Source organism: Martes martes, assembly GCF_963455335.1.
Source record: "Martes martes genome assembly, chromosome: 2".
Taxonomy (NCBI): domain Eukaryota; kingdom Metazoa; phylum Chordata; class Mammalia; order Carnivora; family Mustelidae; genus Martes; species Martes martes.
In genome coordinates, this window is record NC_137889.1 from 54,334,262 (window position 1) to 54,478,440 (window position 144,179).

Sequence of the window (144,179 nt, forward strand, 5' to 3'; positions counted from 1 at the left end):
CCCTTATCCTGATTGAATTTTTTTTGTTTCTACTGATTTTTAAGCTATTAAAATTATTTATTTTTATTAATCATTATTTAATAATTATAATATAATATAATGTATAATATAATATGTAATATAATTATAGTAATTATTATTTAATAATTTAAAATTAATTATTAAAATTATTTTTTAACTTATAGATTATATTTATTGTTGCCCAACTCCCCTTGTTAGAATGTAAGTTCATGAAGGTTGGGATCTTTGACCATTCTGTTCATTAATGCAGCCTAAACACTTAGAACACAGTAAGCACTCAATAAATTTTTGTTGAATTAATGAATACCTGTGTATATTTAGGACAGTAAAGAGTGAAGAAGAGAACTGCCAGAAAGAGCAATCATAACATGGGAAGATAAACATAAGATCACTTTATATGGTAGAAACAAAAGAAGAAAAGAAATAAGTAGGTAGGAATTGATATAGCCATTAAGTTTTTTAGGAAGGAGTCTGCAAAGAGATTTTTGGATTGAGTAAATCCAGATCATTGATCATGACAGAACAATTTCAGTGGTGATGAGTGAAGAAATCAAATAGCAAAAGGTTGAAAATGAAGCCAATGTTGAGAGAAGGAAGAACATCTAGCGTAGACCACCCTTTTAAGAAATTTAGCAGTGACTAGCAAGAGCAGTAAAAAAGAAGTTTGAGGTAGTAACAGGAATTTAAAAATGCACATAGTTTTGAGGTGCCTGGGAGGCTCAGTAGATTGGGTCTCTGCCTTCGGCTCAGGTCATGATTTCAGGTCCTGGGATCGAGCCCCACATTGGGCTCTCTGCTGATCTTCCCCCCATCTCTCTCTGCCTGCCTCTCTGCCTACTTGTGATCTCTGTCTGTCAAATAAATAAATAAAATCTTTTAAAAAATTGTACATAGTTTTAAAACAAGGGACAAATGATCATTTGGTAGAAAGCAGGGGAAAACGCTAAAAATTAAGAAATAGAAGGTATAAAATAATATTGGCGAAACACCCCAGAGGAAGTAGGTAGTGATGATAATAAAAGCTTTGGTAAATTTAACCTTTCCAAGTTTCCTCTTCTCCAAGGATGAGCAAAGTTCTCCACTGACAGATTATTTAAGGGCAGTAAAGAGAATACAAAGGAGTTCATGTTGTATGCTGCAGTTTTCTGTGCCTAAATGAAACTGTATTACTCATGTCCATACATACTAATTCTGTCCACATATGAGTATCATCAACAATATCGATATGAGCCTGGACCACAGCATAATCCATTTAGCTACTTTCTATTTGTATGGATGACGAAGATGCAATGCAATGAATTTGTTTGCTCAAAACTATTTGTGAGTTATCTACTATGAACCCATCCCTGTTCCTGGCAATGGGCTTACATCAGTGTATAAAATAGAAAAAACAATAGACAAGGTAAATAAATCATATTAATGATAACTTAGATAATGATGCATGCTTAGAAGAAAAACACAGAAGAAGGAGGAGGAGGACGGGGAGGGGGAGGGGGAGGAGGAAGAAGAGGTGGAGGAGAAAAAAGAGTTAAGGAGGAGGAGGAGGAGACCAGGGAGAGGAGGAGGAAGAAGAAGAAGGGGGAGGAAGAGGGGGAGGAGGAGGAGGATGGAGGAGAGGGAGGAGCAGAAGAAAAACAAACAGGAAAGTGATAGGAAGGGTAATGTCAAGAGCAGAGGGTCTGAGCATTTACCCTATTTGCAAGCCTGCAATTAACCTGCAATAGTTTCCTGGGTGCTAGCAGAAGACACAAGATTCCTGGGTCAGAGACAAAGAACTTTATTACTCAGAGTAAGCAGTAGCCAGAGTATAAACTTGCACATTTCCTGACAGCTGAATTTCCACAGAGAGATAAGAAGGATGACAGATAATGCCTGCACACATAGTGTGTTACGTTATAGGAAAGGAACTCTGAGCTTAGGGAGGCCAGATTTTTTAAAACAACAGTGAGCCTGCCTGATCTTTTCTCCAGAGGGAAAATTACCTTTTTTATATTAGAAGCAATTATATCTTTTTTGTTTGTTTGTTTTACAAGCCAAAACTCTTTCTATATTCCAGGGATATTAGAGATACAAACATTCTTAAAAAGACAGTCCAGATTAAAGAGCTCTTGTATTTGTGAGAGATACATGGAGGGTGGTCTCCCAGCAATATCAGCTCCTCATTTATACCAAATATGCTCAATCAGTTTCATACAGCATTTTTATTAAGGCTATGACCAACAGAATGCCAAGAAGCAGGATGAGGCCAATCTTGATCTCAACCATGCCACACAGGGTCCAAGACCCAACCATACGAACAAGTCCCATAAACCATCAGGGTCTACCAAGAAAGTCAGGTGATTTTCTCCTAAAGTTTTTTTGACCTCTCACTTTTGCTGAAGAAATCAATCCAGATACAAAAAGAAGTCTAAGGGCATTCCTACCTTGACAACCACCTTGACTGATGATATGAGACTAGCCTGCATGACTTTCAGGACCAAGGCTGTGTCATTAATCACTTTTGCTAAAGTTAAGCACCAACTTTCATACCATCTTCTCTAAATGGGTGATTCCCAAGGTAGGGATAACCTTGGTTATAATAAGTCCATTATCTCTCCAGGACACCTTCCAAGAAAGAGAAGTGTCATGTGGAAAGATCCTTCTCTGTAATCTGAGGGCTATAGAATCTACTGCTGGTATTTCTCTAAACCGTGGAAGGTCATTTACGATCATCCTGGTGATGCAACTTAACATTTTAGGGAAAGAGAAGCAAGTTAATGCCTGGCTTCTATACAATGAGTATAGTTCCGAGAGGTCCGTGTGGTTTCCCTGGAAAAGAAGTGTCACTTGCAATTGTTAAAGGTCTCCAAGTGGGATCTACATGCATGGCACAGGATGAGAGTGCCTCCAAGTCAGCCTTGCACCATGGAGGGCATGTAGATAAAGTGACAGGGAAAGACAGAAGTTGGAATGAAGACCTGAAAAATGTGATATTGGAAGAAGCTTTGTGGCTATCTGGAGTTGAATCATTCTCTTTTATTCATACAAAAACATAGTGAATAAGACATTACTAAAGAATACCTGACCAAGTAGTAGGAAACTTGAATTAGAAGGCTAGCCTTCCTCCTGACTCTTGTGTAGATAGAGTAAAATCAGCTGGAATTTTCTGTTCTCAATCTTGTCTATGACATCAAGGGGTTAGACCAAGATCTTTCTGCCTTTGTGACTCCATGTTGATCTATACCTCCTGCGTGGAGGAGTAAATCTTTAGGTATTTATCATCAATAACATTCTGTACTTGAGAATCTAGACTCTAAAATCACTCTCTAGGAAAAAATTGTCAATTCCCACAGCTGCCACCTCATCAAGGGCTATCATCCCACACTGATTTATTATTTCTCATACTACTTACATCAATCTGAAAAAATATTTTATTTTATTTTTTGTTATTTCCCTCAGTAGAAGGTAGGCTTCCTTAAGGCAGAAATTTTGTGTCTTTTTCCCTTGCACATTTCTAGCACTGACAATAGTACCCCACAGATGGTAGGCTCAAACATGCTGAATATTATTATTTGATTATGAAAATACTTGATATGTCAGCTTCCCTCCTGAGATCCATGCCTACCTACTTAGAATCCATTTTCAAGTCAAGTAGTTTCTAAGAACACTTCTTACTTGTGACTTAAATATCATCCATACCCTGATTTAGAGGCATTTTGTTAAGACAATGTCATTTTAATCACGTTTCTCACTAAAGGAAAAAAGAATAAAATAAATTAGTTATGTGATTGTACTGCTCTCATTGCTTCAAACTATTTTTAAAGGCTCTTTTTAAAAAAAAGATGTATTTACTTGAAGAGGGAGAGCAAGCAGGGAGAGAGGCAGAGGGAGAGACTCTCAAGCAGACTCCCTGCTGAGTGTGAAGCCCAACTCAGGGCTCAATCTCACCACCCTGAGATCATGACCTGAGAAGAAATCAAGAGTCTGATGCATAACCTACTGAGTTACCCAGGAGCCCCTCAAACTTTTTTTTTTTTATTAATTTGCTATCTAAAAAACAAAAAAAATTATTTGTTTAAATGAGTTGACATGAGGTGGAAAACCAGGTTGAATATTCTTGGTAATCTAGTTAAATAATATATTATTTCTTGGGATGATTAAGATAGTGAATAAGGAATTGTTTTAACCATCTATTTATATTCACATTTTTCTTCTCTCAGGGAAATACCAGTTCATTGATTTTGATAATTAATCTGAATTAACAGATGTCTTCTTCATTAGTTGTAACAACATTACTCATTTTTTAAAATATTTCCTCAGATGTTTAATATGGGAAATGGACTAGATTTTTTAAACTGTCCAATATCATGGCCAACAAAACTAAATAGGAGTATACTAACAAAAATAAAAATTGGGGAAGACACTAGAGTTTGTGGCCAAGCATGTAAGTTCTGAACTGTAATATTTGAATCCAGTTCTGACACTAACTCGTGATCTTAGATGAGTTATTTAACTGCTAGGAACTTTACTTCTGCATTATGTAAAAACTGGGTTAATGGTAGTACCAACCAGTTGGACTGTTAAAAGTGAAAAGAGATAACAGTTGGAAAGCATTTATCACAGTATCTGGCAGGCAGTAAATTTTCACTAAATCTTTGCTATTATTACCATTTTAAACCTCATTGGCTAAACATCTTTATCAAAGTATCTTCTTAAGTCTTTAATCAATATCCCACATGGGTCTACCAAGAATCTACTAAGCTAGCAATATCACAGTCATAAATATTCATTATGTTGCTGATATAGCCTATCTTAGGGTCATTCCCTAGAAACAGAGCCCAGGCAAAAGCAGATGTGCTAACGCTTTATTGAGGAATGCTATCCAGAAACATAGGCATGAGGGAAGAAGGGTGAGAGATCAAATACAAGTAAGGCTGGGCAGAGTTTCCTGATGAGCTGGTTGCTCATTTTCACAAGATATCTATAGTGTGCATTTATGAAGCTACTTTATCTCCGAACAGGCTTCTTATGATGGAGGAAGAGAGTAGAATTTATCTACCAGCACTTTCATTGTTCAAAACTTGCCCCAAGGGCATTATTAACACTTGGAGCTTGCACATGCATGGGCTCCTCATGGAAACCTTAGTATCTTGCTTCTCAGATAGGGAAGCCACAGGGCTAGAGCAGGAGGTGTTCAGTGAGGAGGATGAGCTGATGTTTTAGGGGTGTGCCCCTCAAGAACATGAGGAAACGGGGAACAGCTAAGTCTTTAGGAACAGTAAGCCTACAGAAGCAGGGACGTCTCTCATCAGACCTCAAGGCAAGTGCATGGAATTGGAGTGGTGCATAAACTGACTCTGATACACGCTCTAGCTAAAGGAGTTCCGAGTTAAGGGAAATAGGACAGAATTCCTAGACAAATCAAATGATATCTCTCTCTTCTAAATTAGCTGCGCCTGGGGTATATCAAGTGTCTCTGAATATCTAAAACACTCACAAACAAACTCTATATGAGCATCTCTTTAGACTCCAAGAAACCTGGTACCATAATTGATCTTCAGTTTTTTCAAATGCCATTTCATTCTCTGGCAAGTAAATGAGCAAAAAACTCAAACATGAACCAAAAAAAATTAACCGAAACAATAACAGTGCAGTTAAAAAACATGCTACACATGAACAAAAGAACCTCATCAATTGTTTTCAAAAGCTATGCTAAACATTGCTCATATTAAATAATTCTTAGACAAAAGTTTATTTAAGGCTCCTGTACAAGTTAATATTTGACATATAGTTTACTGAGATACTATGACCTCAAGATAAAAACCAGAACTATTTGGGGGTACATCATATAACTAAAAATTATTTGCTTTATCTCAAAGAAAATGTAAAATAATGGGAAAGCTTTTTGAAAAGTATTCTGGTTAACTTTGACTGGAAAAATAATTTGGGGTGAAAAATATGAAGATTTTTAGAAGATGATGGTTAGCCCAGAGGGATTCTGCCTTAATCTGTTAAATCAGCTTCAACCAGAAGTAGATAAGTTGTCACTATAGTAAGGTAAGTTTGATATAAAATGGACAAAAATCACATCAGTTTTAGAAATTAGAAAGACTTGGAGCACCTGGGTGGCTCAGTTGTTAAGGATCTGCCTTAGGCTCAGGTCATGGTCCCGGGGTCCTGGGATCCAGCCCTGCATCGGGCTCCCTGCTGAGTGGGAAGCTTGCTTCTCCCTCTCCCTCTCCCCCTGCTTGTCTTCCCTCTCTCACTATGTCTCTCTCTGTCAAATAAATAAATAAAATCTTTAAAAGGAAAAATTTTTTAAAATAAAGAAAAGGAAATTAGAAAGATTTAAAGGGACAGTGGTAGGCTAGGTCATTTGGGGTAGTTCTCTCTTATGTATTAGAAAACCTGGACAAAAACATATAAAACATCATCTTTAAGGCACTGGGAGATAACATGTTAGTAAGAATTTGCTAGTTTGGGATCTTGAGGTACAAAAGAGAACGAGAAAAGTGTGCCCAGGTTTGTAACCACTTTTCACTTTTTTTTTTTCTCTTAATTTGAAAGAGGAAGAATGAGAGAGTGAGTGGTGCCTTTATAGAGAGAACAGAAACAGTCCAGAGTTTGCCAATAGGAGTTCTGAGTTCAGTCCCTTATCTTCTGTTAGAACTGTGGATATCACACATTTAGATGACAACGGTGAGGGACAAGGATAAGAATGAAGTGTAGGGCACATGGGTGGCTCAGTGGGTTGGGCCTCTGCCTTCGGTTCCAGTCATGGTCTCGAGGTCCTGGAATCGAGCCCTGCGGCTGGCTCTCTGCTCAGGGGTGGAAGGGGAGCCTACTTCCCCCTCTCTCTCTGCCTGCCTCTCTGCCTACTCGTGATCTCTCTCTGTCAAATAAATAAATAGAATCTTAAAAGAAAAAAAAATGAAGTGTAGTACACAGCACTTGCCAGAACTATAGTTCAGCTTAAAATCATCTCAAGGGTGGCTCAGTGGGTTAAGCCTCTGCCTTCGGCTCAGGTCGTGATCCCAGGGTCCTGGGGTCGAGCCCCACATCAGGCTCTCTGCTCAGCAGGGAGCCTGCTTCTCCCTCTCTGTCTGCCTGCCTCTCTGCCTACTTCTGCCTACTTGTGATTTCTCTCTCTGTCAAATAAATAAATAAATAATCTTAAAAAAAATCATCTCAATACATGAAGCTGGATTAAGATGATCTCCAATCTAGCTAATGCTCCCACGTGCAGACACAGAGCAATAATGCTACTGAAAAATAGCAAAAACAAAAAATAGAAACAGACAAACAGGAACTCCAATTTGGAGTTAACACTGTTCAAGGACATAAAAGATAAAAGTTTAAACTTTAGCAAAGAACTGAAATATATTTCTTAAAATAGAAATTTCAGAACAATCAAAAAACTAGTTACCAAAATTAAAATCTCAATGAACAGGTCTTACAATGAATTAAAAACAATTGAAAAGAGAATTAGCGAACAGATACAGGTCAGAAGAAAAGGCTCAGAATGAAGCATGTTGAGACCAAAGAATGAAAAATACAGGAAAGAAAATAAGAATTATACAAAGATATAATATAAAAGCCTGATATCAGGATGCTTGGGTGGCTCAGTCAGTAAGCGTCTGACTTGATTTCTGCTCAGGTCATGATCTCAGGGTTGTAAGACTGAGCCCTACCTCGGGGCTCTGCACTGAGCATGGAGCCTGCATAAGATTCTGTCTCTCCCTCACCGTCTGTCCCTTTCCCCTTCCTCCACACTGCTCACACATGTACACCTTCTCTCTCTTTCTCAAAAAAGAAAAAAAAAAAAAAAAAAGGAAAGGAAAAGCCTAACGTAAATATAACGGAGATCCCTAAAGAAAGAACAGAAAGAGAATGGAATAGCAGTTATATTTAAAGAGAAAATGGCTAAGGGCCTAAGTGCGACTGGGCAGCACAGTCGGTTAAGTGTCCGACTCTTGGTTTCAGCTCAAGTTGTGATCTCAGGTTCCTAAGATCAAGTCCCATGCCAGGTTCCACTTAGGGAATCTGCTTAAGAGTTTTTTCTCCTTCTGCCCCTCCTCCACCAGCAGTTCTCTCTCTCTCTCTCTCAAATAAATAAATAAATCTTAAAAAAAAAAATAAAGAGAAAATGGTTGAGAATGAAACCAAATTGATGGGGGAAAAAAAAATCAAACCACGTACTCAAGAAGACATACAAAGCTCAAGTAGAAAAGGCTAAAAAGAAAAAAGAAAAGAAAAGGCTAAAAAGAAACCCACACCTGCTCACATTATGGCTACACTGATAATGTTGAAAAACCATGCTGAAAACCAATTCAAAGAGAAAATCAACAACAATTAACAGAAGAAAGAACAGAATACCTTCAAACAGACAATAGTTAGACTGACATCTGTCTCCTCAACACAAACAACATAAGGAAAAATTAAAACAAAACCCAAAAAAGATCCAGAAAGCTATTTTTAAAGCTCTACTGGAAGTATTTAAATAAAATAATGATTTAAGTTAGAATTTTATGCATAGCAAAAATATCCTCCAAGAACAAAGATGAAGTTAAGATATTTTTTCAGAGCAACAAAAACAGAAAATTCACCTCCAGCAGACCTGAACCTAAAATATTTTGGGGGCTGAATAAAATTTATCCCTAAGGGAACTCAGAAATTTAAGAAATAATAAAAAGTAAGATAAATCTGTGGGTGAATCTGAATAAATAAACTGATAAAAAACTTCAACAGTGAAGGTCTTTCTGATGTTGCTATCCAAGGACTGAAACGTAAAGGTATAAATCAATTTCAAATGCGCCTCCAGGCTAGCACGCCATAATTATGAGTTCAGCTTTCGCACTTCAGAGCTCTGCTGTATAACATGGTAGCCACTAGCCACACGCGGCTATGGAGCACCGGAAATGGCTAGTCTAAATTGAGGAACGTTGTAATTATGAAGGACACTTTGGATTTAAGGAACTTAATTTTTATAAAAATATATAAATATTTTAGTACTTTCTATTGATTAAATACTAGGACAATATTATGGATGTACTGGGTGAAGTAATATCTTGTTAAAACTAATTTCATCTTTTTTATACTTGTTCTAATGTAGCTATTAGACTACTACAAATTTAAAAATTACATATAGGGATCTCATTCTGTTTTTACTGGACAGTGCTCCCTTAGAGCATGAATTCCATTACCTCAAAATGGACAGTTCCATGTTTGATATCCACTCTGAAATCACTGAATCACTGAAATCATATATTTTATTAACAGTAGAAAATAGTAATTCACCAACACTATGTCTTCTTCTCTTTAAGATGGTTTCTTAAATTTATCGCTTTGAGAGTTACATCTATCCTTCAGACAAAAGTCCTTTAAAAACTAGATTTACTTTTTAAGGATATAGTTGGACATTAAAATGCAGATTTTCAATGGTAGGAGCAGCCTCGCACTCCACACATTTTCACCATGGAATCACCTTCCTGGAAAAAGCTCATCCGATCTACACAAGTGGAAGCTCAAGTACCTTTGGAATTATAAAACATTCAATTACTTAAAAAGGAAAGCAGTTACTTCGTAGAGATGGGTTCATGTTTGTTATTTATTACTGTATCTCGGTAAATACTTCAAGGTTTTGACCACGCAAACAGCACTGCAAATAGCACATGGGAAATGAAATGGCCCAGGAAGACCAGCCCATAAACTGCGAATGTGAATGTCCGCCCACAGACATACACGATGATACCCCAGAGCACAGAGAGACACCAGGCAGAAAGCATGACGTGCATGTACGTGGGTGTATATACCATGTATATGCCGAATTCTCCCCTCTTGAGCTCAAAGGGAAATTTACTGTGCTCTTCCTCCAGAATATTCAGTAACCAGATATTTGGAAGATAAAGTTTGTTCTGTGACACTATCTTCTATCTTCGTACCAGTTCCTGTTACCTTGTGGGTCAGAGTGCCTGAGATAAGGAAATGATGCTATAGAAAATTTACCAGCTATTTGTGAGAACAAAGTCATTCCACGCTTCTTTCTCCCACCAAACATGAAGCCAAGAATAGGACCCAGTTGGTACATCGCCACCTAAACCTGGCACAGGAAGACATTGAGAGGGGAATAAACACTTGAGAAAATGTTTTTAAGGTGTCCACAAATTAACCCTTTAAAGGATTCCAATGCCATTTCTTCAAATTATCAGCCCTAATATTTATGCTTCTATTTTGTGTTTTAAGGTCATTCACAACCTCACTCATGCCAGCCATCCCAGCTTCATCTCACGTTACTCTCACGCGTGCCCTTTGCACTCCAGAAAGACCAACTTTCTTATACGTTCCTGAACATGCCGTTTTCTTTCACACTTACACTTCTTCCCACATGCTTTCACTTCTATCTGGAGTGTTCTTCCTCACTTCCTCTAGTGGCTTAAATCTATTTATTCTTTATAACTAAGCTCAGTGAAACTTCACCTCATAAAAAATGATTTTTGAAATCCATTTTAAAACATTTTTAGACCAGTCTGTGAAAAACATGGGAAAATAATGTAACTTAATCTAGAGCAATTTCAAGGATTTCATTAACAATTACTCACAAGTAATGGATTGTGTAAAAACTTAGACTATACACACACCCATGTCTGTGAAGAGATATAGACTTTTGTAACTGCCGTCTGAAGTTGATATGAAGAATTCTATATTTTTGGTACACATGAAAACATGCACATGCAATATTTATGTTAACCAAAAAGAAAATGTTGCCACTATATTTGCAATGTTTTGGAAACAAAATCATCTTTTAATAGTAACTGGAGATACGTTACTGGCATTTTGTTGTTAGAATCTTTCCTCACCAAAATGACTAAAAAATGTTAGCTTATGATGAAAAAATAAGCTACATGATATGCAAAGGGATATCAAATTAAAATTTCAACTTTAGTCAAGACAACAAAAACATGTTTCTCTTCAAATTTAATTTCCATGAGAAACTATTCTAAATTAAAACCTTCCAGTGCAGTGTCCTTCCATTTTTTTGCATTTTTACTACCTAGAGATCAAACAGTTTGACACAGCAAAAATTCTGGTAAGTTAGGAAGAAATGCTGATTGGTTTGTTGGCTGGTGGCCGGGGGAATGTTATGACCGAGTAATTATGTGTTCTGGACAGATGCATTAACCAGGCTTGGGGCTGGAGCCACTGGATATTATTTTAGTCATAAGGCTAGAGGAACTGAATCATTTTCAAAGCATTGGCTGGCTGACATTGCCTTACTGATGCCTGTTCCAATGACTCTTTGGCAGTAACTTCCAAAGCTGCACTTATGACATGGTAAACAAAAACTACATTAAAGGTTTGCTTTTTAATCATGAAGGAGTTCAACATTTCCACTAAGCTCTCTTGCTATTCATCAAGTCACATCGAAGGCTATTGCAGATTTTCATAGTCCTGTCTTCCGACAGATGAAATGTAGCAACATAACAGGCAGAGAGGCTTGATTCTTTTTACAGCGATGAAAAGACACATGATCAAAACTCACAAAGATAACACATTTTTATAATTCCTCTTAACTAATAAATAAACCGAAAGTGGACAGTGCCTCTTCCCTTTTACCAAGGACTTATTTCAACTCACAAATGCCATGCTTTGTAAAGTATACCTGTTTAGTGATCAGATAAAAAACACTTAATAATAAAATAATACAGTCAACACAGTGGTTTTTGGCTTCCAGGAAGACAGTGAGTCCCATAATAATCAACTAGTTATCTTCAGGTAACTTTTCCTTTTGTGCCATTTGAACCTGACGTTTTGCTTTGACATCCGGTACTAATCATAATTTAATAATAATTTAATTGGAAACATGCTTTGTTATTGCAAATATTTTTATACTGGTTATTAAGAAACTTAAATAATCACTTTAATATGGCTTAAAATAAAAGCATCTTTATTTTTGTAATGCTTCTGAATTATGAGGCATTCTGAGGGTACAGTGCCATTTCTCTCAGATATAGCACTTTAAAGTTAAATGCAAATAATAAAGTCAAGCTTCAGGACATTTGGAAGACTTGAATAGCTTTTTCATAATAGCAAAGGATTGATTTTGATGGCTACCAAAGTAGGTGATGGAAAGCCATGAAATTTCTAAGAAAAATAGTTAAGGAGATGATTATAAATTAGTAATGAAATACATGAATATGATGATTAAAATCATTACAACTGCTTTAGTATTTTTATTAATAAAAATATTTTTAAAAAATTTAATAAAAATATTTTTAAAAAAATTTTAAAAAAAAATTTTTTAAAAATTTTAAAAATAATTTTTAATGAGCTCTAAATGCTATTTGCTTGTAGTAAACAGTTATCAAAAGTCTGAAGGGGTCAGCTAATTGGAAGGCACTTAATGAACTTGTTAGGAAAAATGTGGAAAAACTCCCTCCTAGACCATCAGGCAGCTCCAAAAACAATAGAAACTGACACTTAATGCAATGTCAAAGAAGTAATAATTTACTGAGAGAAAACCTTAAAATAGATCTGAAAAGCAAAAGCCTAATAAATGAGACCACAATGATATAAATGATGGAAAATGTCTTTCCCAGACAATGGGAAATGGAGAAACAGGAGAAAATCAGGGAAAAGGATGCAGAGCAAAAATACCAGTTTAGTCGTCTTCAGTCAAACTTGTATCATGTTTTAAGAAATGGTTGTTTAAAAAAAAAATGGTTGTTTATGATTTTACAATAAGGGTTATATTGAAATTTAATATGTTAAGAATCTAAACAGATCAAAATATAGAAATATATAATAAAATATTATAATACTATATTATAATTATACTGTAATGAAATATATTAGCCCATTAGCATTTAATGAATAAACTATAATTAACAGAAAGCTTTGACAGGGAAAGAATGTGCTGTATTTCAGCACTGAGGATACACTGTAAAAACCTCTCATTTTAAATTTCTCTTTTTTCCTTTGCACTTGGGTCTCAGATATTTTCACAAAATAATTTTTTTTTACTTTAATCATTTTAATAAACTTACTTTGCTCTAGATAGTTACCAATTCCTAGTAGTGTTCCCTAGTGGAACTAATGTATTGCCATTTAAACCAATGGTTAAATGGCTGGAATACAAATTAGTGCTAGTTCATCCTAGGTGGTGTATTTAATTCCTTTCTGAAAAACAAGAAATTACAATAGTTGATAGTGGTGTTGAGGTTGTAAAATTAAAATATCTAATGCAACATCTGCCAATAACATATTTACAAAATATCAGAAATAATTTTTGCTTAAATAAATGGATTTGGTTTTGTTTGCAAATGCTAGCATTCAGTATTCATTTCACTCCCTTATCTACCCTCGTGCACTGTTTTCATTCAGTATTTATTTGGAGATATATCAGTTACATTAATTCCCTGTTTAAATGTAAGAAACTCTAGGACTCATTTTTCCCAAATGTTTTCATAAGATGCTTTTTCACTTTTGAAAACTCTATTCAATCAGATGTTCCTCTTGCAGAAGTACAAAAAAAAAAAAAAAAAGGTGGAAGGGAAAAGACTGAAAAAAAAAAATCTTTGAATGAGCAAAGTGTAATATCGAAAGGTATTTTGTTTCTATAAGGTGTGACATTAAATAGAGATAAGTGTACAATATTTTCCCTGATGGACCTAATGAGAATACACTTCAAGCAAGCTTAAAAACAAGAGTACAAACAAAAGAAAGCATGTTAATGTGAAATGATCATCCGCTAATGATTTTCTTTAAAAAAAAAAAAAAAAACCTTTCTATAAAGCCTAAACAAGGCAGAAAAGACACACAGACACACATCTGTCATATGTTTGCTGCTTTATAGTTACTGCTTTAAGAAAGGATGTGAGTTATGAAGTGAGTCCTTTTGTAAACATTCTAATAAAGTCTGGGTAAGATATACAAGACATCAGAGCCCTTTAAGCTGCTGCTCTCTAAATAATACTAAGAATTATGAGAGTCTCCAAGTTCCTTGTATAAATTGCTACGCCAGCTCAAAACGCTAGGCTGCTTTACCATTTTGTAAGGAAAATCTCGTTACTCTTCCACTTTGCAGAGAGGTGAGAACACAGCAGTGAGGAATCTATATTCTGTAAGATGCTTTTTGGTGGAAGGAGCCAGTACATTCAATGGATGAGTCCTGATTTTGTTTTTCCTCCTAAAACCTCAAATCATCAGCTCTGTGAGGGTACCAAGGATGGCATGAACGTGAGCACATTCTAAGCATATATTCCTAAGAAAGACATAGGTGAAGGGGACACAGAAAAGCCAATTCACCTCTGATCACTTTGTCAACTGTTACCTTAAAAACTAAAATGAAGACAGTAGATTCCAAAAGCGTAGAACAAGCAGTAGAATGTCTCCTCTTGTTCTCCCCTGCCTTTTCTCCTAAATATTTTTTAATCCAATCATTTAAATATTTTGTGATTAATTTCCACAGGGACTGTTTAAAAAACTTAAATTCCTTCCTGTCTTCAGACTGTAGCATTGTTCGACCCTACTTCTAGTGATCTCCTGACTTTTAATAACTTATTTTCATTATTCCATTCTAAACTGAAACCAACTCCTGGAAAGGGAAATGCTAAAAATCGTAGAAATCTATGCCACTGGTTAAAAAAATATATTTTTACTTGGTTTCTAAAGATACTTAAATAGAAGGAAAATGTTAATATCCTGAGAAAGTCTGCAGCTAAAGTAAAAAAAATAAACCTAACTCAGATTAACAAGTTGCTGTCAGAGTACTGATTGTTACCAAGCTTTAACCGTTTAATGACTATTTACAGTGTTACCAGTTGGAAGCAACAAAGAAATACAAACAAAATGACAGAAAAAATAAATTAAAATCCAAAAACTAGCAGTATAGATTACGTTATTGGCTCATGTAGAATGTGGAACTATTACCAACTTCTTAAGACTCTCTGACTAGTGTTTACTATTATCTCCTAAGGATTTATGTCCTTAAATTTATGGTTAAATTTAGTCTGTGAATCTAACATCAAGAATTTATTTTATTTTCTACAGTATGAATCACCTAAGGACAAGAGTGGCAGCTGCAAAATCAGACGTGAAAAGAAGAAAAATAGAGAGAGCAAAGTGTTTGAGATAATAGAAGTTAAAAAGATATTTTAATTCTTCCTTGCCTCTCTGCTAACGACACCCAGCAACCCTGGGACTCTCACCATCTTTAACTGATGCTCTGCAATATTTATGCATGCATGACAACAAAATATGTTTCAATAAAAATATATTTGAACTAGCAGAGCAAAATTGCTTGAAGCTTTTGATCTGTCTCATAGCTCACATCTCTGAAAGTCTTTTCCTTTCAACAGTTACATTCAAAAAGTCAAAGATATACAGCTGACGATTCAAGCTGAATGACACCACGATAAACTATGGTTTCTCCTGAAGATAAAATACATCATAAATCGGCGCAACACTTACCTCATTTTAAATATTACTGTCTCCTTTTATCAGGTAACACTAGATGACCTCCCCTTACCTCCCTTCTTCCCATATTTTACATGGGATTTTAATTCTATACAATGATCACAACCAGAATTTTTTTTAATTAAAATAGGATATATGGCTTTAAAGGCTTAGGTTATCTGATAGATTTAATTTAAGAAAAATAATGAGGACAGACTGACTTCTGATGCCCTGTAAAACGTGGCAATAGTGGAATTATATCTATTTTTAAATTGCAATAACTTTTGATATTTAGCCGCAGTTTATCACATGATATAAAATGATAGGCAACATGGTTTCATAAAAATGGAAAGGCATTCACATCCAAATGGCAGAGAGATATTTTCTAGGGAGTGTATGACAACATAATATGGAGCTTTTACTCATTAAAATATCTATGCATGAACTACAGCGGCCCCATCAACACTGTATTTCCAGTGAACTGCTTGATTTATACTGCCCGGTCTCTAGCCAGAAGTTATCCTTTCCCTGGATACTTAAATCTGGATTACACTCCCCAAACTATTAAATGCGTTAAATGTGCTAGTATAAATCCTGATTACCATCTGCACAGCTTTGGATGCTTAGCCTTCATCGTCCCTGGCCTGTTGAGAGGCAGGCTTTCTTCTTTGGCTGAAGTAAAGAGGAAGAAGGGGTCCGTTGGTCAGGGGAGCAGATGTGAGGGAGGCGCCCCGGGGCAGCAGGCGGCTGGTCACCGGGCCTCCTGTCTGTCCTTTTCCTTTGAGGGCTGCCCCAGAGCTGATGCTAGTGAGGGCCCTCCAGAGACATCCGTCTTGTCTATCACTGGGGAACATCCGTCACCAAGGCTTTTTCCCATTTCGCAGTTGCTTTTCTCAGAAATTGGGGCTGGGAGTAGAAACCTGTGGACTCAGCCCCCTGACTCTGGCCCCCAAATTACTCCAAATTCTGAGTTCTTACCCTTCCAAGGTAAGAACCTCAGACAGAAGCGACCTAATGCATTCTTAACTCTATCCTTTCACTGGGTGGGGGGGTAGAGGGGGTGTCCCATTGCCACCCTACTGTGACAGTTACATCGTGAAAATTTAGGGAGGTTCCCAAGCCAGCTGAAAATCTCTTTATGGGCTCAATTCATCTTTCTCAAAAATTACTCCTTTTTACTATACCTGGGCTGCCTACTATGTGAGAGGTTAACAGATATGAGTAAATAATAGAACTTTTTTCATATAATATGAAAAAAATAAAAGGCCTTTTGTACAATCCTATTGGTTTTAAAAGCCCCCACTTAGGACATGTTCTGTGAGGGTTTTCAATCAGTGGTAAAAAAGATGTGGGCGGACGTTTATCTAACCGTTTCACCACCCTGGGCTCTGTGGAAGTACGCCTTCCATTCGCCAGCCACTGCCTTGGGTTGCCATGGGGTTAACAGCGCAGCCTAGAAACTTGAAACAGAATGAACCCAGCTCATCTCAGCACACTCCCGCAATGGTGATTCCAAACCCATATTCCTGAAGCTCCAGCTATACTCGAAGGGTGAAGTACCCAGGCTTAAATACTGCCTTTCTTCCTCCCAACCTCTAAACAGCATTACCTCTATATTACAGTTTTCTTTTCTTTCTTCTTGCTGAAAAAAAAAAAAAAATGTCCTTCTTTTCCACAGGTAAACTTCTCCACCTGGGATTCATTCTCTCTCTCTCTCTCTCTCTCTCTCTCTCCCCCCTCTCAATTCCCCAAGGACTTTGCCTCATCAATTACCTGCTCTTGTCCTCACCATGGACTCTTTCCAATCTGCCTTCAAAGACACCTGGATCCAGTTGGGGAAAAAAAAAACAAAAACACTTCATGTGTCTCTACCACCTTCTCCCAACTACTTTCCCATTTCTATCCTTCTTTTCATGCTCTAAACTTCCCGAGCACCCAGTCCTATCCTTCTGTGGCACATAAGCCACTCATCTTAATTCCCTGTTTCATGTCTATATTCACAAGGGACTTACAAAATCCATAAAGACAGAGATTAAGTCATCTTGCTCCACACTGTATCCTCACTGCCTAATACTTTTGCCAGCACATAGTAAACATTTAAACAATAATGATTATACCAGATTATTTAATTTTAATAAATGCTTCCATTTTTTTCTTACCACTTTCACCATTACTCCTACCCCTCTATTCTCATGAAAATGTACACTCATCGAAGATATACGGTCTATACTTTCTGAATAACTACTTACAAATCAGTAAATAAAATAACTTTTCCTCAGTCCTCATTCTTAAGAATCAGATGCTGATGAGGATAGGTTCTTTGGGGACCCTCTTTCTCTCCTATCTCTTCACACTCTAGTCACTGTGACCCTTTCCCAGTCTCTCTGCTCTGACCTTTACAAACTAACCCCAACATCTACACCCCAGCCTCCTTGCCTGGAAGATTATATTAGAAGATATTAGATATCTTCCATCTCAATTAATATGAAACATTAATCAGAGACCAATTTATCCTGTTCAAAAATGTCCAAAGCTTCTTGCTGTTTATTAAGTCTAAGCTCCTTATCTTGGCATTCAAGGACCTTCATAATCACCTTAATATCTTGCCATAGTCTTCCTGATCTACTTACTAAGACCACAAAAGTGGTCTTCTGGGCTTCTGCTTAATGGAATGCTTCCTCCTCATTTCAGTCTATTCAAATATTATCCATCTATTAATATGCAGGCCAGATTACTATGACTTCATTAAGGCCCAACAAAAAATTCCAAGTATAATGGTGTCCACTTGAACCCTTATTTCAGAAACTGACCATGAGCTTATTTACTTTCTTTTATTTTGTTAGTTTTGATACAGTTTTATGATACATTCTTGGTGTTCAAAAAGCAAGGGGTGCAAAAAGCACATTAAAAAAAAAATGTCTCTCTCTCAACCCCTTCCTTCAACCAGCTAGGTTCCCTCTTGGAAACAACCACTGTTATCAACTTCTCATGTATCCTTCTAGAGATATTTTATTAGAAGCAAATAAAATTTACTGCCTTTTAATATGTTTAGCATTTTGTACCAAGCAAATATGTAGCTATTTATCTTCTTTATAGTTATTTAACGTCTTAAATACTTACATATTATCTTCCCACTTATGGAGACTGTGTGCCTTGGCTTCTTTATAGAATTGTCTGTCACACAAACATTCCTTGATTGATTGTGCAATTCTTTCTTTCAAGTTGGGCACAGACTATTCAATGGTAAGACTGAATCTCCACCACCTTCCTCCTCAATTAAGAAGGATAAAAAAGTAAGAAGTGGGTTTTTTCAAACACTTCCTCCCCATACGCAGCCATTAAAGGAAAATTAAAGCATAACTAATCACGTATGCAGATGTGCATTGTTTTACTGCAATAGTTTAATGTGTTCCAGACACAAGCACATATTACCATATTTCCTTTGGTTCTGATACATCTGCTGATACAAAGATTAACAGAATCACTGATTTGTAATGGATGATTCTGTTTCATTTTTGAAATCTCCCATTCCTGCAGCTTTCCAAGTTCACTGAAGGTACGTTTGCACTCATATTTTTGTTTCATCATTGTATCCACCCCATTTCATGTTGCACATATTAGAAATGCCAAGAGAGCCCACCCACCTTGTTACCGCTTGCTAAATGCCCTACAGCTCCTATTCTTTTCAACACATACACCAAACTGTGAAAAAATAAAGCCCCCAAATACTTTTTACTAGTAAAAAGCTATAAAATAATACCGAGGGGTCAAGCCCTGGAATCAGAGTAAGTTTCATCCATAACTAAACACTACACCCAGAACTACTAATTTAAAGCATTACCCAGTACATAATAAAATACATATTTCTAATCGAATGGATTACTGGGTCAATAGAGAACCAAAGCAGATAAGCTAGAACCCTTTGAAATCCATTAAAGTGTCTTAACTGTCAAACTGGCTGGATCAAAGTAACTAGGAAGTGCCAAATGTCTCCTGTAGTTCACACTCTACAAAAAAGAACTTTAACGTGTGCTCCACACATTTTCCTTCAATTGGCATATTTCTGACTAATCTTGTACTTAAATCAATGTTCAAGGTTTAAATATTAACTATAAAGGTCCAATTTTTCTTAGGAAATAGTATCTGGAACCAATAAGTAAAATTCTAGTTTTAAAAAGTTTATCGAAATTATTTTATCCATATCAGCAGTGAAGTTTTTTAAAAATGTGCATTGCTGTCCTCAGATATTTATGGAAAATACTAGTATTTATGGAAAATACTAGTAAGACTAGTAAAAATTTAGGCTTAAGAATTTTAGTAACTCATTAAGTCATCAGAATTGCAATGGAATTCTGGTGTATGCTACTTTTCTCAATGGCATATTTCCTTCCCCACTAAACATACACATACAAAGTTATCATAAGCTTACTTTTGTTTCTATGGCCCTCTCACCTAGAAGAGTCTCGTTAAGTATAAAATTTGTAGCAAGTTACAAAACCTTCGAGAGTGAGTGAGATTAAGTGGGATTCAATAATTCTGATTCATCACAAAGAGGGATTTTATTCTTTATTCTTAATATCGATAAATTTTGTTTCGGGTTTTATTTCAGATTGTGGGTATATATCATCATCAATGGCTTGAAAATTTACCAGCTAAAAAATTAAGTAAAATTTAACAGTTAAACCTAATGCTCAAGTCAAATGGGAAGACACTGTTAAGGTAGGTTGGAAGCACTTAGTTTTGATAGGCATGATATATAGCTAGGGAAGTAGGTATACCCAAATAATTATGCTGTCTTTCAAAGAGTGGTCTATTTATAGGTGGGCTACCCAATGAGACTGAGGTAGGAGTTGTCAAATTTCCTGGAAGTAATTAAAGAAGCAGAGATTCTTTCCTTTTACTGACTGTTTCTGGATTACATAGAGATTATGAGGGAAGACAAGAAAAGTGACAGAGCAGCCTGAACAGCCCGTCAAACTCTTTACTACAAAAATTGTTTTTCTCCATGAATAAACTTCCTCATTAACAAACACTTATTGTTTTCATTTTGTGCTGTGTGATGGCACTTTTGCACACAGAAATATTTGATTTCTACATTTTAGCCAAAACCCAAGGATGTGTATTCCCCAAAGGACTTGTTCCCTGTTTCACCAGCATTTTGTAATCCTCTCCATCCCCAACTCCTCTGGTTGGTTGCCATCTGGCATTGTGCCTTTGATTTTATGAATAAGGTCCCCAATTGTTTCTGCAGCTGTTATCAGTACAGTCTGACCTGTTGCGAATGGGGATAACAGAGAAACATATCTCCACAACTTTCACAGCGTTTCACTCCTGTGGCTCTCTTCCCAGACCTTGCCTTGTGATTTTCTCATGTACGTTCCTCAACCCAGATGGTGACATTATGAGACCCTTGGTTCAAGGAGATATAAAGTGGATGCTTTGCAGTAATCATTGCTTATAAATACACTAATGAATCTATGTATGAATATGGGATCTATTAATTCTACACATAATACATACATGTATGTGATGGTCCTCACTCATGGTCACTGATACTTCTTCTGATACAATCACTCTCCACTTCCACCTGGCTGTTTCTTCTGTCTACAGTGATGTCTACATCTTCCATATTGGCCTCATGCAAAACAATGATTTTCAAACTTAACTTCCAAGAAGTGAAAGAGATAGAGGTGCTGGCTTCCTACTAGCCTAATTTTCAGGTTATAAGTCACCATCCTAGCAACCAAGGCAGTTCTTTTTAAATTTCTTTCACGTATTGGACTACCAAGTAAAATTCGTTTTGGAGAAGGGGGTTTGCTATGAATTTAGAGAGTAACAATTCACTCACTACTAGATGTGACTCCAGGCCAGCAGAACCAAAGATAGATAAGAGACTATTATAGTTGAAAGGCCTTTATTAGCAACCTCCTCCAAATATGTCTCCTTGTGACAAAGCCAACTAGATTGTCTACTTCTGGTCCCACCAGAATTGAAAACATCAATTTTAGAAGAACTGTAATGGACAGGACAGGAGAGCACATTAAGCCATCCATTAGCACTTGCATATGAATAAGTTTATCTACCAGCTCTTGGGACCTAATGGGGCCTGGAGAAAACCTAGTAAGTTTTGGTGGGGGAGGAGACAGAAGAATGTTTCCTAAGTCACCACTTCAGGGAACTGTAAGTTACCCTGTGGCTGGAGAGTGGAGAGGACAAGAAAAGGAATGGAATCCTGAGCAACAGAAGTCAGGGAACCCAGGCTCTCAGAGTTGAGGCTCTTGAGTCAGGAGTGTAGAGGGCCTAATGTCTAGTCAGCAGTGGGGGGCAGTTCTCACTTGAACCTCCCCTTGGTCAGCAGAGCTCCTACCTTCAGATCAGCAGAAATTTTCTTTTCTTTTCTTTTTTAAAGATTTTATTTATTTGAGAGAGAGCGAGGGAGAGAAAAGGGGCAGGGTGAAGGGCAGAGGGAGAAGCAGACTCCCTGCTGAGCAGGGAGACTGATAGGGGGGCTTGATCCTGGGGCTCCGGGAGCATGAACTGAGTAGAAGGCAGCCCCTTAACCAACTGAGCCACCCAGGCACCCTGAAATTTTCTTTTCTGATATGAGTGCTTTACTATTCTGAGCATGTCAACGATAAGTATTTTTCTTTTAACTGAATTTTACTCTAAAAGACTTCTGTCGTCACTGATACAGATAATAATACCTAACATATATTCATCCTGAGTTATGTTTCTTTCGTAAAACGTGTCCCTTCTTCCCCAAATTCAGGTAAGAAAGCCGTCAAATCTGCTCACAAAATTCTTTATACACACTAACATTTTGTGCCCCTATTTTTGCATTCGAAGTTGCTGATAAAGGCTCTTCTAGGGTACAAAAGTGAAATGTAATGCCATAAGCTAACTGTATTCTCCCTTCCTGTGGCAAGGTATAGGCAGAATATTTATCTTCCACAATTTGTAAAGCGAAGGGAGAAAAAAAGCTTACGGGGTCTATTTTTTTTTTTTTACATTACATTAAAGTGATAAGTAAAACGGAATTATAGCTATGACTCACTTGGTGTAAATTATTATTCCACATCTTCAGGCCTGCACTGGAGGAAATTGCCCTAAAACATACCTGTATACACACAGCAACTTTGCACTTCTGAATGGAGGGTGATCCTTGGTTAACTCTAAAGCCAAGTTTGCAGGCAGCTTAACTTTACAAAGGGAGAAGGCAACAAGACTGTCTATGAGAAATACTGTGTGAGTTTTCCATACCTGTCAATTTCAGGACCGAAAGGAGGGGTGGCAGAGAATATGAATGACATGAAACCGGAACTCTGGCCAGGGTTTTCTTACGGATCGTCCCCACATTTGTACATGAAAATTTCAGAGGCACACAGTGACAATGCAACCTAATCCCTTTACAGTTAAAGGGGGGCTTTCACAGGCATTTTCCCTTCTGTAGGCTGTGATGCCTGAACAGGCTCGCGGACCCATCCGAAAGTCGTCTAGGATTCTATCTGAGGCTGAAGAATAAGGCGCCCTCCGGACCCCACGGTCTTCAGGCGCCACCTCTCTGGTTAAGGCCCCCTGGACGGGAGGTCCCAGGTCTGCAGGAAGTTCGCGCACCGTGTCTTTACGGTACCCGGCGTGGTCCAGGCACGAGGAACAGCTGTGCCTTCCCGCAGGTAAGAGCCTTTGTTTTACACAGTCTACTGTCTGTCAGAAAAAGTCCCACGGAAATGCAAACACCTTTGTAAAGGTCTCAGAGCTACCTAGGATGCAGACATCAATGCCTTGCTGATTTATCCATTCCTTTGATGATCAAATAAAATTAAGCCCGGCTCCCCCGCCCTTTGATGTGCGGCTCCATCCAGGCTTTCAGGGCTATCCGAGCCTGGTGGAGGGGGCGGAGGGGGTGGGGGGCGTCCGCGATGACTCGCTCACTCGCCGCTTCCTAGTCCCCGCGCCTCTGCGAAGGTACGATGGTCGCTGGTCTCGGCAGGCTTTTCCTGCGCGTTCTGTTCCTTGATCTAAAGCTCTATTTACGCAAATTACCTCTTCCTTTCATTAAGTAACCAGGCTTTATTTTCTTTTCTTTTCTCTATAGCAACATGCACACATTCAGTGCTAGAGAACCAGTCAACGTTTTGTGTTATTTATTTTTATCTCTGATGAGGCAGATTCAAATCAAACAGCAAAGTCAGAGAAAATAATCAAGCATGTCGCAGTGCGCTTTTTGCATTCTTTCTTTCTCTCGCCTTTTTTTTTTTTTTTTTTGTATTCGAGTTTTTCTTCGAGGAGAGTTTTTTTTAATTCTCTGCTTCATCTGTGGGGTAATTAAATCAATATCCTTGCGCACAGTGCGAGGGCAGGAGGCCAAGCCAAACTGCTCAGGCCCTGAAAGCTTCCTTGTCCTGGTAGTAAAAGGGCAACTTTCCTCCCCACGGAAAAGGAGGTTTTTAGCTAAGAAAGAGCAAGGGACTGAAAGATCTTCCAGCAAAATCGGTCACTGTCTGCAGAAACCTGGCCAGTTCTGGCGGCCAATGAGAAGCTGCTAATTCTTCCCGGGGCAACACCTATGTCCCCTGAGGGCAGGAAGGGAATGAGATCCCAGGTAGGTAGAGGATCCAAACACAGATGCTGCTGAAGAAAGAAAACCCCCTCTCTCACTGAGGAACCTGGTCTGCTTTTTGTTTTGAAGTTGGCCTGGGGTCACTGAAGATTCGTGGGACCAAAATTCCTTAGGGGACACTAAAATTATTGAATTGTTGACTTCATGTCTTGAATAATGGCCAACACTAGTTGAGAGTGTCCTGGAGTACCCCTCTCACCAAACGTTGCACAGGGAAATGGCTCTGTGAGGGGAAAGAGGTGGAGAGTGTTATATGCTATCCAGTGGGTCAGGTACATTGTAGAAAGACTGGAAAGGCAGTGTGATTGAAACACACATTAAAAAAAAAAAAAAAAAACTTTTAGGTGACAAAAAGAGAGGTTTCAATGGCTAGGACTGTGCCTCATGCTTTTATTTAAAAACACATTCTCTCGGGGTCCAGCCCAAAATGAGTTCTAATGTAAACCTAATCTTCCCTGCTTGAGTGGCAGCTCCAGGAAAGGTTTTTGTTGTTTTTTTTAATTGCTGTGTCCCCGTTGCCTACACCAGTAGGCATTCAATAACTACTTGTTAATTGAATGATAGAATATTAGAAGTCCTCCCCGCCTACACACGCCTACACACACCACCACCACCACCACCAGGGAACAAAGGGATTTGTAAATCAAGACTAATGAAAGAACTGCCCACCCAGGAGAATAAATTCTGACTCAACAACATCTCCACCTTCTCTTTATAATAAAGAGAAGCAAAATCACACGTGGGATGCGGAGGGGAGTGAGTGCTTCTAAGGCTCCTTCCTTGGGTTCTTAGAAGAGATCCTGCGAAGGGCGGGGAGGGGGGGGGAGGCGCTCAGATGGAAGGCGACATAAACATTAGCTTTGTAAAATTAGATGTATAAACGCAGAACTGCAGAACTTTCAAACTACTGTCTAAGTAAAAGAAATCTATTCATTCAAAATACAGCTGATAAATGGGTTTTGGAAACGGCTCTCGTGAAGGAATTGTTGAACTTGGACCTTCCGGCTGAGACTCCTTGGGCTTCCCTCCTCGGGGGCTTACGGAAAGGGAGTGCCCCGTGGCGAGCATCGACGTGCTCTGGGTCACTGACAGACCAGACTAGACAGTTGGCTCTCTCACCGCAACCCAGTAGGAGATGCCCGTGTTTGGTGCCGGGGGCCCCGCCCCCCCAACCGTCATCACACCCCTGCCCTGGCTACTGACGGAGGCCATGTGCAGCTGCCATAATGTGTATAAAAGAATCTCTGCCAGACGTTGGTTTCCTCTGTTCTTGGAATGCTTTCGGCAGATCCTCCACGTTTTCCAGGTCTCTTGGGAGGATAAACGTGCATTTTCTTTATTTCAGACTAGATTCCGAAGTGTTAACTAGACTGTGAACTTCCTACTACCTATGGTCCTCCCAGCCGAGAGCGCGTCCTTTTCAGCCGTCGGGGAGCAGGAGCGTGCGCTCGAGCAAACGTCCGCCTTTCCCGCGGTCCGCGGGCCCATCCTCCTTCAGAACCAGGGCGGTTCATACTCCGCTAGGCTGTGTGCTGCCTGACACTGCAGGCTGAGCTGGACAAATGAAGCGCCGCCACGGACTCCCAGCTTTGGGAGGGTCGGGTCCTTGGGGGCGCGCTGATGTTGCAGCGACCCTGCTCTCGCTTTTTTAGAGCCAACAAAAGCGACCAAAGCATCCCTTCATTGGATTCATCCCTTGCACCGGTGGGGAGAGGAGCGGGTGAAGTAGTGCCCGAGCCGAGGGTTGGGGAGATTGGGAGAGAGGAGTTGGAAAATGAGAAAACGCGGTCTGCTGACTTTGGAATATTCGGCTTCGATATGAATCCGGAGAGAAGTTGGGTGGTTTCGGCCCCGCAACTCACAACTCACGGGATCAGATTGATCCTGGAGCTAGTTACGGGTGTTAAACTGGTACGCGGGTGGTGCAATTCATTAGGCAAGAAATGGATTAGTTGTTTATTATCTATAAACATTCCAACCACAGCAACCAATCATAAAACCGCGGAAGGGCCTATAAAGTCAAGCCTCCATGTGGGCAGTGAGGGTTTAGCAATTGTTCTCGGTGGTAAAGGGTCGGTTAGAGAAGGAGAGAAAGAAGAAGTGGGTGAGAGTCAACCGTAAAGCGGTTTGTCGAGGAAATAATTTCCCAGATTGAGAATCACGCTCTCTCCAAGTTTAATGGGGGTGGGGGTGGGGGACACTGGACTGCTTGGAAGCGGATGATGAGAGAAAGGAAGAAATGAGGAGTAGAGGGGACAAGAGTGGGCCATTAGTGAAGTTGATTCCAGCAATAAAAGCTATTGATTAAGTGGGGACAGCAATTTAGTCTTTGGTTCTTGGTGAAATACTTAATCACCAACCATGAAAGCAGCCTAATAATATTTTATGGAGGGAAAACAAGTTTAAAACTGACATCTTTCTAGCAGGAATTCACTTTTGAGTATGGGTGAAATGCTTTTTAAATTCTCGTTTGGGATAAAACATTTTCTAACAGGACTTAGTCTCAAACAGTTAAACACTATTTTAAAACACGATGTCTGGTTGTCGTTGTTAACCAAATAGCTCTTTTATTTCTTTAGGTATTTCTTAAAACAAGCCTAAACTCTCATTGCTTCTTTGATATTTTAATACATTAGGAACAATAATCTAATATTTATACTGGCTGCCAAATAGCCAATTCAATACTGTTGTCAATTTGATTCAGAACCTATTGTTTAGAAATCAACTTTTTGGTTAATATATTCCTTTGAAAATTTTTTAGGAATAAGTTTTAGAAGGATGTGACATACACACACACACACACACACATCAAAGGTTTCCTATTTCTCAGATTATAAAAACATTTTTATTGAAGTATAACAATCCCCAAAGGGACACAAATCATAAGTAACAAGCTTGGGAAATATACATATTTTTAAATACTTCTCATGTAACTACCTAAATAAAAAAAGGGGGAGGGGGATTACCAGTACCTCAGAGGTCCCCCTCATTTAAAAAAAATCAATTTATCAGATTTTTATTTGGGCTATGTTGTTTTTAAATTGTTGCTTATCAAATGGTCAGACTTCTTTTCAGTTCCAGTATTGTGGATTTTTTTGGGGGGGGATTATCTTCTGGAAAATAAAAATAAAATTCTTCGAGCTTTACTGTATTGAGGAGAGAACAAAAACAGGCTCTAAATTCATTTTCCCCCCTCTGGCAACAGGCACCCCTTCCCCCAGCTTTTCTTATTCCATGCTGAGAGACATAACAAACAAACGATTACAAGTTGAAAAACACATCTGAAAACAGAAAGGTCACATTACTACCGAGTCCTGGGGAACATTAATCTGGTGTTTGGAAAACAGTTGACAGTTGAAGGCTGAGGTTTCTCTCTCTTCTACTCTTGCACTGGGAGGCAGAGAGGCAGAGAAAGAGAGAATTTGAATGAAAAGAACAAGGAAGAGACCACTACCTTCGTGGCCTCTTCAGAAATAAATGCTTTGGGTACTATCAACGTTCTAACCGAGATTTTAAAAAATAAACAAATAAAGGAAACTGGACAAAAATTCGAAATGACTCGTGTTCTCCTTTACTCAAAGCGTGGAGGGGTGTGTGTGTGTGTTTTCCTAAAATAATTAATGTGAATAGTGAGAAATAATCACGATAAAGTCAGGCCCTGAACGCCTGAGGGTACTGTTGGCTGGACAAAAACCAGTCCCTTTTCAAATTGCTAAGGAGAAGGTGAAAGTTGATTGCCTGCCCACTTGCCTCACTACAGGATCTCTCTAAGCCCGAGCCCACCCTCCTCGACCCTCATCACCCCCAGTCCTTCGGCTGTGCGCAGAATTCCTTCCCAGATAGAGATGGGTGCCGGTAACCCTTTGCCCAAAGGCCCAAGAGAGGGGGAGGTGCCCTGGGTGTCTAGCACCCAGATATCTGTCTGAGTTGCCTGACAGTCCATTTGTCTGTATTTGTGAGTAGAGTAAGAAAAGATCTCAAGTACATTCCTGGGACAAGAAGTGGAGACATCGCACTGAGAATTATCCTGATAATTTGCCATGACGGTAAATAGTGAATCCTTCTTTACAAGCATCCTTAGATCTGTCATCTCTAAAACAATGAATTGGAGAGGCGGAACGGTGGAGGGGGTCAGGCAGTGAGAGCGGGAATCAAGAGATTTTGGATCAAGCCGCAGTTTTATGACAGCTTTGTGTGTCTTTGAGACCGTGACTTTAACCTTGCACAAAATGAGACCTGACGATGTGCTCTTGCGTGCTCTGATTGTGGAACAATAATCAGGCCATCGCGAGCAGACACGATCTATTGCTAGAACCTTCTCCCCCCAGCGTCTTTGGCGTGTCTGTGCGAAGCGCGTATTTGGAGCCAAGGCGACAAGGTTGGAAAGATTCGGGGCAAATACTCTGGGTCCGGAAATTTCGTGTGGAGCCCCCTTGGACTTGGAGTCCAAGTTGGTTAACCTGCCTCGGGCCAGAGTAGCCAGGGCATGCGGGAACGCTCTGCACCCTCTATCCGGGCTGACAGTGATTTATGCGCTGGTGACACAAGTCGGCCGTAAACCTGAATCGTTAGACTGTATTTGGGAGCTGCGGCAGAGTTAACACAGGACTGCTCAGCCCAGGGGAAGGATCCTTCAACCTACACACCTTTCCCCAACCTCTCCACCCGGTGCTCTACAGCTCAGGGGCGAGGAGATTGCAGTTTTTCCAGCTGGTCGGATTCAATTTCAAACCCCTCGGTTAACTCAAAGTATATTCATTCTTTGACCTGTCTGGCCCGCGCGCCTCTAGGGACTCTAGGCCGGAGACTGGTAGGGGGTCCTGGAGGCCGCGCGCCCGCAGAGCTCGTGCGCAGGCGGCCGAGAAGCCACTGCGCCTCCAAGTCCAAGTCCCGCACGCGGTCGGTGGGAACAGAACGCCCTAGAGATCAACGCGCATTGCCTTGATAGCCGGGTTGGGGGACGGGCCGTTTGCCTTGGGAAAGAGTTATCCCTGGTCATTTATTTTAAGATGTGAACTTCTCCAGAACCCAACAGCGACTGCGCCCAAAGCCCCAGCGCCAGGCAAGCGGCCAAATTGCGCTCTCGAAGAAGGAGAGAAACTGGTTCCATCCGGTTACAAATAACTTTTTTTTTTTTTTTTTTTTTTAAACAATCAGATCCCGAAGCCCTTCTCTCGCCATTCAGTTTTCCGCAGGCTGCGTCTCCCAAGCTTGAGCCGCTCAAGCAGACGCCTCCACTGGGCAGGCCTCCGGAAAGGCCACGAGAACACTAACATGGACAGTGAACGCTGACTTGATCTTTCCAGGTTCCTTCCCCTTTGTTTCTCAATTCAAAAATTCATTTCATAACTCGTTCCAAACAAAAACAACTAAGGAAGATGCTAAAGAATTAAACTGGCACCAGTGTTCTGGATTTTCCTTTGGAGACGGACACGGGGGTACTCTCCCTCCCCCACTGCAGTTCGCGCTACTTCTTCCAACTTTCTGATTGTCTTGGTTCCGGAAGGCTACGCAGACCTGGCCTTGAAACGGATTGCGACGTAACAGGTTTCTGTCATTCCCTTTAGTGTTAAGTGCCCGAACCCGATCTCCACCCCCACACCCACCATGGGAGCAGTGACACGGGAAAAGCTGCCAGATTCTGGGCACCAGGCCCTGCAGTAGGAAGACCGTGAGATAAGGGAGGCTTTAAGTGCTCCTCGGAGATAAGGTCCCGGAGTCCTGGAAGAATTTAGCCCCGCTTCCCTCCCTACTTGCCTCTTGTTTCTACCGCCCGGTTCCCGCCCACTTCTCCTCCCCCCCCCCCGCCCCCCGCAGGTAGAACCAGGGGCCGGGAGAGGTAGTTGCCCAAGACATGCATCTCCCTCACTCCCACCACCAAAATATTCTAAGGCCACGCAATCCACTTAGGTCTGGTGGAAGTCAATTAAGAGGCTAAGAAAATCTATCAATGGTTCAGCGCAAAAAAAGATCTAAAGGCGACAGCCCTCCCTTATTCATAAATATTAGTCCAATTGTGTCAGACTTTAACTGATTTTTTATTCCATTTGGAATCTCCAGTGGTACACGTAAGATGCAGGAAAAGACTGGGTATGGTTTGTGCTAGTCACACGCCAACACACCGTTAAAGGGAAAGGAAAAAGGAACTGAAAGTTTTTAGAAGGACTCATATAATATTTAAGATAACCATGTACAAAACGCTCACATAATTTTTATGGGTTATATGAATAGTTTCAATGAAATTATATTTGCAATTTAATAAAATGTATTTCAGTCGTTTGCACAGATTTCCTACATCGATGACGCTTGGTTATAAAACTTTATTTTGCAGGAAAAAATATTGCTTCCCTATCAAATTATAACACCATGAGAGCAAATAGTATATTGGACTTTTAAATATACCCGGTTATTTTGAAATGAAATGTTTTAACTGCCTGGCACATACACAAATCACTAAAAACTTGGTTATATTTTATAAATTATTATAATACATTCTCCTCAATGAAATCAGAATTTACCCCACTTAAACCAAGAAATAACAACTAACTCTTCTGGTTAAACAATCTCCTCTTCTTATTCCTAGAGACAGATTGGCAAGTAACAAAGGAATATTTGTCAGAAAACACTAAAAATCAAGATTAAAATGCTGTATAATCTTCCTTGTAAAACATAATTTTCATACATTCCATATATGGCCATATGAAACTGTCACTTGTAAATTTTACACTTTTATGAAATATAATTTACTTGTGTTATATTTATTTTGCAGCAGAAAGGAAGCCTTATTTTTTAGTGTACGCTAATATTGTAATATCACTTCTGTTGGTTTACTTTTACTTTTAAAAGCTTCCCTCCCAAAAGAGGAATGCTTTTGTTGAAAGAGCAAATTTTATCAAAACATAAAATCTAAAGATTAATTATTTGAAAGTACTTTAAAAACTCCAGAGATTATATTTGTTGGGTTATCTCTTCTCTCTGTCTCTCTCTTTCATAATTTACAAGTGTGAATAATTGACCTTCACTATCTTTTCCCTTGACCTTTCCAGGTTCCTTCCCATTTGTTTCTTAACCCAGCAGGTCAGAAAGTCATTTTATAACTATCTCCAAACAAAAACCACACAACTAAGAAAGATTGCATTTAGTTGGGAATCCTGCACATTAGGCAAGAAAATTAATTCTGAAACCCCTACTTATTTAAAAAATGTTACATATCATCCCTGTGAGATGAGTAAACTAAATGTAAAATTTCATTTCAGTCACAATGACAGAGCAAATATACATGGTACTATAATGTTGATGTTAAAAGGCAAAACCTCTCAGCCTGTGAAAATCACCTACCTGCCTTCTCTTTTGATGTTTACAAAAATGTCCACTGAATTCTTTGAACAAGTTGTCTATACAATCTGTGTCTGCACTAGCTTTTATTATAAATGTTAAAATTGAAATTCTAGAGGTAACTTTATTCCAATTAAGGAGAGCTTGTGAACAGCACAAGCCTAAAAAGACATCTTTCCTATATCCTCACACCCTAAACCTTCTATCCCCAATGTAGCAGGAATAATCCGTTTATTCCATTAAAATGGTCACTAACCTTATAATGATGAAAGAATGTTTTAGTCTTTTACCTGCAGGAGTCTTTTCAGTGTAACAGGAACTGAAATGGGACCCTGGCCATGTTGTCTGTTACAGTCCCGGGCTCTGTGCTGTTTTGCCTTGGTGAAGGCTGAAGTAACAATGTCTGACTATTGCCTCCTGAGACTCTCATGAAAATAAGATAGATAGCTGGTTCAAATACGTGCTATAGACCTTGACCTGGGATATAGCTGAGAAAAAGCAAACGATTTCACATACACTAAAAAATAATTAAAATGTTATTCTAAACTTTTTCTTGTGTGTGTTATTTTGTATGTGCATATGAATGTTATACTCAGTTACACAGATACGTAAGAAACGATTATACTTATAAAAATGTTACTTAAGCCTTTTTTTTTTTCCTCAGAAGAGCAAAAATACCTTAGGAAGCAATTGCATTGTAACTTCCATTTTCAAAGTCTTTGAAACTTGAGTATTTTAATTCATAAGTTCTATCTTTATCATTCCAAAAAAAAATGTGCTTTATCAGAGCTGTTATTCTAACATGTCTTCTGTACTAGGCTATGTATGTGAGGTTACATTTCCTATTGACTGGGTCAAAGTAAAGTTATTGCTTTGGAATAATATTTACTTGAATGTGTGTGCATATTTGTTTAAAACTATAAGCCCTTGAGAGAGTTTTAATTCTATGCAATATAAATGAGTTTTACATAAGGAATATAGAATTTCAGCCAAAAAAAGATTTGTAACCTATTATTGTGCTAGGATATTGTCAGTCTAAGATTAGCTTGATTTGAAAAAAAAATGATTAAGGTCTTTTAATGAACTACTAACATACTGCCATATGTTATGTTTATACATATTTTGCTGTTTTAGAATGGAATATAATCCTTCTGAGAAAGAAATTTGAGGTAGATTACTTAATGAATTTTTTCCGGCCCAAATTTTAAGATGCTAAAACATAGGGATATGTTTTACTGTTTAAAATATTTCCAAAAGAGGGGTGCCTGGGTGGTTCAGTGGGTTAAGCCTCTGCCTTTGGCTCAGGTCATAATCCCAGGGTCCTGGGATCAAGCCCCGCATCAGGCTCTCTGCTCGGTAGGGGGCCTGCTTTTTCCTCTCTCTCTGCCTGCCTATGTACTCTTTTTGAGTAGAGAACTAGAAGGGCATCGTAATTTGGGGCAGCAGAAAAATGGAATAGCAAACATCACAGCCCAAAGCAAGAAGAAAGCCAGCCATGGTTTTTAGACAAGAAGAAAGGGCATTTTCCAGGCTAGATTTAATTTTATTTGGAGCTGTTGGGGTGAAAGAGAAGTAGGTTCTCAGCATCTAAATTAAACTATCTGGATTCAGTGATGACATCTCCTGTTCCTAATGAGCTATGTAGATATATCTCTAACCCAACAACATAGAACCCACCATTTACTTTGGAAATTTGGAACTTTCCATTTAGTTAAGAAACACTTTTAGCCAATATCATACTGTAAATGTATGTTCGATTACATTCTCCATAAGAATAGTCTTTAATAAAGTTACCTCCAATTATTTATTGATCACCCACCAAGTACCAGGCACTATTCTAGGAGCACCAATGAACAAAACAAACAAAATCCTTGCCCTAGGTAGTTGGGCAATTCTTTCTGAAGAGTTTGGATATCAATAATTGGGGTAGGGGTGGGGTGGGGGCGTAAATCCTGTAGTTTTCACGTTGTCCACTAGATGGCAAAGTGTTCAAAACTGACCACTAGGAGTAAAATTTGGTACAAAGAATAGTCTATTTCTATGAAACTTTCCACCATATTTTGCTTCAAATGTCTCTTTTTGAGCATTACAGCTAACGGCTAATGGTAAGAATACATTTTGTTTTCAGTTTACATAGCATTCCAATGCCGGCTACATTCCACAGAAGTCTGTCTACAAGATCTCCTAGCTTATTTTAAGAAATTTTGCTTTTCTCTTTTGCGTATTTCTCTTATTCTTAGGTGTGTGGATTATAGAAACTTACCTAAGGGTCTGAACAACTTGGTTTGCATAAGGTCCCACAGAGCCTAGGATCAATTTTATTCAGATTTAAAGAGATAAATTTAGGTATCACACAGCGATTTCAAATTTAGGGAGTTATTGTCCAAAACATTAACATATTGGAATAACATCCATGTTAATAAAGTCAAACACATATGCCAATATATACATACATGCAATCATGCATGTTTTGTTTTCAGAGACCCCTTAAATGAGAGTCACATTTCCATGAAGAAATAAAATAATTTCATTTAATCAAATCTCTTCTTTAGGATAGAATTAAGATATTATTCCTAAGTGAAATTGGAATTTTATTCATCTTTATATCTCCTAAGGAGATAAAAATAATTTTCTTATTATAAAAAATGGTTTATACACCATGAAAAATACTTTAAACATAAAGTATTGTGTTGTTTAAACATAAAGTTGGAGGTTTTCCTGTGCTTTTTTACTATATGAAGTCAGGATCTTTGTTTCCAGATGAATGTTCTTTAAATATGAAAGTGAGATGTTAAAGTATTTGTCTATGTGAAGATGCTCTCTCCAACACACAAGGAAAGTCTCTGTGTTCTTTTCTTTTTTAAATTTTATTCATTTATTTGACAGAGAGAGAGAGATCACAGGTAGGCAGAGAGACAGGCAGAGAGAGAGAGGGGAAGCAGGCTCCCCACTGAGCAGGGAGCCTGATGCAGGACTTGATCCCAGGACCAGATCGAAGCAGACACTTAATAGATTGAGGCATCCAGGGCCCCGCAATGTATTCTTAATATAATTTTGATTGTAAAAGAATTTCTCTGTATGAACAAAGAAGAGGACAATTAAAAGTGGTTCAAGTATGTAAAGTGCTCCAAACTGAAAAGATCCCTCTGGCCACCACCCTTTTCCAAGCCTTCCCAGCTTTCATCTGTCCAACCTCAGAAGCCTGGAGACAACTGCTCTCCTTACTTTCATTCTTGCTCCAGCCGGTGATCCATTCCTCACACAGCAGTCACAGTATCATTTCAAAAACATAAATCGCACCACGTCACTCCTCTATTCAAATCCTTCTGTAACTATTCATGGTACTTGGATAAGATTCAACCGCCTTACTACCACCTGCCAGGCCAGGCAAGATGGGACTTCTGCCTTCTTCTCGAAACCTGCCTTCCTTCCTGAATGAATTTACTCCTTCATTCATGTTCATGTATTCTCCAAATATTTAGTGATGTTTTCTTATGTTTCAGAGATTTTTTAAGGTGCTTGGAATCCAGACATGAATGAAACAGCGTCTTGTTTCCTGAAGCTTACATTCTATTATTGTACGTGAATGTTTCTGTCTCACAGCTTTGGGATTTGCTGCACCCTCTGCTCTGGAATATTCTTCCCCTGATCTTCTCAGGGATGGTTGTCTTTAGACAGATAAAGGGAGGCACGTACATCTGTGTCACTATAGCCAATATATGGTGACCTCTAAAGTCACATGTATCTTCTGAGTGTACTTGTGAAAGCAAACGACTTAAGGAATACAAAGCCGTTAGCAGAGTAGTCATGATTGGGCAGTAAGATAAAAGTTCTCTGTAATTTTGATTTTATCATCAGGATTGTCAATTAAATATTTGCTCAACCATCCCAGAGATTTCTGAGACTCCATTCCTTAGAGTGCTGACCAAACTACAAAATGAGTTCTTTTCGACAAGAATCCTAAGTCACAAAATACATTTCCAAGATGCTGAAAGGTGATTTCCTCCCAGAGCTGGAGTTCTGCTGGGAAGCATGGCACAAGCCCAGTGGTATGGTTTTTATCGTGGATGCCAACTGGGAAATAATTTAGGGATGTTCTTGATTGGAAACAAATTTTGACCCTTTGGCGCATTACGTTCACAGTGTTTCCACTGAAAAGTGTTTAAACTTTTATTATTGTATTTATCACATTGTATTATAGTCATGGGTAGGGTGACCATACTTCCTAGTTTATGCCTGTTGTCTTGAAGTACCATCTGGTTTAGCATTTTAGCACTCTCCAAAGTGTCCTGGCTTAGACAATAAACTCTGTAGTCCCCCAAGTTATGAGGCAGGTGCCTGGCTGGAGAGGCTGAGGAACACTGGGGTGGTCCTGAGCCGAGTGTGGGCCAGCCGGAGAAATTGGTGAGGCTGGTGAGTCAGAGATGTCTGGCTGATCTGCACGCTGAGAAGGGCTTTGGGAGGAAAAGTTAGCCACTGGTGGCTGAAGGCAGAAGCAGTGGAGGAGTCAGGAGGGCCTCAAAGACTGTGGCTAAGCCCTGTGAGGAGGGGACTCCTCTTCCTCCCCCACCCCCTATTTCTGCTAAGAAGACCCCTATTCTAAGACAGTGAGGTGAGGACTGCAGAGAACAGAACCATTTTTGCTCTGCGACAGCTCGTATAAATGTATTAGCGGGCAGTATCCTGGTGAAGAAATGAAGGCAATGAGCCATAACCTAGGAGAAGCTTTGTAACCCTTAGCCCCAGTGAGGTGTGAAAACAATTAATCAGAGTTTCTAGGCCTTCTGAGAAATATTCAGGTAGGGGGTAGGGGCGGATTTGCATGGGTCTTAGTCACCAGGGCAAGATTTAATTTGCTTTAGGATAATTTTAGTTTTGAGTATTCCAATTATAGGATCAATTACAGTCTATCAATGTACAAAGAATTGTTGAATAGTGGAACACATCATGTCCAAGAGGAATATTTTCTGAGGAGACAGTACCTTGGTTATTTAGTTTTAAAATTGTACTGGGAAAGATTTTTAAATTGAAACAGGTTGAATGTTTTATGTCTAAGGCATGGTATTGAAGTACTTAGAGATTTTTGGATATGTGGTTTGAGAACACTTATCAGTATCGTGTTCATTCAACAACTGCTTCTTTAGACCCTACAATTTTTTTTTTTTTTTTAAAGATTGTATTTATTTGACAGAGGGAGAGACAGCGAGAGAGGGAACACAAGCAGGGGAGTGGGAGAGGGAGAAGCAGGCTTCCCGTGGAGCAGGGAGTCCGATGCAGGGCTGAATCCCAGGAGCCTGGGATCATGACCTGAGCCAAAATCAGACACTTAACTGACTAAGCCACCCGGGTGCCCCGCAGACCCTACAATTCTTCACGCACTGTGCTAACTGATCATGACAATATATGTGCCTCCTCTGCTATTTCTTCTACATTTTTATGCTAAGTGCTCTCCCAAAATGTTATCTCAGCATTCATCTCTAATCTTTGCATTATTATACATTTCTAAACTAACTGCTGAAAAATAATTCATATAATTGTCCTATTCGTACTTTACATCTGACTGAGAAAAGAGAGATCATTCTCTCCTTCTAATCACCACCTTACACTCAAGCCAAGCAAACTTGCCCTTCAACTGTGCCCCTCTATCTGTAATGGCAACACCTCCTTCAGACCATTTGGAGTACTTTTTAATTACTTCCTCTTTTTATCCAACAGCCCCTAGTAGCCAAGATTGTATACTTCCAAAATGTCTCCCAAAACTTGCCCCCATTTCCATGTCCAGTATCAACGCTGAAGGTCAGCTTTCCATATTTCACTTGTTTAAGTAAAAGGACCTCTTCACTGATTTCCTTGAATGCTCTACATTCTGTTGCATTTTGACTTCATGTTTTAAACTGGCTTTGGAAGAATCATCCTAAATCACAGATTGGAAATGACACCATTCTTCACAAAACTTTCCAATTGCCTACAAAACTAAAGTACTAACTCTCTATTTCAGCTTACTCTCTTCAGTGTATATTTTCTGGTCGTCTCTTCCACTAACTCATTGCTCACACCTTATCCTCCAGTTCCAGCAGATTACTGGCCATTCCACACTCCTCCTCGGCAGTGTTGCCATGGCTTGGATCAGGCTGTTCCCCCGGAACCAGTAACACACCTATTGAAATAGCATTCCTCCTTCACACTCAATTAGTCGAGTGTTTGTTTGTTTGTTTGTTTGTTTTTAAGATTTTATTTATTTATTTGTCAGAGACAGAGAGAGAAAGAGAGAGAGCACAAGTAGGATGAGCAGAAGGCAAGAGGGAGAAGCAGGCTGGGATCATGACCTTAGCTGAAGGCAGATGCTTAACCCACTGAGCCACCCTGACATCTCTGAGCTAGTGAGTGTTAATTATTCACTCTTTCTAAAGTGCTGGTTGTCTTTTTCTTTTCTACGATCTTTTAGCACATTTTTCTCCTACTGTTCGTTAAGGTTAATAATGTGCAAAGTGTACTTGGGAGTTGGCCTCTCTTGATCCCTGTAAATGTTCATGTGAACCTCCAAAAGTCACATAACTTCTTCAGACCACTGCAGAATTGTGGCGTTATATATAAAATATTATAGAACTGTATGGATTATGATTGCCTTCCCCCCACTGAAGCCTTTGGTGGTAAGGGACAGTTTTCTTCATTTTTGTCTCTTTCATAGCACCTGGCTAATACCTTCCTCATAAAAAATGAGCCATCTATAAATGCTTATTTGGATATTTAAATTAAAACATCACTATAATGTAAAACAATGTCTAAATTTATGCCACATTATAGGTACTTGGGGGGAGGTATAGTGAACTTGAATACGTGAGGAATGAGATTTCCCTTAAAGAGTGAGAAAAGCACAAAATGCATGAGGATGGCTTTTAGGAAGCAGGCCATGCCTGTAATAAGAAATTAACGTAATAACAATTCAAAGTCTTAGAAACTAAATTCTACACCTGATACTAATATTACACTGTGTGTTGACTAACTGAAATTTAAATAAAAACTTGGAAAAAAAAAGTATTAGAAACACTTTGAGTCAATGAAAAGGGAAACCGGTGAAGAGGGAAAAGTTAAAGCATTATTACACTTAACGGTTTAAAATTAAAAGAAATATGGGGCACCTGGGTGGCTCAGTTGGTTAAATGTCTGCCTTCGGCTCTGGTCATGATCCCAGGGGCCTGGGATCAACCTCTTGTTGGGCTCCCTGCTCAGCAGGGAGTCTGCTTCTCCTTCTGCCCTTCCCCCGCTCATGCTCTTGCTCATGATCTCTCTCTCTCTCTCTCTCTCTCTCTCTCTCAAAAATAAATAAATAAATATTTAAAAAAAAAAAAGAAATATGGCATTACCTAGTGCAAAGTCACTTCAGCTGTTAAACTCTAAATGTGCAAAAGTCATCTCTATTGAGAGTGTGATGTGTTCAGACTATGCTGTTTGATACAAAACATACAGTGTTTGATTCTGGTAACTTTCCTTGCTCTGACTCCATGGTCCTTAACCAACTTTCTGGAGGCTGGTAAAGAGAGAGAATGTACTGATCACGCTCAGTAAGTTGTCTTTGTAACATTTCCTTCAGTTCTAGATTTAAAAATCAATGCCATGAAAAATACACTGCTTGAGGTCTGTTGATAAAATCAGATTTTGAGGCTGAGAACCCAGAACCAACAAATTCATCATGGTGATAAATGCTACCCAGGGAACGCTGTTACAAGAGCATTGATTTCTCCTCATCTAATCTGAGCTTGGCCTCACTGAAGGGTTTATCATTTCTCTGGCTTATGATTGACAAGGCCCATAATATTTTTGGGGTGGCATTTCGGAAAATACTATGCATTATTTTCTTTGTCCCAAGATTAACTAAGGGAAGGAGAAAATATGTATATTTGAGTTATGTAGTAAAAACAAATACCTCCAAAGTAAAATAAAATGAATAACTGAATCCCTTCAGAAACATGATTACCTACATTGGATATTGCAATCCACTTACGGGGGAAAAAACACATAACGAAGCAGCTAGATTGCAACACTAAAATTGATACTTATTAAAAACAGTGCATATAATTTTTGAGTGTTTTAGAGATACAATAAACGATTTGATGGCCTCAGAATTGAAAATGACATTTGCCTAAAAGACACTCACTATGAGGCAACGTGATGGGTGACAGTGTGCTGGTATATACCCAGAGCTACTCTGTTTTGGTCCTTTTATTGTCTTCTCAGTAAGAGCAGTGGCCTTGATCCATGTTTCTAGAAGTTTCCACTCCTCTGTGCTTTTCTCAGGCTGCCTCCAGCAGAAGTGCAAGCAGATTCCTTGGCAGTCTGGTGCTGATAGAGGGTCTGTCTCCTCTGGTTGCATACATTCATCGTTCAGAAGAGAGGACTCCTCTGAAACTTTTAACATGAAAGCATTATTTGTTCATGTTTTGTTTGGATAAAAATGGGCGAATATTCATTATGTTAAACTTCTACATAGGTAGTCTTCAGATGTCTATCATATCCTCAAACCTTCACTACGATTTTGTTGGAAGAAATTCCTTTTGCCTGAACTCTTTCAGACAGGCTTTTAGAGAAGATCATCAACACTGGTATTGCTTTCTTTTGCAGTTTAACACCAAAGCAAAAATATGTATTGCTTTAGCCATCCATTACTAACCACATGCAGTAATTTGGCTTTAGCTAATCATATTGATTAGTTTTAAACTTAAGTACACAAATAAGCATAAAAGGGCGTGTTAAGTCAGATCACAACCTTTCAGCTTAATTTAAAAACTTGATAATAAAACTGGGTCATGCTGAAGGCTAAGACATGTTTTCAAAAGTGAAAAATGATTTCACTTTCTAAGAATGCTTCACCATAATTCTTAAAAAAAAAATAAAGAAAAGCAGAAAGTATCCTGAGATCATTGAATCCTCGTTTATTTTAATTTTTCAAATAAATTAGGGAGGAGAGACATTAGTGAAGAGCTGGGCTTTACAGTTTCCTTTGGAAAGCATCAACAACTTAAATTTTTCTTTTTTTTTCCCCACTGAAATATTTATGAGTGAAAACATTATCTTAGGTATGTGTATCCCCAAAACTTACATATTTCTGATTCAGACTTTTAAACTGTCGATACCCAGGAGACACCATTGACGTGTACCTGGCACTACTTCTGCCAGTTAATTTTCTCCCTGGAGAGTGGTTTTGGGCGACAGAGTGGCGTCCGGGCTCCCCGGGTTGTTGCACTGACGAACTGCAGTGGTGGTAAAGTCAAGGAGCCTGACAAAATCTCATTAATCATTTTAAATTAAATCCAACCTTCCTGTCCAACCGCGCCAAGAAGAAAGCCATTTTTTTTTTAAACAAATGAAAATTTCCTCAGTAAAGATTTGGTATCTTTCTCTTGTTGGCCTTTAATTCGATGAGACAAAAATAATATAAAACAATCCACTTTTCGAAGCTTGAAAACAAAACATTTGTCCAGAAATCATTTAACAGATCAACCAAGTGTCTTTTAAAAATAAAACAAATTTTGAATAAAAATACATGGAAACATTCTGGGGGGAAACTATATTGGTTAATTTGGGGACACAATTTATCTTTATTTTCTGAATAGTTCAGGGAATTTATTTAGTTCTATTGAAAATATATGATCCTTAATAATATTTGAAAGAGGAAATGAGATCATTATCCATATCTTGGTATATTTTACTCTAGTGTCTGTTTTCCAATCAGATTTTTGTGGCGTTTTATGTAGTAAATGTAATGTATGTGTGCACATATACACATACATACATATATGCATAATTTCATATCCTTTTGGTATTCATCATGATTTGTAACTGCTTTCTTACATTATTTATAAACATCATAGCTTCATGATAATACATGATGAGGATGTATTTTGGTCTACTTGACCAGTGCCTAGCATAGTATCTCATACATAGCATGTTCTCAAATATCTGCTAGTTATTTGCTTGAACAGCCCCAAGTTTTGGGCATTCCAGTTATTTTGTTTTTTTTTTTTCCCCCTTAAATTAAAAACAATTGCAGAACTAATGATGTAAGTATTGCCTTTTGCTTATTTTGGATTATTTCCTTAGGATGGCTTCTCACAATAGACATATTCAGTTATGAATGCTTAAAAAGGAACTAGGAAGTTAACAGTATGACATTTAAGGAGTTCGTTTTAAACACAGGAAAACAGACTCAAATTACAATAAACAAGTTGTTATCTTAAATGTTAAGACTTCTGAATAGGCTTACTGTCATCAAGCACCATATTAATCATACTGCAAAAAATGTAAAAGATCAATTTAGAGAAGTAAAAAGATCAATGACTTAAACTCTTGAAATTAAGAAAAAGACAGTCCTAAAGTAGTGATTCATCCAAATATTTAAGATCAGAAGTTCTCTAGAGATGAATTTATATCAAGAATAAAACAGGTTGAATGAGTTTTTAAATATTTTTAAGAAGTTAACTCTAATATGTTCCAACTTACAAGTTGTGTACAACTGAAAGCTCCAAATATATTTTTTAAAAATGGACATAGTAAAACCATCTTCCTATGTGCTTATGTACAAACTAAACCAGATCTAAAATAATTCAGTTGGCCAAGGTCTATGCTAGGTACTGAGGGAGATAAAAGAAAATTTCCACCTAAAAGAACTGGAAGAGTTACCCTGGAGAGGAAAGAATCTAAGAGGACTTTGAAGGGCAAATAACATTTCAACAGGTAAATGTGAGGGAGAGGTTACAATTATTTAAAAAAAAAAAAAAAAAAAAAGGCAAAATTAATGGAAGAATGAAAATGCAGGGTTCATTGAGATTAGAGAGTATTAGTTTTAAAAAATGTACTTGGGAAAAATCCTAATGATAAATCTGGAGAACTCAAAAGTTTTTGAGCACTTTTTTTCTTTGCCTTCTTTTCTTAAAAAAAACAAAAACAAAAACAAACAAACAACAAAAACCAAAAAAACCCCACAAACTAACCTGTATATTAGAAAACAGAAACTGGCAATCATGCATAGGAAAAATGCACTAGCAGTACCCAGTTGGTATGGTATGTTCTGGCCTTGAAACAGCACAGCCCTTAGTGGGGAGGGAAGGTGTAGACAGGCCTGAGTTGCGGAGGACCATAAGTACTCTTGTGGGTTTCAGCAGAGCTCAGATTACGTGTTGGGTAAGAGAATATTTGGTCAGAGACAATATAAAAGCCATTAGCACTACTGTAACGAAAGAACTCAGCCTTAAGTGGAAAAGGTAGACAAAGAAGCTTGAGTGTAGATGGGAAAAAAAAACTACTTGGTTGAGCAGCACCAAATGCAAACTCAGCATCCTTCTTGAAATTTGGCTTCCCTAGCTCTCAGGACACCATTCTTCTCTGGTCCTTCTATAGTCTTCACAAACCCTCTTTTTCTCTACCAAAACCTAAAATGTTCTGTTTCCCAAACATTTCTTTTTACTCAACAAACCTTCTAGAGGAGGTTTCTCCAGTGCTTCACTTAACAAAACACCTTTTAAATACCAGTAAGACCTCCAAACTTACATTATCCAACCCTGATTTTTTTTTCTAGTCTTATTCTCTAGCTGCAACCAAAGTTCTGTTGATACTTTCAAATTCAAAATAATTGGGATCGCATCTGTTCCATATCACTCCACTGGTTGCTTCTCTTAGTCGCTACCTTTGATAATAGGAAAACTAGACCCTTACATCAAACTTGTTCCTTCAAAATCACTAAACCCCCATCAATTTTCAGTTTTTCGTTTTTTATTCGTTCCTCCTAAGTCCTCTGCCACTTACCTAGTTTAGCCCTTATAATAGAAAGCCAGTCTTTGAAAGCTTTGCTGAATAAGCTATATTTGAGGTGGATCTTGGATGATGAGTAGGGGAACTTTAGATACAGAAGGGAGAGCAAGACATCACAGAAAGACTAGCTTGTAAAAGACAAAGATCAGATCACATCACATTTGAGGAATGTTGGGAGATGAGGCTTTAAAGAAAGATAACCTGAGGCCAGATTGTACAGCCTTTTTTGTTTGTTTTTAAAGATTTATTTATTTCAGAGAGAATGAGAGTGTGTGTGTGGATGGGTAGGGAGGGGCAGAGGGACAGGAGAAGCAAGCTCCCTGCTGAGCAGGGAGCCTGACTCTTGGCTCAATTCCGGGACTCTGAGATCACAACCTGAGCCAAAATCAAGAGTCAGATGCTCAACCAACTGAGTCACCCAGGTGCCCCCAGATCATACAGCCTTTTATGCCATGCTGAGGAGGCTTAATTCTGTAGAAAGGGAGATATTGAGTACTTGAAACAGAAGTGTAAAAAGGAGCTTGTGTTTTAGAAAGATAAATTTGTTTTGTCAGAAAGAAGGTCCACTAGTTCCAAACTTTAGGAACTTGGAAACATGTGGGGACATTATTTGTATGTCATAATAACTGAGGGATGCTACTGGCATCTAGCAGGCAAAATCCAGGCATGTTGATGTTCTCTGCTGTAGGGAGCAGTCTCCCATAATGAACATCCTTCCCCAAAAGCCAGTGGGACCTCACTGGAAAACAATTTCTGAGTGAAGCATGCAGTAAATGTTTATTATGATGGAGTTTTTAAAAATAAACATTTAAATTTATACTCACCTAGTTTTCAAAATGCCAGGAATAAATCCCTATTCAGTAAGTATAGAAAGTAGTAAAAAGAATACTGCCCAATTCAAGAGGGGTCTACTTCAAATGATGGCTCTTTCAGACCAGCCCCTGAAGAGATAAAACCACAAACTATGGACAAGGTATAGAAATGGAAAGCAACCCAATAAAGGCTGATAGGTAATATTTTTTTTCAGGCTGACACTGAAGAGAGTACTTGGAAGAAGAAGATAAGAAGTGAATTTCCCATTTTATAGTTTTTGCCTGAGGGCAGCCCTCAGGCTGCATCATTGGAGCCTTTAGTTTTATAGACTTGAAGAACCCTGGGGCAGAGTTTGGGGCAATAGTAGCTGCAAGAAAAGGAAGAAAGAAATAATGGCAAGAAAAGAAGAGCGAGCTCCCTAATTTCTGTGTATGAACTGTGCCACACACTCTGGCTTCTCTCTAAACTGTGGACACACAAAAGATTCCAGGTTAAAGAAGGGAACAGGCATTTGAACTACTTCAGGGGAGCAAGAGCTTGCAACTGAGTTCTGCCAGTTAACTTCCAGCTTTAAAAAAAGTCTTTGGAGAAATGTATCATAACATAGAGTTTCTACATATTTTATTAGCCGTGTCTAGGACAAAGTCTAAGTTACTAACATATGAAGAAACAGGAAAATATAGTCTATTCTCAAAAGAAGAGGCAATTGAAGAAGATGAAATGAGCAGATAAAGATTTAAAGCAGCTATTTAACTATGTTCAAGGTTGTAAGGGAAAATGTGCTTGCAGTAAATGGAGATACGAAATCGCAGCAGCACAGACATATAAATTATAAAAACGTGAAGGAATTTCTAGAACTAAGAAGTATAGTAATTAAAAAAGTTCACTGAATGAGCTTAAAAGGGATTACAGAAAAGTCAGTGACCTAGAACAGTGATCAACAGATATAATCCAACTGAAGAAAAGAGGAAAAAAAGATGGGAAAAAAAAAAAGATCTATGAGATGATATCAAAAGTTCTAGCACATATGTAATAAAGGGAGGAAAGAAAAATGCGACTGAGAAATATCTGACAAAATATTCATTTTCAGAGGGAAATAGGTTTTTTTATACACACAGGGAGAAAACAATTTGAATATACTGACTTCTTACTGGAAACAATGGAGGCCAGAAGACAGTGGAGGACTATCTTTAAAGTGCGAAAGGGGGGAATAAACTGTCAATGCAGAATTATATATGCAGCAAAAGCAATCTTCAAAAATGAAAACAAAGTAAAGACATTTTCATGTATAAGGAAACTAGGATAATTCATTGCCAGCAGACCTGAACAGTCATATAGATGGTAATGTTTTTCAGGCTGCCATGAATGATATTACAAGGAAACTTGGATTTTCAAAAAGGAAAAAAGCGTTGGAAATGACAATGTGGGTCAATATAAATGAGGTTTTTTCCCCTTGTTTAAAGTGTACACGACTACTCAAAGTAAATTATTATGGTGTGGAGTCTGTAATGTACCTTATCTGCAATTCATAGAACAACTCTAAGATAACAAATGGAGGAAGTGGGTAAACACCCTGTATGGTTACAAGGTTTCTATATTTTATGTGAAGTGGTACAAATATTAACTGTAAATAGGTTGTGTCAAGTTGTATATCTTGATACGGGCTTGGTTTACTCAAGTGTTTGCATTTATTAAGATTCATGGATTAGTACACTTCACATTTATGTATTTCATGGAATGCAAATTTTACCTATAAAGAAAAAAAAAATTTTTTAAAGTAGATCTTTAGCTAATAATATACAAGTTGAATTCTATAGGAAGAAAGAGTACTGTGATGTCCGAAACTTGTATTACCTGTATTAAAACAATAAGATAGGTGGATTGATGGATAGAGGGATGGATAAATATGTGCTAAAGTGAATGCAGTAATATTTTAATTGTAGAACCTATATAGTGGTTATATACACATTCTCTGTAAAATATATTTTAACTTTTATATGTTTGAAAATTTTCATAAGAAAATGTTAAAAAAAGAAAATGTTAAAAAACGTTAAAAAAATGTACAATCTACGTTTGTAATCAGGTCAGGGTGGAAAAAATAAAACAGGAAAAAGGGGAAAACTGTGAAATGGAGGATACAAAAAACTATATAGAAGGAAAGAAAAGAGAGTAAAACTAAAACAGAGGTAGAAAGAACCAAATGGTAAGGGAGAGATAGGGATGGGGGAAAAAAAAGAGAGAAAGAAAAGGAGATTCATGGGAAAATGGAAATGATAAAATGTTATTATTACTGTTGGTCTTCTGAAACTTTTCAATAAATTAGTTTTGAAGTTAAAAATTACAAAGAAGTATCTTTTTATGGAAATCAAAATTATGCACATGTGAAAATTTAGGTATTCTCCTCAAGATCTGAAAACTTGTTTACGTCCAGTCTAAAAGTCCCTTTGACTTTCAAAATTGTTTGACTATCTTATGTCTTGCCATTGAAAATTCTATAGGACATCACTTGCAGTTGTAATATTATCAACCACTATTTACTTAGGACCAGATCCGGAAAGAAGCTCGGACTGTACACATTCAGTAAAAAGTTTCTAATCTTCCAAGTTCCACTCCCTAAGCTAGCAGCTCTACTCATCACATAGTGTCTCATTTCAAAGCTGATGTTTTTCACTTAGCAATATTTCCAGGAAACTTTTGACTTACCATATAAATATATTTTTCTTTATCATTTCAATGCTAAGTGTTTCATAATTAAATAATTGTTAATTAAGCTATGCTTCATACATATGCCCTCCAAGAAGCAGTATTTTTCCTTATCAATCATGTAACATCTATGAAGGCAAGGCCCATGTCTAGGTATCGCTGCTACCTAGCACAGTGTTTAGTACACAGAAGGTCCTTGGTAAATATTCCTGGATGACTGACTCACAATACCCCTTTCTCAACTGATTGTAAACAGAAATTATCAAGTTAAGAGAATGGTAAATTTTGACTAATTACAAGAAATAAAAGTTTTAATAACATTCTGTTTCTATGTATGGGAATCCTAGATTTCAACATATTTTGCTATCTCAAATAATTTAAAGGACTTACTGAGAAACTAACTCAGAACTTTCAAAAATGGAAAGTCGAGTGACGAATTTATATTATAAAAATAAGTGCCTGTTTTGCTTATTACTAGTAATAAATCTATACTCTTATAAAGTTCAAAGGAAAGAGAAACTGGTATTTGTCTTTATCCAAGTCAGATCCAACTTTTATGAAGACAGTAATAAGCTCAGATCAGAATCAAATAAATTTCAGAACTCAGTTTGAGAGAAAAAGGAAGGACTTTAGTTAAAATCTTTACAATAAAATAATTATGATTATAAATCTCTTCAGTTAAATATGTACACATTACATGGTATTTTAAAAAAGAATGAAAATGAGTAGTTTTTCAAGCAAATCTAATGCACAAATATACCATATTTTAGAGTATAATGTCAGTTGAACATTCTTAAACAGCTGTGTCAGACAATGGCTCTGCTTTGTGCAAAACATGATAAGCAAAATTAAGAAAAATTCTGCAAAATTCTTTAGTTCCCCAAGGAAATTACTAAAAAAGAAAATAGTAAAAGGGAAAAAAAAAAGGTGTACACTCGAGCTTGATTGTATACAGAGGCTAGAATGACCAGCACTAATATAACCCCCATATCTACTAAATAAGTCCTTGGGTAACTTTAGTTTGAAGTTAATAGTTGAAGTCCTAGCAATTGTGCTTTTATGCAGCCACATGGCCAATAAGGTAGATGTTGTCATAAAGGTGCCCTACAAAATCTTCACTAATGTTTTGAGCAGCACGACGGGTATTTCGAATAAATTCTCTTTTTGACATTTTATTCTTCACATGAGGGCTAGTGAGGTCAATGGAAAGTAGAATCAAAGAGTAGCACAGTACATAGACAGCATCTGGAATTAAAAAGAAACACCTCAAATTATTAGGTGGTTTGAGAAATGTGGTCCCAAAGGAATTATCTAATGCAAAATTTTTCATAATATAAATAAATTGAGATTGGATCATAACTAAATATAGAATGGCTAACTCATCTCAGTTTGTCTGGGCCTTTTCCAATTTTAGCATTGAAAATCCTGTGTCATGGGAAATTCTTCAGTCCCAGACAAACAGGGATAGCTGATCATCCTAATTGACCACCAGTTAATGACTATTTCCTTCAACTCCTAAAGCATTTTAGAATAGTTTAGGAATTTATAATAAAAGCTCATTCCAAATTAAAAAATTTCAGAATTGGCTTTATTTTCATCTTTGCTTTCAAATGTGATCCTCCCATTCAATGACCCGTAAAATACATTTATACTGTTAGTATACTTATCTTCCTATTTAAAAAAAAACCCACATATTTATTTACATAGAATGTTTTTATAAAAATCTAACTGGAAAATATTTAATGACAAAGACATGCATTAACAGTCCTTCAAAATAAAATGTAAACAATTTATAAGATTATTAAATTAATATCCTCCTTTGAGATATATATTTTTAAGGTCCATGGAATTTATGTATTAATTTCAAAAGTAAATTTTTAGGGACAAGATTGTTAAACCTGAGCAGTATGCAACAACAACAACAAAACGTCTTTATATCTACACAAGGCAATATCTGATGTTTACTATCAAAATAGTAACAAACCTCAAGATACTTGTATTATTATTTGCTACAACTACTTGCTAGTATTATGGGGTTTTTATTTCAGAATCCTGCAGTCTTAATAAAGCAAAGTTAAATATTATGTTTTATAAAAGCATTTTCAACCAATTTCATATGATGGGTAAATGTTTTTGTAATCTCCACTTAATAAGCACAATAAAATTTTTGAGATGAAGAGAAGAGTAAAGCTCTATCAAATGAAAAAAACACACAGGATACTCAGGTTATATTGCACATACGTAGATATATACTCATACACACATTATGAAAATTAGTTGTAGTAAAAATAAATTCTAGTAGAAAAATTCTAGCTGTTAACCTATGTAATATATGGACTATGAAAAGCTTTTAAAAAATAATTTCTCAAGTTTTTAGTTAAATTAGTAATACCCAATTCTCAATCAAGAATAATTTTAATGCATCTATAGCTAAGTCTTAACTTTCTTCCTAAAACAGTGTGTTTACTACATATAAATGACAGCCATGACAAACTATTCTAAATTCACATAAATGTTGTATTCTATAGAATTAGTCATTGCTACAAGTAGTAAAAGAAATACATGTAATGACTGAAAGCATGTTTCCCCATGGTGAGAAAAAAAAAGTCTCATATACTACTATTTTTACCTGCAGGTGGGAAGGGGAATGGAAGGAATTCACTATACATATTCTTACCAGGACTAAGGCCAAGTTCTCGCATTAAATCAGGGTTGCAAGCACAGAATCTATGTGAGAACTTTGTTATGAGAGTTTCAAGGTACTCCCCACGCTCTTCAGGGGCATGGATATGACGAAAAAATTCTCTCAGTGCATTAGGCAAAAATTGATTTCTAAAATTATGCAATGTTACAAGGTCATCCAAGACATCTCTCCTAGTGGAAAAAGAAAAAGATACAGCTTTAGTCAACAGTTCTCTACTAAAAAAATGATAAGGACTCATAAGTTATGTTTTTGGATGAAAATACTTTATTATTGAGTCTCAGATCAGCTAATCCTACAAAGTATACATAATCCTTAAAATTAAAAAATCCAACTCTGATTATTTGAGACATGAAATAATTTTTAAATTTTCTGTGAATAGGTTATAACAAAGTAAGGTGAAACTAGTAATTCTAATTATAAAATGAAGACAAAAATTTTGCAATATTAAAAGGGGCAGCTTCTTTTCAAGTATGTGTGTGTGTGTGTGTGTGTGTGTGTGTGTTTTGGCTAAATTCAAACAGCAACAGAATTCTTTATGAAAATAATAGTAAGAGTTTTCACTTTCACAGCAATCCACACCACCAGAGATAACAACTATTTATGTAGACTTTAAAAAATGTCAACATATAGTATATATTTTTCTAGCATTTGCTTTTCTCATTTCATCCGGTATATTGTGAACAGCTTTCTATACCTTTACACACAGATCTAAGTCATTCTTTTTAATGACTCATCAGTACCCCATCTTATGGAGGTAACAATTCTACTTATATACATTTGGGTTATTTACAATTATATAAATATTTGTGTAAGTATATGTGTGTACATGTGTGTATAAATATTTGTATATGTGTACACGTATTTTTTATCAATGACAATCTAACATATAGTCATCCTTTGTTTAACTACGCTTCAATTCCTGCTGAGCTCAACCATGATTACATGATCATAATCTTTAATTTCTATCAATTGTTTATGGTAGGGATAGGCAAATTATAGCTAGTGAGCCAAATACGGCCCACTACCTATTTTTGTAAATAAAATTTTATTAGAACACAGCCATACTCATTTTTTTACATACTGTTTGTCTGCTTTCAGACTACAATGGCAGTTATAAATAGCTGTGAGAAAAATTTCTCAACTAGATGACCTCTATATGGTATAGTTTTAAAAGTAAAGCTTAACTCATTAAAAGCATTATCTAACTCATTTCTGTTGAAAACTTGAAATTTTTTTTTTTTTTTTTTTTACCTTTCATCAAGATAGATTCTCAGTTTTTTCCAATTTAGTGTTCTTGTACAGAAGATAAACTTTGCTATTTCCTTTGGTGAATCATCTAGGATACCCTTGGACATAAAGTAGTTCACTCCCTAAGGCAGAAAGACAAGTCTACATAAATAAAGTCAGTCTTTATTTATAAATTTTATCAATTAGGTGATAGCGGAACAATAGCCATAAATTCTTTCCAGCATAAATAGACTTTTTATAGCTTTAACATGCAAAATACAAGCTAGAACTTGAGCTGAAACTATTACATGTGGTTGAGAGTTTACATGCAATGAAAAGTAGGAAATTCAAAGTTAAGACTCCTAAAGTCACCCTAATTCAATTTTCTGGCTCATGTCAGTTAAAACTAACTATACAGAAATATGGCTTATATGGTGGTGGTGGTTGGGGGGCAGGGGAAACTACTATGCAGACTTTAAAATAAGCCTTGAAACAAACACTTCCACTGCCTAATAGAAAACATGATTTCTTGGACATATTCTAATATACTATTCAAAGAAAAAGCTTCTTGAGAAAAAAAAGATTCTCCAAATCAAAAATCAACAATTTTATTCTATAAAGGAAGATAATTAAATTATTTGACTTAAAGTAGGCACAGTTCCAGGTGGGTTTATGGTCTGTACACACTTTGGCTTTAGTGTGTAGCATCGCTACATTACACAAGAATTTAACTTCAACATATAGTGAGGCAAAATGTAAGACAAAACAATTGCAATGTTTTTTTCCACAGGATTTATCTTTGAATTTCCTTTTCCCTGCATGCAAAGTTTTCCAGAGAAGCATTATCCACAGTTTGTACCTATTTTAGATTTAAATCAACAACAACAAAACATCAACAAAAAAATTGAACAATGAAACCAATGTTTTCTCATGTATATGGAGGTCACATTCAAATAAATACCTTATGTGGATTTGAATGTGCAGTTATTGAAATAAAAGGCAGGTGTGTTTATTTCAACTCGTAGTTATCCAGATACATGCGTTCCCATGAATACTTATGTCTGGATAATAGCACACTGTGTGCAGTTAATTAGTAGAGAAAATGATGTATTATACACACGCAACATAGTGTTTTCACACATAAATTCCTTCAGCATTTCTTCCCTTTTACAAACACATATAGTACTCAGAAATATTGCACCCATTAAGAATTCAAAAAGTTGGAAGAATTTTTATGACACACTCTTCAGATAAAAAAGTGTCATAAAATTTTTGTATTAAAAAATTAAAAAGCAGTTTGGTACCATGAGGTAATACCTTTGAAAGGTTATAATTATCTGTAAATTGTAATTCAAAGATAAGATCTTTTAATATAAAACTAATTTTATGAGCCATGAGGATAATATCCTAATGACAATGTTATCAGTTTCTCATGTGAATTTTAATAGCACAAAAGCAGTGCTAAAGCACTGGATTAAAAAATGTGTCTAAGAAGAACAGAATGCAAAAACATGAAACTTTCTGGTCAACTCAAATGTAAGCAGTATTTCAGACTGCATCCTGGATACAAGGCTAGGAAATACAACATGGTCAAGATGGAAAGCCAAAGAATTTGTCTGGAATGAGGCTCTTAGCAATTGTCTGAGGGGGCAGGAACTAAAGAAATAGTAATGCTTGTTCCATCCTTTCCTCCATTAGTTTGAATAATCGAGAGTTGACTGTATGTTTTAATTCATCTACTTAGTAAAAACTGTCTTTTGATTTTTTCCAAAATTCCTCCATTTGACAGAATAACAAAATTTCAGAAGTATTTGCAGTGCTTAATTTGAATTTAAGCTAGTCAAACCCCAAGGAATGTCAACTAATTATTTAATAAGGTCTTTATTTATGCTTACTTGTAAGTCAATACTTAAGATATGCAAAACTAATTCTAATCAATTTTTAGAATTATACAAAATATTAAAAAAACTAATGATCCATTAAATAGTACATAATTCTCTAGTCATGATATATGTCTTTTAATATCATTTGATGCTCCTTAGTTACAAAATAGCATTGGTATTTGCCTCATGTAAGCATCCTAAAAATATGTTGTTGATAATTTTCTTTTTTAAGGAACACATGTTTTAAAAATTTAATCTTTCACCTAACTTGAAGTCTCTAAAATCAATCATATACAGAGGTGTAAGCAAGAACACAAACAGCTTTAAACCCAATCCTGAAAACGAGGGACACAGCTTGAAATAAGCCAACTCTGTTGGCTTTATGAGGAAAGGAGGTATCAGTTTTCAAGCCTGGGATTTCTCTGGAAAGGAAGATTACTTCAGAAGGGCTATCAAAGTGACGGGTCAAGGGGTATGAAATAGGAAAAGGCATGAGATCAGATTATAATTTTCTTCAATAACCAAGCTGCAACCATCCAAATTCTTATCTTGTTATGTAACTGATGAACTACAAAAGAAAACACAATATGAGATTGGCTAAATAACTGCATTTGTTTACTACATGGTATACGTATTTTTAAAAAATTTTAATATAGTGCATTTTTTTTAAGATTTTATTTATTTATTTGACAGAGAGACACAGTAAGAGAGGGAACACAAGCAGAGGGAGTGAGAGAGGGAGAAGCAGGCTTCCCGCCGAGCAGGGAGCTGGATGCAGGGCTTAATCCCAGGACCCCAGGATCATGACCTGAGGTGAAGGCAGACGCTTAATGATTGAGCCACCCAGGTGCCCCAAATATAGTTTTAAAAGAATGGTACAGAGAGATCCCCACACCACATAGCACGTTACTAATCAGGACTAGAGCTCTCAGCAGAGTGAGGGTATGCATGTGGTGTCTCACAGACAAAGGAAATCATGAACATTAGTATTAGTCTATACTAACATATTTTCCAGAAAAAAACAGAAGGCAGTAGCTCACTATTGGCCACATAATTCACTACAAAAGTGTCAGATTCTGGATGTCACATTTTGTGGGGTATATTGACAAACTAGAATTTATCTGGATAAAGGAAAACAGGACTTCATAAGATTGTTGAAGGGTATAGAATCCCTGTTAGATAAGGAAGGGTTGAAGGATGTACTGATATTAGGCCTAAAGAAGATAGTTAAAAAGATTAAGATTTTGAGACATCTGAAAGGTTTTATCATAAGGAAAAAGAACAGACACTGTATGTGGTTTTAGTGAAGATCTTAAGCTGATGAAAAGTAAAGAACTTCTTTCCAGAATAATGCACATACACATTTAAAAAATACACATTAAATGCCTGAAGCCCATCTAAGGACTCCAAGTTGGGAATCCCTATTCTAGATGATGCAGGAGTATGGCTGCTGAGTGTCCATAATACAAAGGGAGGTTAGTGCCATATAAGGAAGACCACGCTTGGAATTATAGCTGAGTTGTTCAAGGCCAGTGGCTTGTCATTTGCTTGATTCAATTTTTTTTTTTTTTACATTCCAAAATAAGCTTAAGCTTCAAATTATTACTACTTAGTTTAGTCTGATTGCTTAATCTATATACATTTTAACTCCACTATGCAAACTCTACACTGTTCAACTTGCAGAATTATCTGGATTCTTAGTTATGGTGTAGTTCCTCCTCTTTCACATGGCAATAATTCTATGACATTTTTGTCATATAACTTATAAACTTATATAACATATAAATCATGATGGTGCCAGTCCTATAATGAATTGGTTCCATAGCATAAAGGGAAGCTTTTGTCATCTGGAAGAAGACAACTGACCAAAATGGATTTTATTTAAAAAAAAAAAAGTTTTATTTATTTATTAAAGATTTTATTTATTTATCTGTCAGAGGGAGAGAGAGGGAACACAAGCAGGGGGAGTGGCAGATGGAGGGAGGAGTAGGCTCCCCACTGAGCAAGGAGCCCCACTGAGCAAGGAGCCCCAGGTGGACTTGATCCCACTGGGATCATGACCCGAGTCAAAGGCAGACGCCTAATCAACTAAGCCACCGAGGCGTCCCTAAAAAAAAAAAAAGTTATATTTTTATTTTTAATTTTTTTCAATAGTTTTAAAGGAAAGTTACAGTGGGATAAATGAAAGTCGTATCATGAAAATAGATTGGCTATATACATTAAGATTCATATTTCTCTGGAAAATCATAAAAGTAAATAATATTCATATTACAAATTCTAAATTCCTTACTAATGTGAGAGAGAGAGCGAGCATGTGCCTGAGCAGGGGTGGGGCAGAGAGAAAATCTTAAGCAAGCTCCATGCTCAGTGCATACTAGGGGCTTGATCTCACAGCCCTGGGATCATGACCTGAGCCAAAATCAAGAGTCAGATGCTTAACCAACTGAGTCACCCACGTGCCAGAGAAAAGAGATATTCTTATAACCATAAATATTAATTTGGAAAAAAAATCCAAAAATTTAAAATCCATTCTATAACTCGACAAATGTGTCAATCTTTCTCGCTGCTAACAGGATCGGTGCCCCAGTAATGTAATTTTTTTCAGATTTTTTTTTCTATTAATTATTTTTATTAACATGCAATGTATTATTTGCCCCAGGGATACAGGTCTGTGAATCGTCAGGCTTACACATTTCACAGCACTCACCATATCACATACCCTCCCCAATGTCCATAACCCAACCACTCTCTCAAAACCCCCTCTCCCCCCAGCAACCTCAGTTTGTTTTGTGAGATTAAGAGTCTCTTATGGTTTGTCTCCCTCCCGATCCCATCTTGTTTCATATTTTCCTTCCTTACCCTCCAACCCCCACACCCTGCCTCTCAAATTCCTCATATCAGGGAGATCATATGATAATTGTCTTTCTCTGATTCACTTATTTTGCTAGGAGCTGGTTCTTTGAAAGAATTAATAAGTAAACCCCTGGCCAGACTTATCAAAAAGAAAACAGAAAGGACCCAAATAAATAAAATCATGAATGAAAGAGGAGAGATCACAATCAACACCAAAGAAATACAAACAATTTTAAGAACATATTATGAGCAACTATACACCAGCAAATTTGAAAATCTGGAAGAAATGAATGGATTCCTAAAGGCACATAAACTACCAAAACCGAACCAGGAAGAAATCGAAAACCTGAACAGACTCATAACCAGTAAAGAGATTGAAGCAGTCACCAAAAATCTCCCAAAAACAAGAGCCCAGGACCAGATGGCTTCCCAGGGGAATTCTACCAAATATTTAAAGAAGAATTAATACCTATTCTCCTGAAACTGTTCCAAAAAATAGAAATGGAAGGAAAACTTCCAAACTCATTTTATGAGGTCAGCTTTACCTTGGTCCCAAACCAGACAAAGACCCCATCAAAAAGGAGAATTACAGGGCACCTGGGTGGCTCAGTGGGTTAAGCTGCTGCCTTTGGCTCAGGTCATGATCTCAGGGTCCGGGATCGAGTCCCACATCGGGCTCTCCGCTCAGCAGGGAGCCTGCTTCCCTCTCTCTCTCTCTGCCTGCCTCTCTGCTACTTGTGATCTCTCTGTCAAATAAATAAATAAAATCTTTTAAAAAAAGAAAAAAGGAGAATTACAGACCAATATCCCTGATAAACACAGATGCAAAAATTCTCACCAAAATACTAGCCAATAGGATCCAACAGTACATTAAAAGGATTATTCACCACGACCAAGTGGGATTTATTCCTGGGCTGCACGGTCGGTTCAACAACCACAAATCAATCAATGTCAAACAATACATTAATAAAAGAAAGAACAAGAACCATATGATACTCTCAATAGATGCTGAAAAAACATTTGACAAAGTACAGCATCCTTTCCTGATCAAAACTCTTCGAAGTGTAGGGATAGAGGGTACATACCTCAATATCATCAAAGCCATCTATGAAAAACCCACAACGAATATCATTCTCAATGGTGAAAAACTGAGAGCTCTTCCCCTAAGATCAGGAACATGGCAGGGATGTCCACTATCACTATTGCTATTCAACATAGTACTAGAAGTCCTAGCCTCAGCAATCAGACAACAAAAAGAAATTAAAGGCATCTAAATCAGCAAAGAAGTCAAACTATCACTCTTCACAGATGATATGATACTATATGTGGAAAACCCAAAAGGCTCCACTCCAAAACTACTAGAACTTGTACAGGAATTCAGTAAAGTGTCAGGATATAAAATCAATGCACAGAAATCAGTTGCATTTCAAGTATTTCAGTAGTTCATTGGAAGGAAAAATCACTGTGGGACAGGACATTTAGGTAAGTTTTCCTGGAATACCTACTTTGACGGAGTGGTTTAAATAGCTCAAACTGAGGGGAATGCTGGAGATGAAAATTTTAGTCAGTGTTGTATTATATGAGCAAAGGCATTATAAGATAAAAAATCAGGCCATTTTCAGGAAAATAGGGGAACTATCTTGGGTTTGAGAGCCAAGTCTGGAACTAGACTGTAGCAGAAATAGCACTGAATTTTAAGGTAAGGAGTTTACCTTCTCCCTCATATGTAATTGGAAGTCTTATATGATGAATCAATGGCCTGCAATATAAATTTGACAGTAATATAAAGAGAAATAATAAAGGGGAAATAATATAGACAGTAAGCTACTACAGCTGTCCAGGCTTAAAGCAACAGAAATGCAAAGGAAATAATCTATCCTAAAAACGTATGAAAAAACCCACATATGCTATGTATGTATATGAAAATATGATGTGAGAGTATGTATTATTATCATGTTGGCTATCAAGTCAAGGAAAAATGAAAAGTGAAATATAAAGTTAACTGATGTTTCTGGCCTAGACAAAAAGGGAAATGACTGACAGGGGGAAAACTCAGGTTAAGAGGGTTGATTTAAAGAAAACAGTGATGAGTTTGGACTTCAAAATGTTACCTTTGGATGATGACAGGTAAAACTAGAAAGGCAAAATAGGCATCTGACAATGAAATAAGACATAAAGAAAAAAGTGAGGGTTGAAGGTACAGACTAAGGATACTGAATAATAAGAAAGCAGTAAAGGAAGAGGCAGAGATGGAAGAAAGCAGAGACAGAAAAATGTCCCAGAGGCTAAAAGTCTTTGAAATGTAAAAAAAAGGGTATACAATGCAATTACCTAGTATAATTGAAAGTATAATTACCTAGTATAATTAAAAGAGGGACCAAATCATGGTTCTGTGATTTTGTGAACATAATTTACTCAAACTTTCCAAACCTTATTAGTTTCTTAATCAGTAAAAATCTTACTTAAGTGGCTACTGTGAAGACATGAAGATATGTGTGAAGATATGAAAGTGTCTAGCACAGAACATGGCTAATATCCTCTTTCCTTTAGGTAGCTCAAGGAGATGAAAATGAGAAAGAAGACAGTAGATTTGGTGACTGGGAGAAAAGAAAGTAGTGCCTTTCAAGGGGTCTCTTTCCACAGAGTGATGGGGGCTCAAGTCTAAGAAGAAAGCTAAGGAATGAGCTCAAGGTAAGGAAACTGATAGCCCAGTAGCTTGAAAGATTTATTAGTACAAAGGAGGAAAAAATATTAAAGAACACTGAAGGTCAAACAGAGAAACAACTGTTTTTTCAAGACAATTCTGACCCATGCATATCAGAAGATGCAAGAAAGAGAATCAACGGGGAGAGGAAAAGATTGGTAAAGAAACAATAAGAGATAATGAAAACGGCAAGGTAGAGAAAAGGGGAGCAAGGGAAAGACTGAAAATACAAGTGGAATCAAAACTCACCATGTTCTGTCCAAGGTCCAAACACTTCTCACTGTAGACAAGGAGAAAGCCTGCAGAGGACTGACCTGAGGGACAGAGCAGCCCATAACACTGTGGCAGAGTACACCAGCACACACCAAAGACACTTCCTGAAGCACCAGATCCTGGAGAGTATATGACCTCTTCTTCATAAAGTCATTACTCTCAGGAGCAAGAAACATAAATGGCCTTCCAAACACAAAGATAGAGACCTAGACAAAATGCTAAGATGGAGAAATTCATCCCAAAAGAAAGAACAAGAAAAGGTTATGGCCAGGGATTTAAGTGAATAAGACAAGTAATATGCCTGATCCAGACTTTAAAGCAATAATCATAAGGATACTAGCTGGGCTTGAGAAACACATAGAAGACACCAAGGGAGTCTCTTGCTGCAGGGATAAAAGAGCTTAAAACCAATCAGGCCAAAATGTAAATTGCAATAACTGAGATTTGAAACTGATTGGACACAATGACCATAAGGATGGAAGAAGCAGAGTAACCAAATAAGTGATAGAGAAGATAGAATTATAGACAGTAATGAAACTGATCAAGAGAGGGAAGGAAAAATCGTGGATCATGAATGTAGACTTAAGGAGTTGGTAATGCTTTCTGAGACTGGAGGAGAGGACAGTAGAGCTGGTTCAGAGACAGGCATATTAAGAAACTGATAAAGGCAGAAAACAGCACATATTGGTTTTCTTCTTAGGGTGCATAAACCCTCTAGAAATAGTTGGAAAAGAGCTGAACTGGATCCCACAGTGAAGTGGTAAAGATTTCTATCAACAATGGGAATCTACTAGGAATAAATTCCTGTTCCCTGTTCTTTAATTTCACATATGATACACTGGGAATCTCCTAGGAATGAACAGAAGGAGTGCCAGGCAAGCAGGGTGATGTTAATGTAATTCATCCCATCTTATATTTTTTGTTTGATTTGATAGAACAGATGTTTGCAGTAATTTAAAAAAAATTAAGAAATTTTATAAAGTAGACTCCATAGAGTGTGTTATTAAAAACTTATGCAAATGAGAGCCTCAAGACTTACAGAATCAAATTAGAGTGGTGAACTGTTTTGATGTAATTTGTTTAGGAGGCAAAAAAATAATTCAAGAAATAATGAATAGATAGTTTATACCAATATTAAGAAGGAATTTAGAATCAAGAAAAAAAATGTGTTGGATAAAGAAGATGTGGTATGTATATACACAATGGAATATTATTCAGCCATCTAAAATGGAATCTTACCATCTGCAAGGACATGGATGGACCTACAGGGTATTATGCTAAGCAAAGTGAGTCATTTGGAGAAAGACAATTATCATATGATTTCATTCATATGTGGAATTCAAGAAACAGAATAGAGGATCATAAGGGAAGGGTGGAAAAAATAAAGTAAGAAGAAATCAGAGAGGGAGACAAACCATAAGAGATGCTTAACTACAGGAAACAAATTGAGGGCTTCTGGATGTGAGGGAATACTGGGTGATAGACATTAAGGAGGGCACGTGACATAATGAGATTTAGGTGTTATATACAACTTATGAATCACTAAATTACCTCTGAAACTAATAATACACTGTACGTTACTTAATTTAACTTAAAAAATAAAAAGAAAAAATATTAGTCATCTTTTTTTTTTATTATTGTAAGAACAGCTCTTTGCACACAATTCATGTTTTAAGATCCATCTATGTTTCATTCCTTCTATTACATCAATACCCACATTTTCTCTCCCCTTTTAATAAAGTCTTTTTTTTAATTCAAATCATTATTATCCATTATTATCTGGTATGGTTCAGAAGCAAAAATCTACCATACATATATTCAGGATCAGAAATTATACAGGTAACAGAGTGAATTCTACAAAAACAGGTATGCAAAAGCAAATAAAAAAGAACCAGCTGTTGTTGCAAACCTAAAACTGACTTTAAAAATACACATTCTTAATTAAAAAAAAAAACAAAAACACTGACCACTGGTACTGAAAGTATTGGCTACTGGCACAGACAGTTGGTAGAAACATTATGTAGCAGTCTGTATCAATAACAAAATCACTCTAAAAACAAAACTGGTGATATCTTTGTTTTCCTAGAGAACATCATAATATAGATATTTAGAAAAAAACTTGCTTTAACTAAATTTGTTCCAATTTGCTTTTGTATACAATGTAAAATCCAGAACCACGATTACTATTTTTCAGGTAACAAACGTATCCTTAGAGCATTACATGATAGAAAGCAAACTGGACACCACATTTTTAAAGGACATTTGAAGACTTTTAAAACAACAATTTCTAATTTTAACAATAAATATTTGTAAAATAAAATATATATAAAATAACATAGTTCAATCTAGATTTCTAACTTTTCTTTCAGTGAAAAGAGATATAATAATATTCAAATATGTATTGCAGCCACAGTGAAATGAACAATTGAAATGTCATCTTTTCACATTAAAAATAATGTAAAAATTAAGAGACACAAAAAATGTTATGGATATTTATTTTAGTAAAAAATAGCACAATAGAGAGAAGTCAGCCTTTTATAGGTTAAATGGAGTATTCCTATTGTCTTGTTTGAAAATAGTACTGATCGTGCTATTATTTCTTCTTTTTTATAGTGCTTTCAGAATCACTTAAGCAAGATGCAAAATCTATTAATTTTTGTTCAGTTGGCAGTTCTCACTCTCCCTATTTAATCAGAGAATATGTATTCTATAGTTAAGGGGAAAAAACACATAGAACTTGAACAGGTAAAATCCATATGGGGATATATATATAGCAAAATTAAATTAAATTAACACCTTGCTTTTTAGTTGCAGCAAAGTAAATGCAGAAGATTACTTAATAAGCAAGTTAAGACTAAGTATGGAAGTTTTTGTTCTGTCATTTCATTTCGTTCTACCCACAAACTTTTGCAGGGTTTTCATCTGTAAGTTTCCATACTACTTTCCTCTGTTGTAACAATGACCTTCAGCATAAACTTTAGAAATAACACATATTGCTTTTTTCATATTAATTTAAGCTGTTCATGCATAGTGTAATTGTTATTCCTAACCTAGTCACTACAGTCCAAGACTAAAGTAAAAACTATGCCAAGGTTTTTAAAGTTGTTCTATATAGAGAGACTACACAATTGACAAGAGAAGTGTTCCTCTTATTGAGGTGCCTACAGGTAGGCTATTTATTCAATGGAAGCCTCTGTGTGACTTAGTTATAATTAAGAGGAAAGGACGTCATGACAATTGGGACAGAAATGTTAAGATAATTTTGATGTCAGTTTGAAATATGAACTGCAGATTCCAGTCTTGTCTGTTCCCTAGGAAGAACAGAGAGCACACACCGTCCATGCTTATGTGGGAGAAGTGACAGTTGTGACAAGACAGTGCTGATATACTGCAGTCAATTCCTTTTTTTTTTTTTAAATGAATAGATTTTATTTGTTAGAGCAGTTTCAGTTTTGCAATGTGAACAAAAGTACAGACAGTTTCCATCTTGGCTCCACCCCTCAATTTGCCCGCCCCATCCAGTTTCCCCTAGTATAAGCATCTTGCATTGGTGCATTGGTCAGCCAATTCCTTCTTATACCATTACTGAAAGTGGTCAGAATGAGACATTCTGGAGGATAATGAAGAATCATACTGTTCAGTTTTAAGTATGAAATATGGAATGAAATCAACTTATTTAGAGACCCTGTTTGAAGTGGCAAGGATTTCAGCTTTCCAAAACAATTTATGGGTTTTTTTTTCCATACATCAGAGTGTACAATGTTGATGAACTGCTAAGAATAATCACACATACACCCTAAATTATTTCTAGCCAGAAGATGTTAATGGGAAATCTCACACAAAGGAGGGATAGTTCAAAGAAAATCTAAAGAAAAATGAAAATCCTTCTAATGGAGTCCAGAGGAAATGGAGAAATGTAAGACAGATCATTGTGCTTCTTTTTTCATAGGCAAGAAAGCAATGACATCAGACAAAAATGACATAAAGGTCATTATCTAGGTTTTAAATAACAAATAAAAGTTAGTTCCTATTAATTAGTTTTAATAGACTCAATCAGAAAAAGTGTCACACTTTGAGTTCTAATAGTCCCCAAAAGTGTCACTCTGCTGACTGGGATAGATCAATAAGATGAAGAACATGATGTTAATTTTTAATGATAAATTATTACTATTAATATTATTGATAAGTTGCTGGTAGCTAAAGTAAGCTACTTTGAAAGGCCCCTTCTCTAAACTGTCCATAAATAGAAAAAGAAAGCATTCTAGTCAAAATCTGGAAATAAAACTCTATTAGGTAAAGGTACAATTAATAATTCAAACTAATGAGAAAGTGACACATTTGAATACAATACTGGCTAATTTAGAATTCCTGCTTAATAAAAATCACATGAAAATAGATTTAAATGACCAACTTGACTTTGAAAAAAAATTTTTCTCATATTACCTAGATTCTAATATGTACATTTATAAATATAGTTTAACAGCCCTGAAACAATTTTGAAATAAACAACATTAAGAAAAAACTCCAAGTCTTCAAGGAAGACAAACAAGAGAAGCTTTAAACAGTAGTTTCACTGCCAGCACATGTGTACACTTCTTCATATAATTACAGTATCTGTTCATCCTACCACTATATTCAGACACGACGCAGGTTTTAATCTGAACGTAATTTTGGACGCCTAATTACTGTTTAAAATGTCCTTAAAAAGATTAAACTAAGCATCATCAAAAACACAAAAAGTTACTGTATATGCAAAACAGTTTTCATCACATGCTAGAAAATGAAATTAAAGGTAAAGGGTATCATCATTCAAAGCTAGCAGATGTTGGTGTGACTGATACATACATTATGAAGGAACACTACTCAGGTGTCAAATATTTATCTACTAGGATCCAAAAGTTAAGGGAGGATGAACCCCAAGGCCTACAGCAATGTTTGGCTCTTCATAGTTTAAGTTGTCATAGTTGTACTTCTAGTATAAATGTAAAGCTACATTTTGGGGAGCACTTAGAGGCACTAAGCATTTAGCATACACTATTTAATATTCACAGTAACATACTGTATATCACAAATATTATTGTCTTCATTTTATAGATGGGGAAACTGAAGCCCAGAGGTTAAATAATCCACACGGTCTAAGTCATATAATTAGTAAGTGGAGAGATACTTAATAAATATTTGCTGAATGAATGTTTGAATCTGTACAAAGCCTCTAGTTGGCTTTCAAGAGAAGCTATCGACTTTTAAGGATTATATAATTAAACTAAGGGGTTAAAAAAGAACAGAACATAACCACAACAAAAACCTGTGAGTTGGATCAAAACTCCAGCATATTTTGAAATGCCTCAAATTATAAACTCTCAAAACTTGGGAGTCACCAGTACAAATAATAAAAAGCAACAGGTCATGATAGCTTTACTTGCTAATGGCCAAAGTGGTTCACAAAGATCTTAACATTTTTATTATAAAGAAGGCATCTTCAAAATATTTATGACATGAAAGAAAATGTTATATTAGGAATAAATGTATACTACAGTTAATTGGTAATACATTTGCATTAATGCAGTGTTTCCTTTATATTTCCATATTTCAAAGGCTGCAGTTACGGGCACCTGGATGGCTCAGTCATTAAGCATCTGCCTTCGGCTCAGGTCATGATCCCAGAGTCTTTGGATCTAGCCCTGAAGACCCTGGGATCGAGTCCCACATTGGGCTCCCTGCTCAGCGGGAAGCCTGCTTCTCCCTTTCTCACTCCCCCTTGGTTTGTGTACTCTCTCTCACTGTCTCTCTCTGTCAAATTAATAAATAAAATCTTTTTTAAAAAGTTGCAATTAATTTGATGGATGCAGTACAACTGATGACATCCAAGAACTGAGGAAATATTATTTTTTAGATTTCTGATAAAGAATTCATCTTTTAGAGTGACATTTACTGTGGTATTGGTATTCACAATTGCTACATTCAGACAAGATGTGTAGGACAAAATGTGTTCTACACAAGATGACTGGACACAAGTTGGTCCAATTTTGGACATTAAAATTGAGAACTTAGGTCTAGAAAGTGTTGTCAAGTTTCACTGAAACTGTGGTCACAGCAGATAACAAAGAACATGGACGTATTAAGATGGTCAGGATACTGCAAGGAAATAAAAGGTAAACAAATTTTTATTTGAAATGTACTTAAAATATTAATACAATATTGTAAATTCACCAGGTATAGGCACCTAAATTGGCAACAAAAGAAAAATTCAAGCAAAAAAAATTTTTTTTGCTCATTTAAGCACTGCACATTTTAAAATTTGTAGCATGGTTGCTGTGGTGCTAAGATATTCTACCTTTATTCTTCCTTCTAGTTGAAAGTCCTAGATTAATACATTGTCCACTAATTTCTGTTTATATTCACCCTAGGTAATTCACACTAAATGAGGTAATAGTATCTCCTATGACATACTAGGGGGAAAACAAAAGCAAAATGCATCAGGTGGTTTGACTGATGAATAAGCTATAGAATAGTCTAGGTCTGAATCTCTTGTTCAATTATATTAAGACGAAAGAGGGCCTGGGAAATTTGTTTCCCTTTGAAGCTTCTAAAAGGTTTACCCTAAGTCCACATACTTCTGTGGACTCATTGTATACCACATACTGGAATGATTCACTGACAAGCAAAGGGGAGGGTAGTCAAGATCTATTATGGTCAGGGCAGTGTGTAAAATAAAGTTGACCTGAAAGACACAGGATAAAGTTACCTACTTAAATGTAAAATTAGCACACGATGGATTAGATTAAAAAGAGGTAAGATATATCCATCCATACATACCATATACATGCATGTTGCCCTCAAAAAAGTGAATGGCCTCCAGTTTAGTATGACCTGACTTGTCAAAACCAGACTGAAAATATTAAATTATGTAGCCAGAGGGTAATATTCAGTGTCTGAGAGGCATAGTTTTTCACTTTGACTCTAATACAAATCAAGAGAAAGGGGTTTTGCCAATTAACTTGAGTATTTTAGCTTTCTCGGGTAAATAATTCCAATAGAGAAAGCTTTTTAAGCTATATACAGTGACAGACTCCTCTCCGTGTCAACTAGTTCCCTTGCTCTGACTAGATTCTCATCAGCAAATTGGGGATAAAATTAATTTGCTAACGAAAATTAGCACTGTTTATTCTTATAAAAATAATTTGTGTTCAGGATTATGTATCAAATTCTTAATGAGTCCATGTAATGATGATGGTGATGATGATGCATTAGGATGTCCTTGATTGCAAACAACAGGAACCCCTATTCAAAAAAGTAAAGGGATTTACCTTCTTATACAATGAGAAATTTCAAAGTATTTTGGCTCCAAGGTTGTTTGGCTCATGGACCCAATTCTTTCTTCCTAATGTTCTATTTGCCTGTGTTAATAGCGCTCATGGCTGCAAAATGGCCGCATCTGTTCCTATCATTATATACTCATACATTAGTCCCAGAAGTATACACATGTACAGGTTATGTACACATACACACAGATATGGTATTACCTTCTTCTGTCTCTTTTTTGAAACTTAAAATTTTCTTTGCACATGTTTCTTCCAATCTTACAGGTCAGAACAAGACTGCATGGATGCCAAGCCAAGAGGAATAATATTATCATGATTACCTTGTAATAATCTGTGTACAACTCCTGAGGCTGGAACTGGAGCTATCCTTTCAGCTGCCTGAAGTTCTTTATCTAGTAGTAGTCTAAGTGAGTATCTGAGTAGTCTAAATGATGTGATTTAAACCCTGTCCATACAGGTCTATGTGATTTTTTAAAAAATTTCTTTTATGATAGCATATAGGGGTATTAGAAAGACCTTGAAGACATCTCCTGAGTTCCACTCCTATTCTTCTGTTTTCCCCACTTTGTGGGAAAAACTATTTTCCACTGATAACTAGGCTTCATTACTTCAACCACAGCATAATTACTGACCCTCATACTTTTTTTTTTTTTTTTGTCATTTTTGATCAGTGGCAGGAGGACCTATAACCGCAAGTAGGTAGTCTCAGCAACCAATTTGAATTGTTGTGCCACTTATCAATATTCCTCCTTTGGGTACTAAGGCTTCTAAGCCAGTAGAGCCCAGAAATAAAAGAAGCAGAAAAACAAATTCAGTAAGTGGCCCACTAGTGAAACTCATGCTGCAGATGCTTGGGCCTTCCCTCAAAGCCATTTCACTCTTTTCACTGCTTTAGCATCTTAGCCACAGTTGCTATATCATGGTAACTCTAAACCAATTAGTAATCCCATCTATTCTGTTCTCAATAGGTCTAGAAATGTTCATGTGATTCAGTATGTCCATTAGAAATCAGGAGAAGTACACGAAAGGCTCCTGATTTTTCTTCCTCAGAAGCATAAGAAATTTGAGGAGAGTTTCTTTGTTTTGCTCCCATCTTTGTGATGAGGATACTTTCGTACAAGGATGTGATATTTTGAGTGGTGGTGGCCAACTTACTATCAAAAGAAAGCAGAAGTCAATAACACACCTTGAGAGTCCGTGATGAGATCAGTCTATCACTGAAATAACTCTCAGATACCCACATATGGGTCTCTTTGGAGGTAAATATATATAGTTAAGCCACTATTAAACTGTCTGTTTGTTCCAGCCAAAACACCCTATGTGATACATATAGGAGAAAGTGGGCAGTATATGTGCCAAACTTAAAAGCATCCTAGTGGCCTATCAGCCTTCACTGAAAAATGTGTTGCAAGAGATAGAGTTAGTATAGAGAATGAGATATCAAGGGTGTACTGATAAATTATCTGTATAAATTATTTGATATGAATGCCTGTATCAATGTCTAAAGGTAATTACTTGAATTCAATATTTCTATCAGGTTTGTTGTTCTACCCTTATTTTACAAAGTAACATTTTCTGTAACATATTAGATGACAATCAAAATACAGAACATAGATAAATCTCTCAGTCTTTCAAGGCACAACTCTCAGTTTTAATTTTTTTTTATAAGACTATCAGACAAAAGGAGAGAGAACAAATATAAATTCATAGACTTTCAAAAGAAAAAAGATTACCCGTAAAATAGGCATCAGATAACTGTAAGTGAACAAGAGGGTATTCAAGCTAGGTGTCTATCCATTTAGGAACATATATTTATTTACACATAGTAAGATACAGATAATCTATACTAGCATATTGCAGAATGCGTCCCCCGGAATGTTACTTTACCAAAGGGGGAAAAAAAAAGATACTGTCAAATAAATTTAACACTATGTCAAATAAATTTGGATACTACTACATATAACACATGCTCACAATGTGCACTAATGTATTAAAGACTTGGAAAAGTTATTCATTAAATAAGCCGACTAAACATAACCTATCATGGTCAAATTTGTTAGACTTGGGAACTCCTTTGACTATGTTCTTTAACCTGTGGAATAATTATTCAAATGAATACATTTGGAAAATGCTTATCTGTACATTCTGATGATACCAATCAGGGCTTTCTATGTCTAGGAATAAAAATAAAAGTTATTTTTCATTACTGTTGCTATGCTATGAAGTAATGGTAATAAACATTTTGCTGTTGTATACTGAAGCAAAAAGTCAGTAAGATTTAACATCTTAGTATAAACTCCTGAATTCCTTTTTAAAATGGAAAACTACAAATTTCCCATTTATATTTTAGCTGGTCCAACAACAAAAAGAATACATTATCATGAAAATAAATTGCATATGCATTTCCATCTAAAATATATACACAGGTCCAATTTAAAATATTTCTCGCTAACAGATTCTATCCCAGATCAATCTAATAATTATGCAGAAAATTATATGCATGCATGTGGGTCTTCCTCTATGAAGGCAAGAAAACTGTGCTTATATAATAGTTAAGACTGTTTTTAACTGATCCCAATGGGAATATTTTTTTTTTTTAAGATTTATTTATTTATTTGAGAGAGAGAGAGTACGTGAGCGTGGTTGGTCGTGGGGCAGAGGAAGACTCTCTAGCAGACTCCCGCTGAGGGGCTCGATCCCACAGAGCCTGAGATCGTGACCTGAGCTAAAACCAAGAGTCCAATGCTCAACTGACTTAGCCACCCAGGTCTCCTGAGAATATTATTTAAAAAAATTTTTTTAAACATATTTACACAAACAAAAGTAAAACCTATAACGTATTGAAATGAAACCATGTTTGCTCCCCAATTTTTCAGACCCGAAATTTAAAAATAACTAGGTCAAGAAAAATGTTTCATACCAAATGGAGCTCAAGGAATATAGCTAATTGGTTGAGAGAGAATAAATTATGTTATTATAATACTGCTAGCAAAATAAAATCAACACACGTAAGTTGTACATGCAGGGGAAATACAGCCTAATGTAAACAGATGGTTTTTAGCACATTCCTCTACTAGAATGTGGTCACCTGCCACAAAGTACACAAGCTCATGCACAAGATCAAGACTTTACATACAGCTGAGATCACAGGTCATGCAGATAACAACAGCGTGCTAGATAATCGTACCACAAACTGGGCGGATGTTCTCCCCCACCCCATGAGCCACTGCCAGCAGTTGCTGTGGAGTTTGGTTACCCATATCCGTGACATGAACGATGTCCTTTGGAGAATCTTGTTCCCTGTGGCTGTAAGTATTCTTATTTTTATAATACTTTAATGATGCTTGCTATCAAAATGATAAGTACAGAACTAGAAATTATGGAAAAGTAGACTTTTTATAATACTGAACAATTATACACATCTTACCTCAGGTACTTACAATAAACACTTATATTTACACATATCATCAAAAGTAATTTACTTCTCAGGCTTAAATGAACCCGAAATAACACATCTGAAGATACTGCTCCAATTAGAGGGGAAAAATATTAACCTCCAAATAAAAAGTACTTCCTGATTTCTAGCACTCAAAAAACTTGGCAAGAGTCATTCTAAGACCTAGCTAAAGTATGACTCATACAGATTAAGTTCTATATAAAAACATCTATTAGGATAACTCTTTTAATTACATGATTTTAATTCTGAAGGCTTGACTTGGATAAACAACCAAGTGATATTATTTATGTTAGTCAACAAAATAAAGTATAGAATATAGTAGTTAAAGTACTTTCCCTCATTTCTCTGCATCTACAAGTGTATTTATCTCAATGTCCTTCTTTGCCTATTTACAACCTAGGTGCATTCTGCTAAAGATAGGATTCTATTTTGTTATCAGGTAACACCTGTTAAGCTACTGATGTTCATAAAAGGATAGAATCAGAATTCTGGAACCACAAGTCACTCTGAAAGGTTCAGCTCTATGCCTCTTGAGAGCCCCTTTCAGAGAGTGAATTCAACTTTCTGGAATGCTCCAGGATATCTTTAAGTCAAGCAAGGGAGTGAAGAAAAAGAAAATACAGCCAACTCTCAATAACAATGGAAGGTAGGATGGTTAAGTAAAATCTGAAGATCTAAAAATCTTATTTTATCTTATTTTAATTATTTTAATTAATAACTTCAATCCCCTTTTAGCAAACATTTGACTTAAAAAAACTTTAAAAAGTTTTGTTAGATAAAAAGAGGTCTTTTAATTTTACCTTTCTTCTCTGTCCACTCCTCCAAACACAGTAGAGGAGGTGTAACAAGAATTCTATAATCTGATATGTGTAGCTGCAAAGATGGAAACATATTTTGACATCTAGCTTTTCCAACTTAGAGATTTAAAACTATCCATATCATATTCTAGTAAATGAGGGCCTATCTATGGTTTCATCTTTGCATAAAAATGATGGCTTCATAATTTGTTTTAAAAATTGGTACTGCTTTAGCAAGGAATGACTACTTACCATAATTAATACCAGCAGTTACATCCAACTTTTCTGACTTTGTAAATATACCAGTACTTACCAAGTTATACTTTCCTTAGAATGTACCAAGTTATTACTTTCCTTAGAATGTAACATTGCAAGTGATATGAATTAAAGATGACAGTTCTACTCATTATCAGTATAATTCATGACAGGAACCAGAATGCCTTAATAAATTGGGCATAATAAGACTGGGGCTTGCAACAGCTGCCTTTCCTTACATATCTAAAGTAAAATATTGTACTATTCTGCCAAGATTCTCCTCATTTCACTAACTTAAGAGACTGATACAATATATGTATCTTATTATAAAGTTTGTCATATGAACTGTTTTAACTAGCTGCAAGTAATGTCAAATGCTAGCAAACAGAATAACGAAGTCTTTGAAACCATGTCATTCTTCAAATATGTTAAGTAGAAGAATATCTTGTACAGAGTAGGTATGCCATAGTGCAAGATCAAAAAGTGACATGCTCACTGTTGCTACATATTTAGAAGGAACAGAACTAGGATTTGACAAAAAATAAAGTAAAAACAAGCGCCTTTTATGATAAAATGCAGCAGAAAAAATTTATAATCAAGGGATAAGTTATAAAACCTAAATTTATGACAGTTTATATATTCATTTGCCTTCTAAATTAACTATCAGTCCTCTATTCAATCTGAATGTCAAAACTCTTAAACAGTAGTGAGAGAATAGATTTCTTAATTTAAATAGGTATATTAGGCTCTATAATATATATATTTTGTTATATTTGTGGTGCTAAGACTTAACTGATAATGGATGGTGTTTCAGTAAAGCTTTGCAACGGTGTTATATTTTTTATTGTATACAAGGAGAAGTTAAGAAATCGTATGTAATAAGTAAAAATCAATTTTTAAAATGTCATTTGTATTATATGCATATTTATAAAATCAGTATTTGTATAATATTCAAACATTTTACATGGGGGAAACAGGTTTTTAACTATAATACAGCTAAAGTTAAGATATTCCAAAAAAATCGATATATTTTGCATATATATGCATATATTTGTATATACATGCATATATTTGATATATTTGCATAATTTAAATAGTCCTTTAATACCTCTACAACAAATGAGAAAAAGTTGGTTTTTGAAAATTAAATCAAAATAACTGCCAGTTAAATTTTCCACAGAAAAGAATTCAACTACAAGTAGTAGTTCTGAGGGCTGTATAATTTGTTAGATTTCTAAAAATAGTAGTAGACATTTCTAATAGACATTTAAACATTTCTGAGGAAAAAAAAGAACAGCATTTCTGAGAATCTGTACTTTCCAGGAAATATATTAAAGCAAGAATGGGGGGGAAAAATCAGTGAAAGCATGGTCTTCATATTTTGATAAAATTATTCAATTTTATGGCAATCTATAAGCAGTTTCTATGGCAACATGGACTGTTAAAGGCATTAAGAAGACAACATTTTGATGTGTCACAAATGAACAATGTCCTTTGTGATTGTCTCTGATAAAAATAGCCTCATTACTAAATAGAAAAATAAAACAGGAAGAAAATGCTGCAGATAAAATCTGATGAACATATTCTGTGCTCTCCACATATAATGCAGTCATATTGTAATCAGGTCCAGCAGGGGACTGCATATATGTCATGGAAGCTGCCACACAACATGAGCAGGTAGAAAGATTTAAAATGTGAGTTGGTAAGGTAAAGAGAAATGACTATGTTACATAGCATTAACTTTACTTAGTGGGCTTCTCAGTCATTTCCTCATTGAACAGGAATATTCAATGACCTGTTACTTTACTTGCAAGTTTATTATATTGGAAAGCTGCAGTAAGATCATAATAAAGTTCAACTCTTCCAAATACTCAAGTTCTTCACTTACCTCCTCTGGATTAGCATTAAAGGTAAGGCTGCCTTCATCCAGCTGCATATACAATTTTCTGAAAGAAAATCCTAGAGGTGGGTTCTTATTATATATGGAACAGTGACCCCAAGTGGATTTACACAACCTGTAAAAGATAAAATCAGACAAGAAAACATTACTATATTTAATTTCCTAAGTTAAACATGTATACAGATGATAAAATAGTAACATGAAATTTATAGCTCGAAAGTTGAAAATGTTTCATTCTGTACTTGTTTTTTGTTTACTAGAGTACGATTGACAAATGCCTTCAATTTAGCAATTCTGATAGTACTTAATAAACATGAGTTAAAGATTAATAATATTCATAAGTACTATTTGAAATTAAATAGAAACTACTACTAATAATAGCAATGATAGCTATTTATTTAAAACATTTACCCAGTGCTTACTAGATGTCAGGCACTATTTAAAACATCATACGAGTATTAACTTGCTTAATCTTTACAACAATGTTATGATGTTGGTGCTAAAGATAAAGAAACACAGACACAATAAAAGATAAAAAAGTTGACTTGAACCCAAGAAGTCTTACTCCAGAGCTAGAAATCTTAACCAAGAAGCTAAATAGGATTAAGTTACTATGATCTATTGCAAAGTAAAGTTGAATGAGGGTAAAGATTGTGAGGTTGGGGGGAGAACTTTGTTGTTGTTGTTTTTCTTAACAATATATATGTTGATAACAGGCAAAATAAACATAAAAATTACAATGCTATTAACTTTAGTACATACATCAAAAACTGGGTATGACATTAAGTGTACCTGCTTTTAAGATGCTGCTTCAGAACACTTTTTTGTTTGTTTGTTTTAACATTACAGTGATACATGATTGTTTAAAAATTCTAGGAAACCTAAAATGCTAGTAGTTTATATCAAAACATACTATTTTTGCAGTTTGGGATAGTTGTGTCCAACTCTATACAAAGGAATTAGCTACTGGTTATTATTTGAAAGCTTAAGTTTTATCTCATTTTATTTTATTACAATGCCCAGAAATTCTGGATCATTAGACTACAGATCATTAAATCTTAAAAGTGCATTACTCTAGAGATATAGAGAATGCTGCAATTATATTTTAGTACCCTTTTAATGACACTATCTCAAAATTATCTGATTTTTGTGTGTTCAAAACACCTACTTTAGTGATAGATATTAAAATAGTTATTTTCTGATAATCAATTATTGATTTTTGACTCAAATTTCATGTCACACACATACAATGTGTAGGGCAACAAGAAAATAGTCACTGTCTCAGCCTGTAACATTAAAAATTGTGAGCATAGTGGGTAAAATATGTAATTTAATGAGAATATCTTAATAGTTATTTATATCCTTGCATTATTTTTACCAACCAAATGAAATCCCTGATTTCATTTGAGTTTAGTGAGTTTTAGCGAGTTTAGGAGCTTGTTTAGAAAATTATTACTGAGTGATATGAAAATAATAGAACCTCTCAACATTAATAAAGGTTTCACACATCTAAAGTTAAAATAAAAACTAAGCTGGCCTTCAATTTAAAATAGAAGCACTTTACCACTAAGAAAAAAAAAAGTGTCATAAAAATAGGCATAATTAAAAAAAAAGGCATAATTATGTGGTAAAAATAAAGGAAGCATTTCTTTCAGGAATGAACATCCAGATTTAAATCTCAGGTAAAGAGGACATCCTGATTGGGTTCAGATAAGCTTAGAAATAAACTTTTTCTTCAGAGTTCAAATATAGGATTACGAATTAAGCTTACTGGAAATACAAAATGCAGAAATTTTAAATAATTAATGAGCCAGTTTTAAAGTTTTAAAGTATTTTTATTTCTTCTTTTACTGAGTAAGAAATTAATAACCATAAACACTACTAATAGTAGTACTTTCACAGTACCGTCACTATAACAAGACAATGAGAGCAAAAGGTGACATTTATGATTTTTATCTACTTAGAGATTGAGAAATTAACTATATAATTAATACTGTAATTTTGTAGCATCAGAAAGCCCAGAGTTAGAAATGTCATTGTCGGTAATACATTTTTACTAAAGTTTGGTTATTTGGATAATTTACTAATTCTCTCAATTAGATTTTCATTTAGAAATTATGTAAAGTCACAAAAAGACCTTTGTTTTTAGACATGTTTTAAATAACTAGAAATAATGAGATATCAATAAACCTTAGACACCAGAAGTTGAAGATCCCAAAGATTCTTCTAAGTTTGGTAACATATTTATGACTCAAGCATATGATGTTATTTAAGGAGTAACTGAAGACTTAAGTTATACATAAAATAGATTCTATTTCAAACATTCTTAAATTTATAGGTTAAATTTAAACTGATATAATCGCTGCTATAATTTCTACAGCCCACTCTCACTTCAGCAAGCAGAGTATATCCTTGCATTCTACTATTTTCCTACTTCATTGATGAAATATTGGTTAGAAAAAATAAAAAGTAGGGGCGCCTGGGTGGCTCAGTGGGTTAAAGCCTCTGCCTTCGGCTCAGGTCATGATTCCAGGGTGCTGGGATAGAGCCCCACATCCGGCTCTCTGCTCAGCGGGGAGCCTGCTTCCTCCTCTCTCTCTGCCTGCCTCTCTGCCTACTTGTGATCTCTGTCTGTCAAATAAATGGATAATCTTAAAAAAAAAATTAAAGAAAAAATAAAAAGTAGATGAAATATTTACCACAGTTTATATTAACAAGCACTTCTGTGATAGAAAGAAGTATATAAATTAGTAAACACACAATCTTCATATGGGAAGTACAAACTATACCAGGGGTGTGAACACTAAATTTTGGATTATAAATTCTCACTTAGCTTGTATTCTTTTTTAGATATTTTATTATTTTTTAAAGTAATCTCTACATCCAATGTGGGGCTAAAACTTACAGCCCTGAGATCAAGAGTTAGTTGCATGCTCTACCGACTGAGGCAGGCAGGCACCCCAACAACTTGTATTTTTAGAATAAACTGACATCTCTTCACTTGTAACTTCTAACTGTAGTCATTTACCTTTATACTGTCCTTCTTTTCCCAATATCAAATTTGACTGTGATGATGCCTCATTATCTTTCTGGGTTTTAATAAAGAGAAAGTTAAAATACAAATCGAGGTTAAAAAGAAATAGATCATAATATGTGTGTGTGTGTGTGTGTGTGTGTGTGTGCATAATAATAATAAAAACATTTAACCATGATTGTGTTTAGAGATATCTGAATCAAACATGTTAGGCTGAACTTACCCTTGCCAGAGAAGTTCATCGTTCGCAAGGTCCTGCCAAACACATGAAGCTAAGCAGAGGTCAGTTGCGTTCAGGTAGGACAAGATGGTAAAGCTTAGCTCAGGGGGCAACATTTCCAAATTAATGAATCCTTCCTGTTCTTTAGATTTCCGTGCCTTCAAAAGATGATATATATCGATGCCTCCTTGGACTTGTTTACGATGACTGGTGTTAGAAATGTTGTTGGCAGTCATCCTCCTGCTCTGCTCTCTGCTGAGGTAGCCTTGCTCACTATAACCTTCTTGCTGTAGCTGCTGGTTTCTGGCCACTCTCCACAGCCCCTGACCCATCTGCAAGCCTGGAAGAAAGCCAGAATGTAGTACGGTTAACTGTGACACGAAGCATTAATTTACCAGAATTAACATTCCTCATTAAAGCACATTAAAAAGAGCGGTATGTTACAAAGTATACCTGGAACATCGTAAGTATGAAACTTGGACAGAGAAAGTTGCAGAAATATTTGATTTGATCATCACTTTTATCCCAGTTTGCTAACTACTTTTAAAGTCCACAGGTGACATAATCATTTTTCACATGGTAAGATTTAAAAGTTACTGATGTCCTAAAGACTCTTACAAATTATAATTATGTGGACTTATGGGCCCGTATTAAATACAGCTCTGATCAGAGCACAGGACTTTAGTTAAAAGGCCTCTAGACCCTGCTTTTTATCACAACTCAGGCTAAGCTAAGCTAGCCCCTTTTAAACAAACTCCCAGATGCATAACAGCTGTGAAACAGGCTTTTCCTTTAATTCTTGCCAGTCTACACTTAAGTTGTAGACTGTAATAAAATGTAACATAGGCCCTGAAGTCTAATTCAGAAACCTTATAAATTAGACACCTAGAACTCCATGATAAATAGCTTAGTAATGACTATTTGGTTTTGTTGTTACTTTAAATAAAAATCATAATTTAGTCTAATTTTCCAGTTCTTCTCCATATAGCCCTGTAGATTCCTTAGAGGTACCTGGGAAAAGGTAGAAGAGAGTGTACTCCAGCCTCCTGTACCTTCATTTGACCTCCAACCAGAGCGGCTCTACATTTATCTGTTAAGAAATACTGGACTAGCTAGTTTACAAATGTTAGGAAACTACTGGCCCAGACTTTCTATTTGATCTTGGCTTTAAAATAAGTAATTTTTCCTAGGCAAATAAATTAATAGAGAAATATAAAATCAGGAAGAGATTTTAACTAATATAGGTACTTCCATGATCCCTTTTCCAAACAAAATATTCTTATTTTATAAATCTGAGTTGGCTACTAATATGTGTGTGTGTAATTTAAAAATTGGGAGGGGGACTGATTTTCATAGAAAATCATAAAATAAATTTCATAGCATGGCCTATCTATGAAACAGTTTTAATTAGCTGTTTATAATGAGAACTAAAAAAAAAAAAGAAAGAAAATAAAAAACACCCAGGGGTGACTAGAAATTTTAAAAATTAGGAATTTCAGAGATTGTCAAAGATATTATTTTTTCAGTATTTAAAAAAGACATGCTCTACATGTATGTTTACTGAGTTGTTGGCTATTATTCGGATAATGACTACTGTAATGGGTTACTTGTTGATCAGAACAGGAAAACAGTCCAGGATAATTTTTCACTCTTCTTCACAGTGAACTGCTTGGAATCCCAAGAATTTAAGGTATAAAGGGATGGGGGGGGTCAAAGAAAAGGAACATATTAGTAGTTTTTAAATGTGGGGAAATTTATTTTTACAAAGAAACCATAAAAAATAATCTTTTATCCCTAAAATACATACCACAATAATGGTAGCAGTTCTTAAATTAGTGATTAGGTTATAATAATTAAATTTGCATTTTAATATAGGATATTAAAAGACTGAAAAGACAAAACACAGAGCCAGAGAAAATATCTGCAAAACACTAATCTGACAAAGGATTAGTATCTAAAATATACAAAGAACTCTTAAAATTCAACAATAAGAGAACAACCTACTTAAAAATTTGCAAAAGATCAACAGATGTCTCACCAAAAAAGATATATAGGTAGTAAATAAGCTTATGAAAACACACTCCACATCATGTGTTACTCTACAATCTCAAATCAAAACAATGAGATAATCAATACTACACATATATTAGAATGCTTGAAATTCAAAACACTGACAATACCAAATACAGGCAAAGGTGTGGGAATGCAAAATGGTACACTCATTTTGGAAAACAGTTTGGCAGTTTCTTTACCATATGATCCGGCATTTGTGATCCTTAGTATTTACCCGAATAAGTTGAAAACTTTTGTCCGCATAAAAATTTGTACACAAATGTTTGTAACATCTTTAATCTAACTACCAAAACTTGTAAGCAACCAAGATTTCTTTCAATAGATCAATTGATAAACCTTGGTACATCCATACAACGAAATATTTAGAACTAAAAGAAATGAGCTAGGAAGCCATGAAAAGACATGGAGGAAACAAATGGATATTACTAAGAGAAAGAAAATGATCTGGAAAGGCTACATAATGTAGGAGTCCAATTATTTGACATTCTGGATGCAAAAGGCAAATTACAGAGAGAGCAAAAATGATTAACAGAAAAAATAAAGAATATCAACAAAAATTTGTAAGGAATTTTAAGTTTGCTAAGTGTTTAAACAATGCCATGTCATATTACAACATAAGTATAATTTAATTGACACAAATGTAACATTTTAATATTCAAAATCATAAAGAAAGGTATGTTATTTCCATCATGGTTATTTCCCTGTTTATCATAGCAAGAAAATATCTAGAATCACCTTGCTTGCTAAGGTCATTCAGCATATCTTGTCCTTTTTTTTTTGATGATCACATTTAGTTTTCTCTTTTGTTTTTGTATCACTAAAGGTAAATAATACAACATGTTAACTATAATGTTTGAAATCTCAAGATTTAAAGCACTTAATATCAATTTCTGTGTATTTCCCCTGCAGCATCTTTCTGGTTAAGCAGCTGTTAAGCAGCTGTTGTTATTCTCAGGGATGTTGCTAGGGAACACAGAATCAGGGTGATTTCCCTAGGCTCTGGACTTTAATGGGGATCACTTAAGTTGAGCACTGGATAATGTGATTCAGAAAGCATCCGGCAGGTAGAAAGAGGTAAAGCTAGCAGCTGGCTCTTGGATGGGGGAAAAAAAAAAAAAAAAAAAAAAAACCTTGATGGGGAGGGTAGAAGTTTGAGGTTCATATACACATAATTTAGACAAAGAAAACTGCATTTTCTATTTTTCTACTGATGAATAACACCACAAATTGCCTTTCTGGAATATCCTTCTCCCTTTAAAGCAGTTCTTCATACTGGGCAAAAACAAAGTATGATAAACCACTTGAAGAAGATTAATATAAAAAAATTGTGCTCTGGGGAAAGGAAAGGGTGTTTACAGAGTTCCATCCCCATTCTCCTTAGGGTAACAGGGATGTGGAATGTGGGTGGAACTGTCAGAAAAGTGATAAAATTCTTAAAATGACATGCCATCCACTGCAGAAGCTGTATAGTAAGTCATGGAGGGAGAACCATGTTGTGGACTCTGAAATCAAACAGACTTGAGTTTAAATCCTGACTCCACTGGTTATTACTTACAGGATCTTGGGGAATTCGACTATTCTAAGATTTAGTTTCTTCATATGTAATGGATCATTTGCATATTACATAATAATAATACCTACAGTTCAAAAGGTTGTTGAATTGAATGAGATAATGCGTATAAAGTTCATCTCACAGCTATGACAATATTGGCTATTTGTTTGTTGTGACAAGATCATATTTTCATAAAATGAAAATGAGAAGAACTTTGGTAAAATTTAATGATACTTCAGTTGTCCAGATGTTATGCCTGCTGAATAAACTCATTTGTTCGTATTGATACTTGATCAGCCATGGTTATTCTTTCGCTCGTAAATTCCATTCTTTCATACTGATGACCAAACCAACCAATGAACCAGATAAACCCAAACCTGAAAAACCAAAAAGCCTGTATTTATGCTCCACAAAATTTTTAAAACTGCAGCATGTCTTATGATAGTGCCAATATGAATGGCATGAAACAGATCCTTGTGTTATTATTAGTAATGAGTCAACATCTGTCTCTATCAAAATATGATAGTTTCATGCTGGGGTCTTACATGATTTCAAAATTCTTGAAAATAGGTTTTTGAACTGAATCAATAAAAATCTGCCTTCAAAGTATAAAATCTTCAGACTTCTATTAAAGTTTTAATAAAAATCTTAGTATAAAGATTTTCAACATTAAAACATAACATCATAAAACATACAGTACTCTGTCATTTGTGCCAGGAATTCAGTCCAATAAATATCAAGCTGCATAGTGGAATCATTGAATATACAGAGTTTCAAACTGAAAAAAAAATTAAACACAAAAGAATTTTTTTGTATTTGAAATAAATACTTTGTTATAAGTATGGATTTTTGTGATGAAATCACTGCTGATAATCTGTTCACTCAAAACAAGTTGAGGAATATAGATACTTCTAGGAAACTGTACTCTTATAAGAGCATAGTTAGTCTGTTTAATGTACAAATAAAAGAAATATGGTTAATCCTTGTAATTCCTGGTAGTTATGTTCTATAAAGTCACTACAGTGAATTAGCCAATACTGAACCATTATTCCCAGGAGATACATGGGGTTAGGTTCCTGCAAGGTTCTGGCCACATTTTTGCCAACTCATTAATACATAATCTTATTTTACGCATATTTCTGTTTTTTTTTGCTTATATATATATATATTTTCTCTGTTTAAAAATATCTTGTTTAATATACATTGTAGATTCATTATCACTGAACTCAGCAAACCTGATGAGAGCTCATCTGACACAGGTATTTTCTTTCTAAAGAACCATCACAGCGGGGCGCCTGGGTGGCTCAGTGGGTTAAAGCCTCTGCCTTCAGCTCAGGTCATGGTCCCAGGGTCCTGGGATCAAGCCCCGCATCACGCTCTCTGCTCAGCGGGGAGCCTGCTTCCCTCTCTCTCTGCCTGCCTCTCTGCCTACTTGTGATCTCTCTGTCAAATAAATAAATAAAATCTTACAAAAAAAAAAAAAAAAAAACCATCACAGCCTTCTTGTACTTAGGACGCTAGACAGCACTTCAGCAGTAAGCGTGGGGCCATTTAAAATGGTGAAATCATCAACAAAAAATGCACAAAAATGTAAAAAATGTGCCACTAAATAGATTGCAAAAAGGACACTTGTTCACTATATGAGATCTAAAACAAGAGAGCAGAGCCATCGCCTTATTTGACCTTATGCAAGAACAGCACGTCAGAGACACAAATTTTCTGCAGGTCTGTCTGTATATGTCAGAGAATGACTGTGAAAGTGCCAAGAGCATTGATTTGGGGTATAAAAACATAAATTTTAGTGAGTAGAAGACTTCACAAATACAAAATCTGCAAATAAGGAAGATCGACTGTAATGGATACAATTTAAAATATCTGATGCCTTTTCCTCCAAATTTGAATTTATTTTGTTTAAAGTTTATCATGTTCAGAGGATTTATAAAATGCTAAGGACCTTCAAAATGAAACCAAAGATATTTTCTCTTGGTCTCCAAACTTAGAAACAGTGCTTCGCTATTTCTCAGCTGATGGAAATAAATTAAAATTTTATAATTATGTAGAACAGTGCTTCATTATTTCTCAGCTGATGGAAAGAAATTAAAATTTCATAATTATATAGATTACAGAGAAGAAATTATCCTAAAAAAATTCCATACAAGATTTCAAAGTTGAAATTCTTCCTTCCAGAGAAAAGAAAAAATTATCAGAAAAAGAAACAAGGCAATTAGGATGCTATATTTTCTTATTTTTCAAAATGATAATTATAAACAAAGATTTAGATACTATTTAGTAAGTTTAAATTTCCGTTTTTCCAGAGAATGAGTAATGCAAAAAAACAAACAAACAAACAAACAAAAACAACTCAGAAAGCCTTTTTAAATTGGATGAAGAATCTCAAATAAAACAATGGCCAAACATGCAAATGAATGTTATGCAAGAATTTCTATTTTCCTGGAATTATGTGAACATGTCTTTCAATTTAATTAATTTTCATTTTCAATGGTAGTCAAGTAATGCTCCCTATGTCTCAGAGCTACTACATTCTGTTTTTGTGTAAGGGCCAAATATTTATATTCAATTCTGTACTACTTGCACATGTACTCATGTACATAAGTACATGTATATGCAAATGTCTCACATGGATAGAAGACTCAAAAGCCTTGGAACTACTGGTTATGGGATGGGTAATGCAACTGAACAGCTTTGAAAACTCAGTGGCAGTGTGTATAAATATGTCACATTAGCTGAAAGAGACAGCTATTTTATTAATTTGATCCCATGCATAAGGATTTTATTATTTTTGTTTATTATCTTACATTTCAAATTTAACTTTGTGTTCCTAAACTCTTATGCTACCATGGCACAGTAGCTGGGATAACATAAATGGAAATTAACCTGGCTTTAGGAGGATTCCAGCATTTTTCAAAAATAAACAGTCTTTGAAAAATATCAATAAAAGTGAATAAAGCTTCTTGCTTACCTAAGGTCCATTTATGGAGCAAACAGGCACTATCACCTCTAATGATCTGTCTCACCTCTACCTGACAATATTTTAGGCATGTTACATCCAGGTTATGATGCATATACGGTGCTTTTCCTTCTGAGAAAGCTCTTTCAGTATTACATAGCTTGATTTTAATAGTCTTAAACCATAAAATTATTTTGATTCATGCTAATGTGATTTCAGGAATAAGTCTTAAGCCAGGACCAGAATAAATATAAATGGTAGCATACCATCTCATTAACATGATTTATGAGCTACCTATTAGACAATAGTAGATAAAAAAATATTCTAACTCGGTTTTGGAAAAATCTTTTACAGTCAATTCCTAGCTTCTTATTAAAATTTTAAGATTGAGCACTTACATTTAATCACTTCTTCTTCCTATTAAAATGAGAGAAAAGAAATTTTAAAAAAGGGAAAATTTAAGCCTAAAAGAGAGGGGAAAATAGGCTGCTGAGTGGACAAAACATTTCAATAGATTTCTGTAATATGAAAGTGGAAGGAGTAGTTGTTACTAAAGACGCCATGAAGAAAAAGCAGAAAGAGTATGGAATAGTGCAAGAGAGTTAAGCAGAAGCTTATGTACCTTGGAGGATCCTCAAAAGGCTTTTGGGGGGGTCCAAAGAGTGTAAGTATGGAAATAAATGAGACTAAAATGAGAAACAAAAATCAAGGGATTACTGGGTCACTATTTCCATCTTTACACAATAGTGAAAAAGATTAGTTCCTTTACAATCTTTATGAAAATTAAATGAAATAATATGGGATGATAAAACATAAGCATAAAGTGTCTAGAATTATTAGACATATACTCTAACCCCTTTCCCTTATCCAGGTTGAATGAAGAAGGGTTTCCTTTAAAGAAATTGAACCCTAGAGAAAAGACTCCCCTTCTTTTCTAACATTTATAAGTGGCCCAGCATAATGGCTATCAAACCAATCATCCCAAAGCAAGGACTACCAGCTCTATACAGGTGCATATACCTACAATTCAACATGGTACTGTCTTAAAGATGTGAAGTTCAATCATTAAAGTGTGCCTGAAGCATTTGCACAAGGACTGCTTGGCTTATTTTTTGCTGATTTCATCCAGTGACTCTTTGACAAAAGTTAACAAGTTAATTTTAATCTTAATCTAACAAATAAAATAATAAACTCTACATATTACATATATATATTTAAGATTTTATTTATTTATTTGACACAGAGAGAGAGATTACAAGTAGGCAGGTGGAGAGAGAGGGGGAAGCAGGGTACCTGCTGAGCAGAGAGCCTGATGTGGGGCTCGATCCCAGGACCCTAAGATCATGACCTGAGTCGAAGGCAGAGGCTTAACCCACTGAGCCACCCAGGCACCCTAATATTACATATTTTTGAGAGTTTGCTTAGAGAAGGAACCCACTGAAGCTCTGTAACATATAAATACGACAAAAAGATACATCTTTCTCCCAACTTTAACCTTTCTAGTCCACTTGGGACCCCTTCAAGGGCTACCAAAAAATCGTAAGGCAGTGTTTCTTAAGTGCAGATTAAGAATGTCCAGTGAGCTAAAGAAAATCAAATCAAAACAAAACAAAACAGAAGAAACAGAACAAAAGCAATTAGAGAATGTCAAAGAGGATGTTAGGCGCTATTATGAAAAAGCTCCTATTGGTCAAACCCAGGACAATTTGAGCATCAAAATAAAATAAGGACAGTAATAGATTAAAATCCATCACATAAAAGAAAAGGATCCAAGAGTTTACACTGATGATCAATAAATACATAAATAAAGGAGAAAAGAAAGGTCTCCTTTACAGGAAAATGTCAACTAATAAAGATAAAAGGAACAATGGGTTGGAAGAATCATTTTATAATCATTGTGGGAAAAATAATTCTGGCAAAAATTATGAGTGGATGCTGGATCTGGAGTCTGGTCAAGAATGGAATACTTACAGCATCTCCAAGTATCAAGTATCTTCTCACATATTACTCATTAGTTACCAGAATTATGAAGATAGTTTTTAACCAAATGATCAAAATGAACATTTATCAGTAAGAGACAAATGGACTACATGTGCTTCTGGCCATGATACCCTAAGAAGGGCACACCATCCATTATGCAGTATTCCAGCCAAACATGGATATGTAAGCTGACTCTAAACATGAGGCATATCAGAGGAATGAACCCAAATAGAGTCTGCAAAATGACAGAATTTTTTTATCTTCAAAAATGCTGTGAAGCCAAAGAAAAGCTGAGGAATAGTTCAAGGACATTTTTGGGATAACTGAAAAACTAGGCATATGGGCTGAAGATTGGATAAAATACTGTATCAATGTTAAATTTCCTGAATTTGGTAAGTGTACAGTGGCTGTATCACAGTATATTCTCATTCTTAGGAAACACACTAAAGTACTAAGGCATAATATATGCAACCTAGTCTCAAATGGTGCAGAACAGTAATATCTATCTCTATATAGAGAGAGTAATAGAGCAATGTTGGAAAAATTTTCAAATTGATGAATATCGGTAAAGAGTATATACTAGTTATTTTATTATTCTTACAACTTTTCTGAAAACAAAAACTTGGTGTGGAATCCAGGCATGTGAATTTGAAAAAGTTCTTTGTTAGGTGTACATGCAGTTTAAAAATTACCACTCGAGGGTTTAGTGTAATATACACTGAAAATCATCACCAAGAAATAAATGCCTGGCATTATGGCTTAAGAAAAGTAGGAGACTCTATCAAAGAAAATACCAAAATAGCAAGAATTATTTTTGCCATTTTTGATCGAAATTTTTAAAGGATGGAGGGCATTTTTTTAAATAAACTTGGAAAAAATACCCTTTTTAACTTTTTTTGTTTATATTTAAGGCTTGGAATTCCTGGCTGTGTTCCCTCCTTCTGTACATATTATGTATATAATACCTAACAAAAACATTAAACAATAATATTGTTTTTGTACTATAAACCACCATTTAATACTTTCTCTGTTAAAGCTTTTACATATGATCTCATTTTAATCCTCACAATAATCCTAATAGGTAGAAATTATTATTCTAATTTTATACCTGAGGAAACTGTGACCCAGAGAGGTTAAGCAACTTTGCCTGAGATCTCCTCGCTGACAAATGTAAAATTTAGGATTCAAACTTAGGTCTGAGTCCAAAGACTTTATTCTTAACCACCAAACCTTATGCCCAGAACTGTTCGAGCCCACAGATGGCAAAGGCAATCTACCATCTGTTTCTTCATCACTGGCTCTCATCTCTTCTTTCTCTGTCACTACTTATTACCTCCATTGTTGTTCCCAGCTGCAGCTCTCTTCTCATGGGCTTTGATGTGAAAAAAGATATGGCTCAAACTCCGCTCTGACACAGAATCTGATTTACCTATAGTCTGTGGTCTTCATTTTCCTCATCAGTAAAATAATGGATAATTTTTTTAAAAAGATTTATTTATGGGGGAGGGGAGACAAAGGGAGAGAGAGAATCTCATGCCTAGCACAGAGCCCCATATGGGGCTGGATCTCACAACCCATGAGATCATGAACTGAGCCAAAACCAAGAGTCAGACGCTTAACCTACTGAGCCACCCAGGTGTCCCAATAACTAATAATTCTTACCTGATGGGATTTAGAGGGGATAACATTTAGAAAACCTAGCCCACAGCAGGTAATTTACAATAACAGGTAGTTTTGTATTCATCTCTCAACCCTCTTTAAATAATAATCTTATGTTGCTTTTTTCATTTCTGAGTACATCCAATTATTTTGGATTTAATTACCTGAGTCGTTATAGTCTTGCTTCTAATTTTCATTAATTTAGGATCTGTGAAATTTGGAGAGATGACATTTACCTTTGCCAGGAGAAAAAAACTAGTAAATACATTAAGTAAGAAGCATCAACTAAGTTGGCCTAGATTTACATACTATATATATATAAACAAAGTTTGGCAAGTAAGGCAAATACTTAGTCATCAGTCAGTTATAAGAGAGATAACTTTTTGGCACTTAAGTACTACTACCATCTTTAATCATGATCAACGTTTCTAGAAATGAAAACTTTAAGACTTCACGGAAAGATTCAACATGTCAAAGTTCCTTTGGCAGTATCACAAAATAAATCTGTCAATTAATAAGAGGAAATTTCCACTACAGATATTTAGAAGACCAGTAATTAAAATTTTAAAGTGGTTTGTGAATAGTATGTTAATTTTTTAGATCTTTAAAATCAATGTTGCAATTGTCGAGATTCATATTTTAAGCATATTAATTACAGAATACTAACATTTACTCAAATATGTTCACTAAGACAATACTTTAAAACTCACCTATCTATTGTGCTTTTTAAAGTTTATTATTTATTTATTTATTTATTTATTTATTTATTTTAAAGATTTTATTTATTTATTTGTCAGAGAGATAGAGAGAATACAGGCAGGCAGAGTGGCAGGCAGAGGCAGAGGGAGAAGCAGGCTCCCTGTGGAGCAAGGAGCCTGATGCGGGACTCGATCCCAGGATGCTAGAATCATGACTTGAGCCGAAGGCAGCCACTTAACTGACTGAGCCACCCAGGCATCCCTAAAGTTTATTATTTAGTTTATTAAAAGAAATAAAAATTTTAAAAAATGTATATACACACAGACCTTGTTTTATTGTGTTTTGCTTTACTACACTTCACAGATAGTGAGTTTAAGAACTTGAAGGTTTCAGGCAACCCTGCAACAAGCAAGTGTATCAGTACCATTTTCCCAACAGTATTTGTTCACTTTGAGTCTATGTCACATTTTGGTAATTCTCTCAATATAAACTTTTCCATTATTTTATTTGTGATGGTGGTCTGTGATCAGTGATCATGATTCACCAAAAGCTCAGATGATGGTTAGCATCTTTTAGCCATAAAGTATTTTCTAATTAAGGTATGTACATGTTTTAGATATAATATTATTGCACACTTAATATATTACACTATAGAGTAAACAACTTTTATATGCATTGGGAAACCAAAAAATTCATCTGATTTGCTTTATTGTGACGTTCAGTTTATTGTGATGGTCTGGAAGCAAACACTCAATATCTTCTAGGTATGCCTGTATAGAGGCAGTCCTTGCTTTGTACAGTATTGGGGTAGCGATTAATAGTAACCATGGGACTGCAAAGTGAGGCCACATCTCTAATATGCTCATTTCAATTAACATGGTACCATGCAAAGTAAGAACTGACTGTAAGTACTAAGATGAGGAATTGATTCCACACAATAGGCTACATGGATAAATCCAGTACTTAGATCTATAAAGTGCTCAGAAAATATTTGTTGAATGAACAAATGGATGAATGGTAAGCAATGATAAAAATAAAAACCGATTTAGATGAACCTTGACCTAAACTTCACCTAAAATTCATAGAAGAAAATCTTAAGGATCCAGAACTGGGCAAAAAGTTCTTATACTTGACATGAAAAGCATGATCCATAAAAGTAAAAACAGACAAGGTGCACCTCTATAACCAAAAACTCGCTCTTCGAAAGACCATGTGAAGGTTAAAACACAAGCTATGTACAGACTGATAAAAAATATTTGAAAACCTCATATCTGACAAAGGACTAGTATCTAGAATATATAAACAACTCTCAAAACTCAACAGTAAAGAAAAAAAAATTCCAATTAAAAAGGGGACAAAAGACATGAACAGATATTTCACCAAAGAAGATATAACAATTGGCACATGAGCATATGGTGACATGCTCACCATCATTACCCAGGAGGGAAGTGGTTATAATCATAAAGGGGTAGTATGAGGGATCTCTGTGGTATCTGAGCTGTTCAGTACCTTGACTGTGATGCCAGATACATGAACCTGTGCAGAATTTCATATACTCATTTACACATGGGAGTAAAAATACAACTGGGGGAATATAAATAAAAAAGATGGACTATTAATATCAATGTCTGAGTTGTGATAGTATATTATAGTTTTGAAAATTGTTACCATCCATGGAAACTAGGTAAAGAGTACAAGAAATCTACCTGTGTATTTCTTGAAACTGCATGTGCATCCACAATTACCTCAAAAAAGTGGGGGACAAATTGTATACTTAAAATGGGTGAATTTTATGGCATATGAATCATACCTCAATAAACGGCTTTAAAAAAAGAATCAAGGGTGCCTGGGTGGCTCAGTCGGTTGAGCAATGACTCTCAATTTTGGCTCAGGTCGTCATCTCAGGGTCCTGAGAGCCACCTAGGGCTCTGTGGCTCAGCAGGGAGTCTACTTGAAGTTCTCTCTCCCTCTCCCTCTGCCCCTCCCCTAGCTTGTGTGCTCTCTCTCTCTCAAATAAATAAATCTTCTAAAAAATTTTAAAAAATTAAAAAAAATAAAGACACCCTAGGAATCCTCTCTGATTTCATGGAATTTGCCATATAGGTCAAAAGAAGACTTGATCAAGGATACAAATCCTTAAAGATACGAACACTATGTTTTAACTATTTACATAGGCTGTATCATAATTGGGTAAAGGTATAAATGCTAAAGGATTGATGTTTGTGTGCCTCCTCCTTGATCTAATAAAAATGTAAATGCAAAATACATTAAAGAGAAAACTTTGATTTTTATTGAGGTAATTATACATCAAAGTACATAAACTAATGTAAATTTGGATTGCTTCAACTGATATCATTTCTAAGGTACAGACATAATTTTATCAAAAGTATTTTAAAAAAACAGAGTAAGTTTTGTTTAAATCTCCTAAATTCTTGGGGTGCCTGGGTGGCTCAGTGGGTTAAAGCCTCTGCCTTCAGCTCAGGCCATGATCCCAGGGTCCCAGGGTCCTAGGATCAAGCCCCGCATCGGGCTCTCTGCTCAGCAGGGAGCCTGCCTCCTCCTCTCTCTTTGCCTGCTTCTCTGCCTACTTGTGATCTCCATCAAATAATTAAATAAATAAATCTTAAAAAAAAATCTCCTAAATTCTCACATATCCTGGTTTCCATTAAAATAACAGCAACATTAATAATAATACTTTCATTGTGCATTGATGTAATAATTATTTGGAAGAGCCTATTTTTTAAAAAAAAATAGGTATTCAGGCCTATTTGACTTTTCGAAGTTTATTTCTAGTTTTATTATGCTGAGTTTAGAGAATGCAGGCTATATGATGTCTGCTTGAGAAAAATGTGTAAGTTTTCTTGACATTGCTACTCTTGGAGGGTGAATTTAAAGTTACAGCTCCAATTATGCCATATGCTGTGTGACCTTAGATATTTCAAACAAGGTTTGTGACCTTCTGTTTCCTATAAAATGGGGAAAATCATTCCTGTCTATTTTTACAGGATTGCTGTATGTCTGAATTGAGATAACATATAAAGACATCTTTTAATTCGTAAAACAGTATGTAGGTCCTCACTTTTTTTTCTAATGCAAAAATCCAAGAAAGAATAATAATTTTCTGACATGATTTTAGAGGTAGTTTTCTTATTTTAAAAAAGTGAAATACAGTTTTAGACAACATGAATCTGGTATAACATCACACAATGACACTTCTATCTAAAGGCAGTGTAAATTAATCACCAATGACTATATTAGCCACTAATTTATTAAAGTTTCTAAGAACCATAACACTTTTCTATGCAGTAATGGCTATGTTTCTAAAATAGACAGTATTTTTGACTGTATTTGTAATGTCTTGTTACTCTTTTCAAGAGTAGAGTATTTTCAAAAACGCATAATATAGATTTATTAATAGCCCTTGATATATCTAATACAAAGCTTATCTACAAAATGGTAAGCAACTTTAATCAAAATGTGTGTAGGTAACAAATTAAACATCAAATAAAATGCTATTCTATAAGAAAAGGGTAATTGCACTAGTGCTTTTAGTAATTCCATAGTACCAAGCATTCAAATAGCACATGCTGTGGAGATGACTCTATGTAATAAAGAATGGCTTACACACCATTTAAGTAGAAAATACATGTGGAAGATGGGAAGAATAGAAATGAGTCTGGGGGATCAAAAAAGCAATTGTGTTTAAATACTTTTGTTTGAAGCAAACCAATTCCATCAGTCTCTTCTTGAGCGAACACTGTTAAAGCACTGGTGTGGGAGGACTGACATACAAATAATCTAATTAAAATAACTCATTATCAAAGTTAGTTTTATTCAGTAATTCTTAAACATCTGAACAGTGGAATTTAGAAATAAGATATTTCTTATCTTAGATAAAGATCTAAAATGTGTGCCAGAAATGTTATTTCTAAAATGTTAATTTTATAAAGACTTAAAAGACAAGGAGATTCACTTACTTTTAACTTTTTAGAGATTTTCAATATTCTCATTTAGAAAGTAACAGTCGGATTTTGATTATTTTAGGTTTTAAAAATCTTTGTGATGTGATATTACTCTATGGCATAAGAATATGAGAAATGCTCTGATGAAATATTCTCTATAATACATTTAGAATCAAATGGGCAGCCCAGCATTTATTTCTCTACTTCCAAAAGAACAGACCACCAAAGTAGTTTAGAACACACTAGGTGGAGAAATTAAAAAAAAAAAAAAGAAAGAAAGAAAGAAAAAAAAGAAGAAGAAGAAAACATGATAACCAATCACACCCCTAAAACTGAATGGCAACCACTGTAGAGAAAGAAGGAAGGGTAAGCCCACAAGGAGGTCTTTCTGAGGAGAAAAAGGGAAATAGCTAAGTACTAAGAGGTCACAAGGTACGTTAAACACATAAAAAAAACCCCACTCATTAAATTTAAAGATCTGGTTCTGCAAGAGCAGTTTGTGTTACTAAAAGGCATACCATTTGTAGGTTTTTTTTTTTTTTAAGTTCAAAAAGATTTACAATATTACTTTCTGAAGCTTTTTTCCAGTTCTGTAATTTGATTCTAAAATGAGTGTTACCAAATGGCATTTAAACAAATGCAAAAATTAAAATGTGTCATTTAAATGTAATCCAAAAGCTGAGAATTTTAGCCTTATTTAATTTTTTTTGGCTTAGTTTACAAGCAATACCCCACTGTTTTAATCTTTAAATAAAATAAATTTATCATACTTCTCACCTGTTTTAACTTTTAAAGCAAAAACAATTATACTTCTCACCAGCATTACTGGTTCTTACTTAACTGCACTATTTACTCAAACCTCTTGTAATCAGCAACTGCCACAGCACCATATCCCAACCCACCTCCCTGGGGCACACCACACTTCCATGCTCACTAACCAAAATGGCCATTCCCATGGAAGTTGAGGAATTAAAAAAACAAAGCAAAACAAAAGCTGTAATTCTCACTGAACAGCGTTTAGACAAATAAAACAAGATACTAAAATATTGAGGACAGCCTGAGTATAATGAAAGTCAGAAATGAGATGAGAAAATATCTACTAATGAAGACACACTAAAACCTAGATTTGATTCGGGCTCCTTCTCTTTACCAACTGTATTGGGAAAATCACTTAAATTTCTATGTCTCAGTTTCCTCACCTTCCTCACCTGTAAAACAAAGGTTTTAAACCTGATGATCAATCCCTAAGGTCTCTTTTAGCTGTAAAATTCTATGATTCTATAAAAATTAAGTGAGAAAAAAAAATCCTAAAAATAAATAAATAAAATGAAGAGGTGATGGAAGGGTGAATGTGTGTGTGTAAGCATCTGTTCTTTCCATCTCTTTCCCTCCATGTTCATGACTAAACCCAATGCCTAACATTGAAAGCACAGTTATGTTTTATCATCTCTATGTCACTAAAGTTATTTGTCCCAAATACAATGTAAAATTTAATCAAGTCAGGGTGCTTTAGTTTTATTATAGAATGTATATCAATAAACTTGTCAGAAAAACAAAAGAAGAAAATAAAAGAAATAGGGAATACAAATTCCTAGAAGTGGATATATTTAACTAAAGTTGTTTTAAAATAGTAAAATAATTCAATGAGAAAGCAACGAGTTAGATGTGTATTTTACAGACAATGATTTTGATGCATTAATCACAGGCTAGCCAAAGGATTAGCCTCAGTTTCCAAATTTGAATCAAAATGTAGAATAGCTGCACATAGCATTTGGATAAGTAGTAATCTGTAAAATCATTAAGTTTGCATGACTAACTTCAATGCGCTGTGATCAAGGAAGATAATCGCTTGGTAAATCAATGGTTTTATATTATGAAAAGAGGAAAATGACTCAGTCTACACAAAAGCACAGTAAACACACAAACATTCCCTATTAAATTGATCACATAATAAATTACAATGTATGTTTTCACTTATTTAGCCATTAGTATCATAAGGTATTTCATGGCTGGAAGCATCTCAACTGGGTTATTTTCTCAAGCAAATGTTTAAAATTTTGCAAATATATAAGGGCCCCGAATCACATTCATTAATTGGATGTAACCTATTATAAATGAAATATGTAAAACTGACAGGGAATCTCAACTTAAAAGTCAAACTTACACTTTGAGAATTGACACATTTAGGCTGGTGTTAAGCACTTAAGTTATAAAAGATAAACCTGACTAATACTTTACTAACAGGTAAGGCTTTACAACATCTTTCAAACCTGGAAGAAGTGTATGCGGTTTTACCATAGATCATCCTCCAAACAGTGTCACAACAAGTCCTGAAAGCCTATATGGACCTTTAATTTGTAAGAAGGTTATGTGATTCACTGACAGAAGCTGTGCTGGTGATGGACAGCCAGGTATTGCTGATAGAAGGTGGTACCTGCCACCGAATAATAATGCTGAAAACAGACATGAAAAACACACTTCTGTTCTAAGATACACCTTTCCCATCCTTATTTGATCTCACACCAACATAAAGACAGCCAATGACTTGCACTCTTTCTATACTAGAAAAGCATTCCCTCTAGCTTTTCTAACCTCTCTCCTCCTTAAGAGCTACCTATGGTCATGTTTATTTTGGTACAGTGTCAACCATATAAAATGACAACGAGTAAGAAATACACAATCTCCAGTTGTGATATGCTTTGCTCATGTAGACCCTAAAAATACAAACATTCCTCTCACGCACATCATCCCTCATGAGGCATAATTTCCCAAGAAAAATAGTAAACGCTTCTTCGATAATTAGTATGGGAAAAAAAGACAAAAAACAAAAACAACTTTTTTTCCAAGAGAGATAATGCTTGCACAAATTTGTTTTTTTACAAGTTGACGTTGCTCCTTGTCTGACTACACTTCTCTTGGATGCATTTTTGCTCCGTTATCCCTATCTAGTAACTCCTAAATGTTATCAGCCAGGCTGGGTTAGGCAGTCTAGAGGATAGCCCCCAAAACTTCTGGTTGGATTTACTACTCACTTCTAATACAATGGCAGTAGTGGTGAGATACCACTGCTGAGATTAGGTCATAGGAGACTATGGACACTCTTGTGCACTCTTTATTGCTCACCCTATGGGAAAGTAGCTACCACATTCATTGTGTGAAAAGCCCATGTGGTGGAGAACGTAGGCCTACCAACAACCATGTGCATGCATTTGGAAGCAGATCCTCCTACCCCTCAGTAAGCCTTCAGATGGGATCACAGCCCCCACCTGTAGCTAAACTACAAATTCATGAAAGACCTTGGGTCAGAGGCTCTTTGCTAAGCTGTAACCAAATCTCCAACCCACAGAAACTGTGAGATAATAAACATTTGTTGTTTTAAGCTGCTAAATTTTGGAGTAATTTTTTACCCCGCAACAGATAACTAATACAGTATCTCAGACAAATTATCAAATTAACTGGCTAAAAATGGGAAGTTTCCTACTCAACTTGAAAAACAATAAAATTTTCCTTCATTCTCAGATCTGGTCAATTTTGTAAGCCATTAGGGAGGTAAAAACCCTCCTATGCCATAAATATGGTCACCATAGTCCAAATATTAAAAGGAGAAAGAAAGCAGAAATGAAAAACATAAATTAGCTTCACTTTGCAGTAGCAAAGATCATGATATATTGATTTTGAGAAAAACATCTAGGATCCTTGAAAATAAAAATTCAATTTGTTAAAATAAGTAGCCTCAGTCATTAAACTAATAATTACATACAAAACCTAAAAATAAAAACAAAAAACTTGAATGGTGATTGGAATTTATGTATAATACTTAATTGGAAAACCCGACATAGAAGAAAGTAGAGACCAGTTACAAAGAAACAAATAAGAGATAAATTAATAATCTGCCAAATTTGTAACACAAGTTTGATGGCTGAAGTACCCGGCAAAGCCATCATGATCTTAAGTAAAAGTGTCTGCATTCACATAACTGAAAATTATGTACAGAATTGAAAACTGCCTATGCATCAAGAAAACACTCTACTTGAAAAGCAACACTTGGGCTAGAAAAGAGTAATATTTGCCATTGTCGGCTTTACTTCAAAAAGAGGCTGGGACACCGCCTTGGGTCCCAAGTTAACCTATACTCCAGTGGCCTAGAAACACAAGGAACACACCTACTCCCGCCTCCTGATACAGAGTCTACATTTTAACACGCCATTACAGCTGTCCCTCAAAGTGCTCTGCACTGCCATTGGTCCCAAAGTCTTGCTGGTTGGCAAGTTTCTGCCAACTGGCAAACACCGGTTGTCTTTATTTCCAAGAAGAAAAGCAAGGGTATGTAGAGAAAAGACGCAAGAGTTCTGAAATATCATGTACCTGAGCGACCTGCGATCCCCACCGCCGCCGCGACGAATCGGCCTCTGGGCGGGGGCTTTTAGTCAAAAAGAAAATGGCTCAGCCGGGAACTGGTGCCCAGGCCATGGAGATGCCGGTTCAAACTTTACTTGTTCACGCCGGTGGAGGTATCAGCAGCGAGAATAGCAGAAGCAGCACAGGATCTCTCTGAACTCAGCGCACCTCAAGCTGCAGCAGCCAGAGCTGCCGACTGTCCAATTTTTGACGTTTCCTATTGTTGCCGGAAGTGACGTTAGGGTTCTGAGCCTTGGAGAAGAAGCATTTTTATTCCCGGTCTTTACGATTCGCTATAGATTCCCCGTTTCTCACATCGCACCGCGAGCCACTTTAAGCATCAACACTAGACGAACTTTTAATCTGCAATTTGGGGTCGGACTGGCTGTTGAAAATCCTCTCCGCAGAGTCAAGTCTCCTCGGCGGTCTGGACAAATGTGGTGTGGAATCTGCAGCGAGGAATCGTGAAACACCGAGCAGCCGGCTGCTTTGAAGGTCTTCCCGCGGCGCGTGGCGGGCTTCGACCCACTGTTTAAATACCAACGGTCGACTACAGGGGTGCGCGGAGGTGCAGGCGTCCGGCTGCAGCGAGTAGCTGCTGGAGGCTGGGCTCCGGTGGCTATCTCTCGTCGCATATGCTGCCTCCCCCTCTCCAGGCTGTGAGGGGCCAGAGGACTTGGGGGCCCTCTTTGCTTGGCGGCTGCTGGGGAAGCTGGCGAGGGTGCTCCCCAGGTTAAGCAGGGGAAGAAGCCTCTCTCTGCAGCCCTTACCGAAACCACGGAAGGGGGCAAATGACCAGGTCTGCCTTTTCATCCTTTTAAATCAAATGGAGGGAGGGGAGCCCTAGATATGCCTTGCCTATAAACCCAACTGGTATAGCGTTATGATAAACAGCGAAATAGGAAGAATCGTGGCATCTAATTTTCTTAGTTTAGGGTTAGGGTTGGGAAATTACAGACCGATTCCTTCAGTTGGAACCTATGAACTGAGGAAGGATCCTACTCCTCGGAAACACTGACTAGAAGGAAGAGGTGAAAGTAGTGAGTTTTTCTTGCCTGCATTTCTTTGAGTTTCCTTATTTCTCTGCCTTCTAGACGACTTACAGTTTTTCCCCCTCGCTGCGAAGAAAATCCGTCTTGGCATTTTGATTCCGAAATCATGGGTACACAAGACTATTTTTCTAAAATTATCCACAAATATTTTGTATTTTGAGCAGTCTTATATGTGAACACAGCAGTACTATTGAGCTATATTCTTGTCCCGTACCCTCATTGTTTTTCGCCCAGTTTTCTGTGTTTTCCCTTTTCCAGACCTTTCTACCTAACTCTTAGAACAGTATTTTCCCTAATACATTTTGAGAAAATTTCATAAACTGAACTTTACGCCTATCTACTCTATTTTTGATACACGGTTTTTAGATAATATGTAGTGTTGTAAGATATGTCACAAACTCTTAGCCATGGACTATAATCATTAAAGTCAGTGTACTTGCTTTGTTCTGAAGAAAAAATCACTCTGAGTTCAATGGCATTCCATTGAGAGGAATCATTTAAGACTTCTAATCACAATGAGATGGAGCTAGATTAAAAGTTGTAAACTGCTATTGTATACCCTTTTCACTATGTCTCCCCAATAGGTTTAGTCGAGCAGGTCTGACTTGCAGAGAAAATTCTCTGGAGGATGCTGGGAAGCAATATTGAATCCATCTTAATGGTTGAAACTATGCTACAAGCAGATAATGCCTTTTTCCCTTAATTTCTTTTAATAAGGGTTATAAAGTGAAAACATTAATCCTTTTTTAAAAAGTTATTTTTCATTTCTGAAAGTACTGTGCTAAAATGTGCATGACTTGTAGATTGTCTTAATATCTTGGTTTTAGTGTTTTTCAGTTTCATAGTAGATTTAGCAAAGTCTCATGAAAATGTAGAATAGTGGTTGTCATTTTTTTGTATAATACTCACTTCTTTTTAATCCCTTTATTTTTTCTATCCTGTTCTATTATTTACCTCCTTCATCTACAGATCCAACCTGTCCTTGTATCTTACTCTTCTTCAAAAATATTTATTCTGCTGATACTGAAGAGGATGTGTTCCAAGGACATACGTTGTTGTCTGAAAGTCCATTATCAGAGGTAGAAATAATATGAGACATTGATCTATGTTCCAGGACTTCAGAGAAGGGAAAGATACCATAAAGTCCTAAGTAAAACAAAATTACATGTACTAAAAACATGGAATATATATTTGGAAGAATTAAAGTCTACAGAGGGAGATACAATTTCTATTAAAGTTATAGAATGTCTTAGGAAAAGGTACCCCTAAAAGAGTCATATTAAGATAGGTGGGTCTGGAACTTAATACAATAAATACTATATTGGCCAGTGGCAGTACCTAAGAATATATATATTTTGCAGTTACAACCAGATTATTTCCCACTTCATCTTTCCCAGGAAAGTAAAGGCTGGTCTTGGGAAGTCCTTTCTTAACTGCTTCCTTATATCCATCTATCCCCTAGTCATCTTAAAAGATATTTAATAAGGCTTATTTTTTTGGCTAATATTTTGTATAATGTGATTTCAGGATCACTTCTTTTTCCTGTTATCTCCCATTTGGCAGATATTCCCTCTACCTAAAAATGCAAATATTTAGTAGTAATTGATTAACTGAAAAATACTGACTAGAATCAGTGCATGAGCATATAAATTATACTCAATAACCTGTTCTTTACTATGTTGCTAAAGGAGAGGAGTCTTGGAACAGGAAGATACTGTGTTCCCAAAGAGGGGGGGAAGCAGAATTTGGTGGCTAGGGGCTTAAAATAGAGAGCCTACTAAATTTAGAATTTGCAAATTGCTGACCTTATTACCTCTAGTTATACATAAATACAGAGAAAGTGTGTAAGGGGATATTTTGTATCCTGTGCAACTGCTAGAATGTTGACTGGGGGAAAAGATTATACTAACTCTACCTGATTTATGAATTGTTCTGTTTTGTTTTTAATGTCAATGACTTCATTTTAAAGGAGCTTCATTCCCAGAGGATTCATTATTCAAGGTATTGTTATATATTTTCCTTCTATGGAGTGTCCATGGACAGTTACACATAGATCTTTTTAAGTGTGTTATTGGGCACTGCTTTACTGATTGACTAAACTTACAGTTTAGAAGCCTTTTAGCTCTTTCTAGCAGATTCTTAACCATTTATTTACCTATCAATATTTATTTATTATATGAACCTCTTTTGAGAATAATCTTCGAGAATCTAATGAAAGCCCTACACCATGCAATGAGTCATTTAACAATATAATCCCATGGTGTTTTCTTTGAAACTTAAAAAGCTATTTTATTTAAAATCTCAAATATTGTTTCTGTCTCTTGGTGCATATATACATACCATACTGTTTCATACATATGTTCTCTGGAGTTGTATTCCTGTTTCATAGGCCCTTTATATGTCAGCTTTAGTAGATATCACCATGAGGTTTTCTAAAGTAATTATACTAATTTACCCTTCCAGAGCATTGTATGAGTTTCATATGTTCTATAGTTTCACATTTTGGATTTAGTTTGGAATTTCCTAATGATAAATAAGATTGCATGTCTTTTCACATATTTACTCTTGTGAGGTTCTTGTTCAGGTCTCTTTCCCATTTTCTATTGTTTTCCTTTTCTTATTGCTTTGAAGGGAATTCTTTACATATTCTAGATATGAATTTTTTGTTGTTGTTGGTTTTATAGCTCTATAGCAACATTTTCTCTCAGTGGTTTATCTTTCCGCTCTCTTGAAGTTGTCTTTTGATGAACAGAGTTGCTAATTTTAATGTGGTTCATCTTAACAGTTATAAGAAATCTTTCTCAACCTAAAGATCAAAGATATTCTCCTCTATGATCTCCAGCAAGCCTGGTTGTCTTACATTTTATGTTTAGATCTTCAACAAACCTGGAATTAATTTGGTAAAAGATGTGAGGTACCATTTACATCAAGGGGTCAAGATTTATTTATTCTATCTGGGTATTAAGTTGACACAGTACCATTTATTGAAAAAGACCATCTTTTCTCCAGGGCTACTCAGCATCAACTTTGTTATAAATCTAGTGTCAATATAAGCATTGTCTTTTTCTGGACTCTTCTGTTCCATTGTTTTATTTGTACATTTTCACTAATTCCAAATGTAACTTTATAATGAGTCTTTATAATGAGACTCTTTATAATGAGACTTATCCAGTGGTTAAGTCCTCCAATTTTGATTTTTATCAAGATTGATAGTTATCCTTTATCTTTTGCATTTCTGGATACATTTTTGAATCAGCTTATCAATTTCCATTAAAAAAAAAAAACAAAAACCTTGAGAGTTTTTTTGGAGGGGGAAATTCATTGAATCTGTGGATCAATTTTTTGAGTCTTCCAATCCTTAAAGAAGTTGTATACTTTTTCTATGTATTGCTTCTTTAATTCATCTCAATAAAGTTAGGGTTTTTTGTTTTGAGGTCTTATGCATCTTTTCTAGATTTATTCACATGTTTGTGATACTTTTGAGGCTACTTGATTTATACATAGAAAATCAGTTTTAAAAATTATACAATTACTTGAGGGATACAGAGAAGTACAACTAGTTTTTATGTATTGGCCTTCTACCCAGCAATCTTGCTAAATTCACTTATTTCTTTTGGACTCTTTTATAATATACAGTTATGTCACCTGCGAACAAGGACAATATTATTTCTTCCTTTTTAGCATTTATTCCTTTTATTTCTTCTTCTTGCATTTTTGTACTATCTGTGACCTCTAGTACAAGGTTAAAAGAGAAATGATGAGAGGGAACAAAATTCATTCCCAGTCTCAGGAAGAAAATTTCCTTTATTTCACCATGAAGCATGATGTTTGCAGTAGGTTTTTGTTTGTTTGTTTGTTTTTTGGTAGATATCCTTTATCAAATGCACACAGTTCCTTCTTTTCTAATGTCCTAAGAATTATATTATTAGTGAATGTTGAATTTTATGAAATGTGTTGATAGGTAACACTTTCTCCTTTACTTGTTAATGCATTGACATTATAGTAATTCATTTTTTGTTTTGCTTATACTTTGGATTATAGTCCAACAGTGTTCAATTAATTTTGTCCTTCAGATAGTTTTACTTTTGACCATTGGGAACTGTTTCATTTGTCTCCTGTGTCCTGTTGACATACCCCCATCACATTGGGATTGGTTTATTTTGTGTATACTTTCTCACTTTCTGGAACTATGTAATACTTTAGGCTCATCTTGTATATGTTCTGTCCCAGCCTTAGAATTAACCATTTCTACAGGGAGTCCTGGTTCCTTTTATTGGAGAACATTATACACACTAAGATTTGAATGTGAGGTGTGTGCTCTTTACTGCTGGGTGTTGTTGCTTTTAATCACTTTCAGCTGGCAGAGAAAGGCAGTACGTATATATAGTAGCTGTCTGTATACACTTATGGAGAAATACTTCAGTATATAACTGTTTGTGTCTATATTAAGCTGAACATGAGTTCATACTGGAATTTTCTAACTCTAATCCATTAGGCAGGCATGGCTCATTCTAGTCTCCTCTGTTTACTGATCTATAAATTCCTACTCTAGCAATAAGAAACATGATTTCTGTTCTGCGTGTGTTACTGGAATTGTAGTAACTCATGCACAGATGTATCAGAATTAATGCATAAGTACATGGGAAACAACTTTCTAAACTTACATATAGTTTATAAACCAGCATACAGTGTTTATATGCAAGTGTTTTTGTCTTTAGCCTTGCACTCATTTCCAAAGTTACTTAGTTAACATCTTTGCCATGCATCCCCTTCTATGAGGTTGTTTCCCAGCTTCTAAATGGTTTTTTAAAGGTTGCATACATTAGGGTTCTCTTTGTGCTATCCTGTTTTATAGGTTTTGATAAATGCATACTGTTGTGTATCTACCACTGCAGTATCATACAGAATACTTCCACTACCCTAAAAAATTTCCCTACATTTACTTATTCAGCGCTCTCTTCTCCTTCCCCTGAGTCCTTGTTTAACCACTGATCTCTATTGTTTTCACTTTAACTACAGTTTTGCCTTTTCCAGAATGTCATATAATCAAGATCGTACAGTATGTAGCCTTTTCAGACTTGTTTCTTTCACTTAGGAAGATGAAGTAAGGTCCATCCATGTCTTTTTGTCGCTGCTCATTTCCTCACTGCTGACTTAACATCCTGTTGTATGGATGTACCACGATTCTTTTCATCCATTCACCAACTGGAGGACATTTTGGTTGCTTTCACTTTTTGGTGAGTATGAATAGAGCTGCTATAAACATTCGTGTGCAGAATGTTATAGGTACATACTTTTTAAGTTCGATTTGGTTAATACCTTGTTTATGTGATTGCTGATTGTATTGGTAAGACTATTTAGCTTTGTATCTGCTAAACTGCCCTCCAAAATGACTATACCATTTACATTTCTTCCAGCAATAAGTGAGAGTTTCTGTTGTTCCATATCCCATATGCATTTGGTATCATCAGTTTTTTGAATTCTAGCCATTATAATAGGTCTGTAGTGGTATCTCTCTCTCTCTCTCTAATGATCACCTAATGATATGTAAGACTGAGCATCTTATATGATTATTGTTATCTGTATGTCTTCTTTGGTGAGATGAATGTTCAGATATTTTGCCTATTTTTTAATTGGCTGGGGTTTTTTTTCCTTGCTCTTGTAAGAGTTATTTGTATATTTTGGGAACAAGTCTTTTATTCAATATGTATTTTTGTAAATATTCTCTCCCAGTCTGTGAACTATCTTTTCATTCTCTTGACAATGCCTTTTTTAGAAAAGAAGTTTTAAATTTTAATGACATACAACTTATTTTTTAAAAATTTGATAGTGCTCTGATATTATCTAAAAGCTCATTGGTAAACCTGGGGAAGCAGAGAGATAGTTGCCTAGCTGAACAAAATATGTGGGAGGTGGTGTTGGGGGAGAGAAAATAAAAATCTAGTGTTTAGCAGCTCCTACATGGACTTTCAAATAATCATCCTTACTTCAACCCCCTTGGCCTTACCCCTTAGCCTTTCATAAGCATTAGAGGCCCTTCATTTCTGGACTTATCTTGCGGCTGTTTGTTTCCTCTTAAATGGGCAGATAAAATTAGCCTGTCTCTGCTTTGCTAGGTTGGTTTTCACTCAATCATCTGCTTTCCATCTTCCAAAACTTTGTTGATACTTTCTGTCATGTGGAATCCCCTCTAATTCATTTTGCCCTGGTAAGTGTATATGGTTTTTAATCATTTACTTTCATTTTAGTGATGTTTAAACAAAAGAAATAAAGATAACATGCGTTTAATCTGCCATATTTTACAAGCCCGAATCCTAAATTTTTTTTTTGACTAATCTATTTTTATTTTTTAAACAAAACATCTTATTGGCGACTATATGAGATCAAAGCCCTGGGAATAATGACTAAATATGTAATAAATTCCTTTGTCTCCATTTTTAACTGATTTTATTATGTAACCATTATAAGCATCTAAGATAGTCATTGATGGAGATTATTTCAGGTTGATTTCTCTCCCCAAATGGTACTTTGTTAAAAATAAACTATTAGGGAGAGTATCATGAGACACATTGTAAGAATGTGAACATAAGGCAAACTTATTTTTTCGTAAGGAAAAAGTATTTGGGGAAAACGCATTATCTTATATTTGGGAATATACTGTAGATAGACGATAGCACTGGACCATTAGGGAAGATAAGTTAGTGGAGAAATAGCTAAGATAAGATAAGTATGGTAAGTGTGTGTAAGAGATGTGAACAAAATATAAAAGATTCAGAAATAGACTTAACCAGTGTTCTATGGATTTTTATTTTTAGGTGAAATATTAGATTATTTCAAAAGCTGGAGCCGAATGTAATGTTAAATAATGGCAACAGGTGACTTAAAAAGAAGCTTACGGAACCTAGAACAAGTTCTTCGTTCACTAAATTATCCTCAAGAGGTGGATTGTGTTGGGTGAGCTATGTATCAAACTTACTTGTGTTCTTTTTTTTTTTTTTTTAATATTTTATTTATTTATTTGAGAGAGAATGAATGAGAGAGAGCATGAGAGAGGAGAAGGTCAGAGGGAGAAGCAGACTCCCCAAGGAGCTGGGGCCCGATGTGGGACTCGATCCTGGAAGTCCGGGATCATGACCTGAGCCGAAGGCAGTCGCTCAACCAACTGAGCCACCCAGGTGCCCCATTTGTGTTCTTTTTGATAATGATTTGAATTAAGATTGGACATTGAGGGTGTATCTAAGTAGAGACTGGTTTTACTGAGTTGTTTAAAAAATTTTCCTTGAAGTGATTAAAATGTTTTAGAAGGCAGGGAATTACAGGAGTTTTTTGCCAAGTATGAGTCAGTGAAAAATTCTAACTCAAGAGGTTTAAAACACCTTTTAGAAGTAGAACCACGAAATACAGCTGTACAAGATATGGTTTCTATACAACTTTTAAACTCATTAAAGTATAATGGATCTCATTAATTATATAATTTGCTATCCTCTCACATTCAGTTAGATGGTATTTTTGATTTGGAAGATTCTAGTTGATGGGTTTCTTATGACAACTTACACCACATGCTAAGATTGTTATTAAGCTAACTCATTTAATAGACCCAAATTGAACCTTTCACTGTAGTTTTCACTTTCCAAATATGACTTACTTGCTTTTGTAGTATATAGCAACATGCGTTTCTTCTATATTCATGCTGATCTAAATATGGTACTCTCATCATCTACCTCTTCATATTTCTTTTCTCTTCTTACCTGGGATTATTGATTAAAAGTATTCCCCACTGTGGGGCACCTGGGTGGCTCACTTGTTAAGCATCTGCCTTTGGCTCAGGTCATGATCCCAGGGTCCAGCTCCCTGCTCAGCGGGAAGCCTTCTTCTCCCTCTCCCAATCCACCTGCTTGTGTTCCCTCTCTTGCTGTGTCTCTCTCGTTAAATAAAGTATTCCGCACTAGAATATAAGCGGAAGACTGGGACTTTGTTTTGTTCACTGCAGTATCCCCACATCTAGAATTGTGCCTTTAGAGCTAACCAGACATTCAATGAATAAGTGTCAAGGGACAAGTCCAGATTAGGTATATGTTCAAGTAGTAGAGTAAAAATGGTTAAAACAGTAAAAAAAGAGAATCTTAGAGTAATGTGCTTTACATGTAAGCATGGATGTTCTAGGGGTGTGCTTTACATATACATGTGGATGGACCATAGGGAGAGCTAACCCCAAGAGATGGCAAAATATAAGGATAATGAGGACCATGGGAGAAAGTTGAGCTCTAAAGACCGATTCCAGGCCTTCTGTGTGAGAATCAGAAGTTGCTCCACAGCATGTACCAATCAGATCCTGCTTCCTTAACACAGGGACATGCTATGTTGTTGTCTTGCTGGGACTTAACCAGTTTGAATAGCCACATCTTCTTCTTCCTACTTGAAGCATCATTTTAAGATACGTTCTGGATAGGAGTACTTGGAAAATATACCAGTTATTCCCCTATCTTGAGTTTGGAATTTAATATTTGATTTTCTAGCTGACTCAGGAGTATCATTAAGAATAATAATTTTTAGACTGTTTCACAACATAGTACTCTGCAGGGTCTTTTGAAATAGGTCACACTATTTGCAGCTGCTTATTCAGGGTGCCCCCCTCACCCATATACACACTCCACCACACATATTTTGATTCTTATATTTCTTACTCATTTTTAACCTTTTCCTCAGCATCTCCTGTTTGTCAGTCTGCTAGTTTATAATAACTGTTTATTACTATTTCTAATCAAATTCCCTAGAAACTAGATAATCGAGATTTTTGAATTAAAACAAGTGGTATTAAATGTAGACCCCGGCTGTCTTCTAGTCATCATGTGCAAAAAATGGACAGATTTTGCTGTTCAAAAGTATTATTTTCATTTCCTGTTTTGAGCTGATACACAAGGTTGCTAGAATAGTTTTCTCATTGGGTAGAGTATTATCATATGCATAAATGTGAAAAAAGCAATTATATTTGTCCTAAAAAATAAAATGTTATTTTATCATTGTATACTTGTTCTCTGTCTTTTAAAAAAGTTTCAGGTGAGGATGGGGAAATTTATGTATGTCTTGAATTTTGTGGAAAATAAATGTTTTCTGTAAGTGCATTTTTACTTCAGTCGAACACATATAACTGGCTAATTGAAGAAATACCTCCTTGCTTTGTTGTGGGAGAATCAGTGAAGGTACTTCACATTGAGAAAATAAGGTCCATATGTAGACAAGTGGAAAAGAGTACAAGACAGAGCATAAGGCATCAGACATTGAATGCCCTGGGATTCATTCTGCGAGAGATCAGTGTGGATCAGAAAATTGAGAGTGGATCTCTGGGAGGCTTGAGATTTGCCAAATAGTTCATAAGAGGGAATAACAGGCCAAGAAGAATGGGATACCTTTCTAGACTGGAGAAATTAGCATACTCTACCAAGGCACAGATTTCTACTGAGCTTGATACAAGTGGAGGATTGCAAACTAATCAGCCCAGTTATAGTAGATGCCTTTTCCAGCCCTGTTTCCCCTCTGTAACGTAGAATTCATAATATTTTACCCTTGCAGGTTTATTATAAAGAGCAAATGAGGTCATGTAACAAGTGTTTGCAAGTATATTCAAGTGGTATATTTGTTTAATTAGAGAAAATGGACTGATCAAGTAAGGCTAAGCTTTGGAAACTCAAATACTGTGGTAAATAGACTGTACTATTACTAAAGAGCTAACTGTTTAAGTAAATGAACTTATTTCATAGAACTTGGCTGTAGTGAGTTAGAGTAGGAGATGGAATCTAAAGGGTTTTGTGTATCTCCTAATTATTTGGCTGTAGTGTTAATTTACAAATTATTGACACCATATTTTTTTTTAAAGATTTTATTTATTTATTTCACAGACAGAGATCACGAGTAGGCCGAGAGGTGGGCAGAGAGAAAGGGAGAAGCAGGCTCCCTGCCGAGCAGAGAGCCCAGTGTGGGGCTCGATCCCAGGACCCTGGGATCATGACCAGAGCCGAAGGCAGAGGCTTTAACCCACTGAGCCACCCAGGCGCCCCTTGACACCATATTTTATATTTCCTTTCTTATCTGAGTTTGTGGTATTATGCTCATTAAATATCTTTCCCTTTTCTCCTGAACAGTTTGGTAAAGGGCGATACAGCAGCATCTTTGCCCATCATCAGCTATTCCCTTACCTCATATTCACCTTATGTAGCAGAACTTCTGATGGAATCCAATATAGAGCTCATAGCGAAGAATGACTTGCGCTTTATAGATACCGTCTATAAGGTATTTTTGAGTTTATGAAATAATTCTTTAAGAATTCATTGAATGATTTTTTAAAAGTAATGTTTTATAACCCCTTAAATATATGTGAACCACATCTATTTGACAGTATTTTCATATGCATTTCTCATTTAGACGCAGTCCCTATTATAATCAAGATAATTTAAGTTCCCATTATGTTTTATAATCTAATAAGTGGCAGTTGGTAAAAATTTGTCATTGGCTACCATTTGCTCTTTTCATATCAAAATTTTAGTAAAATTTGGCATATTGGCAGAATTTAGAAATGTGACTTTATTGAGTAAAATTTGTAGTTTATAGAATTACGATTACTATAATTAGTAAGAGGAAACTACAACTTTGAGATTTATGTTCCTTGATGTCTGGGACCATGTCTTATATCTAGTCCAGTATCTACATTTATACTGTATGTACACTGAACTTAATCTCATGATTAAAAAATATCTCCAGATTATCATTAATTTTTACTCAAGCACTGGTTTTCTCACTTCTGTTAAAATAAGAAAACCCATTTATCAAATCTAATTTTTTTTAAGTAACGAATTGCATTTGATGAAATGGTACCTTTTATGTGTAGAGTCTCTGTTTAGTCTTCCCTATCTTTGCCTCTAACCCCAGCAAGCTTCCATGGAAACCTAAGAGACACTTCTAAGAAATCCTAGGGTTCTACAATATAGGCTTTGAAAAATGCTGATCTAGTCTATTTCTTTTACTTTACAAATGAGACATTGAAACACAGAGGCCTACTGACCCTGTCGTGGAGGAATTAAATTATGATTTTTGTGACATCTGGTATGGTATTATTCTTTATTATCTAATAAGTTAAGGAGTTTTTCTAGTACCAATGAGGCTGTTTGAACTTTTTGATCATTGACTATATTTTTTCATCTCCTTAAACAGTCATCTATTCTCTGCTACTTCCTAACTAGCTGTTTTCTATGTAAATACCTATCTCCTACCTATGACACGTATCACCCCTATGAATCTCTTTAATACCCTTAATCTAATGGCTTGGTCCTCCTTATCCTCTCAAAGACGTTATTACATTCCTGACTGGGTGGCCATTTATGATTTCTGGATTTTGGTCTATTCCCTGTTTACAGCTTCTTCGTGATCAATTTAATTATAAACCAATCTTGACAAAAAAGCAGTTTCTCCAATGTGGATTTGCAGAATGGAAAATTCAAATTATTTGTGATATTTTTAATTGTGTGATGAAAAAGCACAAGGAATTGAGTAGTCTTGAGAAGGTAATTTTGTTAATTGATTTTAACTTACTCCAAGTAGCCCAGTATTTTAACGTATGAAGTCAGTACCCTAGATAGCAAACTAACACAGAAGTACAATTACTGGATAACCATACACCTGAATGTTTGCTTTAAATACTGGTCACTTGTTTTTACACATTTGTGCATTTGAGCTACTAGTCCTAAGCTAACAGTTCTGACAACACATTTTCTTCACATCTTAGTTTTCAAAAGACATGTATGTCTCATTAGTTTCTTATCATTTGGCAGTTGTATTTCATATATGAAAATTTAAATAATATAATTTAAATATATGTCAGCTTTCACATAAAATAAGTCTTAATATTTTATTTTTTTTAAGATTCCCTCACAACACAGAAAGAAAGTCAGTTCTGTTAAGTCAGAACCTTCTTCAAGCACTGAGAAGACATCTACAGAACCTATTGGCATTGACATCACTGGCAGGTTTATGACTTCAGGAAAGGTAGGAAAATAGAAAGAAAATGTGTCAGTGCTAAGAATTATCTACCTAATTAATCAGTGTACAAGTTTCACTTTTCTGACTAGTAGCTAGTAAAACATTTTAGTCAGGAGCGCCTGGGTGGCTCAGTGGGTTAAGCCTCTGCCTTCAGCTCAGGTCATGATCTCAGGGTCCTGGGATCGAGCCCCTCATTGGGCTCTCTGCTAAGTGGGGGCCTGGTTCTCCCTCTCTCTCTCTGCCTGCCTCTCTGCCTACTTGTGATCTCTCTCTCTGTCAAACAGATAAATAAAATCTTAAAAAAAAATCAGATATAGTAAAAGATTTTTAACAATGTATACCATATTATCTAGAGGACAGTCCTCACATTATAAGGTTAGACATGTAAAATTGACGAATGTTTCTCTTTATGTTTCTAATGCTGACTTCTGTCTCATTGCCCAGATAGACTAGCAGTGATTTGGGAAGGTTATGTTATGTGGTCTTGACACGTACTCTTAATTATGTATCTAGTTTTTTGAAAACATGGGAATGTTTGAAGAGCATACCATTACTTATAGTGATAGGTTATGATGATTCATTTGCATATGTTCATATTTTTATACTGGGAGTGTATATTATCCAGTGATTGATAGTCCCTACACATATAATCTGGTTTTGGGTTAGGTTTTTGAACATTTTTTTTTTGTTGTTAATAAATAGCCTACCCTTGTCTCCTTCGAGCACTAGTGGATGAATGAGTCCAATGCCTTTAGAGATAGCTTTTCTATCTCCAAGAGACATTGAGGCCAAAATATTACTTTATAACAATTAGTATATTTTCAGCTGTCTTTCACTTTGGACAAACCATTTCTGAGATTGAAGGATAGACTATCAAGTAATCAAGGTATAATTAGGTAAAAGATATGAATAGTTTCTGGCTGAGATAAAATCTAGAGAATTATTTCTCCCCAGTCAAAACTGCATGAGTTATATTAATAGAATCTATTAAAAGTAGAATCTATTAAAGAATGACATTTTACTGGGGGAGAAATATTCTTAATTACTTTTTTTAATATAACCGTTTTGCAACATGTAATAAGAGCAATAAGAAAAGGAATTAAAAGACACATTGTTTCTGAATAAGTGCCCATACTTCTTGTAAACTTGAATCTCTAACTTATCTAACTCTTGTTAATTTTGTATGATTTTATTTTCTAATTTCTAAATGGTTTATATATAGTGTCCCTCTCCAACTAGAATTTATATGAACAGGAATTTTGGTATACAGCTTTTTTGGTAACCTTCCTGTGCTTAGGACAGGCACTATAAGTACTTACTAAATATGAGCTGATAAAACTAAATATATTTTTCAATCTTCTGCTTCAGTTTTGGGGCTGAGTAATGATTTAAATTGTCCCAATAAGGTGCAAAACTTCAAGGCATTAAGTTTGTTTTGGTTTTCTTAGAACAAAGTATTCTTTGTCATTAATAAAAATTTATTTATTTATTTATTTGTTTACTTAAAAAGATTATTTATTTATTTGTCAGAGAGATAGAGAGAGGGCGCACAAGCAGGCAGAGTGGCAGGCAGAGGCAGAGGGAAAAGCAGGCTCCCTGACGAGCAGGGAACCCAATGCAGGTCTCGATCCCAGGACCCTGGGATCGGGACCTGAGCCAAAGGCAGCCCCTTAACCAACTGAGCCACCTAGGTTTCCCTGTTAATCAAAATGTAATCAGTGCCACCAGATCTTTAATTAACAGAAATTTAAGTAAATTTTAAAAGTATTCCAACTTAGAAAAGTTGGAAATAAATAATCTTTCCAACTTAGAAAAATTAGAGTCACTACTTTACGGGTAGTGATTGAGTCAGTACTCAAGCAAATGGTTTCTTTTCCCAGTATCTTCTCTGTAGAGTATGATTTGTGAATTCTATCTTACATTATATGACATCTTTATAGTGCATATGCAGTCTGTCTGTAGTAGAGGAAGTAGGCAGAAAAAGCTTGTGTGAGTGCATAGTTTGACCTCATGCCTTACTCTTAGGACTTTCTCTTTGTCATTATTAAGTTTGAATTATTAGATGAAGGTCTAATATTTTCTGGCTTGTTTATTAGAAGAAAATTGCAATGGTCCCCTTCACGGAGCCAATTCTTGATTATTTATATGTAAATTATGTGGCAGCCTATTATGGAATTTTCCAAACATTCATAAAAGTACTCATTCCCGGACGCCTGGGTGGCTCGGTTGGTTAAGCAGCTGCCTTCAGCTCAGGTCATGATCCCAGCGTCCTGGGATCGAGTCCCACATCGGGCTCCTTGCTTGGCAGGGAGCCTGCTTCTCCCTCTGCCTGCCACTCTGTCTGCTTGTGCTCACTCTCACTCCTCTCTCTCTCTCTCTCTCTCTCTGACAAATAAATAAATAAATAAATCTTTAAAAAAAAAAAAAAAAAAAAGTACTCATTCCCAGGGAGCCTGGGTGGGTCAGTTGGTTAAGCATCTGCCTTGGATCATAACGATCCCACGTCCTGGGATTGAGCCCCACGTTGGGCTTCCTGCTTAGCAGAGAGCCTGCTTCTCTTTCTCCCTCTGTTTGCTGCTCCCCCTGCTTGCTGTCTTTTTCTCTCTGTGTCAAATAAATGAATAAATAATCTTTTAAAAATTACCCATTCCCACTATTAGAAGTTTTTCAACTCCTCCTTAATCTTTTTTTTTTTTTTAAGATTTTATTTATTTACTTGTTAGAGAGCACGAGCAGGGGGAGTGGCAGGCAGAGGGAGAAATAGGCTCCCTGCTGAGCAAGGAGCCTGATGTGAGACTTGGATCTCAGGATCCCAGGACCCTGAGATCATGACCCAAGCTGAAGGCAGACTCTATTTTTTTTGTTGTTTTTTAAAGATTTTATTTATTTATTTGACAGACAGAGATCACAAGTAGGCAGAGAGGCAGGCAGAGAGAGAGAGGAGGAAGCAGGCTCCCTGCTAAGCAGAGAGCCCTATTCAGGGCTCGATCCCAGGATCCTAGATCATGACCTGAGCCAAAGGCCGAGGTTTTAACCCACTGAGCCACCCAGGCGCCCCTAAATGCAGACTCTTAACTAACTGAACTACCCAAGGGTCCCAGCCCCTTCTTAATCTTGTTTCATCTTTATTGTAACCACTTTTCTAGCATCTTTTCCCCCAAATCTGAAGCAATATGAGTCAAATCCCAGACATCATTGAATAGGTATTTCAGTTTTTCTGGTCCGTAAGAATGCTTTAAAAATCAGGACCACAATTTCATCACACAAAATATTAGTAATAGTAATAACAGTTTAATCAGTAGTGTTTGATATGTACCTTAATATGTTATTTAAACTTTGGTAAATCTTAAAGGGAAGAAAGATATTTCTTCTGTAAAGTTATTATGTCTATGTTTAAAATAATTTTATGAGGAAACCATTGAAGCAGCTCTGACGTATTTTCCTTTATGCAGAAAAAAGCTGTGGTGATCCGTCACCTGTATAACGAAGATGGTGTTAACATTCCTGAAGATACGATAAGTACTGTAACAGATGTTAGTGAAACATTTGATGTGTGTAACTTAAAGACTACTGAAATAAAGATTCCTGAAGTAAAGTTCCCTGAAATCAAGTCTGAACAACAAGTAAGAATTTTGGTCTTCTTTAACAGATGCAAGGATTTCTTACTTTGATGTACATGATTACTTCAGCATCTAAACTTTGGAATGCCTCTAACCTTTTGAGTCACGAATCATAATACAACACCTTTTACCATTATTTAAGAATAAATAAGTGTACCGTATAGGATCAACAGATATTATTTGCTGCTTATGTTTAGGGTACTGGACCAGGTGTTATGGGTAAGAAAAAGATGCTTCAGAGAATTTACAGTCTGGTGAGAGACTGCAATATACTACTTTGTACAGTGAGGGTTCTCTGTTTATATATGCCCATCATTAATGAATGGAGAAACTGGTATACTCATGCCATTTCATTTTCCTTTTTGGGCCTTCGCCGTCCCTCTCTCAGAATACCTTTCCATTACTTTATTGTCGCAAACCCTATTATAGTGTCTAATCTGTACTGCTCCTGCTTAAACATTTCTATCTTTCTTTTCTTTCTCATAACTTCTCTACATCACAGTATACAGTTGTCCCTTATAAAAATTAACACAGGGTCATGAAGCTTAATTCCTTTTTGTAGCAAACTGAACAGTCTCAATGCACTGTCATTTCTTTGTCACTCCCTCTTAGCTTTGTGCTAGGGGCTATTACAAAAAAGTTCGTGACAGTTTCCTTATACCACCAGGTGTCGTTCTAAGAGCTTCATGCAAATTAATTTAATCCTCACAAGAAGTGCATAAAGTAGGTACTGGGTTGTTTTTTGTTTGTTTGTTTGTTTTAACATATATAAGGAAATTGAGACCCCAATTGAGGTAGTTTCAGCGTCCGCACATTCTGTCTCTCCAGATCGCACTCAATTCTCACACTGTACTGCCTCTTGTAACTATGGAAATAACACAGTGCACTGAAAAATGGGATACATCGAATTTTAAGGGAATTTTAGTTGGTGTAGTGTAATTTTTAACCTCTAATCGTTTTAGGATGTTCAAATCAATCCTCAGATTACTGCACTACAGACTATGCTTTTTGAATGCCAAGAAAAGCTTCAGAAACTGACTTTGGTAGAGAGTAGATTAGACTCTTTGGAAGAAAAAATGAAAGGAAAAGTGATGGTAAATGAAAAAACGTGGACTAATCTTCTAAGTCGTATCACTCTTCTTGAAACAGAAATGCTTCTGTCTAAAAAGGTATTTTCTTTCCTTAACATTTCTAGGATCTCAGATACAATTAAGTTTTCATTCATTGTAAAGTGTGTATTCTTTTAGAAAAGCTAATTATGATAACATTAATGTAGTGGATACTTAGTTGAAATGAGGTTCTGTTTAGATACAGCCCATTTTGTTGCTGTTGTGGTTATTGTTTTTCTCTTTATCAACTAAGATAACCTAGCAAAACTCTCTAGCTTCAGCTTTCAGAGCTGTTAATACTTGAACAGCTCTAAGCATTTAAAATAAGGTAGGATAATGTTTGATTTTCTTTTTAACGATTTTATTTATTTATTTGACACACAGAGAGAGAAATTACAAGTAGGTAGAGAGGCAGGCAGAGAGAGGGGGGGATGCAGGCTCTCCGCTGAGCAGAAAGCCTGATGCAGGACTCGATCCCAAGACACTGAGATCATGACCTGAGCCGAAGGCAGAGCCTTAACCCAGTGAGCCACCCATGCGCCCTAATGTTTGATTTTTATGAGAAGCTTGAGATTATATTCTTTGATAGCCTAAATGGCCTATTTTTACAGGGAAAAGAAAAAATGGACAGAAAGAATTAAAATCATGACTTCCTGTTTTTATTCACTTACTCTGATCAAATTATAAATTTCATAGAAACGGTTAACCAAATTTGCCATGGTCTTATCAAATCTAAGAAATTTGTTTTTTTATTTACTTAGGATTTCAATTTCTGGTTCAGTTGAAAATGTTTAAACATTCATCATGTCATCTTTATATTTATGCTTAACAGTAAGAATATAAAACGAGTACATTTTTCTTTTCATTTTATTCTAAATACTAATCTGTATTTTTCTAGAATAATGAATATATAGACTTCAGTGCAATGAATGAAGACTACGAATCTAGTAATGACATGGATATTCTGAGTCCTGGTAAGTTCTAATGTTATGGCAATGGTATTGGTGGTATGGCAAGAAGTTTTCAGGGGGATGATTTATATAGGAGTTTGATAATTTTTATATTCCCAAGCCTTATTTTTTAGAAACTGCGGCACCCCTAGAACAAAAACAGTATTGAACTTACAGACTACTGAAGCCAAGCGTTGCTAAAAAAAAAAAAAACCAGCTTACATATCTTATGTGACATAGTGGTTTGGGCACTAAATTTATTAGACTACACATTTCAGGTTTGGTAAAATGTTTCCTCTTTGCATTTGTCATTCATTTATTGAACAAATTCCAAAGCTTAACTGTGAGGTCCTTGAAATCAAAATCTTACCTTGTATTCTGTCTAGCAGGCAGAAAATAGGCCTGTATTTCTATCTCCAATAACTGTATGTAATAGAGCTCAATTTTTTTATATAGTGAAAGAATCCTGAATGCCTGCTATTTGCAAAACCTTGCCTTTTCCTGGGATGGTGACTTAGTTGGTTAAGCAACTGCCTTCGGCTCAGGTCGTGATCAAATCCTGCATGGGGTTCCTTGCTCAGCGAGGAAGGAACCTGCTTCTCCCTCTACCTGCTGCTGCTCCTGCTTGTGCTCTCTGACAAATAAATAAAATCTTAAAAAAAAAAAGCAAAACCCTTGCCTTTTCTGCATTTTCATAGTTATAATTTTATTAACGTTATTACAGAACATAGCTTTAGCCCGTTTAGTTAAAATATATACAAGTTTAAGCCGCTATGCTATGACTTAGACTGATGGGCAGACAGGCCACATCTGAAATGGATTATAGATTATGAACAAGGTAAATGTCTGGTCTCAAAGTTTATAATCCAAATGTGATCAATTAGTCAAATTTATATATAAATTCTTATACTTTGCACCTTACATATATATGCTACATGGAAACAGAGTTTGATCTCGGAAGTTGAGAGCAATAATTCACCAACCTGATTTTAGTATTAAGTTGGGAATGGTTTTGTGAAGTTCCTGACTTGTTTCCCTTTTATCAGAAATGGTGTTTCCATGGCTGTAGGCATCTCTCTGTCTTGGTAAAAATCAGTGAGAAGAGGTTTTTATTATGGATTGGGCTTATGTGGGGTGATTTTGGAGACAGTTTAAAGAAGTGAGGGTTCTTCTAGTTTGGGTGCTGTCAGGAAGCAGGAACAGTTTGATGACTGATAATAAGAATGAAAAAAAGAGCTGAAATTTTCAGTGGAAAAGAAGAAGCACTCATGTTAGTTGGGAGAGCACTATAGCTGGTCATCTGTGTGTTTACTTATATTCTGTCCTTGTCTATATTCATACATGACAGCAGTCTTACTTTGTTTCATCACGGTAATGAAGTCACCCCAGATGGTGTTCATTTGCTATGAAATTTTTTATGTTCAAGGAGGGGAAGCAGTGATCTAGTTGTTAATTACTAGATAGGCCATGACATTGAGGCTCTTTCTGTTTTTGCTTTGGGTTTTTTTGTGTGCCTTTTTCCTCCCAAGAAAATAAAGTTAAATATTTTGTGCCCTTTTCCTCCCAAGAAAATAAAGTTATGATATCATAAGAGTGTGGTTCCAGTATGACTAAAAGGAAGGGTACATGTGGGTATATGAAGGAAACTGAAGCAGAAGAGTAGAAAGACAAAATCATGTTTATGTGTAGATTTTTAACAAAGCTAATAATGATCAGATTTATTTCAGGGAAGTCATCTTTTTTTTTTTTTTTTTAAAGATTTTATTTATTTATTGACAGAGAGAGAGAGATCACAAGTAGGCAGAGAGACAGGCAGAGAGAGAGGGGAAGCAGGCTCCCTGATGAGCAGAGAGCCTGATGCGGGACTCGATTCCAGAACCCTGAGATCATGACCTGAGCCGAAGGCAGGCTTAACCCACTGAGCCACCCAGGCGCCCCTCAGGGAAGTCATCTTAAAACAGAATAGCGATTCATTACAGGAAAGTAACACTGGGAAGGAGAGTAATTTGAAGGGTCTTTCAGTGATCTTTATTTCAGAATATCAAGGCTATGATAGAATAAAGAGGAAGTAATTTATTTAGCTGTTATAATTGATAAGCCTTGATTGCTGATAGAAGTAGAAGTGGTGAAGGAGGGGGGAAAAAAGTCAAGACTGATCACTTGTGTTTGACTTGTATGACTGGTTATACAAGTAACTATTAAAGTAACTAGTTGTTACTTTAATAAAATAGAGAATTATTATTAACAAAATAATAAATATTAATAAATTAATAATTTATAATATAATTTATTGAATTAATGATTAATACTAAATGATATAATATAATTTATTAATTATATTAATAATTAATAAATTAATAATAAAATACTATATAATAATAAAATACTATAATAAAATAATAATAAAATAATAATAATAAAATACTATATAATAATAAAATACTATAATAATAAAATAATAATAATAATAATAATAATAAAATAATAAAATAGAGAATTAAAGAGAAGGTTTGGGAAAAAATAATGAATTCACTTTTGAAAATATTAAATTATGTATGATATACTTAAGACAAAATATCCAGAAATCAGTTGGACATAAATTGGGAAGTGCTAGTTTATAAATTACAGGTTTCCCTGCTATCAGAAGAGCATTACTGTGAAACCTTTCATAAGCCTAAAGGGCATAAAGCAAAGAAGCAGTTACCACTAATTTATATAAAAACTTCTTTAAACATTCCCAGACCCCAAAAATGACTTCTCTTAGACTTTTCTGATACCTAAGGACACATCTTGCTAACAGAAACACAGTTACATTGTGATAAAGCACAGTTGCTCACAGGAGCAATTCAGAGCTGTAGAGGCCTGGTGCTGAGCTGGAGTGTAGCTCCCAGGGAAGCCGCTTGGCGGGGCCACTCTCGCTGCTCAGGGTGTGAGGCCTCTGTAATGAATGATTCACTGCAAAACAAATGCTGAACACTATTTTCATTTTTCACCTTTATTCATAAAAGTCAACATCCTCCTTGATTTCTTTTGGTTAGCAAATAGATACTAATGTGGGTCTTTTGTTAAAAGCAAAGTGCATAATTCAAAAACTGACAATGTAGGAGATAGCTGTATAGTTAAATGGCAAAGGACCTAACTAGTTCTCTTGATGCAGTCAGGTCATAATTCCCCAAAGCTGGCAGTGAAAGCTTAATGGTCATGTGGAGAGAGTTGGCTAGAAAATCTAGATCTTAGAGATCTGCTTTCTTCATGGAGGTCTATTAGTGGCGACTCTGAAACTCCCCTTCAGGGCCACTACTCTCCCCTTTGCTTTCTAGTCTGAGCTTAGTTACCAGTCTTTTCTCAAATCTCCCATAGCACAGCTAAGAAACCATTACATTTGCACAAGGAAGACTCTACTAGAGGCTCAGGAACGCAATAGGAAAAATCATCACAGAAAGTAATACACACTTAGCTGATCTGGCTATCACATATGGCTGGTGTTCAGTATATGCCCCTGTAATCCCTGGGATGCTGTACATGGCTCTCTGAATAGCCCCCTAGCCTGCCTAATACCAGGTTTCTCCCATCATGAGGTACACCCTTCAAGGCTAGATAGATACCTCCAAGGCTAGGCCCCAGAAAACAGAGCAGACAGAGCCATTCCTTCACCTTCTACTCTGTCTTCCCACTCTTTATTTCCTGTCCTTGGACTCAAAACCCCCTGTTTTTGAACAGCTTAATTCAGAGGTGTCCTTTCAAAGGACACTTCTCTCTATTCATAGAAAATAACCCAAGATTAGGGAATGGTAGATACAGTTCCTACCTAGTGTCAAGTTATTACTTGAAATTACCTATTGCCAGCAGCCCCTGCTAAAAGACCTGGGGGTAGCTAATCTACCATGTGATCTTGACCCAACTGGATCAAAAGTAGACACCTAACCCAGGGAATACCAATCCAAAAGGTGTTGAGCCAGATCATTTTCTCTCCCTTGGGAATTTGGAATTAGGATACTAAGTCAGTCAAATGATGTTGAGCCTGGAATGGAGTGGCCATTTTGTTCAAATTCATGTTGATAAGCAAGCAGAGGAATGGAGTAAATAAGTAATAGAAGTAGACAAAAGAGCCTTTCTCCCTTTGAGATGAAAGTAAAAGTCTAATTGTTTCAGTCCTCAGGTGGTAATACTTTTTTCCTAATTGAGGTTGTCTGTGTAGGCTTACAATAAAACTGTCCTATGTATACTAGCTTAAATGGGTGTCTTCTTTTTTTTTTTTTTTTTTGGCCTTGATCTTGCAGCCATATGTATCTTGACTAAAACATAGGGCTAGATTTAATAGCAGCATGTCTTGTCTATGATGTTTTATAATTGAGTTGTAGGAAAACTTTACCATCATTTACTGAATGAATGGTATTGGCGTACTGGAACTGGAAAGTTGTTCAGTTCTTTAGGAAAAAAACTCTGTAAACCCCCCCTCCCTTTTTTTTCCATGCATATTTAGGATAGAATGTTTCTTGATTTTTAAAAAGTATAGTCAGTGTTAGTAATAGTTACCACCACTTTAAGAAAACTATATACCTGAGTCAGTAGCTTATACTTAAAAATTGTGAACTTGCCTATTTATTCAATTGATTGCTGTGATAAAGGTAATAGTACCTTTTGGTCATTTTTATTGGCCTGTTTTGAACATCTAGTTCTCTGTGTCTAGGTCATTATCTTAAAAGAATAATAGAAATTTATCTGGGTCTATACCAGTAGTCATTTCATATTAAAATGTCTGTTTCTCTTCAGTATATACATGAAATTTTTAGATATGACTCCACTGTGAAAAGAGAAGGTAACCTAAAAATGAATTTCTCCACAGATGGAAAAAACAAAGAGGAGAGGCAAACAGGTATTCCTCTATCCTCTGGCTATAGTACAGTGTCATCAGATTCAACTCCCAGAACCTCAGCTGGTAGTTACTGTGGTTTGAAAGAGAATTCAGAGGTAAGAAAACTGGCAACTGCTTAGATGATTTCCTTTTTAAGGTCAGAACAAGCAAGCATTAGATTTAGTTATAGATGCCATTGGCAAGAAAAAATAGTGAAACTGTAAATCTTAATCTCTCGTAAAAATTCTTTATGATAAGTAAATAGTACTTAATGCAATGTTTTAGAATGTGTTTTATATGTTCGTGGTCCATCTTTGATGATGGTTTACTTTGAGAAATCGCCTAAATTTGTTGCTTTTTAAATTAAAGGAAACAACAATCCAGAAAATGGAAAGGATGAAAAAAATGTAAGTAACAGAAAGGGGCAAGAGAAATTCATTTCTCTATAGGGAATTGTATAGGATTACAGTATATATGGAAAGTGCATGTGTGTTTCAAACCTTAAAGGTCTCTCAATCAGGTGTGGGATTCCCTCCAGGACTCCAGTGGGTAATAAATCCACCTACAGTTATGTGTTTGTGAGATGAGTCACTGTTTTGGTTTCCAACAAGTGATGTAAAACATTCTTAATGGAATTAATTGTGGGATTAAGCAGTGCAAAGATATTTTGGTTGAAAGTTAATCAAGGGTATTATGTACTTTTGGTAACTAATGTAGCAAAATATTTAATATATGTCGGTGGTTGGTTTGGAGACATTTTAAGTATTATTAGAGTATTGCCAGTCTGTCAGACAGTTATTGGTAAAGCACTACTAAAAATGATACTTGTTTCTTGTACAAATGTGAAACTACCAATGGTTATTAAAGAGCAATTAAAAGGAAATATGAAATGAACTTCTATAAGATTATTATGAAGTCTACTACTTTAATGAACTATATCATTTTGAAATTTGATAAGTATTAAAATAACTTAGGCCTAAGAATTAAAGACTCATAATTCACTTTGTTGCTATTTCTCCCCTCTGGCCATAGTATATACTTAATTATTGTTTATACCTTTAAATAAGAAAAATACTGAAATTTATTTTAGGTTCAAAAGCCTAATTTCAGCCCCTTAAACCTATGCCTCATTATGAATTTTTTTTTACTTAATATGATTTATTTGTTGTATTGCAGGTTTGAAGAAACCGCAGAGTTACTGAAATGTCCAAATCACTAATTATAGAATTTTCTGCATCAACTTCTCTAGGACTTTGGCTACTGTACATATTGTATATTTTAAGAATTCTCTATAAATTTTAATATGCTACAATGTTTTCATGAAGAATTTGAATTCCATTTGGTATATGAGTTTTTTCAATATTGAATAAATACTTATTTTTATGCTATGATTACACTTCTTTACTCTGTTTTACTTTTTTAAGAAAAACTTAGGTGCCAGTACATTTCTTTTAGAGAGTGAAGTCATTACAGCACTGTGTTTTTGTGTTGACATTTGTTGGCAGTGTGCTAAGTAATATGTTTTTTAAAGTACAGGCTTGTGGACCATGGTTTACATCCTGTTGGAAACATTCCAACTGGGATTTGCGTATTGTACCCAGGAGGCTCTCATGCATACCATCTTGCCATCTGTACTGACTAATTTGTTGTAATGAAAAGTTAAAAATGCTCATTGACAATTAAATAAAAATACAATTTTATGCTTAATCAAAAAGCAGTAATACATTTTTAGTTAACATTGAAAAAGTGAGGGTCTGATTCTCTTTTTGTATTTGGCAACAGGTCAGAAAGTTCACCACGAAAAGTGTGTTGAGTATTTTAGTGCTCTATTCCGTAACACATTTTAAGACCAGCAGTACAGACACAGATGGTGGCCATCCAATATTACAAGATACACAGTATGGTTTTTTGTTTTCTTTTAAGTGATGGGAAGTTATGTATTTTTCTAGAGAGAGAAAAGGTCTTAGATGAAGTTAAATCAAGAGAAAAATGAAATTCACTTTAAATTACTAGCTATATTACTAGAAAAATGATCTTTTTAAAAATGTTATATGTAAAAAAAGTAATAAGGCCCTGAGAAATCTTTAAGAAAACTGATTCCATTATTTGGAAGGAAAAAAGGAGGTTTTTTTTTTTTTTCCTTTTTTATTATTATTTAGATCATCTGATTGTATTTTACTTATTATCTGTTTATATTCTGTGTGTAATTTGATATTGTCACATGAGACTAACATTAAAAGTTAATATTAACATTCAATTCACTGTAGAAATAAAGCATTTTTAGTATTCTAATGTGTTTAGTCATTAAACTTTAAAATTTATGAATTTTAAAAGTTAGCATACAAGCTTAAATTTAGTAGAATTTCAGCAAATATTTCTAGGATTAATGAACCCACTTAGATTTTTCCATTATAAAAAAATTACAGAAATCAAGATTAAAAGATTTTCTTGTAAAAGAAAAATCTATTAACTTCTAAACTATCAGTACCAGCATGGAATTATAGCTCCACCTTGTGGTTCATATGTCAATATTTTACCTTCTATTAAAACAGCTGGTTTCCCATAAAAACTTATTTTATATTTTCTCTTTTGAAAAACTCAATTTAGGAAAGAAATATTTTAAGTTTTCTTGTGCAACACAGAAGAAGTCTTCTTTTCTCTTTGTCTTTTTCTTGCCTCCCTGTCTGTCTTGTATAGCATACATATACAGTTGACCCTTCTACAACACGGGTTGAATGGCCCAGAACTGCACAGGTCCACTTGTACATGGATTGTTTTTACAACACAGTACTGTAAATGTATTTTCTCATCTTTATGATTCTTTTTCTTTCTTTTTTTAAAAAAGATTTTATTTATTTGAGAGAGGGAAAGCTCTGAGAGGGTGAGAGGGAGAAGCAGACTCTCTGCTAAGCGGGGAGCCTGATGTGAGACTCAATCCCAGGACCCTGGGACCATGACCAAAGCCAAAGGCGAAACTTAACCGACTGAGCCACCCAGGTGCTTTTTTCTTTATGATTTTCTTAATAACGTTGTTGTTGTTGTTTTCTCTAGCTTACTTCATTGTAATAATACCATGTATGGGGTGCCTGGGTGACTCAGTCATTTGCCTTCAGTTTAGGTCATAATCCTGGGGTCCTGGGATGGAGGCACACATAGGGCTCCCTTCTCAGTGGAGGATCTGCTTCTCCCTCTCTTTTCTGCCTCCTTCCCTTGCTCATGCTCTGTGTCTCTATCTCTGTCTTTCAAATAAATAAATAAATCTTAAAAAAAAAAAAAGAATGCAGTATGTGGTACATATAACAAAAACAACGTGTTACATCAACTTTATGTCATTGGAAAAGATTCTGGTCAACAGTAGGCTATTAGTAGTTAGGTTTTTGGGGAGCCCAGAGTTAAATGCAGATTTGACTGCATGGACAGTAGGCTCCCCAACAGCTGTGTTGTTCAAGGGTCAACTGTATATACAATTAGATTATTTGAAACTTCTTTAATTTGAATTTATATACAGTATGCAAAATATAAATAGCTATTGAAAATATAGTGAAAGATGTCTTATATTATTAGGTGGAAATTTGGAATCCAATTAAAAATATTTTTATGTAACAACTTGAAACAAAAAGGAATAAATCAACTCATATTAACGCTATACATCTACACTTACAAAGAATCTCAGTACTACCCTGACAACATAATCTTTGAAGAATACAAAGCTATTTTGACTTTGTAGAAGGTATTGAAGAAAGAGTCAAATTATTTCTTAGCTCTTCTAGAAATAATAGAAAAGTTTTCTCTCATAATTTGGTAAGTAGCTTGTAACCTTAAACCCTTTTTGATTAACTTGAGGGCCTTGAGAAAGTGAGAGAAGAGAATCCTGGAGAGATTATTTGGAGCTACATTATTAAAGTCTTAATTAATTGGAATTTTCACTAACTCCATTCCCTTAATTCTCCCATAACCTGGATAAAATGTATATATTATACTACCAACAAAAGCATCTGCAGCTTGTGCTGCTCTATCTGTACTATACTTTGTGAATAGGTCTGGGTAAAGATTATATAGGAACAGTTACATAAGGAATATGTTGAGGTAAAATACTGGTTAGAACAGATTAAAGAAAAGTAACATCAACAATGTGAAAATCCTGGGGGTGCCTGGGTGGCTCAGTGAGTTAAGCCTCTGCATTCGGCTCAGGTCATGGTCTCAGGGTCCTGGGATCAAGCCCTGCATTTGGCGCTCCGCTCAGCAGAGAGCCTGCTTCCCCCTCTCTCCCTGCCTGCCTCTCTGCTTACTTGTGATCTCTCTCCCTGTCAAATAAATATATAAAACCTTAAAAACATTTTTAAACAGTGTGAAAATCCTAGACAAAGATAAGGATTAATACGTTGGAAAAAGTAGCTCTTTTTTTTTTAAATTCTAGTATTTTTAACATAATGTACGTGGACTAAATATATTCACTGAAAAATAAAACTTAAAGACTTTGGAACAGTATTTTATAACATTCATTACATACAGCTTTATATAATTGACAGGCACTTAGGGAAGCATTAAAAATTAAAAAGGACCTTGTCAATTTTACAAACTACAACACTTTTGGAGCTTAAGTAACAACATTATAGATTTAATTTTTACTTTTTAACAATCCCCAGGTTCATCTGTCCTTTCTTTCAAGCTGAAAGTTGTAGAAAGGGTGAAGAGTTGGAGTAGTGTAAAACTTTAAAGTTAAACTACAAAATTAAATCTTTAATTGTTGTGTCACTTGAGTTTTAATGTTTCTAGTGAAAACTGCAAGTTTCTTATACTATTCATAGAGAGGAGGAAGCTGGAAAACCGGTACTGACAACAGTAGCACACTGAGAACCTGCAAATTTATTTGGGCTGGTGGTGGTGAAAGTTTATATTAATTTTATAATGGTTTTCATTATAGCTAATAGTTGTAGGAATGGGGACTATATATCATGTATGCCTTATTTTTCTCTCTGAAGCCAACTAAATCACTAATAGAAAATTGTAATTTGATTTTTGTGAAAAGGGTTTTAGATGCAAAATGTTCAACTGAACCTTTCAAATTAAGAACAGAAGACTTAAGTATCCCAAATGTGTAAATTATTTGAATTTTATATTATGGGTAGGTGGTAAGAAAAAGCAGAGAATCAGTACTAATTACCCAAGAAAGTTGAACTGTGGGACTTAGAGACATGGGAAAGCTGAATGTTGTGGCCTAAGTTCTAATTTGTAGACCCAATCATTCAGTTTCCTAAAGTTGATATGTACTACTTGGACAGCAATCAATTTATGAAATCATTGGGTATAGCTCTCCAGTTTCTTTGGTGTTGAAATCCTGAAAGACATGTGCTAGAATTATAAAGACATGCACATGGATATGCACTAGAATTATTCTATACCTGTTTTTAAAATGTTTTTTGATCATCCCGATGGATGGAACCATAGGTCTCTCCATCTACTACCGGTTTTCACTTTTGTGTGGTGTATCAGTAAAATTTACCCACCCAAGTTCCTTCTTTCTGGGTCCTCACTAGACAGTGTTTCTACTACTTTAGTTATTTTGCTTGCCTCTGAAACTACTGAGATTCTTTAAGAATGTATCCTTGTTAGGATATTTATGAAAAAGTTTTAAAATAAAATATTGACTGGTTACTGATTATTATAAAAGTGTAAAACTCATTCAAATTAAAATGGTGCCATGATTGATCATCATTTTTCTGACTCACTTTCCATTTTTCTTATCCCCCACTTTGGTGAAGAAATATGTATTAGCTTCTCTAAATCCTAATTCGGGTGGTTTGGTTTTTGCTTGCTTTACAAAGTGACAGGTGCTATCAACACAGTATAGAATCTCACTAAGCCAGATGACTACTCCTAAACCCACTGCAAATCCTACCCTTTATACCATTTTACCCATCAAACTCCTTTCCCATTGCCACTGCATTCCCACTTCTATTCTTTGCACTGTTCACTGATCTCTCTGCTTATAGTCTTGCCTCCTCTAATGTAGCCACACTGCTAGGAAAGTGTGTTTTTTGAAGTTTTTCTTTGATAATGCTATGCTGCTCCTTAATATGTTCTTTAAATTTCTCTTATTCCTGCTGAGCAAATCCCAAACTTCTTACCCTGGACAGTGAAGATCTTTTTTCTTTAAAGTCTCATCTACATTTCCAGAGTCATCATCTACAAATCTACTGTCTGTATACATAGGACTCTTCAGTCATGCTTTTGCACACTATTTCTTTTTGTTTGTTTTGTTTTGTTGTTTTGTTTTGTTTTTAATCTTTTTTTTTTTAAGATTTTATTTATTTATTTGGCAGAGATCAGAAGTAGGCAGAGAGGCAGGCAGGGAGAGGGTATGGGGGGGGAAGCAGGCTCCCTGCTGAGCAGAGAGCCTGCTGTGGGACTAGATCCCAGGACCCGGAGGTCATGACCTGAAGGCAGAGGCTCTAACCCACTGAGCCACCAGGCGCCCCTTTTGCACACTATTTCTTTTGCAGAGAATGATTTTCCCTACATTTGGCTTATCTTCTAAGACACAATACCTTCCTTAAAAGGCTTTTTTCTCTGTACCTTCCTTTAAAAGATTTCTCAACTACAGAAGCCAAATTATATGCTCCTATCTCTTTGTGGCTTTAGTGTCATGTTTATACTTTTGATTTTTATTGCAATTCCATAGTTATTGTTTGTGACTACTCTCTATTGGCTCTGTCAGTTTTCAGGTTTTTTTTTTTTTGAAGTGTATTTCCCCCTAGTGCTTAGCATTTGAGTATTTGTTTGTTTATTCATTACAAACTAAGTGGTACTTAGTCATTATTTGTTGTCTGAATGAATATCAAATTATAATGAAATTATAATCAAGGTTTGCAGATAGGTAAGATTTTATCAAATTGAAAGTTGCATTCTGGCCCCTTGTGCTATATCCTTTCAATGGAAGGAGGGTATTGAGGGAGGAAAGATCTAATCAGCATATGTTCTAGAAAAGGGTCATCATACTTTGTTGATATGTTAATGAATGATAATAGACTCAAAGTTGATAGAAGTGTTTACTGGGTCTCAATGGGTGAGCCTAGGTAGGCACTGGCTCCAGGCAGAGAACAAGATAAACATGGTTCCTGTTCTCACAGAGCTAAAAACTGGGCAGGAAATGACAGTTAAGTAAGTAATAATGTCTAGTAAGTACTTAAAAGGAAGTATGATACATGGGGGTGGGGGGGGCAGGGAGAAGGATTCTAGGAAGTGCTGTTAATTTGTGCGTTACTGTAAATCCTAACAGGCGAATGAGGGATAGCCAGGGAAGGTTTAAGCAAAAGGGCTAGCGTAAACCAGGTCCTTGAGAGGAAATTCATTTGAAGGAAATTCACTGGGACTAGCATGCATCCTGTGTAGGTGGGAGGAGAGTGGTGAGTGGTCCCTTCATACAGGCCCCAGGGGCAGTTTGAATTTAGTGGAAAAAGTAAGGAGCAAAATATCTAACCAGATTTGAGTTTTTGAAGCATTTATTCTAGTGCTATATTCTGAAGAATGAGTAAGAGGTGGCAAAGCTAGAGGAGGAGAAACTTTAGAAGGCCGTTACAGTAATCTACCAAAGAGATAGTAAAGCTGACTCAGTTTATACTGACAGTGGAGATGGAGGGAAATAATGGGATTGAGAATGTATAGTTCTCATTTAAGACTCTTAAATTGGATTTAAATTGATCTTGTTTAAGGACTATCTTCAATTAATATCTGCATGGGGGGTGATATTACATTAATAATTGGTCTGCTATTTTATTAATTGGTCCTGAACTGGAATCTTAATTAAATACACAAAATCTTCAGCCATTCAACACCATCTAAGAATCAGATTTGCACTGCACCAAAACCCAAAGTAATTTGTAGGTAACTTTAATTTGAGGAGCACCAGTTTCCACTTACATTCCTCTTGTTTTGTTACCATAATCATCATTTGAATCTAAGCTTTCAAATTCTGATTCTTTTGAATTGCTTTCATCTAAATGCAACTTTTTATAACCCATGTTCAATACCTTGGGTTCTTTCCCCTTTCAAATGGATAGTTTAGGGTTTTGAATGCACTTATTTTTTTTTCTTTATTCAGTTGAATTATGTGTGAGTGTTAAAACCTTCTTTTTCCAAAATTAGGTGTAAACTGGACAAATTAATATTTGGTGTCTCATCAGAAATGATTCTTCACTAAACATGCATAGATCATACCAGTATCTTCTGTCTTTGAAATATCTGTGTGTCTGCTGTGAAGTTTCCCAGTTTTTTACCTTAATTATGTTGCCCAAAGTGTAATGAGCAATCCTCCTCTGCATAACATATTACCTTTTCAGTATTATGTCCCAGAGTTACCTTCTTGAATATATGGAAAGTAACTTTGGGAGTCTATATTTTACATTTAAATTAAAATTTAGTGATAAATGGTCTTACTAACTTTCAAAAAGAAAAACAAAAACATCTGTTTTGTACAATCCAATTTGAGAAGTGTTAAAATAAGAGAGAAAAAAATGCATCTTATATTTAAGAAAATATATTTAAGAAGCAGTATCGATAGACTGGGTTTGAGTAGAGAGGAAAGGAAGGCAGAAACCATTAAGCATTCATCAACGTACCCAATCACTTCTCAGTAAGTGATTCATACTAGTTTAGAATCACTTGTTTTTTCAGTTTCTGATTATTGTTAATCTGTTGACAAATTAGAAAACTAAAAATGTCACAGTTGAAGACTTGAATGAAGGTTAAGAAAAAAAAATAAAGGGTTAAAATTTAAAAGCATTTCAGTATTCCATTTACCTGTTTCTCAATTTTGCAACATTTTCTTGAATCATTATGTCCTACTCTTTTTTCCCTTACCCTTTGGGTTAGGATTCGTTTTTGCCCTTTATATACTCTGCTTTTTAAGTTTTTGAATGCGCTGGACTCTCCATGACCTTACACTATTTCATCTACCTGAAATGTTCCTTAATCCCCAGTCTGTCTCTCTGTCTTCCTTCCTTCCTTTTTTTTTAAATTTTTTCTTTAAGATTTTATTTGAGAGAGAGAAGGAGGGAAGAAAAGCACAAGTGGGAAGGGGGACAGAGAGAGGCAGAGGCACTCTCCCTGCTGAGAAGGGAGCCTGATGAGGGGCTCAGTCCCAGGATCCTGAAATCATGACCTGAGCTGAAGTCAGATGCTTAACTGACCCGAGCCACACAGGTGTCACAACCCAAGTCTTTGTTTCCTATTCTCTCCACCTCGTCAAGGGAACTTCTGCTTACCGCATGGTTTCAGATTAAACGTAACTTCCTCTAAGTAACATTCCCTAAGTCCCTAGCATGCTTTAAGCTTCCCATTACATACTATTAAAGCACCCTGTGATTTTTCTTCATTTTAGTTTGTACATTATTAAAGCCATTATTCACAATTGTTTCACAAGGCCTGTCCTTCCTGCTATACTGTAAGCTCTGTGTGAGAAACATCCTGAGTTTTGTTTCCTGATGTACCCACCACACTTAGCACATGCCTGCTTGGTAGGACATTCTCAGTTCATTTTGTGGTTTGTTAAATGAACACTTAGACCCCCTCTAACCCCCATGTTACTATATGGTTCAAATTTTGTAGACAACTTTTACTGATTTCTAAATTCAACAACTTAAACTAATTTCAATTTAAAAATCAGCCGTTTATTTGGCTATTACATTTCTATATCTGGTAATGTATTTAAATGTGAGATACAGTATGTAGCATTAATTTCCAAGTTGGTAACTTTTAAAATCATTCTCCATATTTTAAGCATTAATTTTCTTTTTTTAGCCCTAGTTGGAATTTCTCCCATTAAAAAAGGTGAGGAAATTTTGTGCAAAAGTACACAGGTCTCATTTAAAGCACTAAAAGCCAATGAATTTGAGAAAATGAGATTTCTGTTTGCAGCAATATAGTAGACAAGATATTTTAAAAATTTTAAAAACTCCTGGAACATGTCATCAAATATTCAACAGAAAATAGCACAATAAATATCATGGGAAATAAGAAGAAATTCCATGGGACAAGAGAAAACAAATTTAGAGTCTCAAATTTGACTAAAACAGCACCTGCCCTGAGGTAATTTGCTGATATTAGAATCCTAAGGATTTGAGGGTTTCCCCCCATGTGTTTTCATCAGTCTGATTATGGAATAATTTAAATACAATCACATTGACTAGCTTAGGCCTTGACAAATGTATACATTCTTGTAACCATCACCCTAATCAACATGCGTCTTTGTAATTATTCCTCTCCCTCCATCCTTGGTCCCTAGCAACCACTAATTTGCATTTTGTCATTTTAATGTTGCTATTACTAGAATTTCATGTAAATGTAACCCTATAGTGTTTGGCTTTTGAGAATCATCCATATTATGTGTATTAGCAGTTCATTCCTTTAATATTGCTGATAGTTATTTTACTATGTGGAAATACCCCAATTTCTGTGTTGTGCCATTAGTTGATGGTTATTACCAGTTTGGGGATATTATGAATAAGGCTATTTGAACATTTGAATACAAGTCTTTGAATACACATTTTCATTTCTCTTGGATAAATACCGAAGGATGATAGCTGAGTTCCATGATAAAGTTATGTTTAGTTTCTGAGAAACTGCTAAACTCTTTTCCAAAATGACTCTACCATTTTTCTTTCCCCACCAGCAATTTATGAGTTGCATTTCTCTGCATCCTCACCAACACTCGGTTTTATCAACCTTTTAGTGGGTGCGTGCGATGAAAGACTGAATGCAAGGCTGTAATCATGTGCTGTCTTGACATCTGGTAAAATGCGGAGGGCCTCACATGGCCTCGCCATTAGTTGCCCTCCCCACTCTGCTGCCCTGGCTGAGATTCCCCGGCCAAACCACCCTCCTTCCCAGGGGGACCAGGCACAGTTCCTGCTTGTCCCTGAGTAGCAGGTTCCAGTTTCGTGCCAGACCGTTATTCAGAGAACCCAGTCGCACCCTTAAGCGGTAACCAGGGGGCACCTCATAACGTTAAGAAGCTTACCTCCCACGGCCCCTAATTTTTCCCTGTCTTCAGGAGTTACTCACATGTGGCCCTGCCAGTGGCATACAGTGTCCTTCCTCCTCCCCCAGGCTGTGTGTATATGTAACTTAAACTGATGTTGATCTCATCTATCCTGTATTAGGTGTCCTATGCTGGGCCATCCCCATGATGTTAGGGTGGTAATCTTTCCCTCAACAGCGCAGTGAAAAGGACCCGATTAAAGCTGTGCATAATGGTATCTCAGGGTAATTCTAGTTTACATTTCTCTAAGAGATGTTGAGCTTCATATACTTATTTGCTATCTATATATCTTCTTTGGTGAAGTTTGGTTCAAAGCTGTTCCCTTTATTTTATTTTATTTTTTAAGATTTTATTTATTTATTTAACACAGAGAGAGAGATTACAAGTAGGCAGAGCAGCAGGCAGAGAGGGGAGGAAGCAGGCTCCCTGCTGAGCAGAGAGACCGATGCAGGGCTCAATCCCAGGACCCTGAGACCATGACCCGAGCCGAAGGCAGAGGGTTTAACCCACTGAGCCACCCAGGTGCCCCTTATTTTATTTTATTTATTTATTTTTAAAGATTTATTTATTTTAGAGAGAGAGCCCAGAAGAAGGGGCAGTGGGGATGGAGAGAAAATCTAAACCCAGCTCTGGGCTGAGCATGGAGCCCCACACGAGGCTCGATCTCTCAACCCTGAAATCCCCCACATGAGCCAAAACCAAAAGCTGGACACAATCTGCTGCACCACCCAGGTGCCCCATGTTCCATATATATATATATATATATATATATATTTTTTTTTTTTTTTAAGATTTTATTTATTTATTTGACAGACAGAGATCACAAGTAGGCAGAGAGGCAGGCGGGGGTGGGGAAGCAGGCTCCCCGCTGAGCAGAGAGCCCCATGCGGGGCTCCATCCCAGGACCCTGAGAACATGACCTGAGCCGAAGGCAGAGGCTTAACCCATTGAGCCCCCCAAGTGCCCCCATGTTCCCTATATTTTAATTAGAGTCATCTTCCTAGTGAGATTTAAGAGTCCTTTGTCAGATACATGTTTTGTAAAGATTTCTCCCAATCCTTCTCATTCATTTCCTTAACAGTGTATTTTAAAGAGCATTAGTTCTAAATTTTAATAACATCCAGTTGATTTATGTATAAGTTATTGAGAGAAGGGTGGTTGAAATCTCCAACTGTAATTATAGTTGGAGGCTACAAAAATTTTTTTAGTTCTCTCATTTATTGGGAATGTGTTATTAGATATATAAACATTTTGACTATTTCCTCATGACAAATTGACTATCATTATGAAATGGCCCTGCTTATCTAGTAATATCCTCTCTTCTGAAATCTACTTTGACATTAATATAGCCACTCCAGCCTTCTTTTAGAAAGTATTATTACAGTAATTATTTCCCATCTTTTCAAGTATCTGGGGTGTATTTAAAGTGAACTTCCTGAAGGTAATAGGCAATTTGGTCTCGCTCTTTCATCTAATGTGAAAATCTCTGGAGTGTTTGGGTCATTTACATTTAATTTGATTATGGATATGGTTGGGTTTAAAATCTACCACCTTATTTGTTTTCTGTTTCCCATTTGGTCTTAGTTCCTTTTTTGTTGTTCTGGCTGCTTTTCCTGCACTTTTTGCACTAATTGAATTTTTTAATGTTTCTATTTTACCTCTTTCATTGGCTTTTTTTTTTTTTCTTTCTTTTTTTTTTGCTTTGGTGGTTGCCCTAAGGTTTGCAGTATAAATCTTTGACTTGTTACAGGCTACCTCCAAATAATATTGCACTAATTCAAGTAATACAAGAAGATTATAACATACTTCCATTTTCTCTCAAGCTTTTTGTTATGTATCTTACCTCAACATGTGGTATAAACTCCACAAAACATTGTCATTAATTTTGCTTTAATCAGTCCTCCTTTTTTAAAGAGGTTTAGGGGCATCTGGGTGGCTCAGTCAGTTAAGCGTCTACCTTTGGCTCAGGTCATGATCTCAGAGTCCTGGGATGGAGACCCAGGTCGGGCTCCTTGCTTAGCAGGGATCCTGCTTCTAACTCTCTGTCTGCTGCTTCCCCTGCTTATGTGCTCTGTCTCTATCTCAAATAAATAAATAAAATCTTTAAAAAAAAAATAAAGAGGTTTAATTTTTTTTTTTAATCATGTGTATCCATGTATTTGCCATTGCTGGTATTTATTCCTTTATGGAGAGCCACATTTTCTCCTGGTATCATTTTCCTTCTGCCTGAAGAGATTTCTTTGACTTCTCACTAGTTTGCTAGTGATGAATTCTGAAAAAGTCACTTTCATTTTTAAAAGATGTCAAGAAAAAAAAAGGGTGTTTTTGCTGGGTATATAATTTTAGGTGAACAGGTTTGTTATTCTTCCTTTCAGCAATTTAAAGATGCCTCTCTACTGTTGTTTGGTTTTGCATTATTTCTGATGAGAAGTCTGTCATTTTTATCTTTGTTCCTTTTTGGAATCTTCTTACTCTGCTTCTTTACTTAAGATTTCTCCTTATCACTGATTTTTAGCAATGAGAAAGGCTGTGTAGAAAAACTAAAATCAATTATACAAAGTTTTATAATTAATAGAATTTGGTGGATTTGGGATATTATATCTATATACAAAAATCACTTTTATTTTATAGAAGAGCCATGAATGGAGATTTTCATGTATAGGTATATATTTATATACCTATAATGAATGTACATAGGTACAAATGTAATAAAAAGATGTGTGAACTTCATGTAGAAAATTACAAAACTTATGTAAAATAAAAACAAAGCCTAAATGAATGGAGAGATCTACCATCTTCATGCTAGGAATATTCAATAAAGATTATCCATTCTCGCCCAGTTTATAATTTCTGCACAATTAATTCCAACCAAAACCTTCGGTATTTTCCTGCAGAATTTAAGATAATAGAGTTTAAGAAAGAAAAGCTACCAAAGATAACTAAGAAAATTTTGAGGAAAAATGAGGTGTGGCTTTTATAGAACTGTAGTAATTATAACAGTGATTAGAATTCTTAAACAATTGTAGTGCAGGGCAGTCAGGCTATTAGAGTGGAGAGCCCCTAAATAGACTGTATGTAGAATAAGATATAGATCAACTATTACATTACTGATTAGTGGGGAAAGGATGGATTATTCAGTAAATAGTTGTAGGAATACATGGCTATTAATATAGGGGAAAACGCAGGGAAAGCCTCTTTTTACACCATTCACGATCATTTTCAGGTAGATCAAAGACATAAATATGAAAATAGGAAAGTAAGATCTGTAAACAGTATCGACATCACCTTTGAGCTACATCTGCATTTTTTAAAATATGCCTATTAGAGTTGGAGAAGCACGGATATAAAAAATTACCTTTATGACATTGGGGTAAGGGAATGGTTTTTGAAATGCAAAAATGCACAAGCCATAAGAGACAGAAAATAAATTTGACATTAATACTAAGTACTTGAATTACTGTCTGGAAAGATGGGGGCTTCCTGAAGGATTGGCAGTTCACACAGAGGGTAGCCCTGCAAATATGTCAGACTGGAAGCTACTTGACCATATTTTCAGCATCCTGAATCTATTGCACAAATAGCTTAACTTATACTGGCTTAAATATAAAAGGGAATTTATTACCTCACTGATTTGATGCGTAAAGGAAACCATAGATGTGCAGAGGCCCAGAAATCTCACCAAGGAAGGGAAAACAGCCAAGTTGTAGCCAAGTGGGAATTCCAATCCTGAAGACTCTGTAAACTGGGCACAGGAGCTAAGGCCAGTGTGGGCACCCATCATGTGTGTGAAGAAGACACAGCTTGTGATTGTCCCTCCCCAACCCCCACCAAGCCAAAGTCCAGGTTGGTGTCTGAGGGCCAACTCTCTGGACCTGTCCTGAGAAAATGCCGATGTTGAAGGGGTTTAACAGCTCTAAAACCAACACCTTTGTATCTCTCACATAATTTAGATGTTCCTAAGGACAAAACACAGGGTCAACAAGAGGCATGTGCTAGAGATATGGTGTAGCTGTCCAGGCTGACCAACTCCAGAGAGCTGTTTAGCTGCTTCATAAGAAGCTGGAGTGGGTCTCCTTTTCCACATGCCACCCGGAAAGCCTTTCAGCCTCAACTGGCAAAAGATTTCAAACTGCCAGTCAGGGAGAAGGGCCAGATCATTCCACACGCAAGTTTTCTACACCACCCTATCCACCCTTTCTGCTTTGCCAGCAGTGGTTTTCCCCAATAGAGTCACTTAGAAAGTGATGCCAGTGCTCAAATTCCTTCTTCGATGTTATTCATATCCACAGTGAAGCCAATGAGATTGATAAGGGGAGCTGGCAGTCTAGATGCCAAGGGTACAAGGTCAGGTGTGATGTCACACTGGCTGAAGACCTCAATTTGCATACCCGTCGGGCCAAACTATTGCAGTGGCCTTGTTGGAGGTGGACAAAGCCTGAGATCAAGGCCACCATCTAAGCACCCATCCCACTCCAGCGTATTTCCCCACAGTTTCCTTCCTGATGGCATTGGTCAAGGGCTCCTGAAGCAAGTAGTTCAACCTCTGAGCCTTGGTTTCTTCCCCCAGACAGAGAAATTTACCTCAGCCCTAGTTCCCAAACTGGGCACCATGGAACTTCAGGAGATTTCAGAAGTGACTGCAGGGATTTGGTAGAAAACAAAAAGGTTCCAAGAGGAACCCCAGGGGCTCTGAGCACTTACCCCTATGACTCTCAGCAAATACTTACAGTATTCATAGTAACATTGCATAAAACTGTTTTTGTTTTTAAATATTTTATTTGTCAGAAAGAGAGCAAGCAAGCACAAGCAGGCGGAGCAACAGGCAGAGGGAGAAGCGGGCTCCCAGCTGAGCAAGGAGCCCGATGTGGGACTTGATCCCAGGACCCTGGGATCATGACCTGAGCTGAAGTCAAGCGCTTAACCAACAGAGCCACTCAGGCATTCCACATTGCATGAAATTGTTAAAAAAAAAAAAAAAAAAAAAAAAAAAGGTAGTAATTATTGGTGAGAAGTGAGACTGGAGAGGTAGAATTTTGTATATAAACCTAAGGAGCTTTACCTTGTGAAACAACAGGAAGCCATGGGGACTAGAATTTCATTTTACAAAGATTTCCCGAAGTGAGTTTTAGAAGGGAAATGAGAAGATGACAAAGGTAGAGGTACAAGGACTGGTAAGGGAGCAGTTACACTGTCCAGGAGAGACACGGACTTACAGCAAAGAAATAGTATTGGAGACAAAAGGGAGACAGAAAAGAGAAATAGTGAGGAAATAGAATCAAAGAATGGTTGACTAGCCGGCTATGGAAAAGAGGAAGTTTCTGTCTTGGATGGATGATATGCACCAAAGAATGTTGATATTAGGCCTCTGGAAAGTCACTTTTAAAGAGCTATGTCCATAAATGGGTCCAACAGGATAAATAACCTCCCACCTATAATTCCAGATAATTAAATAAACATATTGATTTGTTGGTCTTGTTTATATAACTGATCTAAATTTAGTGCCATGTCTACCCCAAAGAATGACTTAGTTTCTGCATAAATCCTATTTTCTGGGAGTGGTTTCATAAAGTTCTCCTAAGGGATGCAAATACAATGCATTTTCTTAGTACTACCTAAGATGGTTTCTGATACGCCATTGGACTACCCCTGTCTTCTCTGCTCTTCTAAGCATAGGAAAACACAGGTTTTGTGGATTTGTCCATCTGGGACTTATTTTCAAGTCAAAAACATGGTACATTGTTCATTTTGGTCATGGAGTTAAAGACCATAGTATAAGTTTGGTTGGTTTTTTTTTTTTTTGGTTGTTTTCTCTGAAAAGTGAGGAAATATAACAATTATTAATATAAAATAATCTATGTAATTTTGATAGATACAGTAGACACTTCGTTGTGTGCTCTCACACTTCTCTTCCTTCCTTTGGGGACTTCAACCACATTTCTTAATGGGCAACAGTGCCTTCCCTTTCTGAGGTGCATTGTTTTAGGTGACATGCATTCAGGTGTGGGTCCACTTACATTATAACTCATTCTACTTATTCTCAGATACTGATTGATAGGTGAGCAGGTGACCCAACTGTGGACAAGGAATTTGATTTTTTGGCTTGGTTTTGTTTTGTTTTAAGGAGTTTAGTCTTTCTGAGAAAGAGAAACCTCTTTCCTTGTCCATATTAGTTACCAGGAGAGATTCTCCCTTATTCTATACAATGCAGTATAAGGATTAGTCTGGAGCTGATAGTTATTTGTGCCTGAGTGAAAAGCTACCATGTGAACCCAAAGAAAAAGCCAGTATCTTAAAGGGCACAATGATAAAAATAGTATTTGAATTGAAAGAGGAAGCTTCCTCCAAAGCCTGATCTACCTTCGGACTTTCCATTTACGTGAACCAAAATACCATCATTATTATTAGAGACTGGATGGGTATCATGATGTATCCAGAAAATTGTGTGTAATTTCTAGGAAAAAAATCACCTTTCTTTCTTTTTTTTTTTTTTAAGATTATATTTATTTATTTGAGAGAGAGAGAATGAGCACAAGCAGGACAGAGAGGCAGAGGGAGTGGGAGAAGCTGACTGCTGAGCAGGAAGCCCAAGTCGGGACTCGATCTCAGGACCCAGAGATTATGACCTGAGCTGAAGGCAGACACTTAACTGACTGAGCTACCCAGGCGCCCCAGCACTTCTTTCTCTCTTTTCTCATGGCAAAGAACTATTCAATAACTATGATTTTTAACCATAACACTTTGAAACATGCAAAAACTATTATACTGTGTTATTATTATACAACTCTAGCCAGTTGCGTTTTATATAGACGATTATCAATTGCTCTTGACTTCCTTGGTAAAAGTATCATTTAACAGCATATGAAAGTGGCTTTTTAAATCTGAAGTTATGTAGAAAAACTTATGACAAACCACTATCATTTAAGACTGGAATGTAAAGAGTAATGGCTATTATATACTTTCTGATTTCATTAGGAAGGTGAACCAGGTTGAGTAGGAAAATACCCAGGAAAGCACTTTGCTCAAACACACAAAAATCACACATTTTAACAAGAGTTAATCACAAGAATTTTCAAAGAAGTTGTTAGCCTTTCCCCTCATGGTACAGTTTTAGTGGATTGGTTAAGTTGTAAAAGCTAAAGTTGAAGGAGACCTGTTTTTTAATTGTTTTGGTATATCTTCAAAGTTATGAAATGATCAATGTTGAAAGATATTTGGTGGCTTAACAATAACATTTTGCTTCCAGGATAATGTTCTCATACTTTATTGCTTTCAGAATCTACTTAACTCATGGGAACTGAAAACTTAATGCTGTGAGAAACTGAAGGGGAAAAGTTCAAAAGGTATTTCATGAGGTTTAGTTGTTGTTGTTGTTTTTGGGCTTTTTTGTTTGTTGGTTTGTTTGTTTTCAGGTTCAAAAAGGGTAAGACTTTGGATTATGTTGTTCTGATTTTTTTTTTAAAAGCTTATGAATATATGTTAACCTTCAGGTTATCAACATTCTTGCTTAAGATAGACGTACAGTAAAAATAGACTACTGAACTGTCCTGTTAAATTTTTAAAGATGAGTTTGGAGGAGTTACAAATAACATCCTCTAACCTTAGGTCAAAAAGAATATGTAAACTTGAATTTTTTAGATAAGAGTACTTATTTTAGCTTCAACTTTCATATTTTCTATAAAATGGCTATATAAGAATATATAATCTTTTCTGTTCTTATTCTGAATATATACCACATGTTCATTTTTCAACATGTTAAAAAGACCATTTTCATTTTGATAATTTTTAGAAGTACAAAGAGCAAATTTGTACTAAATTCATAACAAAGAAATAACCGTTGTTAATGTTTTGGTGTATCTACTTTTAAACTTTTTTTCTATCTATGTGTATTTATGTGATTGTATGGGTTATTAAAAATAAATGTTATAATTTAGATGTAATTTTTATTTTCATGAAACGCAAGGGCTAGAATCAGATTGTGCCTTAGTTTAAAGAGAAAATTATTCAATTTGAACGTATCCATAAATTCTGGCTCAAGCACTCTATTTTTGGAGGAATAAATGCCATTTTGTTTCTAACTGGAGGGAAATAATGCTTAGGATTGAACTACTGCCTTCTTGGAATCTAGAACACATGGAGACATTCCTCTCTAAATAATGCATTTGCTAATAGAAACAATCCACCAGGATGTTGAGCCAACACTTCTTGTGGAGGGTAGAGTTCTTGGGAATTTACTGAAAATGGAAAATTGATTACATTGGGCACAGAGGACATTTTTATTTATAGAAACACTTTTTAGATAAGACTTTCAAAAGCCAGAAAAGACATCGCATTTAGGAGCATTTCAGAAAAACATTGTAATCTATTTTCTTATTTTTAATAGGCATAAAAAAGATTGCTATATTGATATTGACAGAAATTAGGTGGTTAATTGAAGATTTAACTTAAAAGGATGAATTGCTCTAACATTGGTTTCAAATTTTTCTTGGCGACGTACAGTTTAACTTTGTGGTCTGGCAAATGCCCAATAGCCATTTATCTAGTATGCATACCTTTCCACAGCTGGATTTTCAAATATGCTTATAAAGTTCATATGACAGAACTATCCTAAAAATAAATATGTCAGCAGGCTTTGCTTTATTGTATGCATTTCTTCTGGATGTAGCATAACAAGATACAAACAGAAGACACTCTTAAGACATTCTGCCAGAGCTATTAAGTATAGCATCATTTGAGATTCTGGAAGGTGATTTAGAAACACCTGGGTTGAATATTTATATCTATGCCTTAAATCCTAAAAACCTTGTGGTTTTACGGTCCTTTTGGGAAAAGACAGGAACTACATTAACACTTGTTAGTATAACAGTTAATGCACTTGCTGCTGAGAAAGACTTTGTAAAAATTTTAAAATTATGCAAAAAAAGAAGACTAAAAAGGATTAGTGTTTGATCAGCACTTACAGTTTTTAAGAATATATTTAAGAAATATCTTTTATAGTTTGGGCTTGGGGACATGAAAAGATGCATTGGAATAAAATTCTAAATGTTATATTCTGATGACACGATTGTTTGAGGTAACATTGAATGGAATGCAGCTGAAAGTCCCAACTAATGTTGAAACAACAATCGAGGTATTCTGCTCAAGCTTGTTCCATGTAGTCCTCTTGGAAACTATCTTTTTAACCACGTTGAATTCACATTCTTCTTCCCCTGCTCCCTCCCATACATCTGTTTGATTCAACGTGATGCCACATGAGACAAATCTTAATTTGATAGAAGAATATGAGCTGTTAGATCAGCAGGGAGAAGAACCGTAAAGTTTCTTCCTCTCTGCACCAACAATGTACTTACATTAAACAGCCGTCATCTAGAAGAGGAGCCTCGCTACCTCTCATCAGCAGGAGTCATTTTCAGCCTATATAACTCATAGTGTATTTTTTCAAAATGGGAACTTAAAGGTTATCAGATAATACTGTAGCCCTGTGAAGTGCCAGCCTTTTGAAAAAGCCTCCTCTCCCACAAAGCAATCTTTATCAAAAGTTGCAATAGCACTAATCATTGCTATTGTACCTACTGGAGTATTTACTTACTCGGACAGACTACATATCTCATTAAGATCTCAACAATCCAGTTTGGTAGATACTTGTGTTATCCCATCTCACTGATGGGATGTCTGTATCAGTTACTCATTGTGATTGACAGCCTACCTCCCAAGTTAATGGCTTCAAACCACAACCCTAATTAATTAATTGATTGATTGATTGATTTTTAAGGTTTTATTTATTTATTTGACAGAGAGAGACACAGAGAGAGAGGGAACACAAGCAGGGAGAGTGGAGAGGGAGAAGCAGGCTTCCCGTGGAGCTTGGAGCGGGACACGGGGCTGGAGCCTGACACGGGGCTGGATTCCAGGACCCTGGGATCATGACCTGAACAGAATGCAGAAGTTCAACGACTGAGCCACCCAGGTGCCCCACAACCCTGAATTTAACTCAAGGTTCTGTGGATAGCAATTTGGGCGGGGCTTTGCTAGCTGGTCCTTGTGAGTCAGAGCCTGACTGGTCTGTGAAGGCTTTAGCTTAGACACCAGAGCCTCTCTACAGCATTTCTCATTCTCCAGCCTATAAGCTGGGACTTGTTCTGGGTACTCTCAGGGTTCCAAAAGGTCCAGAGTGGAAGCTGTATGATCTCTTGAGGCCCAGGCTTGGAACTAGCATAACCTCATTTCTAGTGTATTCTGTTGGTCAAAGCAAGTCACAAGTCCTACCAGGTTTCAAATATAGTGGTGGGAGGAGGTGGACTCCACTTGGAAAGAGATTGTGACGATTTTTGAGTTCTACCATTGTTTCTGAGACAGAGTTGTCATTACGTGCCAGAGATCACACTCATATGCTGCTGGCAGGTTTTCTATAACCATCTTGGCAGATGGTTTGACTTTTTTTTTTTTTTTTTTAGTTACTTGTTTTATTATTAAATTGTAAGAATTCTTTATATATTCTGGATACAAGTCTTTCATCTGACATATTGTGTTGTGAATATTTTCTCCCAGTTTTTGGCTTGCCTTTCCATTTCTTGATAGCATTTTTAAAAGAACAAATGTTTTTCATTTTAATGAAGTCCAATTTACCAATGATTTTCTTTTATGTCTTGTGCTTTTGGTGTTCTGTTTCAGAATGAACGAGTGAACGAAATGTGGCCAAAAGAGTCAAAGTGTAGTCATAGAGGTGAAAGGGTATAGAGCCTGATGTGATCCAAGTGTTCTGTTTCGAAACAAATTTTGAATTCCATTTAATGAAATAGCCTTACTTGCCTTAACATAAAAATAATGCCTTACTTATGAGTGAGTCTATCTGATGCTCCGGGATAAAGGACCACGTTCATTCCACAGCACAGGCCTGGACTCCTTTTGAACACAGGAGCTCTAGCCTGTGAATCAGAGAACTCAATGGTCCACTTGCCTCAGAACCACATTATTCATAATGTGCTCCAGTGCAAATAAAAACGATAAGACCACAATGAAAAGAATTGCTAATGTAGTGTGTGTGTGTGTGTGTGTGTATACATACATACATACATATATATATATGATGAATTCTGCCTTAATCTTCTCTGACCATTATCTGTATTTTAGTTTTCTATGTAGAGTCAACTAGTCAACTGCTTAAATATGTCCAAGCTACTAACAAGCCTTCCTGAATGAATAGCAGATGAACAACTGAATATAAATGAAAACAGATGCCTCAAAAAAGAGGATCCCGAATTGTCATCAACTCTTCACGATCACTACATGTGTTCTCTAACAAGCTCATATGCCCATAGCACATTGCCAAATTTTATTGACTTCTTCCAAAGTTTCTGTATGAAATTATGATGATGATCTCATAGAGTTCAGGGTTGCTGACTAAAGAGCACATCTCCCCAGGATATTTTTTCAAAGAAGCTGGTGCCCCCAGCAGTGCTGGGGGAGGGAGGTGCACAGATGCCTCTGAGGACATCAGTAGCCTCAGCCCTGCTGCAGGATCTAGAAATCTTCCGAAGTTTGACTCCTTTCAAATCTGAAAATCTGGAGTCACTGCATGATCTGGAGACACAAGGCAAGCAAAAAGAAAGGATACCCACTGACCTTGTACTTGGAATCCACATTCTCATGTCATATATGTATATATATATATATACACACACACACACACACACATACATATAGTATATAAGATTTTAAATATAAAAGTACATATATAATTTTATGTTTGACCAATTGAAATATCAATATTCTTCCTATTATAAACACATATGTGCACAATAAATCTGTTCGTGATATATAGAATGGGTACTTACACAACATGAAACACATAAAATAACATAAAACAATGGGTTCTGCTCTAGAGGTATCTGCTTTAGATTTCATGTCTATTTAAATGTATGTATAAAACATGCTTAAGAAGTGATAATAGATTAGATGGTAAACGACTGAATATGGCAGCTAGGACTAAGGTATGTTACTGAGTTTTTAATCCTCGTTGGACAAATCCTAGAACATGGAAAATTCATTTTATACCTTGGTCCTACACACACACATCAGATGGATTTATCTACTTAACTAATCTCGTGGCTTTGTTGCTCTGATCCCCCCATGTCTCTTTGTCCCTTTTCCCCACAGTTTTTCTGACAAAAACTGTGGATTTTTTTTTAAACTGTTGATTTTCAAAGTCAGCTTATGAGAGGGAGACATATTGACATACACACGCAGGGAGCTGCTGGAACCCACACAGATGGGGGTGTGACCAGCACTGGTAATATTTGTGCACAGAAACCAACATAAGTGTTAGAATCTAGGCCTATTATAACAACTGCTAAAATTATGGCTCATTTTGATGGAAACATGTCCAGCTCAAAATTTAATTTCAGGTAACTCTTCACTAAGCAGAATCATAATAACAATCTTATCTGTACTGTTGTGTACTTATTTTTGTAATTGATCAAGACACAAGACTTCTTTGAAAAATCACCAGGGACTTTAAAAAAGTAGTTTTAAAATTATGTACACTTGGAAATGTCCTTAATTCTGAAGGAATGTGCAGCTTTATATAAATGGTCAGTTTTTTAAAGATTAATATTTACCTTTTTTCCCAGTTTAAAATATTAAAATATTATAAATAATGCCACTTCCCAAAGACATCTTCTAATACAAGTCTTCTTCTAGGTTTGTTTTTTTTTTTTTTTTGGATACATTTTTACATAACCGTGACCATCCTCCATATAGTTTATATCCTGTACGTCAAACATTTTTTTTCTATATTACCAAAATTTCATGCATAGAACTTAAAAACCCATCCGGTGACTGTACCATAATTACTTTAATCTCATAATACTGCACACTTAAATTTGCCATTATGAAAATGCTCCAGTGAGCATCTTATTTAATTTCAGATTATTTCTCTTACTGAAGAGTATCAGTCAGGGTTCAAGCAGAGAAGCTTGAGGAGATGGACGTTCAGAGACTTACTCTAAGAAACTGGCTCACGTGTTTGTGGAGGGTGGCTAGGCAAGTGGGGAATCTGTAGGGCAGGCTGTCGGGAAGGACAGGCTGGAATTCTCTAGAATGGGCTGAAACTGCCGTCCAAAGCAAGCAAACTTTCGCCTTCTGGGAAGCCTCAGCTGCTTCTGGGTCCCTTTAACTGAACAAGGCCCGCTCAGGTGATCTTATAATCTCCTTTTCTTACAGTCAGTTGATCAGGGGCTTTAACCACGTCTAAAAAACACCTTCACAGCAACATCGAGGTAAGTGATTCTGAGTAACTGGGAACCGTAGCTCAGCCAAGCTGACACATTAAAGGCCATCAGATTCAGTTTTCAAAAGTTGAGTTACTGAGTAAAAGGGGATTAAAATTTAAAAAAAGAAGAAGAAGAAGACACATATAGTCATATATATATATATTTTTTTTTTCCCCAAAGTCATTATCATGATTTTTCTATGCTTTCCAACTCTATCCCTGCCTTTTTCGGAGGTAGGTATCAGATTGCCACTTCGATGAATGGGTAACACCCTTGGGAGTGCTCCTAAAATAAAAAAAGTACTAGTGTCTCAAGATAAGCACATCATTTCCTGGCAGCAATAATGAAGGACCCCGTTTCCCAGGACATTTTGTCTGCCTTCTCCATGTCAACATGCAGCCTCCATGCAGCACTCCTAGCATGGAGTGTGTCTTCCTGAGTAATAGTCCAGATATATTTATAGGTGGGAATATAAATTACTAAATATCATTTACTCTTTTTAAGAAATGTCTTAGGCATTTGGGGTGGGGGGAAATAGAAGTATTAATCCTGTCCTCAAAAAACCTAAAGATAGGGATGGCTGGGTGGCTCAGTCAGTTATGCATCTGCCTTCAGCTCAGGTCATGATCCCAGAGTCCTGGCATTGAGTCCTGCATTGGGCTCCTTACTCAGCAGGGAGCTTGCTTCTCCCTCTGCCTGCTGCTCTCCCTGCTTGTGCTCACTCTCTCTCTCTGACAAATAAATAAAATCTTAAATAAAAATAAAACTTTTAAAAAAAGCCTAAAGACAGTGATTTTCAAATAAATACTTAATATTACATTCAGTTTCATTTTTATATATTTCTTTGGGAAATGAGGTTAACCCATGTCTTTAAAATCTACATAACCATTAATAAAAGGCAGACTTTATGAGGTCTTTGCTGTTTCAGTAGATGTGTGTGAAGATCCACATTATTTTGTCTTTATAAAATAAAGGCAGAGGTTGAGTGGAGTGATTAATTGGAGGGATTTGGGGATGAGAATTTATTTAGCTGAATTCTTATTTCTACCATGCACTACTTTTTAAACAGTGGACAAATAATCTCCTTAAGCCTCAATTTTCTCCTTTATAAAAGAGAAATCATCTTGTCTTTCTTGTGTGGTTGTGTGAGTATTAAAAGAGCCAATAAAGGTAAAACGTGTGGTAGACATGTTGGCACGGGATGTGTATGTGTGTGTATGAGTATCCCGCCCACCCCCAACCCCGGCCCCATACTTAGCTATCTTTCTGTCCTCCATGCCTCATCTCAATGTCGCAAGCAGTTTAGGGGCAGGACAGAAATCGAAACTGGTTTGCAAATCATTCTGTCTTTTGGTTCTTCAAAGCCTCAAACTTTCAGAGAACTTACGTTTTGCAGGAAGCAGGAAAAAGGTGGAGTGTCATTTGAAGACAGAGATAGAGTGCTTTGAAAAGACCATAAAGGATCCCTTCAGAGTACACAGAGGGTCCCCCAAGCTGAGGGAGGGAGCCTGTGGACCCAGAGAGCACAGGGGTTAGCATCCTTCTTCATGCCAGTGCCTGGAAAGCTGGCAAGACTCCCCAAGGGGTTGGGCATTGTAGGGCTTCTGG

At 36.0% G+C, this 144,179-nt stretch overlaps 2 protein-coding genes across 5 annotated transcripts; one reads left to right on the forward strand and one right to left on the reverse strand.

The window, feature by feature from the left end:
• Positions 1–47,263: 47,263 nt before the first annotated feature.
• On the reverse strand, positions 47,264–94,878 carry FBXO8 (F-box protein 8). Of its 2 annotated transcripts, XM_080797239.1 has the most exons (7): positions 94,617–94,746; positions 75,362–75,698; positions 72,093–72,219; positions 68,883–69,001; positions 50,685–50,803; positions 49,407–49,603; positions 47,340–47,974 (listed from the first exon to the last, which is right to left on the reverse strand). In XM_080797239.1, the coding sequence occupies exons 4-7, from the start codon at positions 68,964–68,966 to the stop codon at positions 47,787–47,789; spliced, it is 588 nt and encodes a 195-aa protein (XP_080653365.1). In that variant the 5' UTR covers positions 68,967–69,001; positions 72,093–72,219; positions 75,362–75,698; positions 94,617–94,746; the 3' UTR covers positions 47,340–47,786. The 2 variants fall into 2 exon arrangements, with proteins under 2 accessions (XP_080653364.1, XP_080653365.1); XM_080797238.1 differs by lacking the exon at positions 68,883–69,001 and having other exon boundaries at positions 47,264–47,974; positions 94,617–94,878.
• Positions 94,879–95,113: 235 nt separating this feature from the next.
• Positions 95,114–120,555, forward strand: CEP44 (centrosomal protein 44). 3 transcript variants are annotated; one of them, XM_080797235.1, is made up of 12 exons: positions 95,129–95,448; positions 100,797–100,938; positions 102,517–102,655; positions 105,841–105,988; positions 107,110–107,256; positions 107,615–107,737; positions 111,184–111,354; positions 112,314–112,520; positions 113,359–113,434; positions 118,257–118,381; positions 118,635–118,672; positions 119,442–120,555. In XM_080797235.1, the coding sequence occupies exons 3-12, from the start codon at positions 102,567–102,569 to the stop codon at positions 119,482–119,484; spliced, it is 1,167 nt and encodes a 388-aa protein (XP_080653361.1). In that variant the 5' UTR covers positions 95,129–95,448; positions 100,797–100,938; positions 102,517–102,566; the 3' UTR covers positions 119,485–120,555. The 3 variants fall into 3 exon arrangements, with proteins under 3 accessions (XP_080653362.1, XP_080653361.1, XP_080653363.1); XM_080797236.1 differs by lacking the exon at positions 100,797–100,938 and having other exon boundaries at positions 95,114–95,448; XM_080797237.1 differs by lacking the exons at positions 95,129–95,448; positions 100,797–100,938 and adding an exon at positions 96,889–97,702.
• Positions 120,556–144,179: the final 23,624 nt, after the last annotated feature.

Excerpts from the sequence above, each read along its gene's own strand:
- FBXO8 (XM_080797238.1), bottom strand. The coding sequence starts at position 75,690 with ATGGGTCAGGGGCTGTGGAGAGTGGCCAGAAACCAGCAGCTACAGCAA. Across the intron at positions 49,604-50,684 it reads AGAATCTATCTTGATGAAAG|GAGAGATGTCTTGGATGACC; the intron begins GTAAAAAAAAAA and ends TTTTTCCACTAG. Across the intron at positions 47,975-49,406 it reads AGAACTTGGCCTTAGTCCTG|ATGCTGTCTATGTACTGTGC; the intron begins GTAAGAATATGT and ends TTTTAATTCCAG.
- CEP44 (XM_080797236.1), top strand. The coding sequence starts at position 102,567 with ATGGCAACAGGTGACTTAAAAAGAAGCTTACGGAACCTAGAACAAGTT. Across the intron at positions 105,989-107,109 it reads TTATAGATACCGTCTATAAG|CTTCTTCGTGATCAATTTAA; the intron begins GTATTTTTGAGT and ends CCCTGTTTACAG. Across the intron at positions 118,382-118,634 it reads GTTTGAAAGAGAATTCAGAG|GAAACAACAATCCAGAAAAT; the intron begins GTAAGAAAACTG and ends TTTAAATTAAAG.